This window comes from Elgaria multicarinata, chromosome 12 (genome assembly GCF_023053635.1).
Source record: "Elgaria multicarinata webbii isolate HBS135686 ecotype San Diego chromosome 12, rElgMul1.1.pri, whole genome shotgun sequence".
In the NCBI taxonomy this organism is placed as follows: Eukaryota; Metazoa; Chordata; class Lepidosauria; order Squamata; family Anguidae; genus Elgaria; species Elgaria multicarinata.
This window is the reverse complement of record NC_086182.1, coordinates 36,671,207-36,786,513: the sequence shown is the minus strand read 5'-3', so window position 1 is coordinate 36,786,513 and position 115,307 is coordinate 36,671,207. Positions and strand designations below refer to the sequence as shown.

Sequence of the window (115,307 nt, the reverse complement as noted above, 5' to 3'; positions counted from 1 at the left end):
TCCGGGAATCTGTCCAACCCTCTTTCAAAGCCATCCAAATTGGTGGTCATCACCACATCTTGTGGTAGTGAGTTCCATAGTTTAACTATGTGCAGTGTACAGAAATCCTTTTATCTGCCCTGCTGTTTTTGAGCAATTTAAGTTCTCAGGCCAAGGCAGAAGAACACCTTACTCCTAGCAAAATTGTCCCGGGGGATGGTGCCAGGAGGTCACTGCATAACAATAATCATGTTAATGAAGATTCCAAAGAGAAAAATGATGCATATCAGGGCATCCCATAGTTGTTAGCTGCAAGATTTTTCTGCAGTTCAAAGCATACCACTTTTTTAAGCTATAAGAAAGTCCTCCTCTGCACTAATTCACTTCATCCAATGTGGCATTCATTTTAAGAGGTTTACACTGTTAAGTTGACAGCTTGTATGTTATCTCTTAAAGAGGGACTGAACTCCTCTCTATCCCCGTTGAAGCTCTAAGGATTCCTTCTTGCTTTAACACTGTCTTTGCATCCTTCTGACTTGGAGACTCAAGGACATTTCTCCCTTTGTCAGAGGAGGCTCCCTTCACAAGCAACGGAGTGCAACATGCGTCCCTGAAAAGGATCTGTTGTTGCTTGCAGCTTTGCCTTCCCCCAGAGTTACCTGCAGTGTGTATTTAGGATTACAGGGCAAACGTGGAGGAAGAGGATGGTTCAGTGGATAAAGAAGTAGCACGTGGGGAAGAGTGGAGCAGATTGGCTGCAGTGGCGGCCCAGGAAAGGCTTTCTGAAGCTATCATTATATGTGGATCAGTGCAGCAGTCCCAGTGCAGCCGGACTTGCGAAGCACACGGTGCAACATGCACCAGCCTTCTCCTCCCTTCACCTCCACACAAGACCAGCTGGTTGAAGGTCTGTGTCACTTTAATTCCCTTTTCAGGAGGTAACCGAAACACACCTGCCTCTTGTTTTCAGGGGAGATGAAGCTCTAGTGTTGTCACTGGCAACAGTTGGACCACTTGAGGCTAACTCAGCCGTATCCCTGGGCAACCTTGACAACAAAGTTTGGTGAAACAGCGTTAATGAATGAAAGATGCAAGTAAATGGCATCTAATTGATGCAAAATCCATTAATGAAGGGTGAGGTCAGGCTCCTTAGCTCAGGCTGCCTTACCCTGGAGTGGGGGGGGGGGCGCTTTCATCTCTTTGCAGGGAGAGGGTGTTTCACTGCTGATTTCGCTGTTGCGGATGTCTGCATTGTTCACAGCTGTCACCCTAGTTTCCTTCCTTCAGCTCCCACCCACTCTCCTGTAGAAGGGCTGCTTGCCACCAGCATTGAATATGCAATTTGTTCCTTCTGTAACCATGAACTTCCCCTTCCCTTGAAATGACAGAATTGAATAAAAAGTGATCAACATTTGTGTATGAACAAAACAGTCACTGCACTATATCGGCCCCATATTCAACCAGTGACCTGGACACTCACTCAGAGGCTGAGAAACCAGTGGTGCCAACAGAGGAGGGATGGGGTCCAAGTACCACTAAGAAAGCACACACACACACACACACCCAAGCCTGAGATGCTGGAGCCTGGACTAACAGCACTGGCCCCTGGGTCTAGCTCAACATACTCATCTCCAAGAGCTCCACATTTAACGGAACCAGTATGCCAGCAGTGCACGTGGCATGAGCTTTTGGAGAGAGAGAGAGGCTGAGTTTGGACGACATGCTGATCAATGGTTGTTTCCCACTCTGTTCCTATTGCACCCACCCACACAGTTGATTAGCGTGTTGTCCAAACTCAGCCAGAGAGAGAAAGAAAGAGGAGTGTTCGGCTCCAGGTCAGATGTCTGCCCCTTTAAGCTTTCCTATTTTGTAAGACGGGATGGCTTCTGGACTGGCGCCTGAAAGGCTTCAGTCTGATTCAGACCTTATTGGAGTAAATTGCGCTCTTTGCTATTCATGGGCTCCTGCTTCAGAGAAAAACATGATAACCCAAGTCAATTATTTATTGGCAGCTGTATGTAATAAACTGCTGACATGGATAGGAACAGAATGACAACATTGCAGAGCCATCCCAGGGAATGTAAAACAGAGCCAATCCTGACCCTGTTTGCATCTTGGAGACTTGGTAAGGAAGAAGGCAGAAATCTCTGTAAAGCAGGGTTGGGAAATCTCTGGCCTGTGGGCTGGATGCCCTCTTGGCCTACAAACTTCTTTTGCTGATAGGGGAGTAGAGGATACTTAAAGGCAATTAACCTTTAAACACCCTACACAAATTGAGCTTTGCAAAGACATTTGAGCTGCATATTTTGCGGGTGGGAGAGCTGCTTCCTTGTGAGTCACATCCAGATGCTTGGGTTTGGGGTGCTATTTGACAATGTGCTGAGAGATTAGGAGGATAAGGAGACTGCTGAGAAGCCAAATGAATTATCTTCATCTGTGTTCACTGTGGAAGATGTAGGACAGATGCTTGGTGATGTTTTCAGGAAGGGAGGCAAAAAGTGGTGAGAAGAGATGAAGTTCTGAACCGTATTGACAAATTGAAAGTTAATAAATCATTGGGCCTAGATGGCAGCCATCCTAGAGTTCTTAAAGAACTCAAATATGAAATTGCTGATCTTCTAAAAAGAATATGTCCCCAAGATCACCCTTTATTACAGAGTACTGGAGAACGGTCAATGTTATGCCAATTAAAAAACAACAAACCAAGGGGGTGGTTCTGGGAAATTACAGACTAGTTAGCTTAAATTGGTTGAAAGCATTATAAAATATAAAATTAGTAAGCATAGAAGGACAAGCCCTGCTGAAAAAGAATCAACATGGTTTCCTCAAAAGGTAAGCCATGTCTCACTAACCGTTTAGAGTTCTTTGAGCATGTCGATAAATGGGGGAGGGGGAGCCAGTCAACATTGTTTACTAGAACTTCCAAAAGCCTTTTGACAAAGTCCCTCACCCAAGAGTCCCGAGCAAACTTAGCAGTCAGGGAATAAAACGAGAGGTCCTCGTGGATCAGTAGCTGGTTAAAGGACAGAAAGCAGGGGAGTGGGAATAAATTGCAAATTCTCCAAATGGAGGGATGTAAACAGTGGGGTACCGACAGTAAGAATTGATCATAGCCCAACATTGGTGTTTTGGACCAGTGAAATCCTTCATCAGAGGCATCCATATCTAGTCTGCCATTTAAAATTAGTCATTAACTCTGCTAACTCTTTCTTCTCTCTGACTCACAAGGGACCTGTTTAACTGGAATAATGCTAGAGTTTAATCCAAATAATTGCTGGTTGTTATATTTTTCAAAGGGAGAGTGGTTGTGGCTGCTTCATCCCAGCATGCCTTGTTGCAATCTGAGATCTCTTTGCAGAAGGCAAAAACTAACCCACTGGAGTATGCAGGACTCCTTTCCCATTCTGTCTTGCAACCATTTTATACACTGCAGATCAGAGCTTTTAACCATGCACAGTATTATCTTTCTCTTCCCCTGCTGTTGTTTTGGTCGCCCCCCTCCCTCACACTTTACACCCAGATCGTTCCAATCAGTTCAAAAGGTTGTCACTTTAAGGCCTTTTTGGTTCTTAATAAAGGTATTGTGCTGCTATTGCTGTCTGGACCTTTCTAATGGGCCCAAAACAGCTGCCTGTAGTTCAATTTCTTTAGCAGAATCCCAAGATTCCCGGATTCTATTCCCCCCCCCCCACACTTTTCCGTGGATACTGTGGAGATCAGCTCTTGCCCACCCAGCTCTTCTCCCTGGGTTATCTTGCTTGTTCTTACTGCTTCTACTCCCATCTTTGCTGATTTGTCCCAAGCCTGCTTCTCTAATTCTACCTCTGATCTTCTCCCTGATCCAGCCTAATCTGGAAGCACTGTGTCCAACAAATCTGAACTGATACGGCTGAATCTGGTTATGACCGAGTTCATACATAATGACAACTCATTTGTTTAAAAATGGGTTGTTGGTCATTGCGCCTGCCTCTTCCTCTTTACCTAGGTGGTGCTGAGTGATGTGTGAATTCAGACCGCTGGATTGTTTAGTGGCTAAACAATTGTTGGGTTACCCGTGGGGTTGTTTAGCATCCGCTCATGCATAACAATGAGTGCTGCATATTAACTGTGTGTGACCAGCTGGGGTCACTGTTATGTTTGGATGAGGGACTCTGATGGCTTAAAACGTATAAAGACAAAAATGAATTGCAAAAGTGCATCTGCTTGGCTTGGTGGGTGCCAGGCTAAACACAGCAATCTCTAAACATAAAATCTGATCAAGAATGCTCTGCCCTCTACAAAATCCACTCTGCACTGTCACAAGCAGCTGATGTTTCTCTAAAAAAAATAACAACCAGACATTCATTTAACATTTGTTCTATAAGTTTACAAATGCAAGATGTAAATGCAATTGGCCTATAGGAAGAAAGAGTGGATAATTTTTTCCAGGCTTTTCTATGGGGACTTCGGCAAATACCTGACCTCCATATATAAGTTTATAGAGATCAACTAACAAACATAAGCACTCTCTAGGCAAGCGCTTTATCACTCTGTAACTCACTCCATCCTCACCTGGAGAAGTATCCTTACAACCCAAAGCTTTCTCCATCTCCCACATAGTAAAATATTCATTTAGTGCACCTTTGTCTCCCAAACTCAATTGTTCCAATAATGCACCATGGAAGGGAAAGAAACTAGCCTAAATTATCTAAAATCTTCCCTTCAACCCTCTGAAATATGTCTGCCAATACCTCAGCTTTATCCATACTAGTAAAGAAGGTCTTATCACTGTCAGACACCAAAACTGCTATACCCATCTTATGGGACACCACTAACCTTCCTAAACTGTCTATGCACTGAAGAAGGTGACTACAGTATGATTTGGACAGCAGCCCTACATTGCCTTACTTTTGGGAAGTCCAAGTAAAGAATGTCTACTGGACCACCCCTGTCTACATGTTTATTGACACGTAGGCAGGGGGTGATCAGGTAAACATTTTTACTTGAACTTCCAAAAGACCAAGTGAACTCTAAACACAGAGCTATGTTTACCTCCACAGTTTCAACCAACTGGAGACAAGAGGTCCATCATGTTGTCCGCCACACTTTCCACAGTGCTCTCGGCTTCAATACACTGCTGCCATGTGGCCAGAATGTTGGCAATGAAAACAACCAAGAGGAGTCTGGACTTGAAATAACAGAAGAAAATTAATCACACGTTCAGGAAGCTTCCGTCTCCTAAAGCGAAAAACAAACCGCAACCCTGCAAGAGAGGGGGGGCAATTCACGGCCAAAGTCAGCGGCTTCACCTTCAACACCTGATTCCTCCCCCCACCCGCAAAGCTTTCTTAAAGCCATTCTCAGAAAGTCCCAAAGGGACCCCCAAATCCCTCCCCTTCTTTTCCATCACAGGCATTTTATATTGTATTTTGTGCTTTTACATTGTTGGTTGTTTTATTATGCTCTTGATGGTTTCCATTTTTGTGAACCGCCCAGAGAGCTTCGGCTATTGGGCGGTATAGAAATGAAACGAAATGAATAAATACATTTTAACCTGTCCTAGTGAGTTAAGCCGAAGTAACTTCTCCACCCGCTCTGTCTTTCTTCCTCCGCGGTCCTCCGGCCGCTCCCATCTCCGGCCGCCTGTCTAACCCGTCCAGCCAGCTTCAGAGGCCTTCAGCATCTCCAGCATTGGCCTCTTCCGCCCCGGCTGTCATCCTCCGGACAGCCTCCCCCAGGCTGCGCAGCTCCAGATGCTTTGGACCACGACACCCAGCGCTCTGCTCTGGGGCGGATGGGAGGGCGCCAGGTTGGGGCAGGCTGCTTTGGAGGGGGGGCAACCCCCGCTCCCTTGAGAACTCCTTCCGAACCCCCCGCCTGCCTTCCCAAGGCCCGCCCCGCATCGCCTTCTGCCCAACGCCTCCTCCGCCCCCTCCCTTGTTCTTCCCCCAAAACCACCAACGCCGCAATCCTGAGCCTGTTTCGGCAGGAAACAAGGCCTACAACTCCCAGCATCCCCCAGCCAGCCATGCTCGCTGCGGAATGCTGGGAATTGTAGGACTTCTGTCTCTGCAATCGCGCATAGGATTGCGACCCATGCATTTTCCTCGTCCACCTTGGCGGCGGCAGGAAACAAAGGCCCTTGCTCGATTACCCAGCCAGCCTCCGCCAACCTTTTCCGGGCGGTTTGTCCCTTCGCGCGCGCCGTAGCCGTCCCGCGCTGGCCAATGACGGCGCTCCCCGAGCGCGCTGACGTCCTCCCGCGTCACGAGCCGCCGCTGTCTGGCGCGCGCGCTCCTCCTCCTCCTCCGCCGGTTGCCATGGCGGCGGCGGTGGCCCCGCCCCTGTGCGGATGAGCTCACGCGGTGCCGCAGCCCCGGGAGGAGGAGGAGGCGGAGGAGGAGGAGGAGGAGGAGGGGCGGCGGCTCCCTCACAACAAGATGGCGGCAGCGGCTGCAGCGTCCGGCGGCGCGGGGGGGACCCCGCTGCCGGCCCCCGGCGGCCCCCGCCTGGCCCCGCCGCCCCCCTCCGCGGCCCGCCCTCCGGGCCCGGCGCGCATCGGCTACTACGAGATCGAGCGCACCATCGGCAAGGGCAACTTCGCCGTCGTCAAGCTGGCCACGCACCTCGTCACGCGCGTCAAGGTGAGGCGGGCCCCGCCGTGCCCCCCCTCACGGCCCCGGGGAGCCTGGGCCGCCGCCGCCGTGGGCCGCCGCCGCCGCCGCCGTGGGCCGCCGCCCCTGCCTGGGCCCCTGCCCCGCTTCCCCGGGCGACGGAGCGGCGGGGACGGCGGGTGAGAGTGGCGGGGGCGCGTGCGTGCGTGCTGGGGGCTGGTGAGGCGCCGCCGCCGGGTCCGGGCTGCTGCCCTGGCTGCGTCCCGCCCGGCCGCTGTCCCGAGCGCGGGCCCCCCGAGAGGGGATGGGGATCGGGCCCGGGGGCCTCCTGCCCTGGCTGGCCTGCCTGGCTCACCTGGCGGCGCGGTCGCCGGGCCCCACGGCCTCCGCCTGCCCGGGGACCGAGGAGAGCCGTGCTTCCCCGTGCTCGCCTCCCCACTTCACGCCTGCGAGGCCCAGGCTCCCCTCGCGCCGACCTAGCGACCTCTCAGAATCACCGTGGCTCAGGAGGGCAAGATGCCTTTGGCCCTTTGCTGAGGTCCCAGCAGCGTGTGACCAGGGCTGGAGAGGGTTTCAGGGGCTTCGTTGCAAGATGTCAGCTGCAACTTCGGGAGCGTCTTGCTAGTCCCTGCTCTCTGTCACAGTGGCATGTTGCCTGGGGAAAGGGGCTCTTGCGGACCGCCCTGGGTTCTCTGAAGTACTTGGTCTCTGTTACTGAGTAATAAAGCAAAGCTGTGCATGCTGAGGCCCAGCATTGGGCAAAAGGCGGGATACAAATAAATATAATAATAATAATAATGTCTGCAGGGAGGAGGGTGAGCGAGTGAGCGAGCGCAAATTTCATGACATCTAGAAGTCTATACACAGTAGCAGAAGTCCTGGGAATTTGACAACATTAACGCAGAAGAGTGTTACATTAAAAAAGCGTCATGAACGCCAACGAAACAGAGTGAGGGATTTAAAAAACATATACCTAGGAACTAGCAAAAACCCCTACACAGATACATAAATATGATGCAGTTATCCTAAGAATGTCATGTTGGATATTTCATTGCTGTTACTATAATGTCGACAACTTCACATGACTGGTCCTAGAATAATTACCTTCATCTTGAAAACATTGGTGAATGTTCTCTAGAGAATAGCAGTGAAGTCTGGGGTGAGTGTCTTTGGCAGTGTGAGAAGAAATGGATATGGTTAATCAGAATTTAGGGTTTCTAGAGGAGCCTGGACAACTCACTTAACCATGTTTTATATGAGCAATGCTGTATTCGTAGAACTGTGGATGAAGCCTTATTCAGTGTCTGCAGGCTAGTCCAGCAGTATCTGGTCAACTCCTTATTTGGGCTGACATTCTGCTTCTGTGTAGTGGGGAGATCAGACAGGGCAACCGTCCTGTAATGAGGTGAGTGTCTGTTGTGCTTAGGAAGCCGTTTGAGAGGCCTTCTGGCAGAGTGTATTACACCTAGGACATGTCACAGCCGCTGGTGCAGCGGTCCAACCATTTGCAGAGCTTGAGTGGTACTTGTTGGTTTCTTCTGATGAAAGCTAGTCCTCCCCATGCAGGATGTTTGGTGGTCTAACTATCGTCTCCATCATTGGCAAATCCATATTTTCAGTAATCATCTTTGAAGCTGACTCTGAAATATCTTGGCAAGTTAAGTGACTGAAGGCTGTGTGGATGGACAACAGTTTGGGGTGGGAATTATAGCTTTTCTGGAGGAGTTTGAAGAACCTGCGTCCATACAAGCTTTCCCTGCAACTGCTCTGGCATCCTTTGTGGTTTGGAATGGATTCCAGATCATGGAAGCTTGTTGACTGAGCACCAACCACAATATCTTACACTAGAAGCCTACATTTAAATATAACTGTTTTTCTCCCTCACCATGTTGTGTTTAGGATGAGACTTAGTTGCAGAAAGACTTTAGTGCAACCTTTCTCAACCAGATGCCCTCCAGATAAGTTGGACTATAATTCCCATTATCTTCTCGGAACAAGAATACTAGTCTGAAATACTTCTTGAACCTCTTTGATTAACTTCTGCCAGCCGGTGGAGATGAACAGTTGCTCCTTCAAACTAGAGTCTCTGATCAGTTTGAGAAACTTGCATTCCGAGAATACTTAGATTGACCTGAGTTTGTAATTTAAGCAAGAGTTCAAGGTGAATTCTTGAAGGCCAAAAAACTGACCTGTCTTTTCGAAGCATGTGGGTGTGGGCAGGGGCAAGGGCAGGTGAAAGGAGAAGTGCAGGCTTGAAGAGGTGGCAGTAGGGGAGACGGGTGTCTTTCAAAACTTTTTCCTCTGAAATTCTTGGTACTTCCAAGTTCATTTTTTTAATATCCAACCAGCAGAGTACATGATCAGCAGATGTCTATTTATGCAGGGTCTCTCCAGTCCTTGTGTTTTTCTGTGGTCTTTACTGGAGGCAGTCACTGCAGTGATTCAGAGATGGCTAGCTAGCTGCAAACAAGCCTAGAAACAAATGCATGATTGTTTACAAGGTCCACCAGAAAGCCTGAAGGGTTGAGCCAGGAATCAGAACTGAAGTAGCAAGATCTGTGTTGTGGGGAAATCCCCCCACCTCCTATAAAAGGCTAGTCAGTGTTAGCTGACAGAAATCCTGTCTGGTGCTGGGCCTTACTTTGCTATGTAGGAACAGATGGATCCTTGGCGAACTTGGGCCTTGGGGCATGGGGCAATCTCCAAAGGTTGTGCTTCGTTTTTGTAATACTTGGGAAGCAGAGTGATTTGACTGCAGTAGAAGTTTCTGTCTTTATTTGAAGCATTTAGTGTTACTCTTCAGCTGTAAAAGGTTTCCAGAGACTGGGTTCATACAACACAACCCACACTCATGGACTCAGTATGGGTTAAGTGTGGATTGCTGTTGAACCGTGGGGGGTTGTTGAAATGTGGGTTATCATGTTGACTGAAACAAGCCATGCTAACTATAGTTTGTTAACCATGAACAACCCATGAAGAGAACACATCATTTGTTGTTGGCTTGTGAACTGTAGGTTGTTCATGGTTAACAAGCCATTGTTTGTTATTGGTTCAATGGCTTGTTAACCATGAACAACCTACAGTTCACAAGCCAACAACAAATGATGTGTTCTCTTCATGGGTTGTTCATGGTTAACAAACTATAGTTAGCATGGCTTGTTTCAGTCAACATGATAACCCACATTTCAACAACCCCCCACGGTTCAACAGCAATCCACACTTAACCCATACTGAGTCCATGAGTGTGGGTTGTGTTGTATGAACCCAGTCTCTGGAAACCTTTTACAGCTGAAGAGTAACACTAAATGCTTCAAATAAAGACAGAAACTTCTACTGCAGTCAAATCACTCTGCTTCCCAAGTAGCACTATAACCCATGTTTCAGCAACAACAACTCATGGTTTGACAACTACCCATACTCAACCCTTGAGTGTGGGTTATTGTGTTGTGTGAACCCAGTCACAGCATCTTACAAAGATCCATAATAACTCCGTGCCCTCAGGCTTACAGGATCTAGAAGACACAGAAGGAAAGAGGATTGCAAGGGAGGAGGATCGAAACAAACTCAGGAACTAGCTCACAGTTTTAAAATTCTTATAATGACCTGCTGGAATAGAAACAGTTCCAGGGAGAAAAGGAGCCAAAAGTTGCTTGTCTCTCAGCTGAGCTGAAGGAATGGATGTGCTTCCCACCTCTCCCTCTGCTGCAGCCAGGTAGATCAACAACTTTTAAGTTTCATAGAATTCTTCATCTTTTCCAGATTTTCTGGGAAACTTTGTGACTTGCATTATAACAGGGATGGGCAACTTGTGCTTCTCCAGATATTTCAGCCTGCCACTCCTGTCAACCCCAGCCATCATAGCCAGTGGTAAGAGTTGACATGAGTTAAAGAGACAGCTTTATGGCTAACTTAAGCTCCCATGCTTCTCAATGGAGGTGTCTCCCTCTCTCCCAGTGTCCCTCCTCCACGGCGGGAGCAGAAGGCTGGATTAGAGAGGCCTTCCGTCTGATTCAGCATGAGTCCTCTTAGGTTGCTGTTGGTACTGCCAGTGATGCTTTGGCAGGCAGGCAGGCATGCTCAGGCTGTCTCTGCTATTAATTCCTTGTTTCCTTTCCTTCCCTTCCCTTCTGGAAGCATGGCTTGTGAGGACTAGTTGCCAGGGCACTTGCTGAGGCCAATGCTGACCAAACCAAGGCGACAAAGCTGCCACCTTGGTGTGCTTCATAAACCTTGGCTCTCCCCCACCCCTCTAGAAACCACAGTAGCAACTGAGAGACTCATTTGCCAGGAGGTGCCATCCAGTCTCGCCCCTGCCCCGGTATTTTCATTCCCTTCTCCAGGCTACTATCTCTGGCTTCACAGTCTGCCAATATTTTAACTATAAAAGTGAAAGCGCTTTTCTGCCGACTCTCTGTATTTGGTGGATGCCAGCAGAACAGCAGCCACCTGTCTGTTGATGGAGTTGACTGCAGCCCTTCTGAGGAAATACATCCTTATTGAGCCATAGAGTCTACCTGACAAATCAGAGATTAGCCTGTTCTCTGGGGATTCTGCAGGACTTAAGTGCTTTTTGGAGAAAGGGTAGTTTTTGGGAACAATTGCCATGCAAGGCTTGGCACATAGAATCATAGAATAGTAGAGTTGGAAGGGGCCTACAAGGCCATCGAGTCTAACCCCCTGCTCAATGCAGGAATCCACCCTAAAGCATCCCTGACAGATGGTTGTCCAGCTGCCTCTTGAAGGCCTCTAGTGCCTCTAGTGTGGGAGAGCCCACAACCTCCCTACGTAACTGATTCCATTGCCGTACTGCTCTAACAGTGATGTCCAGCTGGAATCTGGCTTCCTTTAACTTGAGCCCGTTATTCCGTGACCTGCACTCTGGGATGATCAAGAAGAGATCCTGACGCTCCTCTGTGTGACAACCTTTTAAGTATTTGAAGAGTGCTATCATGTCTCCCCTCAATCTTCTCTTTTCCAGGCTAAACATGCCCAGTTCTTTCAGTCTCTCTTCATAGCACTTTGTTTCCAGACTCCTGATCATCCTGATTGCCCTCCTCTGAACCCACTCCAGCTTGTCTGTGTCCTTCTTGAATTGTTCTTCTCCTGTTCTGTAACTTGTTGGATGACAAAAACAAGTAGGTGGACTTCAGGCTACGTTCTCCTTCTCCAGCTATTCTGCTGTTGGTCTTCCATGGCAGAGCGTAGTCTGTGCTAGGCAGGGCTACCAGATGAGGACTTCTGCTCATGGCATGAGCAGTCTGGGAATTGCTGTCTGGGAGTTCACTAGCTGTGTAAAGGTACTGGGCCAAAAAAAAGATGAGCTTTGCTCGTTCTCTTCCCCCAACCATCAGCTTTCAATATTGGATCTCGTGAAATATGGCTTTACATGTATTGGAAAGACACCTTCTTAACAGCACTCCTGGGGCTTGTGGTTTCTCAAAGAATCCTGATATGTTTGCAGTTGAGTATCTGCTTAGAGGAAGGCTTAAAATGGATGTGGAAAGGAGGCAGAGGGCTGTTGCCAGCATGTTCACTCTGCGATTCCCTGGACACTCCTTAGAGGCAGAAGGATACATTAAATACGTTTTGGCTATTAACTATTCTATCTGGGCTCTGAATAACTCTTAACTTCTAAATAAATAAATTGTGCAGTTGGAAAAAGGACTTCTATGAAAAGTTCAGCATATCCAGCTCAGTTCTGTTGGTGTGTGCATGTGTGTGTCTTACACTTCCATGGTTTTGAGCTGGAAAAATTGAAGTGTGTGTGTGGGGTGGTGGTGGTAGGGTCTTGCCTAACCCTCCTTGAAAAAATGGATCAAATCGGAGAGAACAAGAGCTGGGCTTGGGGTTCTTTTCAGTTCTTATCCAATAGTACCGGAGAGCTCTCTGCAAGATTGTGACTGTAAAACGAATTAAATTTTGTAGCTAAATTGCTCTGCATTACGTTTTTTACACTATAAAGCGTCAGAAACACAGTGAACGCTTTGCTTACCTTGTCAGGTAATTCTTGTTTCGTTTCTTGGACAAGTAACACTTGCTGATCCCTGGCTTGATGGTTGTGCTGCATCTCATCTCCCAATCACTGTGCCGGAAGGGACAGAATGAGGATGGAGGTTGGCTGGCTTTGTGGGTGGCATGTCCTACGCTGGTATGTCACACCTCTTTTGGAAGGGGAAATGGTAACTGGACAAGGCATGTATGCCCATGTGTGCAGGTGCCTCCTTGGTCACACCGATTTCCTACGTGTGGCGGCAGGCACAGGTGCTTCCTGAAGCCTAGGCACAGCGGGGTAAACCATTACCCAGAGGCCAAATCTCCAGACAGCAGACCTGTGGTGCTTCCATGTAACATCTGGCCTTTCCATAAAACTCTGTGAATGAGGCAAGGTGATTGCGCAATAAGAGCCTCCTCTGGAAGTACCCCGAGTAAGAAGGATTTTGAGTCACTAGTGGAAACAACTGCATACCTGGTCACTGTCCCCATAAGGAAACGGCTAAAACTACGGTAATTGAGACCAGTGACGTGCGCTTGTATTCATGTTAGATTGGGGCAAATGAAGTGGGTGGGTGCCCCAAATGTCTTCCTATATCTTCACCCCACTGTACCAGCCAGTGGCTAACGCTTGTTTTCAAGATCTGTGTTACTATGGTGAAATGTTCCTCAGATCCCTATTATGTGGGGGCCACTTGGGTTTTTAAGGATCACAGCCTGAAGGTGGCTGTACATGCACTCAGCGAGAGAATTTGTGTTCCCTTTGTAAGTTTGACTTCAAGATTCTGTAGGAAGCTGCTGATGTCAGTGTTGCCCTTTTTGCTGTATGGATTGGGGATGAGTCCTTGTTCTAAAGATTGCTAACCATTGAGAATTATTCTAAAATAGCTCTTTGGGTATGTGCCTTGCATAATAGAAGGTTTTTTTTTTATTGTTGTTGGCTCTGGCGCCAGTCTTAACAGGTCGGAGCTCTTCCTTTAGTTTGTTAATGCACCTGATGTAACAAGGGTATTATTTGGTTTTGGAGATCAGAGAGGATTAAAATATTGGTTCCACCAGTGCCCATTGGCACCCTGCACAGTTTTTTACTAAAAACTGGCCATCTGTGGCCGGATGGCAGAGGAGGAGAGATGGACACGGAGCCCTTGTTTTCATATGGTTCTAGGTTTATGTCAGTGTTGCAATTGGGGAATGAAGGTCTTCGCCCCAATCTGGGCTGTTCTGTCACATGTTGCTCGGCCATGGGCCGGGGGTGGGGGGGTTACTACAGTTGACGGTATACTTTTTAAAAAACTTGTAAAAGCCTCCTTGGCATTTGCTGTCTTAAGTATTTATTAAAACGTTTGCGTGCTGCCTTTTCAACTGTGAATGGCGTTCAAGATAGCCACTGACAAGTTATTGAAACAAAACTAAAACAGCTGCAAAGAGAAAACATCAGTGCAGAGCGAAATTTCAGATAAATGTTATTTTGAATTACTTTAAATATGTCTAAACCTCACCTTCATCCAGACATGGCTGCTAGGGAGTAAACATAAATATTCCAAAAATCAATATGTCTCAAGTTCCCACAAATTAAAACGGTTCCTAAGCGTTCCTTGCCTTTGTGTGTCCTCTTTCCAGTGGTGGTGTGTCAGTTGGTGCTGCCTAGGAGGGGCACCCACCCGGTATTTGCCCCTGAAGAGCGGTGGAGAGGCTGTCGTCTTGGTTGCTTCCTAATCAATCCCATTCTTTATCAGGTTTGTCACAATCGTCAATCTTCTCCTTGCCGCTCTGGAAAACATTTCAAAGCTGTAAACATTAAGCCTTGGAGTCTGGTTGGGTGCCCCCAAACCAGGCAAATGTCAGCCATGGAAATGGATTAACTTTCCCCTCAAAAGAGGAATAGTATAAGACCTCCATTTCCCCCCTTTACTGGGACCAAAAATATATATCATAAGACACTTCTAGCTGCATTTTCAGTTCCGTAGAATTCTTCATTGGTTTCAGTGTCAAACAAAAGGAGGCAGGAAGAAGTGGGGGGGGAAAAGATGTGGTGATGGCCACCCATTTGGATGGCTTTAAAAGGGGGTTGGATAAATTCCTGGAGGTGAAGGCTATCAATGGCTACTAGCCCTGATGGTTGTGTGCTATCTCCAGTATTCAAGGCAGTAAGCCTGTGTGCACCAGTTCCTGGGGAACATGGGTGGGAGGGTGCTGTTGCACCATGTCCTGCTTGTTCATCCCTGGCCGATGGCTGGTTGGCCACTGTGTGAACACAGTGCTGGACTAGATGGACCCTTGGTCTGATCCAGCATCAGGGCTCTTCTTATGTTCTTATGATGTTAGACTGCATGGTGAAGCCCAGTGGCATGCTAGTCTTAAGGATTCAGGATAGTATTTGTAGACTGACTAGGTTAGCTTATGCCAGTGCAAAAGGTTGAAGATTATACTGAAGCACAGAGGAAGAGCATGATCACTGTGACCCACCATGTGTCAGCCGTGGCTTGTTTTGTTGTCTGAATCTGGCTAGGGTGGGTTGTTGGTATTGTTAATAAACTACCAAGAATCCATGGGCTGTTTTAAGACTTGGGGTGGTTTGTTAACCACTCCATCAATACACCCTCACTGGGTTCGGATGACACAACAAACAGCAGTGGTGACTTGAATTTTCAAAATGGCTGCCCCCACATGCCATGGCCTTCCCTGTTGCCTGAACAAGCCACGGTGGGGCTGCTTGGTTGTGCAAACTGGTCTGCAGAATCGTCAGTGTACAAAGTGGTTTGGTTCACTGTCAGTGCAGACCGTAACCAAAACGACTGGTTATCGTATGCCTCCAAATGACTGGGAGTAGAGGAAAGTCTTGACAAAAGATGATAAGGCTGGTGCCAGGTGGTTAGAGTGTTCCACTTGGTATATTCCAGTATACCTTATTCCAGTATAAGGTATACTGGAATAAGGAACAGTGTGTGTGCACCCCGCAATAAGCTTTGGACTACTTCAAATTATACCGCTATATGTACGCGAGATAATCCTCGGTGAGATGCCGTAGAATTGCACCCGGCCTAGCACTTCGTTTGGACACAAGATGTTGTTGAGTATAGCAGCACCAAGCCAATAAGTGCATTTGTGTTTGGCTTGGAGAAGGGACCCTTGGCTGTGTTCTGTGACAGAATTAAGAATGGGATCAAATGCAATTCTTTGCCAACTTATAAAGGACGTTCTCCTGTAGGCATGTGGGTTTGTGATTTGGAGTGGCCCAAAGCCTATTGTGGAGTGCACACCCATTTCCTTGTCCTTTGCTACATATATACTTCAGCTATTATTGGAATCGGTATGTGGTGCTGACAGTGTGTATTGCGCCCAAACAAAGCATTGGACTGGAAGTGATTCAGTGCCATCTTATCAAGGAGATTGTCCTGGATGTGTGGATATACGATTTGGGTGGCCTACAGTTCGTTATGGGGTACACACTCCAAGTCCTTATTTATTTCTGCATTATTGGCATGGTGGCATCCCGATTCGTGTTGTTCTAGTCAACTTCCATCACATTTTGCTTGGTTCCAAGAGATCTTCCACTAGAAAAACTGGCCACTTCATTCAAGTTCCCATATGCCTGTTCACCAAAGCTTTAGTAATCTTTGCGCATTTGTAATCTTTGAATCTTTTTAATCTGCTTTAGCTGAAGACAGGTAACAGATTATATATTTGATGGAGCCCTAAGCAAGTGTATTCTGGGTGAGTTTAGGGTATGGAAAGATGGCAGGTCTGAGACTCTTGCAACACTGAACAATTGCCAGCAAGGCAGGAAATCTGCGGAGAAAGCAAAGTAAACGTGTTACGGCCTTCACCATGGTGACAGGTGCACCTTGTTGCTCTGCGAGGAGAGGAAAACGAAGCAGGGCAGGAGCATGGAGGTCACGCCAGGATGATGATGATGATAATAATAAATTTCTTACCTGCCTCTCCACTTGGATCGAGGCAAGGAACAACAGTGAATATAAAACACATTAAAAACCGATTAAAAACCATAGCATGCATGATTAAAACATCTTAAAAACTCTAAATTTCCAAAGTTCCAATACCTTTGGAACTGCCCTGGAAGCCAGGGTGCTTGGACCTTTCTCCAAGTGTGGAGCTGCCTCTGCTAAGAAGAGTCAGAATGTCATTAGTCTTGCATAGAGTTGGGCTTCCCAACCCCTTTCAACCTGAGGGCCGAACTCCAGTGTGGAGAAGCTCTCAGGGGCTGCATTCTAGTTTTGGCTGAGATAAAAGGGGCAGGATTGGAAAATGCCATTCCAGTTTAGCTTGAAGCCCTTCCTGCCAGTAGCTAAATGTTAGGAGAGGCGTTTCAACCTTTTAGAAGTGGGGGAGACCACAGAACAGTGACTGGTTGGGTGAAAGGGTGTGGGGCCTGGGAAGGGGGCCTGGTCAAGTGGGGAACCCCTGGGCGGGCTGCACGCCCCCTGGGCCTTAGCTTCTGCACGCCCCCTGGGCCTTAGCTTCTGCACGCCCCCTGGGCCTTAGCTTCTGCACGCCCCCTGAGCCTTAGCTTCTGCACGCCCCCTGGGCCTTAGCTTCTGCACGCCCCCTGGGCCTTAGCTTCTGCACGCCCCCTGGGCCTTAGCTTCTGCACGCCCCCTGGGCCTTAGCTTCTGCACGCCCCCTGGGCCTTAGCTTCTGCACGCCCCCTGGGCCTTAGCTTCTGCACGCCCCCTGGACCTTAGCTTCTGCAGCCCTGGTGAGGGTGAAGAGGCTGACTTGTCATATGAAATAGCATTTTACATTGTTGTACAGGTCACAGCACTAAAGAGAGATTTATTTTATTTATTTATTTATTACATTTATATACCGCCCCACAGCCGAAGCTCTCTGGGCAGTTCACAATAAGTTAAAACAGTAAACATTTTTTTAAAAAAAGTATACAGTGGTGGTTAAAGCATTGCTCGTTAAAGCATTTGAAAGCTCCTCTTAGGTTTTGGAGTGTTCAAGTATGTATCTGCAAGGAAGGGCAGAGACCATGGAGCTACAACGTCCACCCGCATTGGTGGGCAATTCAGCCGTTGCGGAGTGCTGTGTTGTGCTGATACCTAGATGCTTCTCTGTATTTTACTAGCCTGGAGTTGGCCTAATTTTGCCTCCATACACATAGCCCTTTCCTGAAAAGATTCTCTCATATGCTCGCTTTTGATGCTGACAACCCACAGCAGAGGCTGATACTGGAAGCTCAGGATGTGTATCTATACAGACATCCTTTGCATGCTAATTCTCTTGAGCTCCAAGCAAGCTATCCAGTGGGTCGCAGTTTGGAGAGGGAGCAGCTCTGTGAAGGTTTAGGCCAAAGGTGGAACCTGATACATCAGGGGCTGTACTGCTTGTGGGTTGTGACTTGTTTCCAAGCTTCGTGGAACAAAAGTGGAGTTTGCTGGAATGGTTCTGCAGAGAGGCTTCCAGGGAGCTTAGGTAGGCTTATGGTCTGAAATGGATACTATTGTAGTTCAGGAATAACAACCACTGCCCGGATTAAGCAGTACAGGAGAGCCGCTCAGAGCTGAGGAACAAAGCAAAGTGACTGTATATGTTTTTTAAAAGACTCCCTTCAGCTGGCTTTGAAGAGAGACAGAGCTGCTGCCCCTTAATATATTGTAGCTGCCTTCAGGTTCACCTTGAAATCAAGGCTACAGAGTTTACTAGCTCACCTGCCCTCACGTTTTGTGGTCTTCCAGAACCCAGGACCAATTTTTGTAACGCTTCTGCACCTGGTGGCTTGAAGGCCGTTCTCCTCATAGGCAAATGGCTACAAGCTTGGCTTGCATACATACCCCTCCTCCAGCATCCCTGGCAGGTGGATTCAGATGTAATCCCAAGGATGCTCATCACTGGAGGAAGGTTTTGAGTGGGTTGTTCTGCTCTGGACCAGTACTCAGGTCCAGCATTGGATCTCCTTGCGCATTGAGCAAGGAGTGGGACTAGATGGCCTTCAGGACTCTGTCCAGCTCTGTGTGACTCTGTGCCAAATATCCATCCACCTGCTTTCTTACAAACCTGAAAAGAAGCTGATTTGGCAGCTTCACTTAGAACCTGTGGTCTTGCCGGTGCTTTGCCTGACAGTGTGTGTGAATGGGGCGTGTATGAGGGGGGTGCAGTGTGAAAACAGCTCTGCCTCTACGTGGGAAGGGTGTGTCATCAGGTGTCCTGTGTTGGCCTTGCTCATGACTGTGGTCGGCTTCGCTGACACAGTGGCCTTGGCAGCAGCTCTCCAGAGGTGCATCCCTCTTGGTCCATCACCACCACCACCCTCCACCTATTCTCAGGGATGCTTGAGCCTTCCCTTCCCTGTGTAATGAAATCCTCCTTTCTTGGCAACAGTTACCACTGTTCTGTTTAGGGGAATTGGAAGTCCTGGCCATAAAAAAGCAACAACCCAGTACCATACCTTCAATTGCCCAGAATGCCTTTGGGCTTCCCTGCAGTGGGTTGTCCCCACAGTATTTGATCTCCTCTGACGCGCTTCCTACTCTCGCTTGTCTTCGGAAAGTCCTCGTTTTTTCCTGAGCTGAGAATGGCTGCCATTCTGGTGATCCACAGGAAGGAAGAAAAACATGGAGGATTCCTCCAGCAAGGTACCCTTGCTGCCTATCCTGGTAGCTGAGGGGAAAGAGGGAAGCTACTCCTGTCCAGCTCCGTTTGGGCTGACCTTCTTGTTTATGGTTGCTTCACGGGTAACTGTGCATGTTCAGCAGAAAAAGGGTCTTGGTCAGCTTACAAGGAGAGAGAATCTTGTGTCCCTTCTTTATCCGATTGTTGCCTTTTAACAGCTTGAACTGAATGCAAACATGTTTCCACAGCAACACACCCAAAAGACTTTCCCCAGACTTTGTGGGTGTGGTTCTCTTCCCACGCTGCCCCTGGGGATGTGTGGGCAAAGGCTTTGGAATGCTCTGCTCTCCTGCAGCCTTCTTCAACCACCAAAATGTGCACTTCTGTGGCAGTGAGGCCTGTAATTGCTGCAGACTTGTGCACCAGCGATACACAGGGCATTGATCTGTTTATGAGAGAAATTCCATTTGTCCCAAGTGGGGATCCACTTTGAACTTCCTATCAAAAATGAATTAACATTACTGAAATACTATTTATTTGAGAAAAGCCTTCCTAAGTATTCCACTTCCTAAAAACAGGAAGGGATGAGCTCTTGTGGGAACCCCGCAACTGAACTATTGCTAGTGAAAATGCCCTGAATCCTCATTGATTTCATCTCCTGGGCTGATGAAGACCCTCACCATTTGATTTCCAAAATTCTTCTTACTCAGGGTAAGCTTTCTGTACTATGGGTAGTAGTCATAGAGTGGGCTGGGCTGGGCTGGAATAAAGTTGAACTTGCCCATCTGCAATCGTTATGATGGCTGAGTTGGAAATCTATTACGAGGTTTTCTCTAGTCCACAACCGTGTTGGGACCTGAGACCCACTTGTAACACCTGTCCTGCAAAAGGAGTCTCACTTTGCATATCTAGCATCTTAGTTTTCCCATGATTTTCACTTGCCTTAAACGGAAGCCTTAACAAGAAACCTCTAAGGTACAATGGCAGTAGGTAGGTATCCTTGATGTGACCCAGTTGTGGGTCCAGCTGCATGTTTGTTTGGAATATAGAAAATCATGCGTAAAGTTCCGTCACTTCATGAATCATACAAATGCGTATCCTGGTGGCACCCACACAACTTCCTTAGAGGGTTGTAAGCCTCAGTGGGGTTGATCGCACCAATTAAAGTGTTAATGCCTGATTTAAGCAATGTGCTAATTAATTGGAGGAATCCACTGGCCTTGTGGAACAGGTTTTTCTTGGGTTCGAAAATACCCTCTCTTGAGCAAAGAAATAGAGGCCCTTTCTACATCTAAGGATTATCCCAGGAAAATGGAGGGATCGTCCCTGCCTGCTCCCGGAATCCCCTGTGTGTCATTTGCACTCACAGGGATGATCCCGGGATGATCCCAGGAAAAAAAGGCAGGTGTAGACACGGCCAGAGCTGAAAAGAAAAAACCCTGTGCATCTACTCCCACCCCTCACCCCCAGTTGCATGGGTGGGGGAAACATAGCTCTGTGGTTGAGCTTTGCATGCACAAGAGTCCAGGTTCAAGTCCTGGCCCCTTCAGTTGAAAACACTCCCAAATAACGGGGGTGGGGGGGTCTGCAAAAATTGAAGCCTTGGAGAGTTGCTGCAAGTCAGAGCAAACACAGCTGGGATGGATAGGACTCAGCTCTATAGACGTCGGCTTCATGTGTTCATCTGTATGTAAAAGAGTGCTCCTCGGCAGTGCTGATACTACGAACACAACCCTTTGATATCTTGCCTCTGCTAGTGTTACCAAGATGTGGTGAAAACACCAGCTGCTGAGAGAATGGAACCTGTAAACTAATATATCAGAGCAGCCCAGCAATGGAACTGCCCCATTTGTATCATGATGGATGATGTTCACTGGAAGGAGGACAGGGAGAGCAGGATCCTGTAATTCTCCTGGATCACTCAGTGCCCTTCTTCTAGATAGACTCTCTGAGTTGGGAGTCGGGACCATGGTGTTTTGGTAGTTGTACTCCAAGCTGGAGGAAGGATCACAGAAACGGGTCCTGCTGGGTTCCATCTTGTTCCCTGCACTTTCCAGTGTCTATCTGAAACTGTGGAATGAACCATCCAGAGTTTTGGGGTTGGGTGTCATTAATAGGCAATTGACACTCAATTCTCTCCCTGCTTTACATCAGATTCATGAGTGATCGACTAGACGAGGGCCAAGAAGCAGTCGCCAGGAGGCAGAGGTCCTGTTGGTGGGCTATTCTTCTGTGGCGTTGAACTTCTTCTGGAAGGGTTGCACTCCTTGGGTTTGCCATCTGGGGCACTCATTGATCCAGCTCTGTCGCTTGAGGCCCAAGTAGCTTCCGTGGCATGGAACGCCTTTCAGCAGCTATGGCTGGTGCACCAGCTGCACCCTCTCCTGGGTAGAGAGAGACTGGCTGCAATTATCTGTGTGTGGGGAGAGGACCTTTGGGGCTGCTGGTGGAATTTTCTCCCCAGGAAGGCTTGCTTGGCACTTACACAAATGTCCCTTTGGGTGCTAGACAAAGGCCATTTTATCTCTGCTCCCACCGTCTCACTGTGATTGCTTTTAACCTTGCCTTTTAGTGTGTTTTTATTTGTGACTGTAAACTACTCTGCATGTTTTACATGGAAAGGGCAGTACAGCACTCTGCTAAATAAATAAAGCAAGCAAATACATTCTCTTGGTGTTCAAGAGGGAAACTCTCTCTTCCTAGCATCCCAAACTCTGAACTCGGCAGCTGAGGCATTTGAGGAGACACAGCCTCAGGCTTGCTGGAATGAGTCATGCTTCATACAGGCACTGGAGTCAGACGGTCTAGTTGAGACAAGCCACAATACTGGGGGAAGACACCCAACTCTGGATTGTCCTTCTGTTGGAGCCAGCCTTGATGCTTTGGATGTGCAACTAATCATGGATGCAGTGTGCCTTCTGGAAGAAATGTTCCCCTGCCAATTCCCTGCATGAAATCACTGAGCTTATCAGTGTGGCGTTTTGGGAAGCTTTCAAAGCATTTCTGGTATGTTGGGTTCACACCTAGTCCCAAAATCATCTTCAGGTTCCCGAAGTGTTTCTTCCTTCTGCTTTTTAGATCCCTTCTGCTTTCATTCGAGTAACCGGGGTGTACAACAGGCAGCATAGCAATTTGTGCTCTCCTAAAACTCGTGCCTATATGCTAGTTTAACTTACGAATCTCTTCAGAGCTCTTCCTGTTCAGGTGAGCCACCTGCTATTATTTGCAAAACTCCTGACATCTGTATCTAGTTGAGCAGATTAAGTCTTTGGAACATGAAATGCAGGTTAGGTTAACCAGAGAAAGCTGCATGATGTTGTAGTGCACAGCTCATGCTGCCATCCTATGACACACCGCAAGCATAAGCAACCACTAGAGGCATACCAGTAGCATAAGCTGGTGCAACACGCTTCTCTAGAGGTCACTTAACGCCAGTGCTGTGTCCATAGTGTGAGTGGACTGGCAGTGTTGGATATTGTCCAATAGGTCAATAGCAGCACCTTGAACCTGGCCCAGTAATATATTGGCAGTCGGTGCTGTTCTCTGAGCAAAAGTGTAGCATGCTCAACTAAAGGCTCATTGCCTGAAACTGATGGAGAGCAAAAGCCATCTGGTGATGTTGATTAGTCATAAGATGACATAGAGCCACCAGTGTGGTATAACTCCAAGAAAGTAAACAACATTACTGGGTGTCTAAGGATATTCCTAATGGAGAATTATAATTTTGCACAAGGAGTTAGTAGGTTTTATCCAAAGGTGTCCTTTTGCCAGCAGAACTGGACATTTGTAGCAAATAGAATTACCCCTCCCTGTGCAGCTGCCCTCCAAATTTGCTCTGCAGGATGCAGGGATCCTCTGGAGCAGATCTGAGAGGGAGCCTACACTGGGCAGAAGGGGAAAGGAAGCTCCTGTTTCACCATCTGCTCACATAACTTTGGTTTCAGTACAGTGACTCTTCCTTTGAAGTGTTCCGTTTGGGGCATCTGTATTCAGGAATTGGATATTTCAGACTGCAATATATGCATCTGCCTAGTGTGTAAAGGTTTAGTTGTGTGAATGCCCTGTCAGAGGCATTTACAATTTTTGTTGTTCTGAAATGAGTAAGTGTCTTCCAGGTGGCTTAGGGATAAGGTACGTTGATGATGATGATGATGATGATGATGATGATGATTTTTACTGCAGATAGCTTTAAAAGAAGATTAGACAAAATCATGGTGGATAAGGCTGTCAGTGGATACTAGTTGTGATGGTGACATGCTCCCTACAGGATCAGGGGGCTCATTTTATTTATTTATTTATTTATTTATTTATTTGTTACATTTTTATACCGCCCAATAGCCGAAGCTCTCACATGCCTCTGAATCCACAGCTGCTAGAGGTTTACACATGGAGAGGCCATTGCGCGCCTGTCCTGCTTGAGTGCTTCGCATTGGGTCATCTAGTTGGCCACTGATGCTGGCCAAGGTAGGCCTTTGGTCTACTCCACCAGGGCGGTTCTTCATTCTGTTAATGAGTCTTGGATAATTTGTATTTTACATAAGAATCTATGGAAGTTCCATCTCACGAGGAAAAAGGATTGGGCAGCTGTTTTCTTTCTGGAAGAATAGAAAGCATTGAAATAACAGCAGAAGAACCAGTGCACAGTGGCCTGGTTTGCAGGGAGCCCTAAGCCAGGATTTAGTTCTTTCCATCTTGCCCTGTTAATTAAGAATTTCCATTATGTGATTATTAATTTCCCATCACTAAGGTGTTAATTTCCACCATGTGATTAGAATCCTGTAAGGGAGGGTGAGGATGAGCACGCTGGTTCTGTCCCCGTCCATTGCCAGCAACTGTCTGCCGTGGAGAACCTACGTGAGTGGACTGGCCTCCTCACGACAGACCAACACTGTCCTACTCGTGGAGGGCAACAAGAACTGCCATTGGGTGGTGGAGCGTACACATGACTCCCCATTCCCTCTCATCATGTGGGGAATTTATCTCTATTTCTGTCACCTAGACAGCCAGTGTGGAGTAGTGGTTAGAGCCTTGGACAGGGACATGGGAGATGTGGGTTGAAGTCCCCCTGGGCCATGAAGGTTGTTGGTGACTGAAATAAGTGGATGTGCCTCTACAAGCCCAAACAAGGGTCTTGGGCTTGCATGCTCCCCCTAAAATCACATGAGGTGTTCGTTGGTTTGTTTTTGTAGCCACATCACATGACAGACTCATGGATTAAAACAAACTTTAGTCAATTGCTTAACAAGCCAACTACTGGCTTGTTTAGCTGGCTTGTATAACAAGGTAGATTTTTTAAAAAACCATGATTCCTAGTTTGTATGGAATGACGAAGTAGGAATCGTGTGTGAAACTAAACTTGGCAAACGACCTCTTGGTCACGCAGGAGGGGAAGAGGGCTTGCAGAGGTTCGTGTTACGAGTGAAAGTGGCCCATGGGCTGTTGTAGGTTGTGTCCAAATGGGTTTTGGGCGAAAGACTTAGCTGTGTGATAGGTAAATATGATCTCACTATAACTCTCATTTGTTCATCTCAGGTTTGTCTGTCTCATATCTCAGTGGCCTTCCAGAGCTAACGTCTTAAGCCTGTAAGTATTTCTAGGATGGACCTGTGTGGATAAGATTAGGTGAGAGTGAGAAGTATAACATAAAAATAAAAACGCTGTTGTACAAAATTGAAAATAGCAACTCAATACAATTTCTGTTTTTACCAGTACTTGGACTAAAATAGGCTGAATACCAAAAGTAGGTATTTCAAGATTTGAAATGTACGTTTGTGTATATTTTGACATGTGCTGACAACCGGTGAACATCTTGCAAGAAAGCTTTTGTATTTTTCTATTCATCTTCCTCGATTGCCCACTTCTGTGAAAAGTAAATCAATAAAAATTTGTCAAAACACTTACATTCTGCATCTTGTTTGTATATTATAGTGCAGATCAAATGGCTTGCTGCGTATTTTTAGTTCTTGTTCCCAAGCGTAGCCCAAGTGTTTAAGTCTGTCTAACCGCATTTGCCGCCCTCCTTCCCTCCCGCCTGTTGTGTCTGCCGCCTTCTTCTCTGCCTCACTTGTTTTCCCCTGTTGCCTGTCTCAGGGCGATAGTGGGAGACGGGGGAAGCGCTGCCCCACTGTTCTGAAAGGGTAACCGCTGTGGTGGTTTGGATTGAGACGGCCGTGCTGGGGAAGGGCGATGAGCCCGAAGGAAGGAAGCAGATGCATGGACTGGTCTTCCCCCAACACACGTGGGTAGATAATCTCTTTCTTTTTTTGGTGGTGGTGGTGGGTCTTATTCCAAACCCATAAGAATTGCTTTTAAAAAAATCCTTCATAGCTGCAGATAACACAAGCAGTTATGAAGGAATTTGTAGCAGTTCTTACTCAATTTTAGAAACAAATCTTCCCCCAAGGAAAATCTTAACAGAAGTTGGGAATAAAGACCAAGCTATACAGTTATTCTTTATTCGTGTTAACTCCCACCCGGAGTCACATTCCTAATCCACACCACCACCTCAGGTATTTAAACTGTATAAACCAGCCTTAAACCAGCTTTAAAATCACTCCACTGGCTGCCAATTAGTTTCCGCGTGAAGTATAAAGCGTTGGTTATTACCTTTAAAGCCCTGCATGGTTTGGGTCCAGGTTACCTGCGGGATCGCCTTCTCCCATACAATCCGCCCCGCACACTCAGGTCCTCTGGGAAGGGTTTACTCCAGTCAGCTGTTACCCAGAAGACCTTTCCTTCTGCCACCCCCAGACTGTGGAATGGCCTACTGGAGGAGATTCGTCAGCTTAATGCTCTTTCTGAGTTTAAGACAGCCATAAAGACTAGTCTCTTCCAGCAGGCCTACCAAGATGAATTTTAACTCTAAGAATTTTAAGATGCTGTGATTGTTATTTTAATATTGTATTGGTTTTATATGCTCTTTTAACTAACTTTATGTGCTAATTTTTCTGAACCGCCCAGAGAGCTTCAGCTATTGGGCGGTATAAAAATGTAATAAATAAATAATTATTATTATTATTATTATTATTATTATTTATTTATTTATATAGCACCATCAATGTACATGGTGCTGTACAGATTGCACAGTAAATAGCAAGACCCTGCCGCATAGGCTTACAATCTAATAAAGTTGTAGTAAACAATAAGGAGGGAAAGAGAATGCAAACAGGCACAGGGAAGTGTAAACAGGCACCGGGTAGGGTGAGGCTAACAGTATAGAGTCAGAACAAACTCAACATTTAAAAGCTATAGGGAAAAGAAAAGTTTTTAGCTGAGTTTTAAAAGCTGTGATTGAGTTGGTAGTTCTCAAGTGTACTGGAAGAGCGTTCCAGGCGTAAGGGGCAGCAGAAGAAAAAGGACGAAGCTGAGTAAGGGAAGTGGAGGTCCTTGGGCAGGCGAGAAGCATGGCATCAGAGTGTTCCCCACCTTGATCCAGAGGGGGGGGGCAGGTAATAAATAAACATATTATTATTATTCCATCCTGGTGCCCTCCAGATGTTTGGATTACCACTCCCGTTCAGCCCCAGCCAGCATGGTTAACAGTCTGGGATGATGAGAGTTGTAGTCCAAACATCTGGATGGTTCCAACGTTGGGAAGGCTGGCCTCAACAGCAGGAGGTAACCGATCTCCCAACATTAATTGAGTGTGTCAGCAAAGGCAGGTCTGTTTTCTGGGTGTAACTTGGTATGTGCCATATACCCCAATGGCTCTTCATACATAATAGATCTTTGTGGTTGGGTGGGGATGGTATGCATACCTTGATACGAGTTGCACAACTGTGGGCAAGCAGTAATAGCCTAAATGTTTCCAGTTGAGCTCAAGCAGTTGGTCCTGTAAGGGTTGCCACTGAAGAGGCCAGCCCTCTGTGTTTTGTCACCTGAAAGCACCACTCTTTGGCCTGTGCCTGGTTGGAGAATGATATGTTCGTTTTCAGTGGTAGTTCTGTGATCTGGAACATCTACTGCAACCTTGGCCGGCTCTCCTAATCCCGATAGCATGGAGTCCCCCTCCATTCACTCGAAAGAATGCAATGAAGTTGTGAGCGTTGTGAGAGTGCTCTTAGCAGTTTTGATCATGAGTTTGACAGGAAGCCTTGTATATTGGGGCTATTATTCTTCATGATTCTTTGTGATGTAGATTGCCCACTTCGACTGAGGTGGGCCATTTAGTTTGGACAGTAATCCTTCTTATCTTAACCGTGTTAAATAGATCAGGATGAAGGACATCTTTCCAGAGAAATGCAGCACAGAGATAGATGCTAGCAAATTGAGGATTGCCTTAGGACCTACTTCCTTCTGACTTTGAGAGTTTTATCATGGGAAGTATATATGGCTGTCTATTCTTCTCCCAATAAGTGTTTTTTTGAAAGTGGAACCCTGGAGTCTTTGCTTCATTTTTTAATAGTGGTCACTGAAATATATCGCTGCCTGCCCTGGTAGCAAGAGCACCAAGTGAAAATGGCGTCCAGGCTGTGTGGTCATTCTCAGCCCTGTGACTGAGCACACCCAGCATCTGTGCCTTTCAGTTTTATTATTGGGTGGCAATAGGCAGTAAAAATGCACGTGTTGTGTGTGTTACATACTCTGATGGTCAGTTTTGCTGTGTGTGGGTCTGTTGTTATAGCTGCCACTCATGCATGTCCTTGCTTTATATTCTGTCTGCAGTTGGCAGTTGCCAGATCAGGGCATGCTTTCGTGGATGAATGTGAGCAAGCTGTGCATATATGTTGACCTCTTGCACATCATCAAACAGGAAAATGCACTCTTGATGTTTTCAAGAATCAATTGGATCATTGCCTAGAGTTGCAGCAAGGGTAACAAGTTAACACCTGGTGCTTAATTTCACTTCAGAGGCCGTGTGGAAGGTATGGTGTTCAAAAACACACCTTAATGCTGTTGTTTAACATTTGTCTTCCTCTCTTAGCTGTTTCGGTAGTAGGGAGACTCCATGCAGAGTGTTATGCCATGAGATTTAAGAAGCTTCCGTTTGCTTCTTCCTGAAGTGATCAACCATTGATGCCTCGTTCACAGAGGACAACCTGTGTGATTTACACACGAGGGTTTGTTTGTCAAATGTGTGAATCTTTGAATTGAAGTTCTTCTTATCTCAGAGTCATTTTTAAGAGCTGCAGAGAAATAGCTTTCTAGACAACCAACTGCAAAGGGCCTGAATGATAACGTTTGCAAGATCTACAATAGAACTTTTGTTTATTGGGCTGTTTAAATAAATAAACAATAGCTCACAGTGTTATAACAGGGCCACAATGATGCAGTGACGTGCCTCTGGTCTGGTCTGTCTGGTCTTCTCTCGTTCTTGATGTTCTTGTAACTGTAATCAGTGAGTTCTGCTAATACTACTCAGCCTAATTTTTACACCTTTCTCTTCAGTGGTGTGAAGACTGAAGCAATGTTGAGTAATAGGGGTTTTGGTGTGGTTTTGTTTTTTGTTTTTTTGGTGAATGTTTAAGAAATGCTTCTCTAGCCTTTTAAGCTTGGATGGATAGATTGAGCATTTTAATCTCTATATTTTCCCATTGCTTTGGCGTGATGGAGCATTCCAGTTAAGTGAATCACTGCTAACACAGAGAGCTTTTCTTGTAAGCTCACGTCTTTTTCTGTCAAGGCCCCACAGGATCGTGGCTTTCCCTGTGAAGCGTGGTGGCCGTTCAGGGTTCTGGAGCTGCCTTTTTGGCATTGCCAGTGGGCTGAGGACAGACTGAGTGTGTGGCGTGTGCGCGTTTGCTGTGTCTAGCCTTTTGTTGCTTCAGTGCACGTCCTCTCCCCAAAGATGCTGGTGCTGAGCTGTGCACCTCCCCACCCCTTTCCTGCAGGCCTGGATAATTCTGCTTGCCCTTGGTCACACGGAGCCTCACTTAGACAGTCAAAGCCAAGCATTCTCAATGGAGAGGAGGAGGTGGAGGAAGGGGAGGGGCACGCAACCCTGGCTGATGGAGGGTTGCTATAGAAACCAGCCACTCTTCACTGTGCCCTGCTGCAGGTGTGTAGTTTGCTCCATTGGCTCTAGTGTCTACCGCAGTGGTACTTTGGTATACGGACACTACTTCAGAGGGAGGGGGAAAGGCCGTGGTGCAGTCTCTTTGCTTAACCTTGAGCCTCAGCTCGGTTCTGCAGGTGCCTCTGTGTTTGACAGCTTGGTGCCCAGTGGCACTGCCAACTGTTCCCCGTATTCTCTGCCAAGCCCAGCACAGGAAGCGCCACTGCGGCTGTGTATAGTCCTGCAATAAACACTCAGCAAACACATGGCTGAAAGGGAGGCTGGTGGCTGCGTCTTCATTCCGCCACGGCCAAAGTGGAGCTCAGCATGCTGGTGACATGATGAATAGCATCCAGTTTTGTTCCTTGACTCCTAGAGCGGTTGCAGATGGAAGGACTCCTAGCCCAGCACTGCCAACCAAAAGACTTTTTGCAGATTTTTCTCTTTCCCTCCATAACACATTTTCTGAGCTAAGAAATAAAGACGGAAGAAGCAGTGGGAAAACGTGTGTGTGTGTTTTACAATATCTGGACAACCCTTTCTCCTCATACCAAGGTAAACTTACATGAATGGGGAGGAGTAATTGATGAGAACTTCATCCGAAAGCACCTAGTTTCTGCCAGGGCTGGAAGAATTCTGGAGACCAAAGATACTAGAATCTGGTGCTTGGGAACTCAGCCTCTTCCATTCCTGGCCATGGGCACTTGCTTGCTAATAACACAGTTCAATGCATGCCCAGATAGCCTTCCCCGCTCCACCTCTCTTAGAGCAATCAGAGCAGCCTCTTGTCCCAAATGCATGACCCCTTTGTGGTTGGGGCATGTTGGATATGCTTAGATTCCCCTTTGCAGGAAATACTTTGTAGTGTGGTGCTGGCAGAATACGCTGCTGAAGAGCAAATAAAAAACCATGGCTTAAAAAGAATAAACCTTTCCCTTTCTGCTTATTCACAACTGGTATGAAACCCAGCATCTGTGGGCTGGCGACATATAACGGCAGGTGACGACTGATAGTCTGTCATGAACAGCTTGGCGGGCAGAAATAACTCTCCTCTTCCTCCTCCTCAGGCGTTTATTGGCTTATTACGTGCTTATTATGTCACAGAGGAATGGGGCAGGACAGGGTAGTCAAGGTTACGCAGAAGAATGGAAAGATGAATGAAGGGAGACATGATAGAAATGTACAAAACTATGCATGATGTGGAGATGGGGGAATAGAGAGGCATTTTTCTCCCTCTTTCATAATGCTAGAACCCAATGGGGTCATCTCGTGACGCTGATTGGTAAGAGATTCTGGTCAGATAAAAGGAAGTCCTTCAGGCAGCACATAGTTAAACTGTGGAATTCACAATCACAAGATGTAGTTATGGCCACCAGTTTGAACGGCTTTAAAAGATTCTTGGAGGATAAGGCTATCCATGGAAACACAGTAGAAGATAATATGAATCTGTAAGGTTAAAATAGGATAAAGGCAAGGTAATATCCAAGATAAAAGCCCATAGCCGTGCAATGATCTAAAAACACAGTAACACAGTTTTTTAAATTGAAATTCTAAAAAGCCTTGGAAAATAAAAAAAAGTTCTTCACCTGTTGCCAAAAAGACCACCATATAGTCACCAGGTGAGCCTTTCTGTATGCCTCTGTATACCAGTTGCTGGTGATCACAAGTGGGATGGTACAATTGGGCTCCTGTCGTACTTGTGAGTTCCCTACAGGTAGCTGGTTTGGCACTGTGTAAAACAGAATGCTGGACTAGATGGACCCTTGGCCTGATCCATCTTGACTCTTCTTATGTTCTTCTCAAATGATAGAAGGTGACACCTTTGTGAGGCTGGGCTTTTGGTGGAACGTATTGGCCCACAGATGGATGCCGCTGCTTACAGGATGAGATTATTTGTGTTCTCAAGATTGTATGTCTAGCCAAATAGCCAGATTATCTCCAGGAAGCATTCTCCACCAGCCGTCCAGATTGTTGGCCATTGGCAATTGCTCACCCAGAGGCCATGCCTGCTCCTTTCTTTGTCCATGCTTCAGTTATTGTGAAAACATATAAGGACTCTGCACTAAACACAGTCTTGGCTTCAGGAAAGCGTCTTGGTGCTTCCAAGTTCAGCCACAGACCATATGCTCACTTCCCTTGCCTTTTGGAGCTGCTTCTCAAATTGCTTCTTCCTTCCACGAATTATGAAGGGACAGGTGGGGAAGTGTCTGGGCCCGTGTTTCTTGACCTGTCACAAAGTCAGCGGTGTATGTTGGGTACAGGCCTTGCCAACCAGATTCCAGAAAGTTTGCTGAACATGTCTTAGCCTCGTTTCTGACCTGTTGCCATGTGACTCTCATTGCGTCACCTTTTTTCTGGTTAAGGATACGTTGGTAGGATACGGAAAGGTTGTAGTAAAAAGACCTTTGCGCTAAGCTCCCCTGATGTGTGAGGAAACCGGGGCCTTCTCTCTCAGAGCGGGGAGGGAACAGGAGGAAGGACAGCTTGCGTAGGGTAAAACCCTGTTGAGAAGGAACCATACTTCCAAAGATGGAGCACCCCCTTAGAACAAAGGAGGCCTTTCATTTTGAGGGTTCCTTCTAGGGTGCTTGCTTGCTCTAGTCAGCGCACTGGCCACTGTTTTAAAGCTGCCCTCATGGGTAAGCAAAGGCCATCACTCTCTCTCAGCTCCCCCTCCTGCTGGAAACTCACGGACTTGCTGCTGAACAAAGCCCACAACTGGTGAGAAGGACTCAGTCTCCAGTGTTCAGCAGACAAGTGTGATGTTGTTTTCTCTCGAGAAAAAAGTACAGCTGAGTTGTTTGTGCTTAATACTACTTATCTGTAGTAGAATGGTGGTAGAATGGAAGGGAGATCACTGCGGAAGGTCATTCAGGCACCTGTGCTCTTAATGTGTGCTTGTGAATTGGAGAGTGCTCCGGGCTGGACTGCGGGAAGGTGACTTTCCTGCAGTGACGGCAGCACGGGAGTTCCTGCTGATGGGTTGCTGGGCAGCATTTAGCTCCTAGTGATCTGCTTTGCGCACTATGAAATGAGAGCTCCCATAAGCAAGCAACTAGGAAGCGCCGACTCGGTACTCCTTGTGGGTGGGAGGGCTTGGCTGAGGGGGAGATCCACCCCGACCCTGGGGCCTTCCGCCCTGGTAGTGAGGAAAGTGGTTTCCATTGTACTTCCACAGGAGCAGGAAGAAACTCTTTAAAGCAACCTTATTAAGCATAGTGAGAGCAATTGGAAGCTCTAAAAATTCCAAAGCCAGCTGGTAAAAGGGCTGAGCCACAGTTCAGATATTTTAAAATACCTAAATAGCTGAAATACCCCAGTGATGATGCCTGGCCTTATTCAGGTGGGGGGTGGGGTGGCTAAATGGGAATTTCAAAAGTGATCAAAAATTGGTTGTTCAGTGACCACTTTATTTGACCCATTGGCTAGCTGTGTAGTAACCCCTGTTACTTGGAAGGGCAGATTTCAGCTCCTCCTTACAAGAGAGCTCTGATGATGTGGCTATTCAGTGTGCAGCTTCAGCTCCTAGACATACTGCCTGTCGTCTCCTCCTCCTCCTCCTGGTAATTGGTCCCTGTGGAGAAGAAGGTCACAGGAAAGGATCCCAGTGCATGAGTGGGGAAGAACGGAAATGTGGTCTGAAATTCCTACAGGCTGGCTCATCCTGCATCCTTGGCGTGCTGGGGAGGGACATCTGCGTCACCGCCTTGCCTAAGGATGTAGAGCCGCAGCTCCGGCAGTTGTGATCGTCTTGGACGGCTCCTACTAATTGGCTCAGTGTGTACCCACTGGAGAGGCACAGCGCTGAAGGGTAGCTTGGCTGTGTTATAAGAAGCTCTTGTTTCCTGGAGCCTGTTAACCTCTGAAAGGCAATGCTCCACTAAGAGCATCTTCCTTGTCTGTCAGCTTTGGCAACTGATGCAGAATGCATTTCCATCTCTTCTTAATGCTGCAAAACTTTTGCTGCCCCAGCAGGATGTGACTAAAATGCTTCTGTCAAAGGAGAACGAGTGTATTGGTCAGCTGTTGAAATCCTCAGGCAATGACCAATGTTTTCCTTGTCTAAGAGCAAAACACTGGCTTTCTATTCACTCCCTTCCTTTGCAGTAGGGTGCCATTTCTTTCTGAATAATTTAGGCTCCAAGAGTATTGGCCATTCTGCTATTCTGCCAATCTGGTTGTGTTCGTTAAGTACAACCAAAACCATTATAGGCTCACCGGTTTTCCCACTGACCCCATCCCAAAGGTGTAACACCTACCACTATTTTACCTTCCTGGAGTTAAAATCGTGGTATAGACACCTGATTAATAAGGATTAGTGTGGTGCCTGAGCATGCTTTTCTAGCTTAGAGCACAGGATCCTTTTCTGGCTTGACAGTCTCCCCTTGCCCTCCCCCCTCTCTCCCCCTGCCCCACAACCCCAAAAAAGACTTTTATTTTTTTTTAAAAAAAACCAATCCAGTTGCAATCCAAATCCAGCTGTTTCTAGAATAATTGCAGCCCACAGCGTTTATGCTTAGAAAGTTGCCCAGGGGGGCAGTGATTCTAATCAAGAAAGAAAAATGTTAAGGTTTTAGGCAGTAAAAGACACACTTAAAAATTCTGACTTGGTACTTCACCACTCCGTGCCCTTAACAGAACAGCCTAGCTTGATCAGGAGTCCATTAAGAACTGGTCTGCTCTGAGGCCCCGAGACAGTCATGGCTCAGGTGATCTTGTGCGGAGAGCTGGGAATAGGGAAGGACCACAAGCCTGTTTTCACATGAGACCTAGGACAGGACAGCCTGGTGGTTTGGATGAACCATATCTCTATGGAGGGCACGTGCCCCCAGGGTCACAGGATCAACCCCAGCATAACATGCTGGTGTCAAGTAAGCAATCACAGCTTTTAAATAAAAGTGTCCATGAACTTTTGCACATACGGTCTTGGAAGACAGAAATTTATGTGGACAGCGACAGAATTTACAAAGCCCTTGAGGAAGAGGCATGTCTAACCAGCGGTAAAATGGGTCAATGTTAAACCTATTATTATTGCTCCCAGGAAGGACTGACCCAGGTGAGACAGAGCTGATGGTGGTGGTTCTGGGTTTCCACTGCTCTTTCAGTGCTGTTTACAGGAAGATGGATATAGAGAACAGGAGGTGTGATTTAAAATTTAAAAATCCAGCTGAGATTATTTTTCTATAGCTAGCAGAGCCATGCAAGGGGGACCTACATTGCCTGTTCTGTATTCAGGGTTGCAGCCATTCGGCTCCATTTGTTTTCCTTCCACCCCACCCACAGTCAGCATTCTGTGCTGTTGAGCATTTAGCTAGTCTTGGGTTTTCCCCCTTCTTTATTTCCCCCTACCCCCAATTTTGTGTGTTTCTGCAAACCTCAGGGTTTACTTGAGCGTACCAATACCTCCTTCATGAGTGGGTATGGTGCCATTTGGTTACACAAGGACTGGCATTTGGAGAATTGAGATCATTATTAGTATATATGTTTCCGTGTATCCCTAGTGTACTTATGCTACATAAACTTAAATGGCTGATGGGTTCAAAAAGCAAATGTTGGGATCAAAGACCTATATCCTGGCAGCAGAATTCTGCCTGCAATTAAGTGCTGGATATGGCCTGGGAGGAGGTCTGAGGGGGGCAGTTTAAGTAGATTGACCTTTGCTGAAGCCTGAGAGACATGCGGGATTTTTGACTAGGAAACCAAGGCAGCTCCAGTTCCACCTCTGACATGCAGTATGAACAGTGGGCTATGTTTCAGAGCTGCCATAAGCGACACTCTCAGTGCAGCCCTTGAAGCTGCAGCAGGGATCTAATACCTCTGGACAAGACTGCAGTCTGAATGGCAAAATTCAGTGTAAGCTATATTGAAGGGCTGTCACAGGCCACTTTCCAAACCACAGCCTCTTCCAAGCTGCAATATGGCCACAAGGAACTGCATTTGTTTCTGAATTTGCATTTAGCAGGACTATTTTTTAAATGGTTCATACCAGATCTTTTTCTCTTTTGTTGTCCGGGGAGTGAAGTAGGTGCAGCGATTCCCATTCCTATCTACATTAAAATCTCGTATTTCTCTGTAAATTTCTATGGGCAGTTCTCACTTCCTTTCCTGACACTTAAAAATGGCTTCTCAGTATGAACCAAGAAATTACCTATCCAGGCAATGAGTGGTTCTCTCTGAACCTTTTATATCTAGGATTCTCTTGGAGAGAAATGGGGCAAAGGCCAGCAGAAGAAGAGACCCAGATAGAACGACCCACCCTCCACTCTCCTCCTTACCCCTTGCAGTTGGGCTCTCCAGAGAGCTGATCAGTGGTTGTTTTGAAGCCTCCTCGGCTGCCTTCTTGGTCTCTTTTTCACTGGCAGGCTCCACCCACCTGCACCCCCATTTTCTTTTCCAGCTGACTCAGTGTTCCGCCGTTACTGAGCCTGCTGCATCTGCACTGGTGCTGTTCTAGAGGGGGTTTGCCGCCTTAGGTTTTTTCCCCTCCTCAATCATTTTTATTTGTGGTAATTTTGCAGCCTTGGGATTCCCCCAAGCCTGTTGACGCCTCCCTCCTGTGCATGACTGTTGCTGATTTGGCTCCATAAACATCAGCTCTGGAGGAACAAGATTGCTATTTCTATGGATGCATGTATATGATTATTGTAAACAGCAGAAGAAACGCCGTTGCGCGCTCTTTGAAAAATACACTGGTCAGCTTATGTATTAAGGAACAAATCTACACATAAAAGCTTGAAACTCAAAAGGAGAATCTTACTGCTTGGCTCTAATTATTGCTTAATAAGATAGATTAAATCCCCAGAAAGCATGTAAAATCTCGTTGTAAACAAAGTGCCATCTTGCTTGCAATTTCTGCAGCAGAGGCCCCACTAAGATGCCATCTGGAGCATGGCGTTCACTAGGTGGCCAGTTGGGTTATTGGAAGTTCCAGGCAGAGTGCAGCAAAGGCGGGAGACTTAGAACCAGGATGCCACGCTCGATCCAACCACGGGCTCAGATTTGCCTTGTTATTTGTAGCACACAGGAGAGACTTTGACAGCTTCATTCCAGCTGTTCATGATGCTGCCTGGGCTGGGCAGCATGCTGATAGATGCTCTGAAGCGACTGTGGGCAGTTGGCAGTGTTTAAGCTGCAGGCAGGAGATGCGCCGTCTGCTGCCCAAGTCAGCAGCAGTCTTTCGAAAGCTCTTGCTTTTGGCCGCCAAGCAATCGGCCTTGACTACAGCTCCTTCACCTATATAGTGTTGGTTGTGAAATATAGCCGCCTGTTCTCTTTGTACCAGTGTTTGCTTCTCTGCTCGGTGTGAAAATGAAGGCGGAGTAAAATCCAAAAGCTGAAGGATGCTGGGTGGAAAAGTGATGGGTGGCCTTGACATATTCTATTAGAAACTGCGTTCTGTTCCTCAACAACAAATGTCACATGATGCAGAGTCAGAAGTGAGGCTGCTGGTAGGGGGAAGACAACATTCGCAGCACCTGCGGCTTCACCTGCCTTTGAAGAGGAGCTCTTGGTCAACAAGGGGCAGCTTGGAGGCTTCAGTGGTGTTCGAAGTCAGAAATGGCTGAGAGTGCTCCAGGCTCATTAAACCATGTAGCGTCTCCCTTTCTCTTCTCTTCTCTTCTCCTCTCCCCCCCACCCCACCCCAAAAAAACTGGTTCTCCTGCTGTCCCACTTGTTCCTGGTCTGGCCTAACCTGTACTTTCATCCTAGGGCAAATCTGGCTCTCTAATATGGATGAAAACTATGAGAAGTGTTATGTCGTATCTCTTCCTTAAGTTGTTCAGGAGCGGTATTTGAATATCATGTACCTCCTACTCCAGAGTTTGGCTGTGCTGGTGACATGCCATGAAGAGTCAGTGTGGTGCAGTGGAGGCACTAGTTTGCTTGAACTGGGCAGACGTGGATTCCAATCTCTGCCCAGCTCATGGGCAAATCCTAATTCCTTAGGCCTAATTTACTGTGTTTACTGCTGTTGTGAGGGATTCTACCCCACATAGCCTGCTGTGGGGTCCTTGGAGAAAGAGCAGGAAGCAAGTGAAATCAAGTAATCTAACTCAGGGAAATGTTTTTGGGTGCTTCCAGATGGGGGGCTCCTAGTGTTGCCTATCAAGAGATGTTGTGCATTTCTTGCATCCTTTTCTCCTTAACAGTTGTGTGTGTGTGTGTGTGTGTGTGTGTGAAAAGAAAAAAAGATGGAAGAAGCTTTGATATCAAAGGATATTCAGAAGACGTTTTCAACAAATGTGCCGTCCCCATCATTTCTGCCTCTCCCTTTTGGAGCCAGCGTTGCTGTTCCGGCTTTGGCTCGCCCACCCCAGTCTGAGCTGGTTCACGCTTCACTTACTAAGGTTGCAATGTGGCTTGGGAAACCCCTTCCCCACTTTAGCTGCACGTGACTCCTTCGCTTTGGAAGTGGCTCAGGGTCATTCTGGACTTAAATAAAGACAATTTCTCATGTGGTCTCAGATGAACTGGGAAGCACAATTCTTTCATGCAAAAACCCATGAAAATCTCTTGTTCCTTCTTTCCCCAGACTCTCATGATCATTTGAATGCTGCATTCTCTAAAACCAGAAGGCGTTTGCGTCCTCTCGTCAATGCCGCCCATCCTTATCACTACATTTGATTATCTGTTTTGTGTTGATAATCATAACCCAAACCAGATCTGAGCTATAGAAAATACATGCTGAAAACGATTTATTTCTCTTTCTCCCTCAATAATGATTGAGGGAGGAACTTGTAGGCCTGGTTTGGGAACAGACTCAGCCTTGGTTCTCATGATGGATGATCTTTTTTTGGTAGAGAAATGGGAGGATTGCAACCTGGTTGTTTTATCTGATCGCCCAACCGCTTTTGATACCATTGACCGGGATATTTCCCTGGATGCCCTCTCCACACTGGGGATGGGAGGCACTGTATTGCAGTGGTTCCACTTCTCCCCGCAGGGCTGGCATCTCAATTGCATTGGGTGACTATGTCGGCCCCTGGCATTTCTACTGTGGGTTGCCACAGGTTACCATCTTGGTCCCAAGTTGTTCAACATCTATACGTAGTCATTGGGAGCGGACTTTAGGAGATTTGGAGTACAATGTCATCGGTATGCTGAAGACGCCCAGCCCTATTTCTCTGTGATGTCTTGATTCAGGGGTGGCTGTGCAAAAACTAGATCAGTGCCTGGAAACAGTGCTGGGCTGAATGAGAGCCAGTAAGTTGTAGCTAAATCCTGACAAGATGGAGACTTCGTGGGTAGGTGGTTTCCTATTAGGCAGGTTTCATCTTCTAGGATTGCACTGCCTGTGAAGATTCAGGTTTATAGTTTGGAGGTACTCCTCGAAACATCTTTGTCTTTGGAGGCAGAGATGGACTCTTTGTCTAGGAGTGCCTTTTTAGCCGTTTCTGTCAGTACAGCAACTGTGGCCATTCCTGGCTAGGGATAGCCTGGCCACAGCAGTCCATGCATTGGTAATCTCAAGGTTGGACTGTGCACTCTATGTGGGACTTCCCTTGAGACTGGTCCGGAAATTGGGGCTAGTGTAGAATTTGGTGGTTGGGTTGCTGAGTGGGTCAGTTTACCATGAGCATGTTATGCTTTTGCTCAGAGAACTGCGTTGACTGCCAGTATGTTAATGGGCCAGGCTCAAGGTGGTGATTTTGATGTATAAAGTCCTAAACAACTTGGGAGCGCGTTACCTTTGGGGACTCCTCCTCCTCCTATATCAACCTTTTCATATACCGAGATCCATAGATCAGGGAGTCCCGATTGTTCCTTTGCCTACACAGCTACATCTGATGGCAGCCAAGAAGAAGCTTTTCCCCTTGTAGTGACCAGCTTTGGCATTCTCTCTGCCTTGCAGTGTGACAGGCACCAACTGGGATGGTGTTTCGGTGCCTGTTAAAAACCTACCTGTTTAAGCGTACATTTCATGGTTTTGAATACTTAATTCAAAAAAAAATTCTGTTTTTATTGTGACTTGTGTTTAATCGTTGGTTTAATAAATTCTGCAATAAAGAGAGGCATATACATATTTCAAATAAATCCACTAGTAGGAAGACTTCTTTCTTCGCTAACTCTCTTACCTTGGAATTCTGTGTACCAAGCCTTGCCTTCACTTTTGTCAGCATTAGGCTGTGTAGTGTGCTAGCTAGCATGGGGATTGTGTGTGACTCCCAGATTCAGGTTAAGAATCAGTCTCTGCATTGACTGTTTAGCTGTGTACTTAATGGCTCACACGCGAGGTCACGAGTAGTGAGACGTATAATTGAGGAGGAGGGAATTTTGGTGAGTGGCTGTTCACACAAGTAGACTGCTATTGTGGCCTGCTTAAAATGTGCTTTTAAGTGGCTGCCTGTAACATGAATTGGCCTTATTTTTCATGGAGTAGATCGTTTTGCCTGCCCTCTTCTCATGCGTTGCTCCAGAACTTTCAGCACTATATGAGCATCGATAAAGATGTGTAGACTAAAAAGTGAACCTCTTTGTTGATTTGACTTCTCAAAAATTGTAGCATAGATGAATGATCCAAAGGGTTGTAAAGTCTTGATTATATTTTCTCATGCTTATTCTCAGTTAGTGCAAATAGCTATGATTAAACCCCTGGCTAGAATGTTGCCTTCAGTTTTCCTGCTTGAGCAACGCCTCAGTCCTTAAACACATTAGTTGTCACAACTGATGTGGAATAAGTGAACTTGCTGTGCTTGTCAGCCCCACCACTTTGTGAGTCTGCCCATCATGGTCTCCCAAAACACTTGTTCACCACCCGTTCGTCTTGCTTTTATTTACCCAGCAGCTTCCTCCGTGTTTCTCGGCTACTGTAAATGCTGCCCCTTGCAAATCCAGGAAAAACAGTCCCTTTGGAAAGTGTGACCTAAGAGTGGTTGGTGTCTCTAACAGAACAGGTGTCAGCTTTCTGAGTGGCATCATTTAGAAAACTAAGTGGCTATAATGCAAGCCTAGCCGTCCTTGTGATTAAGTAGCAAATGTCACACTACTACAGATAGGATGACATTCCATGGGTGCTCAGCCCTATCCTAGGAATGGGCCAGTGGGGTAGCATTTCAACAATTTTCTGGTCATACTGGAAGAATCAAAGGGCCGTCCCTCAGAGCTATATGACATAGAAGTGCCGTTTAAATGTGGACGGCTGCCAACATGATCTGCCTGATTGCCTTGGAAATTGCCTCAGTGCCCCACTGCTTGGCCTGAAGTGGTCTGCAGTTCAGCTCCGTGGATTGTGAAATGGGGATTTAGCACAGCACAAACAATGACCCAGAATGGCAAAACCGAACTTGGCCTCTGACACGACCCATTCCTGAAACCTTGGTAGCTTTTTAGGCCTTTGAAATGTATGGGCAGAAGAGTGCCAGGTGTCTCTGGGTAAGGGTTTGGGAAGAGATGAGCAGTGGAGGGCTGGCTTGCTTGACTATAGATTAGGCCTCAGATATCCCCCGGAGCAAGAAATGTGATGGGGTGAAGGGGTCTGCCCCCCTTTCAGGCACTTTTCTGACAATCTGTGAGGGTTCTGTGTGTTATACTGGAAATCTGTGTCTGATGCTCAGCTATGGAACCTGATTTGCAGTCTTGGAACCGGAATTCTTTCGGACATTACGGAAGCCGCACACGAAGTGTGCTTTCAGTTCAAGCCACCAAAATTTGCAAGGGTCCTGATGGTTCTGTAGTTAGCTCTTCTTTGTGGTTCCCATAGAAACTGGTGGGTGATGGCCGCAAGCAGCATAGATGATGCTTGTCAGAAATTAACCTGAAATCTTCCAGATTTCCCCACAGTGGCTCTCATCCTCCAATCCTTTGCTCCCTTTCTCTCTGCTAGTTTATTCTACAAGTATTTTATAGATAAAAAACATTGCTCTATTTCATGCACTCCTTCCAGTGTTGTGTCTGACAGTGTTAACGCGTGTTTATGACCTGGAAATTCCACAGTAGATTATGCCCATGCTACCCGGGGTCTCTTACATTTGGAGAAAAACAGGATAGAAACTGTACAAGAGCTGAACAAGCTCTCCTGAGCTGAAGACAGCATCTTGGGACAATCACGTCCATGGTCTGGGCTGTCTGCCGGTTCTAGAGTGCAGTCAAGTTATCAACACTGGTCACCTCGGCAAGGAAGGAGAGGGGCTGCAGCTCAGTGGTAGAGCACCTGCTTTGTATACAGAATTCCCCAGGTTCAGTCCCTGGCTTCTCCAGGTAGGGTTGAGAAAGGATGCTGTCTGATGCCCCGGAGAGCCCCTGCCAGTCAGTGTTGTACATAATACTCATCTAAATGGATCAAAGGTTTGACTTGGCATAAGACAGTTTTCTAAGTTTCCCCAGAGTTCTCAGAAAACTTGTTTAGATCTAGCAGCTTCCAAAGACAAGTCATCCTAAGAGATCTCCCCTGCCCCCCAAACTCCTATCATACCCTTTGGTTGTGATAATTGCCTTGGGCCTGCGGACCCTGAGGGATGAATTCATAACCTACACTTTTCAGCCCTGGTAGGGAGTTCCTTTTGGCAGTCCATCTCCTTTCTGGGATGGAGCCTTGTTCTGATGCTTTGGCTGCTGGTACCCTGTTCCTGGCTGCCGCAGTTTAAAGATGTTGCTCTTTTATACACACGTATAAAGGAACTTGTCTAGGCCCGTGTGTGTGCATTTCCAGTGCTGTTTCAAAAACTGCCTTCCCACAATCTACATGGAGGCAGTAATTTGACAGAGAGGCCTCCTGTCCTGTATGTCACTTTGGTTCTTTTGTCTAGTGTTGCTTAAGCTCACCTGGGGTCAATGTGGCTGCTCTGGTCCATTACAGCATGTAAAACGTTGCGTATGCTGGTGCACTCTGGCCTCCCCTTTGAACGTGGGGAGGTTCAGCAGAACAATGCAGCAAGAAGCTCACCTGGCTGTTACAATGTCTCTGCCCGTTGCCCTTTGGCCTCTTTGACAGGCTGTCAAGGTCTACTATGTGCTCATGGCCTAGTTCTACCTTGCCCTCATTTAGGTGACCAAACCCTCATCCCCTGGGGGCGATTCCTCCTGAACAGGAAAAGTTACAATGTTTGGAGCTTTTCAGCCTAGACTAAGGCAGAACATGATAAAAGTATGTAAAAGTATGCATGGCATAGAGAAAGTGGGCAGGGAAACATTTTCTCCTTCTCCTGATACAAGAACCCAGCGTCATCCCATGAAGCTGATCGGAGGGAGGTTGAGGACTGATGAAAGGAAGGGCTTCTTCACGCAGCACAGAGTTAAGCTACAGAATTCGCTATGGATGTCTTTAAAAGGGGATTAGACACATTCATGGAGACCGAGGCTACTAGTCATGATGGCGATACGTTACTTCAAGTATGGGCAGCCGTGGGACACTCTCACTGCCAGTTGCTGGGGAACATGAGAAGGAGGGTGCTCTTACCCTCAAGTCCTGCTTGTGCCTTTCCCCTAAGCACCTGATTTGGTCATTGCGGGAACAGAATGCTGGACAAGAGAGAGAGAGTGAACTGGTTTGTTCACCCATACTTTACTTTAAATCAGCCACTCTACATGCCAGTACTACAACTCCCAGCATGCCTTTGGCAGCCCTCAGGTGCCGTGTGCCCTGAGCCATCCTCTTCTTGCTGATGCTACTCCTCGATAGAGCATCAAGGAGCAGCATCGCCGAGGAGTGGAGGCAAGTGGCTGTCGGTGGACGCGCCCAGCTCTGGCCAATCCTGCTGGGACTGCCTTGGCCTGTGCTTCTCACCCACCAAGTGCTCCATCAGGAGCCTGTACTGAAGGGCTGGACCAGGCACTCCCCCCCCCCCCATCGGGTCTGTTTCTGGACATGTGCAGAGTACCTCCCCTTCCTCCCTCCCTCTGAAGGGTGAAGGCTGTGCACTTGCTTCCCCCATATTCTGAGAAAACAGCGATATCAGGACGGGGAGTGCCTTTGAGCATGCTCTGCCCCCGCTGTTGTATCTAGTTGCAATTTTAAAGCCATGCAGAGGGTGGGAGGAGGCACCTCAAATGGACGCAGCCCGCTTAGGTGGGTTGTTTGCTTTGATATGGAATTGGGTTAACTGCTCGAGGCCAACCTTAGGATTTGGGGTTGTGAAAGACATGCAGTGGCAACCCTCCCATGCACTCACAATGCCCACCAAAGGCCAGTAAGTTTGGTCTCCTGCCCAAGGCATGCTGGGAGTTCTGCCCAAGGCATGCTGGGAGTTGTAGGCATAAGCCTTGGTTTTTATTAAATTCTTTTAAAAATACTTAAAACCCCAAATTCTGTGTTTTTAGATTTTTCTGCTACATTGCACAGCCTGACCTATCAGCATGTCAAAATTCAAGTTTCTAACTCATCTGGAAGCGAGTAAACATTTCCGGACATACATCGCATACACATACTTTCCGCTTTATAGGTAGAGATGAAACTTCTGTTTACGTTAGCCTCTTCTGCTGTTTTGGTGCAGAATCTAGATTTAAAACAACAGCACAAGACTTCCTTTTAATCACCGAGTCATCTTCAGTCAACTCAGGTTGCGTATTCCTTGCGCTAAGCGTAGTTAACACCGACTTGTTCCGTCACTCCTGGTCTCTCTGTTCAGCTGCCTTGAGCAAATGTGGGCCTCCAGGTTCAGCATTATTGGAACGGTTTCCTGGGGGCTGTTGGCAATTCCTGGCATGCAGTGTTCTTAAGGCCAGAGCGGCTGCTGCTGCTGCGGCTGCTTTGACAACACGTGACTCTTCTAAGCTGCTAAGCAACTCTGCCTGGTGCTCCGGCTCCTCTCTCATGCCGTGCCAGAGCGTAGCAGCCGTGCTGGGCTCCAGTGCTACTGGCAGCAGCGCAAAGCTTGGTAATCTAAGAAACGTGTTCATGAAGAGACAAGTTATCTCGTGAGCGGGTCCCGTGGCTGGCAGGCAGAATGTCTTGGCTGCAGTAGCTGCCATGTTTGGCACAAATGCTGCTCCCGCCGGCCTCTGGTTCTCGGGGAGGTAGCAGGAGCCGCTTTGTGACTGCACGGCTTCCATTTTATGAGAGCACGTTGCTTTTACTGTGGTATTTTATCACTAAAGGTCTGGCAGCCTTACGCAGTTGGACACAGCCAGATTTTGGTTTTACTCTGGACTCGTGGGCAGTTGTGCAATGAAAATCCTTGGTTTTTGTTAAGTGCTTTCGCTGCAAGTGGTTAAAAGTGTTTATGTGGACAAACAGCCGCTCTCTTTCTTTCATAGCAATCATCTACAGGCGCTGCTGTTTCCTGTTGGTCACCTCACAAGCCTTTTGTGTTTCAAAGGGGTCCTGCAGCCTGCTCCCTGGGCTCTCCGGGTTCTCTCCCGTCCCCATCTTTAACACGCCCCACGTCAAGAAACAAGCTTTCTGGTGGAGCCACGGCTGAAGTTTGATTAAGCAAAAACCTAGTAAGGCTTTAGCAACCAGATTTTTTTATACTGAAGTCAAATTAATTTAAACTATTCAGTCTTGTTCAGGTCTAGCTCCTGAAATTTGATGCCAGCTTCTAGCAACTGGGCATACGCTTCCAGTCCTCAGTTTGGGCATCCCTTTACTCCACACACGAAAGATGCCCTGGGCAGGAAGCCTGTCCGCCAGAATTTCCTCCATTGATGAGAAGCAGCACAGCGCAGCTCCTCAGTCCTGTTTTGCAAGCCTGGTAAAGTTGCTTCAGTGGATGTTCCGCCCAACACATGCGCGTCCCACCCGATCCTGCACCCCTGCAAGGCAGCTTGTATTTACTTCAGTATTGTCTTCAAGTCCAACTGGGCTTCCCTAGTCGGCATCCCTGTTAGCTCTTTGATCTAAACTCTGGTTCTAAAAAGCAGTTCTGCTCCTAAAGACATAGCTTCCCCCTCCTTCCTTTTTGGTTTCCAGGCAACCTGGCCTTCTGCAGGATCACAGCACCCCAATGACGTCTGTGCTGCTCCCCCCTTTCTCTCTCCTCCTCAGAGGTTCAGGGCTGAACACGTGAGCTGTTTTTCAACTTCCCTCCCACGTGCCATGATGTGTGCTTTGGTACATGTGTGGGAAAAGGCAGCTTGGAGGATGGAACAGCTCCGGTTGGATCATCTGCTTTCTGCCAGGCTTTTCTGTGTTTGCATTTCCTTGATTAAAATGCTTGTTTCATCCATTTGCGTCATGTTGTGTTTTGTGCTGTCCTTACTGGAGTGCCAAAGATATTCTGACAGCCTTTCCCCAGAGCAGTTGCACCCAGCGCAGTCATGGTTGTGAACACGAGTGCTTCTGGCGTAGATGGTAGCGGACTCTGCAGAGAGGTGGCTAGGAAGTCCCTCCAGGGATTTAGTGGGTGTGGGATCTGAACTGGACCTCAGGCCTGCAAGGCTCTGGTCTGGGCAGGGGCCTTGTGGGGATCCCTGCGCAAAGGCCAGATCACAAGGGAGCTAGGTGAAAAGTAACTGGGCTGCCTGATCCAGAGAGAAACCGAGCAGAGCTGTTTGTGGCGGGGTGGGGTGGGGTACGGCAGAGCTCTGGGGATGCAAGAACTGGCTCATGCAAGCCGCTCGCTAGGTTATTATTATTATTATTATTATTTATTTATATAGCACCATCATGTACATGGTGCTGTACAGATAACACAGTAAATAGCAAGACCCTGCCGCATAGGCTTACAATCTAATAAGTTGTAGTAAACAATAAAGAGGGAAGGAGAATGCAAACAGGCACAGGGAAGTGTAAACAGGCACAGGGTAGGGCAAAACCAACAGTGTAAAGTCAGAACAAACTCAATATTTGAAGGCTATAGGGAAAAGAAAAGTTTTGAGCTGAGTCTTAAAAGGTCCCGGAAGCTCCCAAAATGTGTGCGGGCTTAGCAAATAGCACAGGCGGTGTGGTTATACACAGTCGCAGGCATGCTTTAGGGCAGCCCCGGTGGAATCCCATGTTGAAAAGTTGTGCCTCCCTGGCAGGCCAAGGTTAAACGCTTGACCCTCCCAGCCTCAGACAGAATAGGAGGGAGGGAGATCCAGGGTATTCCTACTTTCTCCCACCCCTGACACAAACTAAGGTTTTGCCCTTTGGCACGCAAAACGATTTCCTGGCATTCAAGGCTAAGGCAAATGACTCTGGAATCAAGTTCTCTGTAACTACCCTTAAGGGATTGGAGTGAAAGTGCAGAGGCCTGGATGAGAGCCAGGTTTGGAGTTCTCAAATGTATCACCGTGTGTCTTCTGGTCTGGTACTTCCTTCCTTGGAGGCGGAAGGGCAAGTCTTGGACCGGGAGACCACGAGAGACTCTACTTCAAGCTGTTCCACATATGTGGTGTGATGGGTCTTATTCCTGATAAGGTTCTCACAATGACTGAAAGAGGGCACAGTGTAACAGTTGTAATAGTAAGATTATGGAACATATAGTTTGGGGGCCGTGGAGGTGAGTCAAATCAAGGAATTTTAGGGGGAGCCATGTCACTGCTACGTTGCTGTGAGTTGCCACATTCTACACCTGCTGGGATTCCTTGTGCTCCTCTGCCCCCATTCCTCAGCGTGCCATTGATTTCCTGGGAAAATTGGAAGGATTGATCTGTTGGCTAATTGGCAAATACCGTCAAATGACTGCCTCATATTGTTAAATATTTCATGAAGCGAGGATTGCCACTGGTAGATGACGTTTAAGTAAGAGTCCTGGGAGCGTCATCTGTTTGCAAAGGCAAGAGCGGGGGACGCTTGCTCCTGAACGCTGCAGCAAGGCTGCTACTGGCCATCTGCTAGGCAGGATCACCTGCAAACCCCACAGCAAAAGGGGTTACTTTTTAGGCTGCATTTTTACCCTATTTCTTCAATTCAAAGACGCACTTTTCCCCCCTTATAAACATACCTAAAAATGGGGTGCGTCTTAGAATCGCAGGTGTGTCTTAGGTTTTTTTTTTTTCCTGTTGGTGGTACTGAAATTAGTGCGTGTCTTACAATCGAAGAAATACGGTATTTTAAAAAATATAATGGAAAGGCGACATGGCTATTCTAAGATAAAAGCCAAAGAGAAGAATGGTTCAGTGAATCATTCACGTGTGGTGTAGTGGCTAAAGTGTTGGACAGGGAGTCGGGAGATCCGGGTTCTAGTCCCTGCTCGGCCACAGAAACCCACTGGGTGACTTTGGGCCAGTCACAGACTCTCAGCCCAGCCCACCTCACAGGGTTGTTGTTGTTGTGAGGATAAAATGGAGAGGAGGAGGATTATGCACGCCGCCTTGGGTTCCTTGGAGGAAAAAAGGCGGGATATAAATGCAATAAATAAATAAATATTATTTATTTATTGCATTTTTATACCTCCCAATAGCCGAAGCTCTTTGGGCGGTTCACAAAAATTAAAACCATAATAAAACAACCAACATGTTAAAAGCACAATTACAAAATACAGTATAAAAAGCACAACCAGGATAAAACCATGCAGCAAAATTGATATAAGATTAAAATACAGAGTTAGAACAGTAAAATTTAAATTTAAGTTAAAATTAAGTGTTAAAATACTGAGAGAATAAAAAGGTCTTCAGCTGGTGACAAAAAGAGTACAGTGTAGGCACCAGGCGGACCTCTCTGGGGAGCTCATTCCACAACCGGGGTGCCACAGCGGAGAAAGCCCTCCTAGGGCTTTTTAAATTTATGTTTAACTACATTGTTAAAAATTATAATATTCATTACGTTCTTTTAAAGTGATTTCCATTGTTTCACAACAAAAGTTAACTAATCTGTTTTTCCATTATAACAATGTCCATAGAGCCTTGTTTTAACCTGTTCTTGTAATTAGCAGGAGTATCAAACCTGTTGATGAATTAAAGCATCGTTCTTGTTCTACAAAAGTTGATGCTTTGAAAATACTTGACGAAGGCTCAGTTGACCAAACCCCCAGCCCTGAGGCCCGTATCTCACGGACCAGGGAGGCGTGTGTGTGAGGGGGGCTTCCGAGGGCAGTTACTTGATGTTCCATCTGGATCCCAGTGGCATTTCAGTGGGCCTGTCGGCACTCTTTTCCCGAGGGAACACGGATGGTTCGTTACCTCAGGGTGCTTTCTCTTTTCCGCGCCCCACCAGGCCATGTGTGTTGCTGTTACCTTTCAACTATATTAGATCCCAGAGGAGGAGTTGTATGCCGAAATGAGGCTTAATGTGAGGACGGATTGTAGAGTACTTTCCATGGGAATTCGCCTCCAGACCGGGATGGCTTGAATGGCATGAGAAGGTAGAGAAGCTCATCTCCAAGAAGCCCTCGTTTTAAAGATGTGCAAATTTGGTGTCCCAGTTTCCTCCCACATGATGCAGAAGAACCCTAGATTGCGGTCCCAGGATCCCCTTCATTCCTAGTGGGATTCTTAGGGAAAGAGCAGGTGGGAGGGAGCGAAACGGATTCTCAGCCTCCCCGCTCAAACTGCTTCCCAGAGACTCTTGGACTGGAGCGTTTGACTGGAGCGTTTACGGGGATGTCTAAACCAGCTGAATGTAGACAGCAGCTTGGCCATGTGTCCCGCACCCGGGGAGGGCAGTGGGCTTGCCTGGCTGATCACTGCCAGATCTGGGCTCTGCAGTCTTGTCTCTGCATGAAATGACGACAAGACTTGAAAAAGCAATAACATTTCTGGGAAGGGGTGAGTGCTGGTGCCGCCTGGAAGGACCCCCTGCTGTCCATTTGCCAAACGATAGTAGTTGACAAACCTCTTAGTACTTCCTCTGCTTTGCCCCTGGACTGAATTGTGACCTCTGTGATCAACTGGTAGTGTTGCCATCACAGTCTGAGCCACCTGCATGGGAGGAGGGTTGTGTAAGTGACAGGAAGGGAGCCAGTGTGGGGGAGAGAGGCTTTTCTTGGCTCAGGCTTGGCCATGTCCTCTCCTGGCAGCTTGCGCCTTTTGCTAAAGGAAGACGAGAGAATTGGTCCATGGGGGGCGGGTGCAAGAAGACAAGTACGCCCAGTTAAAAGGGTTAAATGGTACAGTGAGCTCCATGCTGGAAGGCTTGGGCCGTGCAAGGGTCGGTCACATGTGAGCCATGGGCTTCACTTGGACTGCCTCGACACTGCGGATAACTTTTCCCCTGTGGCTGCAAATTGCAGGCTTGCAGGAAGTGTGACGGTGTAGGCTGGGGCAGGCACAGGAAATAACAGCTTTGCATTTGGTACCTTTTATCCAGAACGACTACGAGACTGCAGCTCCCACCCCTGTTTGTCACTAAATGCACCCAGCCCTTCAGAGGAGAACACAGCAGTTTGTTTAGGAGCAGTCAGGAGGTCTAAATTTGCTGCTGTGAAAACGGAACCCTTTTCTTTCAAGATCATTGCAGCCTTTCCAGCCCTTGTTAGGCAGGTGGGGTGGAATGCAGCCCAAAAGTTTACCTTATAAACAGTCCTACTCAGGTTGGGGCTGGTGCAAGTCAAACAGAGCTTTTCAACGTAGAGGCAAAATGCACGGCCTCCGCTTCAGCCTGCAAGCAGGTCAGAGAAGCAGAGGGCAAGGCCCCACGCCTCGACCGGGAAGCACGGTGGCTGGGAATTGTGAGTGTACGCTAATGACTTGGCCACGCGGTCCAAAGCCAAAGGTGGTGAGATGGTTTCTGGAAACCATCTGTACCTGTGTGATTCTGAGACCTGAGGTGGCAAATGCTGCCCAAGGCAGGTCCAGTGCTTGTTATATAAGGTCACCAACAAAAGCGTCTAAGTTCAGAGTCTTGTCTCCAGCTGAGATTTATGTGCATGTGCCAATAAAAATGGGCTCCAGATGTGAATAAATGACACAGGCCTCTTTGAATGGCTTCATTTTGCTTGCTTGATCTGGATTTAATTTGAGGCTGTGAAGCAGAGCACAAAAAGTGAAACTTCCAGGAGTCCATTTCTATGGGCACAATGGCAAAGCTGCAGCAAGGCTAGGGAGTCCTTGGAGATAAATAAACCCAGCGGCAAGGATCTCCTCTTCTTCCTCATTAAGGTTGCCAGAGTTTTTGTCCGCTCGGCTTGCCCTAAAGTTCTCCACTTTTCTCCATTTGTGATGTGGGCCCTTGCCCTCCATCCCAGAATTGTGGTGGGTCCATAATACGATTTCCCATCTTCGTGTCCTGGCTCATCTGACCTACAATAAGCTTGATACTGACTTAGACTATTGATTGTTCTTAGGAATGAAGATCCAGACATGGGCGGGGAGGGGGAGGCTGTCCATGGTCCATTCTGTCAGACATTTTGGGACTGGAGGTAGAAGTTAAGCACAAGGGGCCAGCGGATTGTCTTCCTGGGGCTGTTGTTCACACACACACACACACACACACACAAACAATGGGTGACTCTTGCAATGTGGATGCCAGCTGCTCACACAAACAAGGTGAGTGGATGGGATGGGAGCATCTGTGCACCTGGAACGCTGGCCACCCTAACCGCCAGCACCTTTTAGTGCCGATGGTCTCCCATCTCTTCCCATTTCTAGAAGTACGCTAAGCTGTTCTTGCTTCGTTGGAACAAGTATCAGAGGAGCAACTTTAATGTAAATCATGTTATGTTCAACGCTCAAGATATTGGGGCTGTTCACATGTAACAGTAGCAAATTGTGGGTTAATTAACTCACGATTTGCTGCAGCACATGTCAGGTGCATTCCACAGCCTTTTTGAATAGTCAACCTGCAATGGGGCTGAATGGGGTATGCTATATGATGTCCAAACCCAGACACTATAGGTTAATTGTGGGTTAAACAACCCACAGTTAACCTGTCTACTCATTGTAGGTTAACTGTGGATTGTTTAACCCATGAGTAACGTACAGTGTTTGGGTTTGGACATCACATAGCAACTCCCAATTGACCTTATTAGGGTTTGAATATTCAAAATGGCTCTGGAACATGCCATGCACTTGAATGAACCCATGATATGGTGCTGTTGTGTGCAAACTGAGTCAGTAACTTTTTATTTACTTAAGACATGTCTATACCACTGTCCAATTCAAAATTTCTAGGACAGTTTATAATAACTAATAAAAACAGGCAAATGCAATAAAAACAATTAAAGAGAATGCTAAAACAATCACAGGCAAAAGATTTTTTTAAAAAGTAAACAAACATATCTTGCACGCACACACATAAACACAGAGGATAAGAGCTTGGGAAAACAGGCAGGACTTCGTTGAGGGTCCAAGAGACGTCCGTGGAGGCGTCCAGCAAGCCTCCCTGGCTAATCGGAGAGAGGAATGTGATGGAGCTGTGACAGCGTGAGGGTCTGCTTCTGTCTCTGCCCTTGCTGCTGCTGCTGCTCTCACCCCCTCCCCAGCAAACAAACTCCCTAAGTGTCAAACACCCCATTCCAGCAAACTGTCAAGGAATTAGAGCCCCCCCCCCCCCACACACACTTTTGGGGTGCATGGGCAGGGATAAGGGAACAGGTTTGAAAACTGCCTGGAAAGCGGGTGGTGGCGGAGGGAGGGCCATGGCTTATCAGGGTGTTTTATTTTGGCTAAATAACTCTCGGTGGTTGGTGAAAACCGCTCACAGATGACATGCTGTACCATGGCTGATTCAGAAAAATAAATCATTGTGGCTTATCATGAGATGAGAACCCAGTCAGAGAATTGAGTGTTTACTGTTTAGTTATGACAGCCAACCCCAAAACACTGGACGACCTCATTCACTAGGTTCATGTGAATATTGAAAAGCCCAGGGAGAAGACAGAAGCCTGCTGGTCTCACTCCGAAGCGGCCACGGGGTTGAGCAGAGGCTCCCCTGCCCCAGCTTCTAGAATTATTATTATTATTATTATTATTATTATTATTATTATTATTATTTATATAGCACCATCAATGTACATGGTGCTGTACAGATTACACAGTAAATAGCAAGACCCTGCCGCATAGGCTTACAATCTAATAAAGTTGCAGTAAACAATAAGGAGGGAAAGAGAATGCAAACAGGCACAGGGAAGTGTAAACAGGCACCGGGTAGGGTGAAGCTGACAGTATAGGGTCAGAACAAACTTAATATTTAAAAGCTATAGGGAAAAGAAAAGTTTTTAGCTGAGTTTTAAAAGCTGTGATTGAGTTTGTAGTTCTCAAGTGTTCTGGAAGGAGATCCCCCCCCCCCAATGCCCAGCCTCTGGCTCTCAGGTTGAAGGTCCGCGGTTGAGCCCCTCTTGCAGAATTACAGTGGCAGCCTTAGCAGGATGCCATGGATGGGCCTGTGTTGGACAGGTCTCGATTGAGCAGACGCTGGGCGCGCAAGAGCGTCGGCCTGGATGTTTTGGTCCTCTGTCTGTTGCTGGAGGGAAATGTACCGGGCAGGGAGGGAGGCGGGGGGGGGGGGGGGGCTTCCACGGAAAAAACAAAACAAGGAGCAAACGGGCCAGGCTGATGCTGTGCTGCTCCTGCAGAAGACGCCCAGGAGCCATTTCCTCCGGAGCTCCCAGCGTCGTTCACGAAGCCTATTTCTGCGTGGGCCCCTGCGGGCGCTGTGCGTGGCCCCGCTAGGCTGTGGAGCCACCTCCCTTCCCTGCCCTACATGGCCTTCTCATTGGTCAGCCAGGGAAAGGTCACTTTTCACCAGAACTGTGTAGCTGCCTGCAAGCGTCAGGGGGTTGTGTGCTGCCCCGCGTTACCTTTTGGAAGTGTTGACGGCTTCAGCATCCCTGTTAGGAGACTGGAGGGCATGGAGGCCTTCTGCTTTCTCAGCCAGAAATGACCTCGGGGGAGGAGGGGGGAGGGGACCAGGGGAAAGAATCCACATCCTGCTCTTTTGCCTTCATTATTGGCATGAATTTAGGGTCTTTTGTGGCCAGGAGGTATTAGTTTTGAGGAAGCCTGTCTGAATATTACTCCCACTGCAAGCTGATAAACAGGAAATTTGCGTTGATTTCTGATTGTGCCAAGAAGCTGTTGCCTTCCTTGTGAGGGGCCCTGATGCCGCCTCTGGCCTGCTCTTCTCTGCAGAGCAATCGCTCCACTTAGCTCACCTCTGTTCTCCAACCCAGCGCATGGTGGAGTTGATCTCTAGTCTTGGCCTGGGCTGCTGCCACTTCAGCTTGTTAAATAGCAGGAAATCCAGAAGCAACGTTGGCCAGGTTTTTCCTGGAGCTGTTAATCTAACAAAGACGTTTCTGGGTCTGGGCGCTTCCTGGTGTTCGTTAGGGAACGCAGAGCGGTACCAGGGTCCAGGTTGCCTTACAAGATCAGAACGCAAACCCGCAACTGGGTTTGACTGGGAAGATGCTTGCAACTGTACATGGTTGCTCATTATGGGATATAATAGAACTAGACTAATACACAGAGGGCTTCGTGGGTGGGGCGGAGGACAGGAACTGACAACATTGAACAACAATGTGTTGTCCGATCCTCAGTTATATTAATATGTCCTTGTCCCGTTTGTTATCAGAATCAATCAGTCCAAACGCTCCTCTCCAAGAGCATCTCAGAGCCGTTATAGCGCAGTCCTCTGCTTGCGTGACTTGGGAGTGCTCTTTCACCTCACCCTGGCAGCTAAAAACTTTTCCCAGCACAGTGTGGGAAGTCTTAATGTGCACTCTACCTCCTGGTGCAGAATGCTGCAGCTAGGTTGGTAGTGGGAGCAGCTTACCGCTGGCGTGCGACACCTCTGGTAAGGGAACTGCTGCCTCTTGGCTACCGGGCCTGGTTTAAGGTTTTGGTACTTGTTTACAAAGTCCTAAACAACTCAGGACCCAGGGCGCTTAAGAGGTCGCCTGATCCCTACCTGTCTGTTCAGTTGCTGTGCTCCTCAAGGGATGCGCTCCTGGGGGTGCTCACAGTTCCAGAGGCTCAGAACAGGGCCTTTCTCATCATAGAGCCCACTCTCTGGAATTTCCTGGAAGCACAAATTAAATAGGCACCAACCCGTCTGGGTTTTCGTACTTACTGAACATGTACTTGTTCCAACAAGTATTTCCAGAAGGTAAACTTGTCTATAGTAAATAATAATAATAATAATAATAATAATAATAATAATAATAATAATAATATACAGTATTTTACCACTTAATTGTTTTTCATGTAAGTGATTCATAAATGCCTTTAAACAAACAAACGAAGAAGACTGGGCCTGGCCAAGCCTTTCTAATTACGAGGTTCGCGATGCCCGGGGAAGTTTCCAGTGGCTTTTCACGTGAGGTCTGCAGAGCACTACCCAGAGGCACGGGCACCCAGTGTCACCAGCAGCCAGTGCCGGGGTGAGCCTCTCGCCAGCAGTTTTCTGTGATGAAGCCGCCTAGCCTAGGGTGTCTCCGGCTTGTTTGTTTTGTAAGTGCTTCAAAGCCTGTGTTCTAACCCTGTGGGTGAAATGGCAGTGTGGAAAGGTGCGGCGTCTCCCTCCAGGGTGTCTGCACTCTGGTGCTTTTGAAGGAGGACAAGCCCAATAATGGCACAGCATCTTGACCTACTTTGGGAAACCATCGGTCAGAAAATGAGCCGTTCTAGCTTCACTGGCTTTTTGTTCCATAATGACAGCTCTCAGAACCTGGAAGCAGTGCAAGGCCTGCCAGAGCCAGGAGCCTGAAATGTTGGAGTGCTGCCTCTGGCACAGCTTGAATCCGTTTGCTCACAGTCTCGAAGAGGGCCATGCTCTTGGGCGCCGTGAACTGCTCTAGCACCAGTGTCTTAACAATTCGGGCCCAGGGGACGAAGCGGGCGCTGGGCTGGGGCAAGTGTGACAGGGGCTGCCACCCTCGTTCCCTCTCCCAGCTTGCCAGCTGTCGTGGATGCCATCTTTGATGCGTGAGAGGAGGAGCTCTTGCCTCCCTCTGAAGCCAACCTGAGGATTCGAAAGAGGGGCCTGGGAGACGGCCCGCCGGCTGCTGGGAGTGGGGGCTGTGCACTCTGCCAGGTCGGACCCCTTCGGCCCTCTGCGACGGGCTGCTGCTGCTGCATCCCTGTCTCTGCCTAGGGAAACGCCCCGGCAGTTTCTGGCTGTGCCGTGGGAAGGGGCCGCCCGTGCTGGCAAAGTCTCATTGCTGAGTAACACTGAAAGGTGCAGGGCAGCCTTCGGCTGAAAAGCGCTGGGACCTGAAAACGTGCATTTCTCAGACCTCCTCAGGATCCTACCCACGACTTCTCCCCTCCGCAGGAGAGTGTTTGGTAACTCTGCTGTCCCTGATCATCAGGCAATTTGTTTCTCAAATTGCCAGGTTGAACTTCAGGCAGATGCAGGGGAAAAGGCCGCCTGGATTTCGAAGCCCTTCCACTAATTGGTGGCAGTGCACTTGCTGGGACTCGCTGGCTGCAGGCGCTGCGCTTTGTTAGTGTCCCGTAATGGGTGGTTAATTTCCCCCGGCTTTTATTTTGGAGTTCACCGAAGGAATTTTGTTATGGATTAGTTTGACTCTTAATTGTGGCCTGGTTTGTGCTCCAGTTTGTTGAGCAATATCTGGGTCGACCAGTGTGTGAACCTTGGCGTATGTGGGGGGTGACTGCCTTCTACCTGCTGAGCTGTAGTCAGTGGGAACAACCTTCCCCACCGCTGCTTTGGTTGCCCCTGGCCTGCCCCATGAACCGAGGCTGTTGAGAGGAACACGTTCCTGTCCTCTGTGGCTACCATTAAAAACAACGGGCAATGCCGGCTGAAATCTCAGGGGCCTTAGAGGGGCTTGGCTGAGGTTGCAAATGGAAGAATAAGCTAGTCAGTGCATAATTACAGAGGGAGGCTTGATTGTTTTATTAGCAGACTTACGCTAGGTTTGCATGATATGGCACGGCTCACATAGCCCTCGAAGAGGCCACGGGCTAATCCTCGCATAAACCCTGCCGGCTGGGTTCGCACGACATGACAATCCACAGCCAGGGCTTGAATATTCAGGATGGCATGAGCTGCAGCATGTCGTGTGAATGGCCCTTTCAGCGCTGGGTTACCTGGATGTAATTTTAATCTCCCCCCACCCGGTAGCAGAAGCAGGGGAAGTGTGCTCTTTGGGTCTGTGCTCACTGCAGAAGGTGTAGGGCCTATGCCCAGGCCGGAATTGACATTTTCAGGAAGGCAGTCTAAACCACCTGGAGCAATAGTGGCAATGAGATGAAGTTCTAGGCCTTGCGGACAAATTGCTGGGTCCAGGTGGTATCCATATACGAGTTCTTCAAATTGAAAGTTGCTCATCTTCACCACGTCGGAAGGCATTTATAACAGGAGCAGCCTGTTGTGTTGGAGGGGGTCTGAATTCTGTGGTGGTGTCGTCACCTGAAGATGGCTTTGGTTGGTTGCTCTCTGGGCTGGATGAACTGATGCTAAGCTGGAAGGGGGCCGGGCCCTCCAGCGGCTCTTGCTTCTTTGAACCTTTATGGTGGGGTGGGGTGGGGTGGGGTGGTGGAGAGAAGGGAGCTGTTTGAGTCTCCCTGTTGCCTCTCGCCTTCCTACCATGCCACAGGATTGAGAACACCCACAGCGCGTGGGCGTGGGACAGGGCTTCCCAGGTGCTAGAAGGGACTCGCTCGCAAAGGAAAGGCAATTCATGAAAGAGGTGGGAGGTGGTGAATGGAGTTCGAGAAGAGGTGCAGCATCGAGCTGTGATTCTGCATCTCAGGCAGGGGTGGGGGGGGGTGGGGCTGAAGATTTGACTGGTAAAATGTTTTGCTGGCTGAGCAGCACAAAAGAAAGAGAACTGCTGTGCTGAACCTTCTTCCCATGGGCATGAACAAAAGGCTTTGCTCCGACATTTGTGCCATGCAAGTAGCACTGACTTGGGTTTCACGTGGAATTGAACGTCTCCATGGGGATGGGTAAACAGGCGTTTAAACAGGTGGCTTCAAATACTGGAAAACATGCCTCGTCCCGGACACTTGTCAGTGTGGAATGGGACACACGCCATCCCGGGGAAAGGGCTTGAGAAAGCAGCAATGAATGGACGCGGCGTAGAACGGCAGATTCCTCTGGGCAGGTGCCATCCATCACTGGCTATTATTTATATTGTGTGTGGCTGAGTCCATTCCCACAGCTTGCCTGTCAGTGTTGCTTCCGTAGTCTGATGTGCAGTTTTACCTTTGGGAGGCAGAGGGGGGATTATGCTCAAGATAGTCCTTGCTTGCAATAAATTAAGTGCAAGCAATATGGCTTAGATCTAGGGAATATTGCATTTGTGTAGGACTGGGTAAGATTCCTCCTGATTATAAATGTTGCACTAGCAGAGCGGCGTCCACCTGGACTCTGGCGATGCCACACCATGGTGATCAGCAACGTTCTTACCTTGAAATGGCAGACAGAACTGGTTAAAATGGGACTTCAACAGCACATGCTTTGGAGAAGGGGCGATACTTGAGGTGTGCTTGTCGGGAACAAAGCGTAGGGCTACAGCCAGGGGACTAGGACGTGGCTTTGCTAGGCAGATGTTAGAATTATCCATCTTTCTTTGGACTGCAGTCCAACAACCTTATAGGCTAAGATGGTGAAACATGGGATACTTGATGTTTAGTGGTTTTGGACAGCGGCTCCACAAGATGGAACTAGCGGCTGGGCCGATGTTTCGGATTTCGAATGATCTGCTCCTCTGGGTGGAGAGAAGCTTTAGTGGGATTACCTGTGTTGCATTTGTTCAGTTGTAAAAGGAATGTCTTCAAAGTCTTTGGAACCGTCTGTGGAGCCCATTTCGTTTTCACCCATCCAACATCCACAGACACATTGACCCTTTTTAGTCGATATGCTAAGCCACAGTGGTTAAAAGTTTTGAGGCAAACGTTATGGCTTAGCATTTCGTGTGAACCATGACTTAGTGTGTCGTGTGAACCATCCCTAACCATGGTGGCTAGATAACCAGCTCACTAACCGTTTGCTGCAAAAGGGTTAGCGGCTTAACCATGGCTTAGTGTGTTGCCTGAACTGGCCCACTATGGAACACCTTCTTTGACTCAGCAAACAGGTGTGTGTGTGGGGGGGGGCATAGCTCTGTGAAGACCATGCAGAAAGCCAGTCCTTGGCATCTCCACTGTGGGTACAGGGCTGGGGAAGACCTTTTCTGACCCAGATCCTGGGCAACTGCTGCCAGTTGGAAATAGAGGTTACTGGGCTAGAGGGAGTGAGGGCCTGACGTGGCCTAAGGCAGCTTGGCATGTCCAGTCATTGCAGTGCCTCGCCCATACTTCCGCCGTCCTTGCGAATGGTTAGAGAATGGCCACCTTTGCTTTAAGGAGCAGTGATGCTTCTTGATTCCACCTGCCTGTTCTCAAGTTGTGTTTCCTAACAGCCTGTCTTGCTGGCCCCTTTCAGGTTGCCATAAAGATCATTGATAAGAGTCAGCTGGATGAAGAGAACCTCAAGAAGATATTCAGAGAAGTTCAGATTATGAAGATGCTCTGCCACCCACACATCATCAGATTGTATCAGGTATGAATGCTGAGTAACTGGGGTGGGGGTGTCCTCCCCCAAAGCTGAGGTTTGGTAGTGAAGACCCCATTATGCATTGATGGGGCTAAGGAAGCCTCCAAAGTCGTGTTAGCTCCTGGCAAATCCTCCTCTGTTCTGAAGGTGTAGGTCCAAGAGCTAACGGAGTAGTGTGGCAAATGCAGTGTGTGCTGTCGAAGGCCTCCTTGGCACCTCTTGGGAGGAGAAGCTTTTTGTCCATTGAATGCGCACAGTCATGCCAAAAATGAACCATTCCAGAGTCCGCAGCCGTGCCCCTCCTCCCCTCCTCTGCCAAGGCCTGTCAACAGGCTTTTCAAATCCATTGGGTGCTTTTCAAGGAGCAGCGTGTTTGCCTTGTGAGGTTCTGTATGGTTGCTAACAGAAAACAGACTGAAACCAAAGACACTCTCGGATGGGCTTCGATTTTGACACAGGAATTCTGGTTTCTGGAATGTCAAGAGCAGGATTTGGGTATTGGCCTCCCCACATCTTGAGAAAGTGTGAAGGAGCACTCTACGCATAAGGCAGCTGGACAAGCATCTGTCAGGGATGCTTTAGGGTGGATCCCTGCATTGAGCAGGGGGTTGGACTCGATGGCCTTGTAGGCCCCTTCCAACTCTGCTGTTCTATGATTCTATGTCCCCTAAGTGTGCAGAAGTAGTAGCATCCAGCTGAGCTGAGGTGGACCACATCCTGATTTGGATCCCGAGGGACTCAGCAGCTCCTCCAGCTCCCTCAAAAGCCCTTAGTTGGAAGTCAGAGGCCAAACGGTGTCCTCTGGTGAATGTCTACACCACCCTCTAACATCAGTTTCCAAGGCAGTTTGCAGACAAAAGGCTAAAACGTAGTGTTAGATCTAACAGTAGCCCATGCCTGGCCAAAGGCTTTCTCTGCTAAATGATAAGTACGTTCAGGGAGAGGGATCTCCAGGCTGGCTCGTGTTTAGATTCCATAATTGATCATGTTTCCATTTTGTCAGCGTACCCACCCACCCCCCACCCCACCCTGCTCCTCAAGAGGAGAGCATGCGCACTGGCACGGCCCACAGCTATGGTGCCCTGTAAATGCAACGGGATGACTGCTGGAAGCACGCGGTCCTGCTGGATTCGTCCCATGGTGCTCCTGCTGTGTTTAACGGGGTGCCAGTTCTACAGGAAAGGCTTGTTGGGTTTCAGTCCTTAAAACCTGTGGCAGCCTTTCAAGTGGTTACACGGCTATCGTGGGATGACCCCATGGCAGAGTGCCTCCCGCAGGGCTAGTGCGACCCTCGGAGGGCACTGCAGCAAGACAGTTGCCGGCCCCCTGACTGAGTCCTCTTCCCCATGTCATGTAGTGAGAGGGTGAGCTGTTCTCTTTGGAAGCCAGCCTGTCTGTGCTGCCACGACCGCTTGCAGCAGCAGCATTAGCTCCTCATTAGCTCCATCTCTCCTTCCTCCCAGCGACCCTTTCTGTTTGCGGTGTGGGGGGCTGGCTGGCTCCAAGAACTACGAAAGCAGAGGGGCCTTGTTGTTGTCTTGGCTTCAAGCCTTCCCTGGGCGCTCCAGCCCAGGCCTCCGTTGCCGCTCAGGGAGGGGCTTGCACCCTTGTCAGCCTCTCCTCATTGGGCCTTGGTTCTATCCAGTCCTTTGTCCAGGTTTTTTCCTGCGATGGTCTCCAGAGACGGAATAAACCTGGGCTGGACGGTGGTGGCTCTGTAGCCCAGATCCGCAAGCAGGCTTTAGTTGGACCCAAGAACATCAGAAGTGCCCTGATGCTGGATCAGACCAAGGGACCATCTAGTCCAGCATTCTGTTCACACAGGGGCCAACCAGCCATCGACCTAAGGACATTGATAGACATTTAAACAATTTGGGACCCAAGTCCATAGGACATAAATCTGCATATGCTAATCTATGTCGCTGTATCTGCAAATAATTTTCACAAGTCTTTTCGCCCTGTCTCTCTCTCACCCACCCTAAAAATAGCAATTTTGCACCAAAATACAATTTTGAAAAGTTGACAGAGCACTAATTCAAAAGTAAGCCAAGGGTGAATCAGGGGATCACCCCAAATAAATTTCCTCTTTCTCACCCAACTCCAGCTGCAATGAGTTTTCTTTCAGTCATTTACATTGATGCACAACTCCACCGTGTGTGTGTGTGTGTGTGTGTGTGTGTGTGTGTAGGGAACAGCAGGGGTTGTTTGTAGATGCTGGCTGGGTGATAGGAGGAGGGAGGGCTGGAGAAGGGGGCAGAGGAGCTAGAAGGAAGGGAGCAAGGGAAGCGGTGGTGGGGGCAGAGAAAAGGGGGAGGCGAAAAGAACAAGTCAGTTTGGAGTGAGGATCAAGGCAAGGATGAAGCAGGGACTGGGCAGAGAATAGGGGGGCAGTGAGGCCCTGGGAGGATGGCTCTTCTCCACAGTGCCTGGAATGCCTCTCTGTGGCTGCAGTGGGCAACTTCAGAGGGCCCGGGGTGGGGTGGGGCAATTTTGAACGGCCAGCACCTACTGGGGGCCTCACACACATCCCTCCTGCTCTGAGAATAAAGGAGCATTTTGTCTTTACGCTAAGGAGCGCTGAGAGCCCATGCAAAGACTCACCCAGTGTAGCAATTAAGGCTAGAGAAATGCCTTCTGTTGGCAGTGTAGCTTAATTAGCACGGGGGATGGGGGGGGCGTTGCACCACGTGGGGAGGGGATGGCTACACCTTCCCTCCCCAGCTGCAGTCCCCCATGGAACGAAGCGTGTCAATTAGGCTTAGAGAAATTTCTTCCCTTAGCACCAATGGGCATTTGGGGCTCTTAGAAAGAGATCCTGGGCCCAGGCCTCCTAAAGCCCCCGTGGGCCCCGTGAAAGGCCTTGCCTCCGTGGGATGGGAGGAGCCACGAGAGCCAACAAGCCCCTCGCTTCGGCTGCTGGAATGTTTGACTCGCTTGAGGGATGTTTCTTGCCTCCGCAAAGGAGCCCGCTTCTCCCGCCGGGGAGCCTGCAGTTAATTGAATCATTTGCACGATGGGAGGTCAGTGATGGAACTGAGCAGCAACTTTGGAAATGGCTTCCTTAGGGAATCTGATCTTTCAAAGAAGAGGATGTTGGGGCCAGTCTTCCTATCAGCTGAAACATCCAGATGATTCAGATTCAGTGTCCCAATTCTAGGGGCCATAATGTGTATAGAAATGGCTGGTCCATCCTTCACAGGTTTCATAGACCACATTCACAAGTGTGTGTGTTTTTAAAGATGCATTAGTGACCGAAAGGCATTCATCGTATCGTTTGTGAAAGCACCTTTACTTCCATGAGACATGTAGAGCGAGTGAGGAGAGCTCTTTCCCCCTGGGAAAGGGTCTCTTCCAAAGCCCGCTTCCAGCATTCCAAACTCAGGTTCCACCTGTCTCACTTGTTCCATGCTTCAGGGCCCCAGCTGGCCTTGCGCACTCGAGCACAACCGCTGGACGCCTCTGATCTGTTGAAAGCGCTTCGGTGGACCAGAGATGAAAGCCACAAGAAGGTGGCCAATTAGCGCAGCTCCCTTTTATCCTGGGAAGTCTCCTTATCTATCACTTTTTTGGTCCTTGCCCAGGTTATGGAGACAGAACGGATGATTTATCTGGTGACGGAATATGCAAGCGGAGGGGAAATTTTTGGTAAGTACGTTTATGGCATTCTTTAATCAGGTAATGTACTTTGACAGCTGTAGTCAACTTGCAATAGCTGGCCCTCCGATCCACTTTCGGGCCTTGGAACTTTCCAGTGATCAAAGTATTGGGTGGGGAGGGCTTGCGAGCTGCAATGCACTAGTGCCTTGTGGACTAAAACAGAAGTTGAGGGTGTCTGCCATAACTGAAGGCTTGAATTGTGCAGGCTTGGGAACGATTATGGCAGCTTGAAAATCCTATTCAAAGTAGCTGTGCCTCTCGTCTTTGGGTGTATTTGGGCAAAGCTGGTCTGAGTTGGCTGCCCCCATGAGAAACATGGAGCTGATGCCAAAAAGTGAAAAGCCAAAAGGTATCTTCTGGTGGACAGAACCCAGTAATCTCTAGGCCCTGTGCAACTGTAGCTCACAGTTCAAATCTCAAATGCACCTCTTATGACTTTTCACTGTACATTTTGGCTTATAACTTGATTCTCTCTCTCTCTCTCTGTCACACACACACACACACCTCCTCTCTCATACACACACACTCTCTTTCACCAGGACTCATCAAAATGCTCTAAATAGTTCATCACTAGACAAGCATTTTTGTGCATGGAAGTGTCAGTTTGGAAGAGACAGAGAGGCCACCAATCCCAGTGTGTCACTGCAAAACAGGGCATTCTCTCTCTCTCTCTCTCTCTCTCTCACACACACACACACACACACACACACACGTCTGACAGAGGTTAGTTCCTGTGTCACAGAGAACATTTGCACATTTAGAGATGGCTCAAACAAGTGAGCCAATCCATAAGCCTAGAGTGGAAGGCAAACTTTTAAAGGTAGCCATAGGCACCAGTTGAAGAGAGACAGAGAGAGAGATTTGTTTGCATTGCAGTGTAAGCCATTGCAATAAATACATAATACATAAAACACAGCAGAATAAATAAATTTGTCAAACTAAAAAAATATTTAAAAAATATAAAAAATATTTCTACCAACCACAAAATGCATGAAATATAAAACACTACAGAGTGAAAAGAATTGCCAAACTAAAATGTATTAAAAACAAAACAAAAAAATAAGCTGGAGCGTGTTCAGAGGAGGGCAACCAGGATGATCAGGGGTCTGGAAACAAAGCCCTATGAAGAGAGACTGAAAGAACTGGGCATGTTTAGCCTGGAGAAGAGAAGATTGAGGGGAGACATGATAGCACTCTTCAAATACTTAAAAGGTTGTCACACAGAGGAGGGCCAGGATCTCTTCTCGATCCTCCCAGAGTGCAGGACACGGAATAACGGGCGCAAGTTACAGGAAGCCAGATTCCAGCTGGACATCAGGAAAAACGCCCTGACTGTTAGAGCAGTACAACAACGGAATCAGTTACCTAGGGAGGTTGTGGGCTCTCCCACACTAGAGGCATTCAAGAGGCAGCTGGACAAGCATCTGTCGGGGATGCTTTGGGGTGGATTCCTGCATTGAGCAGGGGGTTGGACTCGATGGCCTTGTAGGCCCCTTCCAACTCTGCTATTCTATGATTCGATGATTCTAAGGCTCAAGGCACCATTATAGACCTTATTTTAATGGCGGCCACCAACATTTTTGTGGACTTTGCTGTCACCAATTTATCTCAATCCACAACAAGGAAGGATACATTCAGGTCAGATTCGTGGCCTGGGCAGATACCAATAGTGGGGTAATTAACTATTTGCACAAATCTCTATAAAAGGAGCAGAATAGCAATACGTGAGCAAGTTTTTCAGTTGGCGAGACAGCTGCGCCCATGGGGCCCGTGGGCTCCCACGATATTCAGGGCTGGAGCATTTCAAAGAGGTACACGGGAAGCTGTCTTGTAGCAAGTCAGGCCACGGTGCGTCTTGTTCAGTATTGTCTACACAGACTGCCAGGTGCCCTCCTGGATTTCAGATTTCAGTTCTGTGGTTGGGTGAGCGTTGTTTCTGTGAATTAATTAAGAGCGTTTTAACGAGAAGCGGCCTTTTTGATTCCAGCTCTCTCCAAGGAGTGCTGTGCAGCCTTGTAGTTAGTTAGTTCCTTTCTGATGGCGAGGTGAGTTGCGTTCTCTGCAGGTTGCCCCTGGGGAGCCTCTTCTGTGCAGAACCAAAATCTTCTCTGTTTCTTCTTCCAACCAAGCGTGCCTTGGTCAGACTTTGGTTGGTTACCAAAATAGCCTTGCTACGTGCAGAGCGGATGGAAGCCTTCTCCTTGCTTTTGGAAGAGCTTCACGCTGCCGTAAATTCCGCTTGTTTGGAGCAGCTGATTAACAGCGAGCCGTCCAGCCCCCGCGGCCTCGCTGATGCTCTGGAAGCCGGCAAGCTTCCTTGTTCCCATTGCTGGTCATACGGCCGCCGCGCCTGCCTGCCTGCCTGCCTGCCTCAGCTGACGCTCCATTTCAGCCCCAAACCCCTCGCCTATTAGGAGAGACGAGCCAGGAGCCCTGCAGCATTTTCCGTTGAGAAGTCGCTTGACCGCTCCAGTGGTGAGGAGGAGGAGACAGAAGTCCGTTTGGAAGAGAGCGTTTCTCTGTCTGCCCTGACAGCTTCAGCACTGAGCGGAGTCTCCTGCGGCTGCTGGAACGAGGGGCTCCCTGGGGTGGCCCTTCCCCTGTGTGGGCGGCTTGTTTCAGTGGAGCCTCTGGCGGGCTGCAGCGGGAGCGTCTCCCGAGGAGGCTTCTCTCCTCGCAGCAGCCGTGCTAATAACGCCCTGTCATTTGTTGACACTGCAGCTACTGTGAAAAGGAACCTGACATCTGGGGGGAGTGAGGAGGATAGAGATTTAATCTATTCCAGGTTTAAAGTGACTTTTTAATTTCTGTTGGTAATCTGGCTAAAGCTTGTGGGTCTTGGAAGGAGCCGGAGCAATACTGGCCCAGATTCGGGAGTGCTGAGCTGCCCTTTCTGCTGCCAGTCCAAGCAGATCATCGTCAGCTTCAGAGCGCCCAGAGCTGCGCGTCGCCCGGAGTAGCGGCAGCGGCCTGAGCATTGCTGATGGAGCTGCTTCCGAGCGGTTGATGGCTTCTGGGCCTTTATGGTGTGACTGCAAGAGAGTTTAGATCATACCCATTTTTCCTTCCTTGGTTGGACCACACGCGTGCACAGCCTTATAGTGGAGCTTGCAAAAAGTCACTTACATGAAGCGTAGACTTGTTCCAAAATGGCTGGTTAGGTGGTGATGGATGGGGTTGCGGTGCAGCTTGCTGTGACGATTCTAAAGCCACTTCGGAGGCCTTGAATGGGCCTTCTGAAGGTGTGGGTGTGGGTGTGGGGTGGGAGGGTGGGTGGGTGTGCGTGTGTGGAGATTGAGCATAGCTCGGAGCTGTAAATCCCACATGAACTCTGTGTGTGGGCGGGAGTTCTTTACATTAAATGGGAACAGCAGCTGCAGTAAACGGGGGCTGGCAATCAGGTTTCTTAAAGGTTCAACTCTGGAGCGCAGGGCTTCTGATGGTGCTCCCCTGTGTGCTGCTCTTGATTTCAGCAATATCAGCGAATCCCCAGCCTGGCTTGTGGAAACTTTGGCCAGTGCCCCCTCACGGGAAAATCCAGTGGAGCAGAGAGATACTGTGTGACCATGAGGAAAAGTAGAACTGATAGCTCTGGGCGTCTTTTCCCTGCCTGATGCAGGCAGCTTCCACTCACCACCCACCTGAGAAATATTGCCTGAATAACATGATACCAAGCAGTTTAGAGCTCACTGGCTGGCAAGAGCGTTTAGAAATAATCCAATAACCTAAGAAGAGCCCTGAGGCTGGATCAGACCCAGGGTCCGTCTGTTCTGTTCACACAGCGGCCGACCAGATGTCATTATCCGTCATTGAAAAGATGCACTTAAGAGCAAACCACCCGGAATACCCAGAATTCAGGCACAAGAAAGGAAGTCTCAAACACCTCTGCTGCAAGATTAAACCCTGGCCATTCTTTTTGCAGGGAGCCTCAAGCTGTTAGTGACGTCTTGAGTCATCATCAAAACCACTTCTGTTTTACTTGTAGAAATGGAGCACACAGCACTCAGACATTTTGGTTGGATCCACAATCTGGGAAGCAGGCTGCTTGGACTGGAGGGAGATCTGTTTTCCTTACTTTCTCATACAGGGATCCTGGCCTCCTTGGTGGGCAGCCAATAGGCAGGGCCGGGGACTGGCGCTAGAAAGGGACCGTTGTCTTGTCTTGTTGCGGAACTAGAGAGAGGAAGCAAAGTTGGAGCGTGGGGGGTGGATAGGAGCCGTGCAGGGGTGGGATCCAAACTGCCCCTGGCTGCATCAAGCAAAGCCGCCTCTTTTCCCCCAGCTGCTGGGTAGCACAGGAAGGGGGAGGCTCAAGCCGAACGTGACCTTCAGGAAGGGAAGACATCTCCATGGAAATGTGGGAAGCCCTTACTCTCCTGAAGAACCCCCCAGTGCTAGTCATAGTGCGGAGCCCCTGTGAGGTGCCCGAGAGGATGGCCGGGCAGGGTGTGGCTGTCCAAGGGCGACGGCCTCGCTCAGCCTCGAGCTTTCGGAGTCGTTCCGTTGTGAAGCACGTGCAAATGTGCGGTGTGGAGATGGAACCGGGCCACTGCCCAGCAGTCTGCTGGTTTGGCCTGAAAGGGAGTGGAGCGGAAGGTCGGGCCCTTTCAACCTGTTTCCCTTCAGAAACTATATTAATTATGGAGTGAACGATGCGAGTCTGCACCGAGGATCAAAATAAAGCTGAAGTTTTCCCATCAGGTGGTTATTTTGCCCAAGTGCCCACTAATTAAAATACCCAGACACAATCGATGCACAGAAAATACTAATTACACCAACACATCAAAAGCCTCCTGCCTCTCCAGATAAAGGGCAATTTATTTCTTTTGATGTTGCATTTCTAATATATTTTGATAGGGATTCGAGCAATCCGGCTTCTTTCCCCTCCTAATTACATTTCATTTATTTGAAAAGCTGTTCAGTGCAGGCAACTGAAATATGTGGTGAAGTTGGAGAAGGTGCCTGAAGCTGCAGTCCTAGGCACACTGACTTGGAAGTAAAATCCAGCTGTACCCCGTACTTCCCATGCCAATGCATAGGATTGTATTGCCTCACTTCATGGGCCAGAAGAGGGGGGCAGGCAGCTTGAATGCTCATGATCACATCCGGGGCCTGGGAACGTGAGCTGTAGAAGAGCCGCCCTGTGACCTTGATCGCACGGCTGCTTGAATGGTTTAGTACCTGGCGCAGCGTGAGCACTTTCTGTGGCTGGGGGACAGAAGCCACAGCCAGCCACGGTTCCTTATCTGTAAAATGGACGCACTACTCTACCCTTCTAGAGTAGCATCAGAACTCTGGTGCAGCGGGTGTGAGAAACGCCGTTTTATCGGAGAGCTTGGGTGGGCCTGCCTTTTGCTGAGCTCTGCTTCTACCTTTTCTGTGGCGGAACTGTCTCCTTGGACATCTCCATATCTAGTATCTTTCTCAGTCAAAGACTGAGACTGAGCATCTTTCAGAAGTGTCCTAAGGCCTTTAGCTTGGGCTGATGCTTGCTGGCAGGGGTTAAGTTGGTCTGGGTGCTATAATTACCTACCTCCGGCCTTGGGGATGGGGCAAGCTATGAATCGGAATGAAATAAACCAGCAGTGCGTGTCCAAATAGGAAATGGGCCTTCCTAGAATCATAGAATAGTAGAGTTGGAAGGGGCCTATAAGGCCATCGAGTCCACCCCCCTGCTCAATGCAGGATCTAGCTCCTGCTGAATGAGCTAGTTCGCCCCACTGTTCTGGGCCCCTTAGATTTCAGCTGTGATTGACTTGGGTCTAAGCTCCCTTAGTGCACATTTTGGCACTGCTGATCTGGCACTAGTCTTGGCTGCCGCTTGGGCCACCACCTCCTCGGGCTGTTTTCCTAACAAAAGCTGGGCTGGGCCAGTTACGGGCGACGCGGTTCTTGCAAGTCTCGCAGCTGACCCAAATACATCCATGGGGCTCTAACCGCCGGCTGTGTGTCTCCCCCCTCCCCCTCCCCTTCAGATCACCTGGTGGCCCACGGACGGATGGCTGAAAAAGAAGCCCGGAAGAAGTTCAAGCAGATCGTGGCGGCTGTGCACTTCTGCCACTGCTGTAACATCGTCCACAGAGACCTGAAGGCAGAGAACCTGCTTCTGGATGCAAATCTGAATATCAAAATAGCAGGTCAGCCTTTCTACTTGTTTTTTCCCCCTTTTCCCTTTCAGTATGACTCCAGCAACGGTAAGTCCTGTCTCATTAATATTCTAGAATTCTTTGAGGATGTCACACGCTGATATGGGCAATCTGGTGGGCCAGGGGTGGGCAGCCTTGTGGGCATGTTTGGAAATCTGAGGAGCCGTCCTGGCCCCCACCACAGCACGGTTGCTCTGGGAGGTGGCTAGGCATTGCGAATCCCGGAGGCATTCCTAGGAAAAGAAGGCGGCAGCTGCTGGCGGGCCCCACTTTGCCTTGGAGGGACCCTAGCCGCTGGTAAGAAAAGGTGTCATTTGTTTCTTTTCAGTGGGAGGGGCAGGGGCGCCAAGAAAAGGTATTCGGGGGCGGCCACGCGAGTGCCACGTTGCCCACCCCTGCAGTAGGCATTTGTTTCCTTGGAGTTTCAAAAGGTTTTGGCAAAAGTCCCTCACCAAAGTCTCTTGAGCAAATGTAGCAGCCGTGGGATGAGAGGGGAGCTCCTCTTGTGGATCAGGAACTGGTTAAAGAACAGGAAGCAGCCATTGGTAATCAATAGTCAGTTCTTGCAATGGAGAAATGTAAAACTCCCCCTGCCCCCCAGATCTATATTGGGACTGGTGCTCTTTAACTTGTTCATAAATGGTGTGGAGTTGTGGGGTGGCCCATGTTTGCTGGTGATACCAAATGATTACCCACCTTGAGCACTGTTTTTAGTGGAATGGTGGGATATACATGAAAATGAATGAATTGGCAATGGCCCAACAAAAAGGGACAGATGGAGCTCCAAAAGGCTCGCTCTAAGCTGGAGAAATGGCCGTAGGCGTGGCCAGTGCCACTGAACGTGGGGCAGGAAATACGCCACCCCATCTACGTGGACGGGGACAGAAACTGCCGGTGACTGGCCAGGGAAGGGGTCTTGGGGTTGTGGTGAATAGCTCAATAAAACCGTCGCCCCGGTGCATGTGAAAAAAGACAAATTCCATGCTAGGGAACGTTAGGAAAGGGATCAGGGGGGAAACGGCCAGCATCACAATGCCTTTGTATAAATCCGTGGTGCGATGATCACGCTTGGAATACTACGTGCCGTTCTAGTCACCTCCCCTCAAACAGGCTTCTGAAAAAGAGTGGATTGTGCCCCTTCCGCTCGTGGGCAGGCCGGGCCGGGCGTGGCGTTCTCCTGCCCTGCCCGTGGCCAGAGTTCAGAGCACGGCCTTCCATGCTCCTGCCTGTCCACCTGGTGTCAGGCTTCCCAAGGGGAATTGCAATGCAGTAGGCCAAGACATTGCCAGGAGCCTTTGTTGGAAGCCAGCGGTGCTGGGCAGCCACGGAATCTGTCCCTGCCTTCTTCTGTTACAGATTTTGGATTCAGCAATATCTTCACCCCTGGTCAGCTGCTGAAGACCTGGTGCGGAAGCCCCCCCTATGCTGCCCCTGAACTTTTTGAAGGGAAGGAGTATGATGGACCCAAGGTGGACATTTGGGTAGGCGCAGCGCAACTGCGCGGGATGGCCGGGTTCCCCTTCTCCGCTGGGAGCGACGTTGCTTTGAGCAGTGTGGAAAGGGCCGTTTTGAGCCAGGACTTACTTATTTAATAAAGCCAAAGTTTGTCAGTCCCTTTTCGATATAAGCAAAGTCTTTACTTTGGCCTGTTTAGAAAGGGTCTCCTCTGGCTACGCTGAGCGAGGGAGCCGATGTTTCCGAGGGCCCGTGTTGGGTGTGTGTGTGTGCGTGTGTGACGTGCGTGTGGCCTCCCCTCTTGCAGAGCCTGGGCGTGGTGCTGTACGTGCTGGTCTGCGGGGCCCTGCCTTTCGACGGGAGCACGCTGCAGAACCTGCGGGCCAGGGTGCTGAGCGGGAAGTTTCGCATTCCATTTTTCATGTCCACAGGTAAGGCGTCCCACGTGGCAGCAGGCTCTGGGGGGCTGGCGGAGGACCTCAGCGGCTCCTTTTCCCGGGCAATGACCCCTGGCCGCTTTGGACCCCTGGCAGCATTTGACCCACAGGTGGGCTGGAGTCTCCTCTTGTGAGGGCCCAAGCGATGGAGGGGCCGGCTGGGTTGTCCTGGGGAAGGCTGCGTAGGGGATTGGGTGGCTGGCCGCACGTCTCACATACGCATGCGTGTTCTGCCTTCCGCAGTCCTACTGCAGACTGCTGCGGTGGGGGTGGGGCTCAGACCTTGCCCCCCTTGTGGCAAATTGCCAGGGAAAGCGGGCACGTTCTTTCCTTGCGTCAGTGGGCTCTCACCAAACAGTGGGGGGTGGGACCTGCAGGGCACGCAGAGACAGCCCCAGCGGTCCGTGTGTTGCCCCCACCCCTCACTGACACCCCTTCTCCCCAGCCTCCACAGTCCCTAGCAGCTCAGGATTTGGGGCACACAGCTGCCCCTGTTTGCAAGGAGGGCAGCTGCCTTTCCTTCATCCGGGATGAGTACGTAGCTGGAGGAGTCGTCCGGCCACTGAGGTGCTTGCTGTGCAGAAAGTCTTGTGACTCTAGGAGTTTAAGGAGAGCCCGTCTGGAGCGCTGGCGTTTCTGAAATACGCCGCCACAACGAAAACCCCTTTAGCCTGAGTCATTGTGCTGCGCTGCACAGCTGTTGAGGCCTTGGGTGGCTTTGGTAAGAGGAACTCCTCTGACTGCGAAGCTGGGAGCCGCAGGAACTTCCGGCTGTTTTGATGCCAGGTGGACGAGGCCAATACGTGAGACTGGGTCCGGCGCTGGCGTTCTTTGGCACGCCCCCTCTTTTATTAGTCTTCCTTTTTCCTCCTGCTCTTCTTCTCTCCGTTTCCCCCCTTTCCTATGCCTGTTGTGCTATTACGGGACGAACAAGGGGCAGCCCGTAGAAAGCGCCAGCCATGGCCGCCGCCACCAGCACCACCAAAGGCTGCTGAGTCCATGTTAAAAATTTTATTTATTTATTTATTTATTTATTTATTACATTTTTTATACCGCCCAATAGCCGAAGCTCTCTGGGCGGTTCACAAAATTGGATTTCAGCTACACGCGTTTTCCTTTTCCTGTGGCTTCAGCTGGAAAGCGCAGCGGCTGCCAGTCCCCGCCCCCCAGTCACCTACCGTGATGCCCCTTTCCGTGCTTGTGCTGGCAGAGATGAGTCACCCGAGACAGGCCTGTTTACAGAAGATGATCCCCTGCTCCATACTCTGCCCCTGTTCTCCTTGGTTGCTGGTAAAGAGGGCAGATGATGGAGGAGGAGGAGGAGGAGGAGGAGGAGGGCAGATGATGGAGGAGGAGGAGGAGGGCAGATGATGGAGGAGGAGGAGGAGGAGGGCAGATGATGGAGGAGGAGGAGGAGGAGGGCAGATGATGGAGGAGGAGGAGGAGGAGGGCAGATGATGGAGGAGGAGGAGGAGGGCAGATGATGGAGGAGGAGGAGGAGGAGGGCAGATGATGGAGGAGGAGGAGGAGGAGGGCAGATGATGGAGGAGGAGGAGGAGGAGGGCAGATGATGGAGGAGGAGGAGGAGGAGGGCAGATGATGGAGGAGGAGGAGGAGGGCAGATGATGGAGGAGGAGGAGGAGGGCAGATGATGGAGGAGGAGGAGGAGGAGGGCAGATGATGGAGGAGGAGGAGGAGGAGGGCAGATGATGGAGGAGGAGGAGGAGGAGGGCAGATGATGGAGGAGGAGGAGGAGGAGGGCAGATGATGGAGGAGGAGGAGGAGGAGGGCAGATGATGGAGGAGGAGGAGGAGGAGGGCAGATGATGGAGGAGGAGGAGGAGGAGGGCAGATGATGGAGGAGGAGGAGGAGGGCAGATGATGGAGGCGGCGGCAGCGGCTTCTTTCTTTAATGCTGTCTGGTTGAGGCATGAATATCCTGAGCAGTTTGAGGCCTCAAAGGAAGAGAAGGATGGGACTGCCTAGAGAAGAGACCCCAGGCAGCTTGTAGACCGAGAGAGAGAGAGAGAGAGTGTGTGTGTGTGCGTGTGCGTGTGCGTGTGCGCGCGCGCTTTGAACCAGGCTTGTGGGGCCTTCCTGCTCACGGGTTGTGAAACACAAATGGAGGCTCACCCAGCAGTCCCAGGTCTTCCATCTCCCTGTGAGCAAAGGGCCATCTTCTACTTGTCAGCATTTAACCGGAAGAAGATGAAGTTTCAGCTCTCTGCAGAACTGTGTAGAAATAACTGCCAATTCCTTGTGGGCATTATTAATTAGAACTCATTGCGACTTACTGACTAGTAGCGCTGTGTGAGGTTTTTATCAGGTGGGTGGCAAGTGACCGCTTCAGAAACCTGTTTAGCAGTGGAGGTGAGGAAGAAACTTCATTTCCTCAAGCAACCGAGCGTAGCAGGGCGGGAGGCCGGCAGGCAGGCCGGCCGGCTGGCTGTGTGCGCCCAGGGTGGGGCCCGGCAAAGGCCGCCCACTGAACGTGCACTGAGAGCCTCACCTGCCTCGGCAGTTTCCCGAAGCCTCGGCTTTCACACATGAGTCACCACTGCATTTATGATGGAAGCATCCATAGGCCAAGCTGAAACAGGCATCGGGTTTTAGATGAAGCTCTGCGTGTGGAGGGTCTGTACCCCGCAGGCTTCGGTGTTGGCCGTACTGGGCTTGATCAACCAAGTGCCTGACAGCAGCCGCTGGGTCTGGGGTTTCCCAGCTGTTGCAGTGAGGAAGCAAGGTTTGGACCACACGTCCTTGATGCCGGAGGGAGGGGTAATGGGAAGGGGCTTGCGCTGCGCGCCCTTCAGGGATGCCAGGCCGTAGCGTGGGGCCCAGAACTGAAGGGCTCCTCAGCCAGAAGCATGTGTGTGCGGGCGATGGCCACCTGCCCTCCCCACCTCCTGGCTCCTCAGCTCCTTGCTGCCGCCGCTGTCTTGCAGAGTGTGAGCACTTGATCCGTCACATGCTGGTGCTGGAACCGAGCAGGAGGCTGTCCATGGAGCAGATCTGCAAACACAAGTGGATGAAGCTCGGGGAGGTGGACGCCGAATTCGACACGGTGAGCAAGCTGGCAGGTTGGGGTGGGGGTGGGGGTGGGGCTCTGTGCAAGGTGGTGCACATCCACCCACCCCGCAAAAAGAGCCCAATTGCTGTGCAAAGGGCATTCAGATTCTGCACACAGAACACTTACTTATTCCATTAATTGATGTGCATTTATGCCCTGCCTGCCTTCCATGGTGGAACTCAAGGCAGCAGAGGCCGGGCTGTCAGGGCTCCACCCATCTGGGACATGCCCTGCTGAAGCTAAGCCATGCGCCACCAGACCAGGCCAGATGCACCTCTTCTAAATGGGCACTTCTGCACGCTGGATTAGAAATTAGTATGTGGGGTTGAGCAGCGTTTGTTTAGTTTATGGGAGGTGTTTGGGATAGGAGAAGATGCACAGGCCAGTGGGTGTATTACTACGGTGAGGGATAAGGCTGGAGGCTGCATCAGAAGGGCAAAGCCATGCAGCGCACAGAAACACTGCCGTGTTCATTTGGTCCTGTTCAGCTTCAGAACCTGTACTAATTGGGGGTGACCCAGCTAAGTCCAAACAGGCTCAGTGGGGGTCACCCCAGGGGTGACCAAGCTAAGTCCAGACTTCACCGCAGACTCAAAGGTAAATTGAAATCTATGCAATCCTTCATTGAAGAGAATTACAAAAATTAAGGAAAATAGCATTTTGGTTAGGTGAGTGTTAGAAGCTTTTCTTCTGATTATATTTTCGGCAGCAAAAGAGAATGTAACATAAATGTAAGATTATCTCAAAAGAACTGCAGTTGACAGAACTGGCCCTGCAAATGTAGCGAGCGAGATAACGAACTGAGCTCCTAACGGTATTGTTTTAGGGAAGCCTCATTCTGGCCCTCCGTCCAGATCAAATTAGCCATCTTCAGTCTTCTGTTAGCAAATGTGTTTAACCCTTTTAGTGCCCGATAAAGATGCCTCTCCTTTAGCGACTGTGTCTGCATGTTCAAAATACTTTGCTGGCCACAAGGACTGGAAACGTGAGCGTGTGTGTGTCGTTGTAAAATTCACCTATTCCACAAACACAGAATTGTTGCAGGTGAATGGCCTGGCTTAGAAGTGTGTGTGTCTGTGTGTGTGTTGGGAGGAGGAGAAGCCTCGGAGACACCTGCTAAGGTGAGGGCTTGGTCACCGGCCTACCATTGGCGGCGCAGCCAGGTGGCCTCCTCCTCCTCCTCCTCCTCCTCCTCCTCCCCCCTCCTTCCCTCCCTGCCTGCCTCTTTTGCCTCCACTCCTCGCCTGAGGGTTGAGCATCGCCCAGCTTCTTGCCACGGCTCTTCATGGACTCCGGAGTTGACACGACGTCCACTGCTTGCAAAGCCCCAGCCCCCTACAGCTGCTGCGCGTGCTGCTTGTTCCGGAAGCGTGGAGCGTGGCTTAAGGGCTCTGTGCTTTCTAGCTCATCGCAGAGTGCCAGCACTTGAAGGCCGAGAGGCAGATGGAGCCGCTGAACGAAGACGTGCTGCTTGCCATGGCTGAGATGGGGCTGGACAAGGAGCGCACCCTCCAGGTAGAGGAGCCCCGGGGCGTTCTGGGGAGGCGGGGCGGGGGTGCCCCCCCCCCGGCGCGAGGGAAAGGTGACCACTTTGCTTCCCTGCCTTCCCAGTCCTTAAGCACAGACGCCTACGATCACTACAGCGCCATCTACAGCCTGCTCTGCGACCGCCTGAAGAGGCACAAAAACCTGCGCGTCCCCGCCCTGCCAAGCCTTCCACGGACCGTGGCCTTCCCAGCGCCAGCCAGCATCCAGGTCCGTCCGGCGTGCGCGGCAGCCCCGCTGCGCTGGGATTCTCGTGCATAACGCCCCAGGGAGGGGCCCCGACTGCTGGGTCCCAGCAGCACCCCTCCGCCTCAGGCTTGTGCTGCTTAAGCCTGGCCTTCAGGCGGGGAAGGAGCTGCTCTTCCCTTGAAGTGGGAAGTGACTGCCATGCCGTGTGCCTCTGTGGGGGCGAGCGGCCCCTGGGATGTCGCGGCCAAGGCTTCCTTCAGCATCCCCAACAGATGCCCACCCAGCCTGTGCGTGTGGAAAGTCCCGCTGCCTTCCGGGGTCTGCAGTTCCATTTGCTGCCGCCGCCGCTTTTCACTCAGCAGCTCAGTCGAGCGGCTCTGGCCCCTTTCTGCAGTTGGGCAATGGCATCATCAGGACCAACTGAAACATTGCCTGGTAGCGAGCAGGCTTTTGAGTTCACAGCACTCTTCATTTGGCTGGATGGTAAACGAAACAGCGGAGTGTCCCCTGTGGGCCATTGCTGGAGTTGCTGCTGCTAGTATCTCCTCAGGCCCCCAATTTGGAAACTTGAAATGACCGCTAGAGCGTACCTTTTTGGCCCGGAGCGGTGGCAGAGAGCCCCGGGGGCTGCTGCGGCTGAAGTGTTTGGCCACGGCCTGCTGCCGTGGGCTGAGCAGGAGGCCCGAGGCCTGCCTGAGGCTCTCTGCACGTAGCGTTGAGTGTTTGGTTTGTGTCTGCTTCGCAGGCAGAGCAGGCGGGCAACACGGTGAGCCTCAGCGTCCCACAAGTGCAGCTCATCAACCCAGAGAACCAAATCGTGGAGGTAAGTGCTCCTTCTCCTCCCCTGGGCTCCTTCTATACCACTGCAAATGCGCCTGCGTTTGTTCCCACACGCCTCCTTGTATGCCCTAGACGGACGGAACGATGAACCTGGATAGCGACGAAGGCGAAGAGCCGTCCCCCGAAGCTCTGGTCCGCTACCTCTCCATGAGGAGGCACACGGTTGGCGTGGCTGATCCACGGTGAGTGTGGCGGCCGGCCACCCCTGACAGGCCACCCTGTAGCCGTCCAGGGGCAGGCGAGCTTCCCTCCAGCGCTGCAGACCTCAGCGGCAGCTGTCACGTTTGGGGTGTCTGGTCCCACTGCAGTGGGGCACACTGTGTTGCGTGTTCCATAAGCCAATTGGCCCGGAAAGTGTCTGCCCATGAAACCCCAGAGAAGAAGTGGGGTGTGTGTGTGTCGATCACTGGTGGAAGAGCCCCCACTTTGCATGCAGGAAGTCCCAGGGTCCAGTCCATGTAGGGCCAGGAAGACTCCCGCCTGAAACCCCGGAGGGCCACTGCTGCCAGTCCGTGTTGGCAATACTGGGCTCGCTGGACCAGGGCCCTGACTCAGTCTGAGGCAGCTTCGTCTCTGCCAGTGTGTCCGAGGTGGCCCACGCCCTCCTGCCTCTCCCCAGTGTTGGGAGCTGTGCCTGTGAGCGGGGCTGCTGTGGCGTTACACCCCACAAGTCAGTTCCCAAATGTACGTCTGCAGTTTGTAAGTCTGTGGGTTTTAGAATGTTGGCCTGAGTGGGCGGAGTTAGAATGTCTTGGGAGGGGGAGGAGTGATATACAAGGGAAGGACTGAGGGGATTGTGGGAGACTTGTTAGGTACTCTTAGAGTCTTTAGTGCTCTCTGTGTTTAGAGTACTTAAGCACTGAGAAATTTGAGGTTCAGGGTAGAGAGTGGTGTCTTTGGAGTGTGGTGTGCACGTAGTTGACGTATATTAATCCATACAGATAATAAAGAAAGCTCAAGAGGGATTGTGTGAGAGAAAGGAAAGCGTGTATGTGAATGAGTGGAAGGACTGGATGAAAGGTTTCAAAAAGGTTTTTAAATGTTTTATTTGAAACAAAACTTGTGAACTTTTGAAAATAAATTTTGATTGTTTTGTTTTTAACTACCACAAAAATCCCACGTGTCTGTTCGACATTTACCATCTGAGGTTTACACATTTAGTACCCACTCTGACAATCATTCACCTCAGCACATATAACTCACAGTGTTTTATTTTATATATTGGAATCCTTCTCCATTTAACCCCTTTCTCCACATAGTTTGGAGGAAGGTGGTTTTTATCCCTCGCCTCAGGCGCATCAAGCGGTGGGGCTTGGCTTGAGCAGGGAGTGTCCGTGGCCGGGCTTGGGGTTCAGCGCCTGTGTTGTGGCAGCTGCCTCTGAGTGGCCGGACCTGTCTGTGTTTGCAGCACCGAGGTGATGGAGGATCTCCAGAAGCTGCTCCCAGGCTTCCCCCGCATCGCCCCACAGGCCCCGTTCCTGCCGGTGGCCCCAAACGTCAACATGCCAGCCAACATGCTTCCCATGCAGCACCTGCAGCCAACGGGCCAGTTGGAGTACAAGGTACGGCCGAGGGAGAGGGAGGGGAAGGGCCTTCGGCTCCGGAAGCCTGTTCCTCGGAGTGTTCCGGCCGGGACGGTTCCTTGGGCCTGCTCAGTGGGCTCCCTAAACAAATGAAGAGCAGTGGGGGGGGGGATCCGGAGCGCTCAGTGGCTTGGCTGCCCGGCCGTAGATTGGGCTGCCCCTTTCTCGTTTCAGAGGATTGCAGCGCCTCCGCCCTTCTCAGCCCCTAAGAACCTAAGAAGGGCCCTGAGGCGGGATCAGACCCAGGGCCCATCTAGTCCAGCGCTCTGTTCACACAGGGGCCAGGCGGCCATCAGCCAGGGACCCACAAGGCAGGACATGGTGCCACAGCACCCTCCCACCCATGTTCCCCAGCAGCTGGTGCACCCTGTCCTTGTTCTGGGCATGGTGGTGCGTGGCTGTAGGAGCAGCGGGTAGAGACGGGGCCCCTTTCCTTGCAGGAGCAGTCCTTGCTGCAGCCTCCCACTCTGCAGTTGCTGAACGGAATGGGACCCCTCGGGCGTCGGGCGTCGGACGGAGGAGCCAATATCCAGCTACATGCGCAACAGCTCCTGAAGCGTCCTCGGGGCCCTTCTCCGCTCGTCACCATGACACCAGTAAGTCCCAACCTGTTCAGTGGCGCTCTGTCGCCTGGGCCTGCGGGTCTTCCTTCAAACCCCTTCCCCTCTTGCGTTGTGGATTGTAATTGTAGGCCTGAGGGCAGGGGCTGGTCTTCTCGGTGGTCTTTGTCAGCCGTTCCGGGTGTGTGGCTTCTTAGTGCAGGGGCCAGGGCCGTGGGAGGGGGGATGCTTCACATCCATGATGGTAATCCTGGGTCCACGGTTTACCGTTTCACGCCTCCACGGATGTGGGCTGGAGTGGCGGCATTCGGCATCCGTGCTTGCTGGTGGCGTGTGGCCGAGACGGCCCGACCCCGTGCAGAACGCATGCCTGAGTGGGCCCTTTGCTCTTGCTGGCTTGAGGCGCGCCTTGTGGGCCCGGGTTCTTCTTTCCAGCTCTGCTCCTGGCCGTTCCCTCAGCTGAGACGGCTTGGCTGGCTCTGTGGCCTGGGGGGAGAGTTCAGGTGGGGGTGGGGTGGGGGGAGAGGAAGCGTTCCCCAGGCCCCTCTGAAGCCCGGGCCCGGTTCCCCTCCCCTCTCCCTTCTGCCTTGCCTGCTCCTCCCAAAGGGCCCCTGTCCGCCTGCGCAGGAGGAGGGGGAGGGGGAGCTTTCCGCAGGAGCTTGGCCACGCCAGACCATGGTCACCCTCTCGCTGGGCTGCTCGTGAGCACAGCCCAGGCGATCCCGCCGAGCCCATCCCTCCTTGCGCGTCCGTTGGGCTGAAGTGGCACCGAGACGGTCCTCCCGAGGGAGAGAGCTGGCTCCGTCCAGAGTGCTTCATGGGGGTTTTCCAAGCCGCTGCAGAAGTGAGGCGCTTTGCCTGTCCGTCTGGGCCTGGAGTGGGAATCTCTGGGGAGGGATCCAAAGCTCGGGGCAGCACCAGGGGGGTGGCAAAGCCTTTCCGCAGCGCCCAGCCCCTGCCTTTCTCCTCCCTCCAGGCAGTGCCCGCCGTGACCCCTGTGGATGAGGAGAGCTCAGACGGGGAGCCAGATCAGGAAGCCGTGCAGAGGTAACGCTCCCGGGGGGGCAGGGGGGCGGGGCGGGGGGCGGCCGTTAGCCCTCCTGGCCTCCGAGGGAGACCCCCCCTGGGGCCCGGCAGCTGCTTTGACCCTCGCTGGGCAGCAGGTTTGCTTGCGGTTTCTGCTTCGCCGCTGCTTCTCTGGGAGCTGGTTTTCCGTGGGGACTCTGCTGCCGCTGTGACCGGCCCCTGCTCCGTTCCCTGGTCTTGCTACTAACCTCTCTGGGCTGACTGGATGGGTAGGTAGGTCTTCTTCTAGCCTCGGGGGCTCAGCTGTCAGTCTTGCCCTTCGAGGGTCGGCCTCCTGGCGCTCCGGCTGCAGCCGTTCCAGGGCGGCTGGGAGAGAGTTTGCGTCAGCGTCCTTTCTGACATCCTCTCCTTGCCGCTCCGGGGAAAGACTTGGGGACTCTCTTGGCAGCCGCTATGCCAAGCAGCCTCAGGGCCTTTCTGGCCTCCCTACGCCCAGGCAAGGGGCTGTGCTTGCAAAGATCTCTGGGACTGCCGAGGACGGAAGCCTCCTTCAGGGTGGGGGCAGTCTCTTCCCTTCAGAGCAGGAGGCGGGCAAAGAAACAGGGTGGGAAGGGCTGGTCTGTCGCTTGGCGAGGCAGCTGGGGCTCCCTTGGAAATGAAACACCCACGGAGGCTCGCTGGTGTCTCTTCGGCCACCCCTGTGGGGGGCCTTTGCAGCCTTGGAACAGTCCCTTTCCCCCTCTTCAAGGCCTCCATGGCCCAATGATCCGTCACATCACTGTTTGGGTCAACTGGTGGAGTTGCACCAAAGAGCAAAGCTGCAAAGTGTGAATCTGATGCACCCTTCAGACGAGGCCAGCCTTCGTGGCATTAAATCCCAACGGCTATGGAGCAGCCTTGGGCTGAGCTGAACCATTCGCCTCCCTGGGCGAGACCCCTGGTCCTCCTGGCCCAGGGCCGCCTCCTCTGCCCGGTGGTGGCTCTTCAGGAAGGGGGCACTCTCCTCCCCCGCCTGCTGTCCTGGAGAACTTTGCTTCCGGGGAGCGCCTGAAGCCAGGCCGATGGATGCCCTGCCACTGGGCCCTCTTCCTTGGGGAGGCTGAACGTCTGTCCTGATGGGCAGAGGGGGCTCCCTCACTGCGGGGCATCAGATGGTGTGCAGCTGGATCTCACCCCCCACCCCCAGTGTGATCTCACCTGCCTTCCTGCATGCCGTCTGCTTGGCCTGGGACGTCTCTGCCAAAACGGAAGGGCCGGCGTCGTGGCTCTCGGGGGCGGCACAGATCCTGGCCTCCCAGGAACGCCGCGCGATGGGCTCTGCTTCTTGGAATCCTGGAGGGGTCAGAGGGTGCCCCCTCCCCCGCCCCGGCCAGGGCTCGTACGACGGGCCTGACCTCGCAGTCCAGCTCCTGGTCCTCTCTCCGCCTGGACCGGCAGCGCTGCGGAGGATGGAGGACACAGTTGCTCCCTAGAGATCTTGAAAGGAAACACGCTTAGCAGGCTGTGGATCCAGAGCTCTTCAGGAAATTGCCCAGGCTCTGCCTGAGTGCACGGCGCAGACGCCGTCACGCGCCCCTGCCACTGACTCCTTTCCACCCTGTTAACTCCTCTGCTTTCCTCTTGGTGGGAGGGCAGGTGGCAGGCAGAATCACTGCCATCGCTGCTGTTCCCTGCAGCCGCCTCACACACGGCCTAAAAACACGGTAGCCCTGACTGAGCCACACCTGCCCTTTAGCCAGCCTGAACCCAGGAATCTGTCTTGTGCTTGGCTGTCTGGAAGCCCCCTCAGAGCTGGTCTCCAGCACCCCAGATTGGGGGTGGGGAGCCCCCCCCCCCGAGGCTTCCTAGAGCTCACGCTGGCTGGCTGGCTGGCTTCCAAAAGGATCCTGGTGCCTTTTGGAAGCCGCTGGGCACACGGCCTCCTTCTGCCTAACCCTTCCGTGCCCGAGAGCTGCGTCCAGGTGGTGCTCCTGCCGTAGCTCACCTCCGACCAGGTGTGATGCTGGGGAGGGGCGCGTAGCCCGAGGGCCCCTGCTCTTGTCCTGCGTGTGCATAGAAATGCCCCGTTGACAGCAAACCCTTCCAGCCCTGCATGGGGAGAAGCTGCTGCGAAAGAGGGCCACCTTCTCCCCTCTGGAGACAGGCCGGCTTGTTGCCCTCCGTCTGCGAGACCTGCGTCAGCTGGGCCACCCGACAGGGCAAGGCTTCCTGCTGCAGCCGGCTCTCCTCCCTTGAGGCGTCTCGGTAGCTTGAGGGGCCCGGGGCCAGACTCACGGGAGCCCCCTGCCCTCCTCCTGGCAGCTGCTGCTGCTGCTGCAGCCCTTTGGGTGGGCCTGCTCTAACCGCGCCCCCCCCGCCCCGTGCTTTGCTTGGGTTCTCTCTAGGCGGGTGTTCCTGCTTCTTCCGGCGTTGCGCTGGGCCCACAAGGGCCAGTCTTCCCCCCCCCCCCCCATTAAGACGCTCTTCCCAGGGAGCGGAGCGGCGGGGCTCTCTGGAGCGCTCCTGGCACTGCCTCCCTCCCGCCTCTCCCTCTCACCAAATGTGCTCCTGCTTGTTGCAGATACTTGGCCAATAGGTCCAAAAGGCACACACTGGCAATGACCAACCCCACCGCCGAAATCCCGCCCGACTTGCAGAGGCAGCTAGGACAGCAGCCCTTCCGCTCCCGGGCAGCACACCTGGCACCCGACCAGCACCGGTGAGTACCGGCACCGGGCGCTCGGGCAGCACCAGTGGGCAGAATGCCCACCCACCCACCCACCCACCCCGGTGGAGAGAGGCGTTTGGCCTGGACCCCCACAGCACTCGCAGAACCCGTCCTGCCTGCCTGCCCCCTTGGCAGGAGAGGACTGGGGCGGATTCAGCGGGGGTGGGGCGCTTTGCCAGTCGGTTGGGAAGCAGCAGCAGGACCCCTGAGTCAGGGAGGACGGCTGGCTGTAGCTGGACCCGGGTGTCCGCTTGGCACGCAGCAATACCCTGGGGTAACGGAACGAAGCACAAACCCCCAAACCCTTTTGCCCCGATTTGTCCAGAGGGTGAATCGGAGGCGGAAGTGAATGGAGAGCGTCTGCGGCAGAGATCAGGGGTGGGTGGCTGGGAGGGTTTTTGCCCCCCCCCCGGCGTTCTTTTACTTGACTCGTTTCTCTTCCGTGTGATAGGAATAGCGGTCAGGCACTTGGTGGCAGGATTGTTCCCTGTGGCGTTGGCATCCTTTCAGTGGCCCAAGGGAGCCAGCGGCAGGCTTTGTGGAACGCTCTGACGTTCCGTGATGATGGAGCGACAGGACGTTGCTGCGTGATCACGGCCCTTAGAGGAGGAGGACCTCTGGACCTCCGTTGTGTCAGCAGCTCTGTCACGGGAGCCGCACCAGGAATGTGTGTGTTTGCCTGCAAAGTTCCCTTGCTAGCATTCCTGGGGGGGGGGGGAGGGAGCGGGCGCTCTGGCGACCTTTGCCTCTTGCAGAAATCGCCGGAGACCCAGAGCGGCCTGAGAGCTGCTGCTGCTGCCGCCACCACGTTTCGCCAGAGACGCTTGAAGCCCCTCTGCTGCCAGCCCCAGTGGGGCGTCGCTTCTCCCCCTTCCCCGCCCCAGTCTTCAGTGGGGGCACCTGCTGGGCCCCCTTCACTGACTCGCCTTGCCGGGGAGGCAGCGCCTGCGTTGTAACTGGCGCCAGGTAGCTGCTGAGCCGTGCGGTGACGTCACCCGCTGGAGCAGCTGAACTCTGAGCCGGCTGAAGCCGTGCGGTTGCCACGCTGGAAGCTGAGCAGCAAGCCGGAGATAAGGGTGCGCTGTCCCTGGGTAACTCCTCGTGAAGACCGGCTGCAGGGCTCGAGCGGGGCCGCGTGGGGCTCGGGAAGAGGGAGGCTTGGGCAGAGGCCGCTCTGAGCCCTGCGCCTCCTCCGCTTCCTGGCTCTTTGTCCAGGCGGACGGGGAGAGGCTTCCAGGGGGCAGGCGTGCTCCTGCCTGCCTGCCTGCCTGCCTGCCTGCCTGCCTGCCTCGGGGTATGGGGGGCTCCTGCGGGCCGCACCGCTGTTGCTGCTGCTGCCTCTGCTGCAGGGCTGTTGCCAGGAGCAGTCCGGAACGGATGCAAGCACTTTCTCTCTGCTCCGTGCAGCCCTCTCTCGGAGCTGGCCCGGGTCTCACCTCCAGCTCACTCTGGGGCCGGAGCGGTTGATACGTGTTTGCGTTGGCACACAGACCAGCGTCTGGAACCACCGCCTCGGCCCCCATCCTGGGCGTCACAATATTCCAGGAACAGGGTTGCTTCACTGGAAGCCGAAAGACAACCAAAGGGAGGCAAGATTACACAGGTGCCTGTTTGTTGCCCCAGAGTTTAGGAGAATCCCACCTCCCTCAGGGGCTCCCTAAAGTATGTGACATGTTACAGCTTTATACAAGAGACACAGCCCCCCAAATGCCATACGGACGGATCAGCTGCGTATCTCAGGCGTGGCTCCTGCCCCACACCACCCGGGCCCCTGCCTTGCGGCCAGTGCTGAGCGGCAGGGCAGCTGCTGCTCTTGGAAACAGCTTCTGTGCCGGCAGGCGGCCCCACGTTGCGTTCTGTGGCCTCAGTCGGCAGCTGGGATGGGAGGCAGCCGGGCGTGCTTGGAGAGGGGGCCAAAGTGGTTCAGAGCAGGAGAAGAACTCAACTGAGTCGGTCCAGCGTGGGCCGGCCACTTGCCCAGCCGGAGACCCGCAAGCAGGGCCCGTGGAGGCTGGGGCTGGCCCGGGGCCGCTCCTTCCCTAAGACAAGAAGCCCTTGGCATGCCTGCTGTCACTCAGGGGCACTCTGCTTTACGCGGTATACTCTGCACACGCTCAGGGGCATCCGGTCAGTTTACCCTCCGGTGAGCCCTTGCTGAGATTGAGGCCGGAGACCGCCTAGCAGGCCTTGACAGCGCAGGGGTGGCCTCTGGCACAAACCCGCCGTCCTCTTCCAAGTTCCTCCCGCGCATGGTGGCCATGGAGACAGCAGCTAGACCCTGGCCCAGAGGTGCCGAGCAGGGAGGGGAGGCCCCTGGCCAGGCCAGCCTCTCCGCTCCCTCCACCGAGGGCTGGGGCGGGGGCGGGCTCTGTTCTGGGGCCTGCGCCTTGCACCGCCCTCCCACGCCCGGGGGTTCCCTGCTGCCCCTCCGCACGGGAAAGAGCGCTGAGGGGGGGGAGCTGCTCAGCAAGCTGGTAGAAAGGGGGTGGGGGCGGGGGTTCCGGAGGTGGCTCTGAGGGAGCTCTGGCCCCTCCCCTCCCCACCCCACCTCGGGTCGTCCCAGGCTTCCCTCTCGCCTGGAGCCTGTGATCCTCTGAACCGGCGCGGCTTCCGGCGCCAGCAGCCGTGCCGCCCTCCTTGGCCTGGACGGGGCTCCCCAGCTCTTGCCACTCAGCCGTGCTCCGATTCAGCCGCTTGCAGATGGACTCCAGAGGTGATCCGGGAGTTAGCTGCACCCCCACAGCCATTGTCCTTGTGGGGCTTAATCCGTGGCCAGAGACAGGAGGGCTCGTAGCCCCACCCTTGCAGCCTGGCCTGAACGGCGGAGGCTTCTGAGGACGGCAGGGCGGGAGGCGACCCGGGGGCCAGGAACTTGGGATCCTCTTCAGCTCTTTGCCTACCTGGACTCGAAGTCTTTTTCCTGCCTCAGCGCCGTGAATTCCAGGGTTGGAGAATGCCAGGCCCCCAGAGGTCGTTGGGCTGCAGCCCCCATCATCCCCGACCATTGCCTGTGCTGGCTGGGGCTGATGGGAATGGCGGTCCAATGCTTCTGGCAGGCCACACCTTCCCGACCCCCACGGGGCTCTCCGGAGAGGGGGCAGCCGTGGCGAGCCAGCTGCCCTGTCTCTTCCGGACCGGCTTCGTGCGTTTGCCCGAGTTGTGGCCGGGGCCCTGGAGGTCCGTGCCCGGGACCAGGGACTGGAGAGGCGGAGAAGCTGCTGGTCTTCTGGGTGACTCGAGGACAGCTGGGTGCTGAAGCACGGCTGCTCGTTTTGCTTCCGGGGGGGAGAGGGGGCAGGAATAATGTCTATTTTGCACATAAAGGAAGTTAGCAAGTTCATCTGCCCAAGCTGGGCCTCTGGGAAGGGATTTTACTCGGGGGAGGTGGGCGGGGGGCCGGATCCGTCTGGTGGGGGCCTGCCTTTGGTTGGTTGTGTTGGTGCTTCTGACCGACTCCTGTGTGTGCGTGTGTGCAGCTACGTCTACAAGGACTCCAACACTCTGCACCTGCCCACGGAGCGCTTCTCACCCGTGCGCCGCTTCTCGGACGGGGCTGCCAGCATCCAGGCGTTCAAGGCCCAGCTGGAGCGGATGGGCAACCACAGCAGCATCAAGCAGCTGCAGCAGGTACCAAGCAGCGAGGGGGGGGGGAGGGGGGAGCGGGAGCCGAGGGGGGCCCTGCGCACCAGTCGCTGGGGGGCGTGGGCAGGAGGAGGGGGCCCTGCTGGGGGGCCCTGGCTCGTTCATAGCGTTTCACGAGGGGGCCAGGCGCTGCGGTGCCGCGTTTGCAGCTCCCTTGCCGCTCCTTTGGTTTTTCTCCCTGCCCAAACATCCCTTGAGGAGGGAGAGGCAGGATGCTGCCCGAGGCCTTTGGACGGGCAGCCTCAAGAGCCCTCCGTGGGCAGCGGCTCCTGGGGCACGGGCTTCCTGCAGGAAGGCTTTGCCCGTCTTTCCACAGCGCCTGAAGCAGCAAGTTGAACATCCCGGGGCACTGTACCATGGGGGGGGGGGCGTTCGCCTCCAGACTGCAGGCAGCCACGCAGGACGGCTTGTCCCAGAGCCTGCCTGCCTGCCTGCCAGCCAGCCAGCCAGCCTCCCCCTCTGGCAGCAGCAGAAGCTTACTGGGTGGGTTGTTTCAGGAGTGCGAGCAGCTCCAGAAGATGTACGGGGGGCACATGGACGAGAGGACCCTGGAGAAGACCCAGCAGCAGCACTTCTTGTACCAGCAGGAGCAGCACCACCAGATCCTTCAGCAGCAGATTCAGGTAGCGGCACGTCCAAGGGGCTCCAGGCAGGCCCGGGCCGCCCGGGGTTCTCTGGCCAGCACCTTCCTGGCAGGCCGTCAGCACCTGCGCTGCTTCCAGAAGGCCCCGGGGGCAGCCCAGGCGCGTCCAGGGGGGCCGGGAAGCACCCCTGCCGGAGACCCCGGAGAGCCTTTGCTGCCCAGTGGGACGAGGCCGAAGAGGCACGGAGTGAGATGCGCCCGTGCGCTGGCTGGGTGCAAGGGCACGCCCCGTTTGGCCCCCACTGCCGCTGCCCATCCCGCCAGCCATCCCCCCTCTCCCAAATGCAGCTGCTCCAGGTGGCGTTCTTGTAGGAACGCCAGGGAAGACGGTGTCTCAGGCCCGGGGCGCTGCTCAGCAGGGCCCCTGTGGGACGGATGCTCCCCGTTCCGCACAGTGCTCTGGCGGCGGCTGTGCACCAACGCTCCCTTTTGCTTCCTCCCTCCCTGCCGTGCCTCGCGCAGGATCGTGTGCGCCCTCCTCAGCCCTCCTCGCCCCTGCAAGCTCCGGGTGAAAACCAGCCCGCTCTGCTCACACACCAGCTCCAGCGGTAAGTGTGCGCCCGGCCCCGGCCCCGTTTCCTGGCAGGAGCAGAGGAGGCCTGGCCTGTCAGGGCAAAGGGCTCGCTCAGTCGTTGCCACTGTGCACATGCCCAGATACCCAGGGGTGGGGAGGAGAGGCCGGGCGACGGCTCCTGTGCGGCCGGAGCGCTGGGCTCGCTCCTCCCTGTCCCAGAAAGGCTGTGCAGGCGTCTGCCCGGGGTGCCTTTCCCAGAGGCCAGGGCCTTGAGCTAGAAGGGCGCCGGCTGAGCCTAGCGGCCAAACGGCAGCGCCCTGCTCTGCCCACAGCACAGGAATGCCTGGAAGAGGCCTGGCAGAAAGCCCTGAGGTCTACGCTGACGTAAACGTTGCCACTACGAGAAGGGAGATGAAAAGAAGGGGGAAAGGGTCCCATTTATTGAGCACACGAGTGAGCTTTGATATTGATTATAAATAACTATATATCGCTTTCACCGTCGATGTAGTTATGAGGGGGATATAAGGAGTTTCAGAGCACAGGCAATGAGAATTTTTACTCCTTCGTGGCTTAATCTAGAATGCATGCAAAACGTACACGTGTTTTTTCAGGTTTGGGATTCTGCTGAGCACGTCCCGCTCCCAGCTCTTACAGGCCGTGATGGGGAACCGTTGATAGGACCGGACCGGGAGGGGGGGGCGGGGGGCGCTGCTCTTGATGCCAGCCAGCCAGCCCCTGCTGCTGCTGCTGCTGCTCCCATGGGGAGGCTCCTCTGCTCCTCCTTCAGCTGTGTCTGTTGGGGGGGGGCGAGGGGAGGCAGCAGCAGCAGCTGGGCCAAGCCGGTGGCCTCCGTTTCTCGGTGCACGTTTAGCCTGGACTGGTCCCTCCCCCTCCTGGTTGCTTGCAGCACCGGCTGACATATTGCTCTAGAACCAAGGTGCCGCTGTGGGGTCAACCCTTGCCAGCCTGCCCGCCCCCCCAAGGAACGCCCCAGCAAAGCCAGCCGTTCTCTATTCCCCATTAAAGCCGTGCTGGGGACTCGCTCCCAAGACGACGTTTTCAAAAGCCTGCCTGCTGTGTGTGTGTGTGTGTGTGTGTGTGTGTGTGTAATCCGCCCAGAGAGCTTCGACTATGAGGTGGTATATAAATGCCATAAATAACAATAACAATGAATAAATCATAGGTTGCGGATCCAGCCCTCCAGCCCACCCCCAACCCATCCCAGCAACCATCTCTTCAGGCCGACGGACAGCAGCCCCCCTCCTGTCAGCAGCAGCGTGATGCTCCAGAGCCACGGTAAGTGCCAGCCGCGAGGCCGGGGGCTCCCTGGAAACTCTGCCCCCTTCCCTCTTGGAACACAGCTGCCCAGGCGCCACCGTGGTTTCCCACGAGGGCCGTCCCCTTGAAGCGAACGCCTCTCGTGCTCCCCCAGAGGAACGTGCGTGGGTGGGGGCCGCCCAGCAGCTGTGAAAGCCCCCAGCGCCCACGCAGGCCAGGCTGCGCAGTGCAAAGGTTTCCTCGTTGCAGGTGGCCCTTCGCAGCCGCAGTTCCAAGGGATGCCGCTGCCGCCACCGCCGCCGCCACCGCCGCCTCCTCACGGCGCCATCTTCCCCCAGCCCGGCCACTGCTCACCTCCCCCCAGCCTGGCCCTCTCCTGCCTGGGCATGCAGCAGCCCGTGCCGGGGCAGCCGGTCAGCGTCCCGATGCAGGAGCCCGGAGATGGGATGGGCGGCAGCCTCCTGCAGGCCGGGCGGGGCATGCCCATCGCCCCCGGAGCCAACCAGCTGCAGATGCACCACCGCGCCAGTCTGATGGCCTCCCTGACCTACGGGCACAGGCCCCTCTCCAAGCAGCTCAGCGCCGACAGTGCAGAGGCACACAGGTACGGCTGCGTGGGGTGGGGGTGGGGGTGGGGGCGGGGGCGGGGCCTCCCGGTTGGCCTGGCCTGGCCTGCCCTGCCGGTCACACTCTGAAACCCGCCACGCCTTGTGCGCGATGCCCAACAGGTGACCCCGGGGCCCTCTGCGCTTCTCTCCCAAACAAAGCCTGGAGCCAGGACGGCCTCCTGGTCGTTCGCCCGGCGCCTTGTCTGCTTGCAGCTGTCGTCTGCCCTTGCAGTGGGGAGAGGAGAGCCTTCGGCATGGCTCTTCCTGGGGCCGCCGCTGGGGAGGAGCCCACGTGACGCAGCGGGGCAGCCGGGCCCCTGCCTTGCTTGGCCCATCTTGCTCCATGCCTCTAAACCGCCCCCCCTCCCTCCCTCCCTCCCCCCAGGTATCCGTCCGCTGGCTACGACCAGGTGCACTTGCACCCCCACCTGTTCCCTGAGCAGGCCCGGGTCCCTCCCAGCAGCTACAGCCCAGCCGTGGCGGTGGGCTTCCCTCCGGCGCAGGCCCTGAAAGTCCCGCCGCTGGAGCCGTTCCCCGCCTTCCCCCAGAGCCCTCCGCCGCCGCCGCACCAGCAGCAGCACCAGCAGCAGCAGCAGCAGCAGCAGCACTACGCCACGTCGGCCCTCCAGCAGGCGCTGCTGTCCCCCACCCCGCCAGACTACAGCCGGCCCCAGCCAGTGCCGCACGTCCTGCAGGGCCTGCTGTCGCCCCGGCACTCGCTCACGGGCCACGCGGAGCTGCGGCTGCCGCAGGCGGAGGTCCTGCAGCTGATCAAGCGGCGGCAGCAGCAGCAGCAGCAACAGCAGCAGCAGCAGCAGCAGGAGCTTCAGGAGCTGATCCGGCACATGAGCCAAGGGGAGACGGGACACGTGGCCACCAGCGTGGCCCAGAAACTGTCGGAGCGCCAGGCGCTGTCTTTGCCTTACCAAAACACGGACACGTCGTACCACCCCCACCCCCACGCCCACGCCCACCCCCCTCCGCCGCCTCCCTGCCATCTCTCCCACTCCAGCCCCCAGCACCTCTTGAAAGTGAGGGCGCACGAATGTATCCAGCAGGCCCCGGCCCCCGCGCCGGCCCACGGGTACGCCCACCCGCCCACCTTGGTCCATTCGGAGAGCATGGAGGAGGAAGCGGACTGTGTGTGTGAGGCCGGCAGGGGCTGCAGCTTTCCAGGCAGCAAGGCCCAAGGCGGCCACGAGGCACGGCTGCTCTTGAGCCCCGGTGGGCCGGCGGAGCCCGACCCGGCGTTTGGGACTGCCAAGCGCGAGCAGCTGCTGGGGGCGCACCAGTACAGGCCCCAGCCGGCCGCCACCTTCGGTCGCAGTGACCTGCCCTGCAGAGGTAAGGCAGGCCCCACCTGGAGGCGCAAAGCTGGACGCCCAGGGCTGAGCCGGGTCCGGGGGGGGGGGGGGGCTGAGGAAGCTGCCTACCTGTGTGGTTCTGCTGGGGAGGGGGAGGGGACGTTCCTGATGCTCCAGTGGAGGGCAGGGCTGGTGGGGGCAGGCGGCTTCACTGGCGTAGGCAGGCGGCTGCTGCAGACGTGGTGGTGCCTTGAAGCTGGGGTGGGACACATTCAAGAAGGAGGAGAGGCCTGGCGGAAGCTGTCTGGGGCAGCATGGATCCTTCACGTTCAGGGGCAGCAAGAGCAAGAAGAAAGCCCCCCCTTCCCCCCCACCCCCTTCTTGCCCTGCTTGTGGGCCCCTCGGAGGCGTCTGTCTGGCTGAGCTCGAAGGGCCTTTGTCTCCTCCATCGGGTTCTTCTGGTCCTCCAGCGCGCTCCCAGGGCCAGAGGAAGGGCAGCTCCGAGGGCTGGCCCTAGGAGGCCCGGGCGGAGGGCCTCCAGGCCCAACTGAGCTCAGGAGCTGCCCAGGCTTTTGGAGGCTGCCACAATTCTCCCCCGGTCCTCGTTTCTCCCCTCTGTAAAACGGGGAAGACAAGAGTGGCCCATCTCAGGGAGAAGTCGTGAGGACGGCCGAGGTCGAGGCTGCGGAGCGAGTTGCTCCACGAGCCTTGACCAGGCAGCCAAAGGCGGTGGGCCTGCCGAGCCCGAGCCCACGCCTGTGGGTGTGGCACCGACGCGGGAGCCGGGCTGGAGGCGGGCCGCACCGGCTGCGCTCGCTGGAGCCAGGAACTCCTGGCCCCGACCCCGGCGACGCCCTCTGCTCCGCTCGCCCTCCTGCCTGGCCCTGCTCGGTCCGAACTCCCTGGGCTGCTTCCCCTGCGGCGCTCTCGTTCTGCCCCGAAGGCTCGAGCTCTGCATGAGGAGAGCCTCCCGAGAAGGACCCTGCCCGGAACAAGCCAGAGGCTTCCCTGGTTCAGCCTGCCCTGCTCTCCGGCGCCCCCTTGGTGCGGGTGGAGGGAGGTGGCAGGACGCCCAAGGATGCAGCCGGCCTTGGGGAAGGTGGCGGCGGTGGATCCCATCCACTCGGAGGGGGAGGAGCCCCGGGTCGGCGTGATGAAGCCCCCCCGGCTGTGCACGCAGAAGGTCGACCCTCGGCAGGGCTGGGGAAATCCACGCCTGAAACCATGGAGAGCCCCGGCTGCTGCCAGCCAGTGTCGACAAGACTGGGCTGGATGGACCAAGGCAGCTCTCGCGGGGCAGCTGTCTCTGTGCCGGTGGAGCCTCTCTGGCTATCTTGGCCCTGCCCCTGCCTGCCCAAAGAAGCCTGTTAAACTCGTAACTGACTGACCTTGTAACTAGAGGGAGGGAGGCTGGCTGGCTGGCTGGCTGGCTGGCTGTTCATCCCCTGTAGGGTTGTGCAAACTTTCAGCCCAGTAAGACAGGTGTCTGAGAATGCGGTTGGGGCGCTAAAGCCCAATAACAACAATAATAATAATTTTTAAAAATTGATTGAGGCAGGGAACAACAGTAAGTGTAAAATCCATAAAATACTGATTAAAAACAGAGTATACCTTGTTCAAACATCCTAAAAAGCATCCTGACTGGGTCGTTCTCCCCCCAGCCCCCTCGAAGGACCAGACTGCAGGAGGGGCTGCAGGTTCTCTGCACAGGAGCCCTGTCCCCCCTCCCCCTCCCTCTTGCAGAGGTGCTTCTCAAGCGTCTGCCTATGGATGTGGTCGGAACTGGCATCGCAAAGAGCATTTCCCCTCCCGTTCGTGTTTCCCAAAGGGAATCCCAGCATTTGCCCAAAAGCCCCTCTTGCCTAGGCCGAAGCCAGGGCTGTTCACACCTCAGCCCGTGGAGTCCAAACAGAGCCGAGGAGGAGCCCCGGGGTGGGTGGGGTGGGGTGGGGAGCAAGCCAAGTTGCAGAGGGGGGGGAAAGACGTCCTCCCATGGCCTGCTGCGTGGCCCCTGGCGTGCCTGGGAACAGCCACGCTGCTGCCTTTATGGCTGTTCCCTCCGAGGCCATAAAGGCTGCGTGGTCCTGATAGACAGGCAGCCTTTACTCCCAGACGCAGCACTTTCGGCGGTGGCTGACCTTTGGCTGGCCGCTCTGCAACGCCCCTTCGTTCCACGGCTGGAAAGGGACTGCAGGCCTCTGGGAGGAGGAGGAGGAGGAGGAGGAGGAGACCCTGGCAGGATGCTGGAGCCGCTGAGGTCTCCTGCCCGGGGGCCATGGCAGGCAACAGCGGCTTGTGGTCTTTGTGCACGAGAGCACAGATGACACCCTGGTTGGCACAAAGTGCCCGGGGGCGGGGGGGAGGGAGGGAGGGGGGTTGCCCCCCGGGTTTTCCTGGCCTGCTAGGAGCTGTGAGACCCCTGCGTCCCAGCCCTGGGCCTTGCCCTCCCCTCCCCGGCCTCTGATCCTTTTTCTGCGGTGTGTCTCAAGACTGCCTCATGTATTCCTCGAAAGGCGGGGGCGCCACAGGTGATCCGTAACAAGTGAGTGGGGACGCAGCCCCCGAAAGCTCCAGGCGCTTGGCCCTCCATTCCCCCCCCCCCCGTGCACTAGCTAGGGGCACCCAAAGGGCATCTTTTCCCCATCACATGCTCCACAGGGGTGTCTGACTGTTCTGGGCCGCGGGTGAGAGACCCGAGTGCCTGGCCTTCCCCGCCTCCTCTCTCGCGCCAGGAGGGGAGGGCACCCGGGGCGCCTGTGCGGAGGGGCTGACGTTCTCTGTCCCTTCTTCCTCCCCTCCCCCAAGATCCCATGGTCACAGGCTGCCTGGAAAGAAACTCCCCAGGACACGTGGAGATGGCAGAGGCGGACAGGCTGGAGGGCTACTCTGCAAGACCGGTTTCTGGCGTGCATCAGAGATCGCGGCCCCTGCAGAGACACCACACCATTCAGAACAGCGACGACGCTTACGTACGTTGGGGCCGGGGGGCCGCACCCAGGTCGCACGTCCCTCCTGGGGTTTGGGAGGCCTCTGGCTGAGCGAGTCGCCCTGCCCGGTTACCTCTGTGGAGGTGGGCTGCCGGGTTTCCCTAGCGGCCTTTCGAGCTCTGCCTTTCTCTCCTCCCCCCCCCCGCGACCCACAGGTGCAGCTTGACACCCTGCCGGGCATGAGCCTCATGGCAGGGAAGGCGCTCAGCTCCGCCCGCATGTCCGACGTGGTGCTCAGCCAGTCGTCCCTCATGGGCAGCCAGCCGCTCCACGCCGGGGAAAGCGAAGGTGACCACCAGGCTCTGGTGCCAACGGGACCGATGGGCCTGGAAGGAGGGGTGGGGCGGCCTCAGGCCCAGGCCCCCCTGTGGGGCTCGGGCGGGGGCCGTGGAAGCCGCTGTGTTGAGCCCTATTCAATGTATGCGGCCGAGTCTTGAAACACCCCCCCCCTTTTGCATGATGGTGGGCTTGGGGCTTTGAGCCGGCAGGTGAGCTGCAAGCCCCAGCAGCTCAGGCTGTGTTGCCCCGGGTGGGGCCTGGCCGGAGCAGGAGGTGGAGCCTGCTTTTGGCCCCCTCCCCAATCCCCGTGTCTTTGGTGTTGCAGACTGTGGGGAGGACTTGGAATGTCAAGAGCACCCAAACCTGGGAGACGGCAGCCAGCTCCTGAACGCCTCTTGCTACCCGTCCACGTGTATTACGGACGTCCTGCTGAGTTACAAGCACCCGGAGGTCCCCTTTGGGATGGAGCAGGCCGGGGTCTAGAGAGCGGGGCGCTACAGTGAGTGCGGGCGGCGTCCAGGCCCAAGGGGCGGCGTTCTGTGGCCGGCCCAGGAGCCCGTGGGCTGGCCGCACTGTGGCGCCCCCTTGCTTTTGGCCTGAGGGTGGGCTGGCTTCGGGGCTGGGATGGCGGGGGGGGGGGCTGCAGCTGGGGCTGTGAGGAGGGGGCAGCGTCTGTGCTGCCATCCATCGCCCTCTCTTCTGCTTCGTCCTGACAGGGGTCTGTACAGCTTTGAAACAAAAAGGTCCATTTCAAACCAACAGTATCTCGCAGCACCGGGCCAAACGGCCGTAGCGTTTCTCCTTGACGGAAACCTGGCAGCGGCGGCGGCGGCAGCGGCGGCAGCTCCTCCTCCTCCTCCTCCTTCTCCTCCTCCTCCTCGGTTCAGCCGTGTGCGTGTTCCTTTCGGATGTTCATTATTGCCATATTTGCCTGTGATGCCAGCAGCCATTCTGGAAGAACCAGAGCGCCCCTCGTACAGGTGCTGCAGGGCTGGACCGAGCACCGTGGCGACCTTGGAGGGCCCCTCCAGCCGGGCGTGGGGGCTCAGGGGCCCAGCCTTGCCTGGGAAGCTGAGGGCACAAGGGGGCCGCGGGAGGCAGAGGCTGCTCACCAGCGAGCAATAAGCGAAGACGTTTGGACCGTGCCTCTTCCGGATGTGCCCGGCGCAGCGGCCACCGGGCCAGGGGACCGGACGGGGGAAGGGGGGCGAGGCAGCCCTTGCGGAGGGGCCGGGCGCAGAGCCGCCCGTGCATCGCTTGCGTGGGGGGGCCCTCGTGGCAGTGGGGGGGGCTCCCTCCCCTCCCCTCCCCCTCCCCCTCCCCTCCTGGCAGTGGTGCAATATTGCTTTTGTGCGTCTCTCTCATTTCTTGGCTTTTCTGTTTTTTAAATGTTGTCATTGTGCTTAAGAATTCTTTCCTTTCTCTTTTTGTACATCTTTTCCATTCAAATCTACATTCTAGGCTTTTTTCTTTCTTTTTAGTTTAACCTTGAGAAAACCTGGTTCTCATTTTTAACTTGCTTCCCTCCAGATCATGTAGGAATTTGTTTTGGTAAATGTTTTATAATTATAATAATTATTATTAATATTATTGTTATTAATAAATTAATTGTTAAGAAAAGACAACATGCCTTTCTCCCCCTGCCCCTGCTTTGCTGCTGCTGCCCCCCCCCCCAGTCTCGGCTCTCCTCTGGTGCGTGAACAGCACAGAGGCGTTTCCTCGCCAACCCCAGGGAAGCTTGTTTTCTGTGACTGATCCAGGGATCGGGGCCCCTCCAGGGTCTGGGCCTTCGGGGAGCACCTCGTGTCATCTTTTCTGCCTTTTGGGACTTTTAAAAAAAGCGATCATGGAGAATTCCTCTTACTGACTCTTTTTGGAAGAATTTTTTAAAGGAAATATATATAAATATAAATATATATATATATATATCAATGCAGCCCTCCTGAATTTGCACAGAAGAAGTGTGAGACCAGCATGGCCAAGGTTCCTTTGCTCCTGCCCGCTCCTCCTCCTCCCGCCCCACCACCATGGCTTCCTTGCCCCTGGCGGCTGGATCCCAAGATGTGCAAGCGGTGGTGGTGGCAGTGGTGGCGGTGGTGAGGACGCCTCCTCCTCCTCCTCCTCCTCCTCCTCCTCCAGGCTGAATGTCGGCATGCAACTCCCTGGCCAGGGAGGGGGTGCTGGGTGTGGAGGGGGAGGAGGGGCCTCCCTCTGGGGGAGGGGGGCCAGGAGACCCCTTCAGCCGGGCTTTGGACTGTGGTTTTGGGCTTTGTTTTTTCCTTCTGTTTACATGATCATCCTGGGAGATCACAGCAACCCCCCCCTCCTGACCCTCCCCCCCAGCGCCATCCAACCAAGCCACGTGGGGACTTGCCTCGCTGCGCTGTTTTGCAGTATCACACTTTTTATTTTTGTGGGGGATTTTTTTTTTAATCATTGCTTTGTATTGTAGTAATCAATACGCGCAGTATATGTTGAATGTATAATATACTTTGCTATTGTTTCTGTTTTTGGGAAATGTCCAAAGTATTTTTTCTCATTTATGTTGGACTAAAACAAGAACCGACACACAAAAACTCCCCAGATATTCAGTAAATTCTTAGTTCAGGGTTTTATTTTTATTTGGGGGGGGGGGTGTCATTTGCAACTAGAAACTTAGTTGGATGTGGGATCATGACAACAAATAAACCCATGATGATGATTGGCTCTCAGCTCTGGTCTGGCTTCTCTCTTGCTGTTTCACCCGGGGGCGGAAGAGCCCCCCCCCCGGCTTCCCTGCTGAGCCGCTGCAGCGGTGCCTTGCTTCTCCCCCCCTCGGTGCCCTTAGCAAGGCGCTGCAGGGATCAACGGGGCTGGTGGAAGGGGGCAGGCCTTGGAGGGGGATTGTCCCTGGACCCCTGGCAAGAGATGGTGGTGGAGCTGTCGGCCGGGACCAGCCGCCGCCTGGTTCTCAGATGGTCTGCTCATTACGCAGCCTTGGCCGGCCCGTGGCTTCTGACGTGTGGGGTCTGGACGGCCAGCGGCCAGCCCACTGGCTTGAGCCCCCACTTCACATCAGGGCTTGGCCTCACGGTCAACCCCTGGCAGCCTCTCCAGGTACAGCTGGGAAAGGCGCCTGCCTGAGACGCTGCAGAGCCAAGGGAACGGCTGGGGCCTCGGCCGCCGCCTCCGTCTGCCCTGGTCACTGCTGGCGATTCAGCGAGGGGGTGGGATTCCAGCAGCGTAGCTCTGCAATGCCTGGGCCGGAGGCCTTTGTGTGTAGCTGGTCCTGAGGCCCTCACCCCAGAAATGAGTGCAATGAGGAAGGGGCCGGAGCTCAGGGACAACAGAGCCCATCCTGGGCATCCAGAAGATCTCTGCCTCAACCCATTCCAGGCCCTGGCGAGCTGCAGCGGGGATGGGCCACTGGTGGCCAGGGCTCAAGCGTGCCACACGGCAGCTTCCAAAGATCTCTTGGGCAGACGATGGAGCTGCAGGCACTGAGCGCCCTCCGTCGGGTTCTCGTCTCCACGCCTCTGGCTGCTGTGACGCCTGCAGGCTCCGCTCAAAAGCAGGCTGGGCTCCCTGGAAGCCCCCCCCGCCCCGTTCCGCCCCCCGTATCTTGAGCTGGCTTGAAAGATCAGGCTCTTCCATGCTGGACGAGGACAACGAAAGGGGGAGGGGAATCCCAATGGTGACGTGCTTTGACTGCTTCACCCACCCAAAAGGCAGAGCCGTTCTCTGGCCAAGACCGGCTTCCTCAGCCGTGCCTGTGACAGGCGGTGGTGCTCGTGCCCAGGGCTGCCGGTACGCCCCGCATCGGATCGCGCCACACAGGGGCCACGCTGAGGGGTTGGTGCAAAATGCAGTTGTCTTGGGGGGGGGCAGCGGCAGAACGTAACACAGATTTCTGAGCCTTCCAGCAGCAAAGATGATCATGTTCAAGTGCGATGGCATCCCAGAAGCCGGAGGACCGGCCTCGCTGGCTCTGGCCTCGCCTGCAGGCAGCACCTGGCTCAGTCCTGGCAGCTCCGTTTGAAAGGGGCTCCATTGCAGGGGATAGGGGTGCCGCTGGGGAAGCCATTCGGCGTGGGCTGGAAGAAGCGGGAGTCCGACGTGGCCTAAGGCAGCTTCCTGTGTAGTCCGGAACGCGGCATCGCTGCCCCACCTGGCCCCGCCGTGGCAAGCAATCCCAGAAGGAGCCAAGGCGGATGCTCAAGTCTGCACGATGCGTTCAGCCAGCAGTTCATGGTCTAGGCTGGTGGTGCGTGTCTGCATTACTTACTGCCCCAGACCTGCCCGCAAGCAGTGGCCGCTGTGGCTGGAGCGTCTCTTCCTGCAGCGCCGTCGCCCTGGGCTTATTAGCCCTGCGATGTCGTGACCAGCCAGGGCTTCTGTTGGGGACTGCCTTGGAAGCCCTTTCTAGGACTGATTGGAGGGGTGCCTCTCAGTTCCCAATCTCGGGCTTCGTTCGCACAAGACGGAAGAGGATGCGGTTGCCCTGTGTTGAGGCTGTACCACCTCAGGCCGGGGGTCTGACCTGATGGAATGCTTCTCCAAACGGAAAGGTTCCCTCCCCGCAGAAGACTGGCATATTGGGAAGTTGACAAGGCAAGAATCCTCCTTCTTGCTATGCATGTTTTGTAGGCTCAACGCAGTCTTGGGAGCCCTCACCTCCACTGGGAAGTGGTACAGTCCTGGCCCAGCTTGGCTGCTCCCCTGCCATTTGTGAGAACAGCTCACCTTCGGGTTCTTCCAGAAGAGTCTTTTTATTGTGCAATTGCCCTGCCTCATTCCTGCAATTTGACCAGGGGGTTGGGGGGGGCAGGGTTCCAGACCCCATCATCTTCCGCTTGTAACCCCCCCCCCGTGTTTTCTTACCACCTGCTCTGCCTTTTTTTTTCCTTACCAGAAGAAACCCCATTAAAGAGGAAAAGATGGGAACACTTCCCAGTGCTTTTGGAGTGGGTAGTGCTAGGGCCCCCTCCCTCCTCCCCCGGGTCTGGAAGCACCCAGAGCTGCTTGCGGAAGGAGGCTGGCCTTGGCACGGGGGCTCAGACGGAGCCTGCTTTGAAGCGCTCGGAAGGCGGGCTGGGGCTGGTGGGGCCAGAGACGGGCCGAGGTCTGCCGGCGTCCCACCACCCCAGCCCCAAGCCAAGCCTGCCCCAGGGGCTTCATGCTGGGAGGCTTTGGGTGGAGGAGAGAGAGTTGTTCTCCGGAAGGTAATGCCGGACTCGCCATCCCTGGAGAGCATCGGGAGCTTTGCCAGCCTCCTGCCCAGCCAGGTGGAGCCCCCCCCCCTGCGCTGCCCCCCCCCCCCGTGCTCATGTGGGGCAGTGGGCTGGCCCGTGCCCGGCCGCCTTGTTTGTTCCGGCCACCCCCACCCCCACCCGTTGCTCCTTGGTCATACTCTCCCCCCCCCCCCCCGCACTCCAGTGATGTGTTTTTGATCCTTGAACTCTAAGCGCCACATAGTCACGGCCCGGGAGTGAATTCCCCGTTTACGGCTTCGGCTTCTCTCCGGCGATAAACAACCCGCTCCTGTATAAATAGCCCCAACTGGGAACGGTGCCTCACACAGAGCAGCAGACGCCCAAGGAGCTGGTAAGAGGCTCGCTTCGAGTGGGCGCCCTCCGGCCCTCGCTCGCGCTCTTCTTTGCACTTCTGCATCCCGAAAGGGCTCCGCTTCGCTGGCTGAGAATCCCTGTGCCCGCCCCGCTGGCACCCCTGACTTCAGCCATGGCCTTGATTAGCTTCCTGCACAGCCGTCGGCTGCTGGATGGACCTGGGAGGCGAAGGCTGCAGCTCTCGTCCACGGCCGTTCTTGCTCACGGACAGGATTGGCGCCCGCCCTGGGATCAGGCCGGGAGCCCGTCTTGCCCTGGCCCTTGCTGACTGGGTGCTTCCCTGGAGCCCACGAGCAGGGCCCTCCGCCCTCCCCTGCCCACCTGCCCGTGCGCTTCCTCACAACTGGGGCTAAGCTCGGAGCTTCCAACTAGCTCTGCCGGCATCTGGCCTCTTCGGCGGCCACATTCACTCTGCCTGCCTTTCTCGTGGTGGTTATTGGCCTGGGTGGCCCTGGGGGAGAAGAGCGCTGTGAATCCCCAGGCCTGGTTTTTCTATTGCTGGGTGTGTTCCCTGGCCTCACGCCTCCCACTTCTCTGATCTCCAGGTTGGAACGAGCTGCAAGATGAGAGCCCTCGCCGTGATCTTCGCCTTGGTGCTCCTCACCGGTGAGTAGTGGTGCTGCCGTGGGGAAGCCAGCAGCAGCAGCTCCCGCCTGGCCCCACCTCATCTCCAAGCGCCTCGGAATGTGGGCCCCCCAGGAGGAGCCTGGGGAAGGGGACGGGCTGGAGACGAGGGCAGCCCAGTCCGTGGGCCAAGGGCCCAGCCGGCAAGACGGCCTGCCCTGCCTGCAGGGGCGCCCTCCGGCCTGCTCTGACCCGGCTTGCCTTGCTCGCTTCTGCAGGAACCCAGGCTCGGCACTTCTGGCAACGCGATGAGCCCCAGAAGACCCACATCGAGCACGTCCGGGACCTACTCGAGACCTACAAACACGCCCTGGCAGTTGGAATCAGTGAAATTGCGACTCAAATCGATGCCTCCAGCATAGGCCGGCAGCTCGAGTGAGTGGCCCATTTGGGAAACCTGTGTGTCTGTGTGTGTGTGTGAGAGAGAGAGAGTGTGTGTGTTGTCAGCCTCTGGTTTGGGGCGGCCAGTGCCCCGAGCCCGTTGCTCTCCTCTGGAGAGGATGCTTCTGCCTCAGCGGAGCTTCCGTGTGCTGGGGGGCTGGCCCAGGTGTGGAAGTGGCAATGTGGACTGAGTGTCACGGGAACTGGGGGGGGGGGGTATGTTAAAGCTGCTAAAGACAAACCAGGAGGGGTGGGAGAGAGACCGGGTGGGTGGGTCGGCTTCCAGCCGTTCTAATATCCGGGCCTTTCTCTGGAGGCCAGAGCTCAGGAGGTCTCGGCTAAGCCCCTCTGGCTGTGTTTGGCCCGGCTGGCGCACTGCTCAGTGTGTTGGCGAATGCCAGCACTGGAAGAGCAGCGCAGTTGTTGGTGTTGGGATCAGGCTGTGGGCTTCTCCCCCAAGAATCCTGCCCAAGTGAAAAAGCGAACAGTCCAGCCCCAATCGCAAGCCGGAATGGTGGCCCCATGTGTGAAAGGTGCTCTTGAAGCCACAGGCCAGCTGGAGCTGGAGCTGGAGCACGTCTCTGTGGCTCCCGCCCTGCGGCTGCCGTCTGGGAAGGGGGTGGGGGGGTCTGGAGCCTCCGCCGTAGAACGCGGGATCGCAACTGGCTGGTGCTGTGGGCGGGCTCTGGAAGCGGGGCTCCCTGCCCCGGGCTAGAGCAAAGGAGCGAGGGGGCCAGGCAGCAACGCCGGCCCCCGCCGGCCCTGCCACCCACCCACCTGTCCGGCCCCTGACTCTCTTCTCTCTTGCCCTTCCGTCTGCAGGCTGAAGGTTGCCGAGCGACTGGAGAGCCTGAAGAGCGCTGCAGCCGAGTTCCGGACGGAGCTGGGCCCCGAGTTGGAAGCCTTATGGACGGAGTTGAGGACCGACTGGGAGGAGCTGAAGAAGGAGCTGTCCAAGGACGTGGAGGAGGTGACGGCCAAGGTCCAGCCCATCTTTGACGACTTTGGCAAGAAGATGCAGCAGGAGGTGGAGGAGTACCGCAAACAGGTGGCGCCCTTGAGCGGGGAGCTGCGAGAGCAGATGCAGCAGGTCCTGAACACCATCCAGCAGAAGCTGAGCCCCGTGGCCGAGGGAGCCCGCGACAGGATCCGCGGCCACGTGGATGAGTTGCGCCAGAAGCTGGCCCCCCACAACGAAGAGCTGTACCGGCTGTCGCTCCAGAAGCTGCAGGAGCTGCGGGAGCAGAGCGCCACGGAACTGGCTGAGTACCAGGTGCAGGCCCAGAAGCACGTCGACACCTTGCGGGAGAAGCTCCCCACCCTGATAGAGAAGTTCCGGGAGGAAGTGGCGCCAGCCGTGGACACGATCAAGGACGCCTTCAAGGCCGTGGTGAGCAGCCTTCAAGCCGCCCTGGAAGACGAGCTGCAGAAGGAGCAGCCGCCGCAGCCGCAGGAAGCCGCCTAGGGGCCTGCCCCCCCCCTCTTGCAGGGCCCCAGGGACCGGCCGCCTGGGCCTGCCCCCCCCCTCGCTCAGGGTGCCCCTGGATCAAGCACTGCTGGCCCATGCGGATATTTATCACTGCCCTTATTTAGGCACCAAACCCTTGGTGGGTTGTAGACGGGGACGGAGAGGACGGGTTCGCAACCCCCCCCTTGAATAGAGTTAGAGGCTGGAAGTCCCCAGAGCGGAGATTCTACGCCCCCCCCCCCGACACACACTCTCACACACACCACCAGTGCCTCTCTCTAATGCTCCTTTTTTTCTGTTCTGTTCTTGTCAAATAAAGAGCAACCCTAAGGCCTGGACTTTCTGTGATGAACTTCCGCTTCCTTGAAGGAGTCTGGGAGCTGGGGGTCGTGGCTTGGGGTGGGGAGGGGGAGTTGGGACAGGGGAGGAGGGGAGAGTCCGGGGGAGAGGGGGGTGCCTTCCATTCAAGCGCCCTGCTCAGCGGGGGGGCGGGGGCGGGGGGCTTCCCAACTTTTCCAATGCTTGCTGGATGCCTGTGGCCTGGACCGGAGCAGGATACGTGCCCCAGGAGCGGGACGAAGGGAGAGGAAGCTACTTCAGAGCCCAGATGTGTCGCTTTTGCCTCTCCCCCCCCCCCCCCCGCCCCAGTTAGAAGTTAATGATTGCCTCAAATAGGCCAGGCCATGCAACCCACACACATACACACAGTCCGGGGCAAACGTGGCCTGGCAAGGCGCCCATATAGTACCCCTTCTGTTTGGGGGCTGGACGCACCACCCTGTGTCTTGCACTGTGTCCCCCTGCCACCCCTCCCCATGTTCACAGAGGGCCTGGGGATGGAAGAGCTGAGAGGCCTGCCGGGGTCTTCAGGGCTGCTGCTCCAAGGAATCCCCCGCTCCTGAACAGACCTTAAGAACATCAGAAGAGCCCTGAGGCTGGATCAGACCAAGGGTCCATCTCGTCCAGCACTCTGTTCGCATAGTGGCCAACCAGCCGTCGGCCAGGGATGAACAAGCAGGACATGGTGTGAGAGCACCCTCCCGCCCATGCTCCCCAGCCACTGGTGCACACAGGCTGACTGCCTTGAATACTGGAGATAGCACCTTCTGGGACCTGGGCAGAGCCTGAGGGCAGAACCTAGCATAGGTCTTGGGGGGACGGGGACGGGCGACAGAGCTTTGGCTCCCCAGAGTGCGCATGTCAGGAGCCCAGCAGCTCAGAGGTTGCAGACAGTGGGGAGGCTGCCTTGTTCTTCTGAAAAGCAGGAGGCAGGAGTGGCCGGCCATGCTGCCGTTGGGCACGCAGCATCCCCGTGCCTGGGCCCTGGAGTGGTGCAGGGCACGGGCCTTCCTGGCTCCCTTTCGGCTGTGCCCCCGGGCTGCCTGGTGGTGCCTCTGGCGCTGGCGGGGGTGGGGGGCAGGGGTCCCTGCCGCGCGCCTGGTAGGAAGGGCCACTGCTGCCTCTGGAGCTGCACTGGCCCGCCCCCTCCCCCGGGACCAGCCCCCAAGCCCAGCCCAGGGGGCAGCAGGCCTTTCGGGGGGGCTGGGAGGCAGCGGCCTGAGCCTGAGCCTGAGCCTCGCCTCGACGGGGCCAGGCCCCCCTTCCCCTTGGGGCTCGGCCCCTGCGTGAAAGGGCCGCGGTTGGAGGGAGGCGCCCCCCACCCCCGGGCTGGGTCTTGGGGCTTGCGGCCCCGGCCTCTGCACCTCCGGCTCTGCCGCCGGGGCTTCCTGCGGCCCGCTCGGGTTTGCGTCGTCGGTTCACACAGCAAGACAGTCAAACGGGCGAAAGGTTTGCAAGCTTTAATGGGGGCCGCGCGGCGCTGCCCGACGCTTCGGCGGCGCTGCTGCCGCTGCTGCTGCTGCTGCTGCGAGGGGCGCGCCGGGCGCGGAGCTCCCGGCCAGTGGAGACCGGGGGGCGGCCGGGCCCCGCCGCGTCCGCGCTCAGGAGCCGGGGGCCGCCTCCGTCCGCAGCGGGGGGATCTTGTCCTTGACGCTGCGGAGGAATTGCTGCACTTTCTCCAAGCCGGACTCGAGCCACTCCCTGAAGGGACGGGGGGGGGAGGGAGGATCGGAGGAAGAGCGGGGTTTAGGCGGAGGGGGGGGGGCGTCCCTCTCCCCACATCTATGGGCGCCTCCCGGCCAACAAATGGCCCCTGTACCAGGAAGGACGCGAGTTCCCCAGAGGTGCCTCCTCCCGGAGCCCCGGCCGCCCCCCCCCCGTCCCAAAGAGGCTCCTGGGCTGGAAGCAGACCGCTTGACGCCAGAGCCTTCCCGGCCCCGAGGAGGCTGCGCGCCCCCACCCCCGAAGGCCCTGCTGAACGCGCCCCCCGGGGGTCCGCGAGAAGCCTCCCCCCCCCGCACCCCAGGGGCTGCCGGCTCCCTTGCACGCGCGCCGCAGGCTCTTTCGGAGGTGGTCGCCACCAGGGAGGCCCTGCAGGACCGCCCCCCCCCACCTACCCCCTCCCGACCCCGCTCCCCCGTGGGCCCCCGGCCCGCCTCCACCCACCTGGCCTTCTGGCCCGCCTCGGACTGCCGGAGGGCGGCCAGGCGCTCTTGGACGCTCCGCACCGCCTGCTGGGTGAAGCTCCGCACCCGGGCCGCCGGGCTCTCCTCCCGGGGTGCTTCGGCCCCTGCAAAAGAGGAGACGCGGGGCAACCAGGCCCCCCACACGCTCGCTCTGGGGCTGGGCGGAGAATCCCCACTGCCTGGGAAGCTGAGCCCCCTCTCCCCGCTGAAGAAGGCAGGGGAGGCACGGGGGGGGGGGGTCCGCTCTGCGCCTCCAAAGCCCCCCCCCCGGGAAGGAGGCTTTTCTCGCGCCTCCGCCCCCTCCTCATTCCAGGCGTTTCCCTGGGGCTGGGCAGCAGACCCGGTCGCCTGCCCCCGGGACCCTCCCCGTGTGTCCCCAGCCCTTCCTCTGCTGTCGAGGAGGAATAACGCGCCTAGGAGCAGCAGGAACAGAGGGGCGGGATCTGGGACCCCCGCCTGGCCCTCCGGCCTCCCCAGGTGGCCCTGCCCCCCATTTGGGGATGTCTTGGCTTTGGTGAGGCTTTGCCCCCATTCTAAAAGGCTGGGAAGACTCTCCTGACTTGAGTGTTCCTTTTGCAATTTTTTTCTAGTTTTGCTAGGTTTCAACCCTTCCATTTTTTTCTACTTTTGTCCCACCTCCTCTGCCTCTGGCCACGCCCACCAGTGGGATGCGGCGGGGGGGATCCCCGCCCAGAAGCAGCCCCAGAAGGGAGCCCCAGACCTGCTTGGGGGGCTGCTTCTCACCCCACCAGCCGTGCCCAAGGGGCAGCCCTCCGGCACGCCCTTGAGCAGAGCCGGCCGCAAGCACTCCGCCCAGCCCTCCGCCCTGCCCCCTGGGGTCTGGCCACCTGCCCCTCTGCGCCCATTCCAGCCCCGAGGGTTCTCACGTGCAAAGTTGGAGAGCAGAGCCAGGAGGGCCAGAGGCAGCAGGAGGGGGGCTCTCATGGTGTCTCTTGGCTGGACCGGTGCTGGGAAGGAAAGGCAGGTCGTTGGCCGCTGAAGAGGCCACCCGGAGGAAGCCCAGCCCTGTCCAGGGGGCTTGTGGGGGTGCAAGCAGAGCGGGGCGTCCTCGTGCCAGGGCCTGCGCGTGCAGGTGCCGGGAACCAGCTGCGTTGCCCAGGAGGAGATGGCCGTCTGGCACTCCAGCGTCAAAACTGCTCTGACAATGCCCCCCCCCCAAGTCTCAGTTCCCTACAAGGACATGAGCTCCCCCCTGCCCCATCCCCCCCCCGCTCTTTCTCCGCTCCAGCTGGGAGTCTCAGCAAGCAGGGGGAAGTTGCCACGTCCTGCATTTGCGTGGTTCAGGCAAGCCAGGCAAGTGGTGGGTGGGTTGGGGGCGTGGATGGGCAGAGAGCTCATGGCCCCAGGCTGACTTGCCGGTGCACTGCTGTGCCATTCGCTTGTGGCTTGGGAGGCCCAGAGGTCCTTGGGACAAGGGCCTCGCTCCAAGGCAAGCGCTGTTCCCCCTTGGAGAGGGTCCATCCCACATCTGGAGCTGCTGCCCATGGAGCCCTTGGCTGGCCGGCGGCTGGAGCACAGTCCCTGGTCCAGGCCCCGGCTTCCCAAGGTGGTCAGGCTCAGAGAGGGGCCTCTGCCTGCCCGCCTGAGACCCAGGAAACTTCTGCCTGTCAGACTGGGCAGGCGGGCCGTGGCTGAGGATGGACAGCAGCATCTGGGGGCCGCATCGTTGTTCCTGCATGTGACTCAGTTCAAAACCAGGCCTGCCCCTTGCTCGGAAACCCATGCCCACTCCCCAGCTGCAAAGGTGCCAGGTCTGAAGCTTGGGTGGGAATCGGGTGCTCTGCCTCTCTCTTCCCAGGTGAGATGTGGCTGGTTGTGAGGAGGGGGAAAGCCCCCGGCAGTTCTGATGGAGCCCTGGCTGCACTTTGGGCAAAACCAGGGTCCTTAACTGAAGGGCAGATGGCTTTATCCGGCCCACGGCATCCCCCCACCCTCCACCCTGCCACCAGCATTGGGACGTCATGCCCAAAGCAGCCAGGAAGAGGAGAGGAGCTCCAAGCAGCTTTGGGGGGGGGGGGAGCGGGCTGGCTGTGCCCCATGGGGGCAAACATGGGCAGGCCCCTCCCCAAGGCTTTGGCTCCTGCCCCCTCCCCTTTGCTTTAGCAACTGCCCCCCCCTCTCACCTGCTCTCTCTGCTGCCCAGGAGTTGCTGTTGTCTGGAACCCTCCTGGGCAGCTTCTCATTTATATCCCCCTCCCTCCCCCTCCCCCTGACTGTTGGGGCTATTTGTCCAAAGTTCGACCAGAGAACCTGGTGGGAGCAGTTGGCGGGGTGCAGGGTGGGGGAGCATCCGTTGCTCCCAGCTCCCATCCTGCCGCTGTATTTGCTCAATGGAGGCTTGTGCTGGAGGTTGAGAAATGCCCACCCCCCCACCCAACCCCAGGCAGGGCCAAGATGACTGCTTTGCTGGTGCAGGCAGCCCACCGCTCTCCATCCAGCCCCGGCAGCCTTTTCCTTGCCTGGCAACTCCTCTTCCTAGGGAGCCCTGGGCTAAAGCACATGCACAGCGCCCCGTCCCCTCGCTCAAGACGGCCCAGCCCGGGAGGAGGCCGACTGCTTCGCTAGCCAAAGGAGGCCACGCAGTGACCGCGAGATACAGGCTGCTCTGCTTGAGCCGGGAAGAGATGTTCTGCCCAGGCTGGATTCTGCACTGGGCCCTTGCACTTTGAATGCTTCCTGATTATCCCGCTTGAGGAAGATTTCTGTGCCACTCAGAAGCTTGCATGCTGCACTGTCACCATTAGCTGGCCCTAATCCCTGCCCCCAGTAACACACTTCCCCCCCCCCTCACCACATATCCCATTCAACACAGCTGACGGAGACACAATCCCCTGGCTTGGCACACGCCTCCAACTGGCCTAAGAGTCCTTGGTCCTTTGCTCCCCTTCTACTGAGAAGAGAAATAATAATAGAGATCAGGCATGTGTGTGTGTGTGTCCATGTCCCAGAAAGCCCAATGGCTGATAATCTCTTGGTTTCCTGGCTTGGAGGCAGTTTCTCCCCTACTCTCAATGAACTCCGCTAAGACTTAATCACTGGCACTAAGAGCATTAAGCCAAACTCTGCTTACTGGTATTGTGGCGGGGCCCTGGGATGCAACCTCTGAAATGGAATTTAGCCCTCCGGCCAAAAGAAATTCTGCCCCCTGCCCTGACACAGCTCGTGTGAGCACGGCATGTTTCCAAGCAGAAAGACTACCTGAAAAATGACCACAATGGTCCACTTGTGGCCAGCAGGGACAGGCTGGGGAAGCCTACCTGGGCCATCTCGCTGCAGAAACACTGGGTGTGACTTGGCGGACTGATGGTGGCTGAAAGAGCCCCCTGAAAGGGCCAGTTGGCACGAGAAACAGGATCTGGGGCAAAGCTGGCACAGTAACAAATCCCTTGTGTCAATCTGTCAGCATGCAAGCTGCCCTGGTGGCTCACCCAATCATATGGGGGAGACATGATAGCACTCTTCAAGGACTTGAAAGGTTGCCACACAGAGGAGGGCCAGGATCTCTTCTCGATCCTCCCAGAGTGCAGGACACGGAATAATGGGCTCAAGTGACAGGAAGCCAGATTCCGGCTGGACATCAGGAAAAATTCCTGACTGCTAGAGCAGTACGACAATGGAACCCGTTACCTAGGGAGGTTGTGGGCTCTCCCACACTAGAGGCCTTCAAGAGGCAGCCGGACAACCGTCTGTCAGGGATGCTTTGAGGTGGATTCCTGCATTGAGCAGTGTGTGTGTGTGTGTGTGTGTGTGGACTCGATGGACTTATAGGCCCCTTCCAACTCGACTCTTCTATGATTCTATGACCTTCAACCATCTCGTGTCTTGCATTACTGAAGCATTACGGAGCAAAGGTGCTCATCTTTGAACCCTCCAGGCTGTTGCCATCCCTGGCTGAGCTCTGCCCCTCCATCCTGCACATGAAATCTGCATCGCCTTGGACTGTGAACCCAAGATAATGCATCTGAGACAGGTCAGGGAGCACCAAATACGCTAGTTTATTTGTAAGCCAAGGAAGATGCTTGGAGGCCCGGCCTCTTAATCCGGGCTGTGTGTGCTTTGGCTGTTTTCACTCAGTGGGGAGGGGAAAGCACACTGCACATGCTCTGAGCACCGTCCAAGGTATTATTACTTTGTGTCTCAGAGCCGAGCACGTCCATGCGTAGGGAGCGGCCAGGGCCCACCCTCTGCCCTGGCAGAGCCTGCCTTACCCCCCCCCCCGGCACTTCAAGCAATGCCAGGGCACCTCTTCAGTTCCCCACAATGTCCCTGACCAAGCATTGTCTTGGGTCAGGGTAGGATATTTCAAGGGTGGCGAGAGACAGCTTGGACATCGGACGCCCCCACAGCTCAGTCAGCCCCCAGATGACGCTCCCTCGAACCCACAACTCTCATGCAGCCTGGCTTCCAACCCTCCGTGGCATCTCAAGACTCTTGCAAATGCACACTTTGGGGCTCCCATCATGCTTGGTTTTTTTTATAACCCCCCCCCCCCCGGTTTTGTTTAACATGCAGCCTGAGGAGCTTTGCTGAACTCGAAAGTTTGCTCATGACATGGTGACATTTCATTAGCTCCTAATGAAGATGTTATTTGTCTGCTGTGGCACTAGGATTTGCTTGGTTTTCTAATGCACCAACACAGCAAGCTGCAAATGTTGTGAGTTTGGAGAATATCAGCGAACTCTGGTGTTCAGGCAGGCAGGCTTGATGGGAACCTAGCTTGACTGGGCTTCTTCTTTTCTTAAAGTATTCTGGTACTCTACAGTGCAAAACACCTGGACTGACTAATTATGAAAACGTGCGAGGTGGGTATGAGTAATCTGGCTGTGAGAATTTCAGAGAGCCCTTGGCTTGTAATTGCAGACTCTTCACTCCAGCTTTCTTACTAGACTGTTGTATCTCGTTCACTTAACATCAAGCAAAGGAATCGCTTTTCCATTATTAAATGGCAGGAGCCAGCCGCTCTATGGGGGAGGAAGGCTGGGTCCTGCTGAAACACCCCTCCCTGGCCTGTGCATGGGACTAAGGAGCCCGTCCCCTCCACCTGCCTGTGCTTCTGTGGATGGTTGGGCACTTGTCGTATTGCTTTGGTGGTAGATTGGAATAACATTATTTATTCATTGTTTATTATTACATTTCTATCCTGCCTCCTCTCTATTCTGTCCTCACAGCAACCCAATGAGGGAGGTGAGGCTGAGAGTCAGTGACCGTCCCAAAGGCACCCAGGGCCCACAACCCAGGTACCCCAAATCCCAGCGCAACACTCAGACCACTGCAACACACAGGTGCAGCGTGTGGTGTACAGATGTATCCCGAGACTAGAAATCCCCAAATCCTATTATATGATGGCTAGATTAGTTTGGCAAAAGTACAAAGGTGTGTTTCCTACTTTGCTGGGGATGCACGTGACATTAGGTTATTTACAAAGTACCTAGAAATGTACTAAGTGCACTATGAAAAGGAGGCAGCTCCCAGATGAAGCTTTACCTTGCCTCGTTCATGGAACATTATTGGGGGTGTGTGTGTCTTTTTCCACCCCACCCCCCTTCTGCCATCTTTCAGTCCCTTCCAATTGCTCACACTTGGAGCGCCACATCTGAAAGCACCGAAACTAGCAGGAGGTCAAGGAAGCCTTTGTGAATTCAGTGCTTGCTCTTTGATTAAGTTGTGTGTGTGTGTGTGTGGGTCTCTTCCATTTTCAAAAGTGTAGGCAATTTCCCCTGGGAAAAGGTGAGTTACCCTGGAAGCTGAGCTGAGCTTAGCAAGTGGGGATTCCTATCAGGGCACCTCCGAGGTTCAGGGCAGCGCATCGAACCCTGGGGAAACCCTTGCTGGGTGGGGCAAATCTACACCCATTCCCCCTCCCCCCCCGCTAACAGCCTTGCTACAAGTTACCCTTGACTGTACCCTTGTATGTCTGGTGCTCAAGGGAGAAGCCAAGGCAAAGCCCCTGTATTTTGGATACCCGCAGTTGCGCAACTATGCAATTGCAAATCACTGAATTTTGAAATGAATGGATAAATAAACAATTTGCACACATAAAATTGGGCTGAGAAAATGTGTGTGTGTGTGTGTGTGTGTGTGTGTGTGTATGTGTGTGCGGAAATCCCGGCCCTGTTTTTGAGCATAATAATAAAAAAAATCCCGCCTGTTATTGGGATCGTGATCTGAGCAGGGATGGGGATCTTGGCCGGAGCCAGGGCTGCTGCTGGCAAGGGGAAAGGAGCTCTGGAAATAGCCATGAGTGCAGCCAGCGGCTCACTGCCCAAAGCCCTTGACTTGTGATGGGTTGGCATGCCCAGGTTTGGATGACACAGAAAAAACAACCTCTAGAACAGGCCATGGGCTTTCAGGGTGGGTTGTCTCTGGAAAGCAACCCACCTGACAAAACTGGTCTGGATTCACATGACAAACTAACCCAATGAGGGTTGTTCAAGCAAACAACCCATCATGGGTTAGCATGTTGTGGTAACACAGTCTGTTTCTGACCTCTTTAATGCACACAGTTGCAAGTCCCCATGGATTCCTCTGCATCTTCTCTGTAAGTGTTGCTTTGCCTTCCTGGGTGAGGTTGGGGGGCTCCCCACATGCTAAGTGGAGGGGCCATTGCCCAGCAGTAGCCCCCCTCACTCCCTGCTTTAGAAGGTCTCAGCTGCAATCCCGCTTTTCTAGGTAGGCTGGGAAAGACCCCCACCGGAGAGCTGTTGCTGCCAGCCAGGGTGGACAAGACTGGGCTGGCCGGACCGGGGCCGGACTCATGCCAGGCAGCTGCTTCTGTTCCTAGCGCTGCTGTTCAGAGCTCCCTTCACCCCGCAGATAAGACGGCAGCCCCGTTGCCACACAGGTCTCCACGTTGTGCTCCTGCTAAAGTCCAAGCCCTTGAGGACGTGTCATCAGCCTGCGTGGAAGCAGGAAGAAATGGCCCTGAGGAGGAGCATATATATATGGGCCGGCTGGGCAGGCAGAGCACCAGAAGCCCCAGAGCAGGTGAGCAGGCTGCAAGGAGAGGGCGGTGGCGCGGAGGGGAGGCCTTGCACCCAGGGAGATTGGCAGCTGCTGCGTTGCTGGCGGAGGGCGTGCAGAGTGGGAGGCACAGCCGCCCCCCCCTTACCAACCTGAATTAGCAACACCTAGCCAAATTTCATCGGAGTTTTCCTTTGGGGGGGATTTTTTAGAGGTGGGGGGAGGAGGAGGCTGCTTGGCCCCTCCCTTGCCTCTCTGTCAATAGTTCAGAGTTTGGGCTAAGGAGCGAACACTTAAAATGCCCCCCCCCGATTTCAAGGGTGCAAAGGAGCACTGAGGAGCACTGTGGGGGGAGGACCCCCCATCCCCCAGGGAGTGTGTGTGTGCTAGAGCAGGGATGGAGGTCAGAGCAGAGAGCAGAGGTCTTCTTGGGGCCCGTCTCACCCTCTTCCTCCCGCTCCTCTCTTTCGCAGAGCCATTCCTTCAAGGACTCCTGCAGGCATCCAGCGGCAGACGATGACGGCCCTGAAGACAGCAGCCCTGATCCTCGGTCTCTTGGCCGCCATGGCAGGTAATGACCCTCTGAGCCAGGAGGAGGAACACAAGCCCAGGCGGACGTCCTAATATTTGTATTCATTCAGGGCATGTTCCCCCCCCCCCCGGCGTACAACCCTGCGTTTATTATGAGTTGAACAGTTAACCTAAACATGATTCTCTCCTTGTGGATTCTAATTGAGCCATTTCCTGCTTAGTTTGCTGGAGGAAGAACTTGTTAGAAGTTAATTAAGAATGGCCATAGAGTTCCTGCGTAGCTCAGCCCTGAAGATTTACAAGAGTTAGCTTGAACTGAGCTAACTCACAGCTCAGGTTTAGCAAACTCACTTTACAAATAGATGAAAAGGTGCAGCTGTTTACAAATGTGCTTTGCTTGGATCTAGGCAGCTCAGTTGTGTAAATTGGCACTAGCATGATCGAAGGGGGCTTCCAGAGGAGGCTTCTGTCATGCAATCACCCTCCTTGTTCTTGGAACTTTATTGGGGGCCCAGGGAGGCATCGTCTTTCATGTGTAAACCTCGTCTGCTTTCCCACCGTTTCCTCCAACTTTTCTGCTATCACAACATATCTGCTAAGGAGGGAAAGATGGACGTGTGTGTGTGTGTGTGTGTGTGTGTGTGTGTGTGTGTGTTTGTTATTGCCTTTTGACGGCAGCGCTAGGAGCCCCCCCCCGCACGGAAGCAGCCTAAGAAAGAACGGCCTCAGTGAACTGGCCAGGAGAAACGCAGAATTAGGAGTCGGGGGTGAGACCACGCTGGCGCTCTCCTGCTCAGACCTGGGAGGAGCCCTGGCAGATCTCTGAGCACGGCTGGGCTTGGCACATCCGTCAGCGCCGCTTGCCTCTTGAGCCGGCACAGTCCCCGGGGCCTGGCCGCATCCCGTCTAGCCTGGCAGCCTGGGGGAGGAGGGGGGGCAGCTGTTGTGCAGGAGTTTGGGGCAGCAAGAGGGCAGGCCCAGCCTCGGCGGGCTCATTGCGGAGGGCAGGGCTGCGTGGCTGTGTGACCCAGTAGGTCTGGACATCACGGGAGGAGGGGAATTGGGATGTGGATCTCCAGAAACACAGGACCTAAGAAGAGCCCTGAGGCTGGGTCAGACCGAGGGTCCCTCTAGCCCAGCATTCTGATTACATGGGGGCCAACCAGCTTTCGACTGGAAACCCACAAGGAGGACATCGGTGCAAGGACACCCTCCCACCCATGTTCCCCATCAGCTGCTGTGCACAGGCCCATTGCCTCTGACCCTAGAGATAGCCTAGAGCCACCAGGACTCGTAGCCAACAAGAGCCTGATCCTGCATGAGGCCGGGGCGCTGGTGGCGGGGCTGAGCTGCACCCAGCATGGCCAAGCTCTTTCATTGTAACCCTCGCAGGGGCCCAGGAACAGGTCAGCACAGAGCAGGTGGCCAACGCGTTCTGGACCTACGTCACCCAGCTGGGCAGCAGCGCCAAGGAGTCCATGGATCAGCTCCAGCAGTCGGAGGTCAGCCAGCAGCTCAGGTGAGTGGCTGCTTCCAGGGCCTGCGGAGTCGCGAGCCGGACGCTGTCCCACCTGGCCGCATCCCCAAACCCCGCTGCCCTTGGGCCTTTCTGTGCTTCTCCGTGGGCCTTTTCCTTTGTGAAAAGGATCTTTTGGGCAGTGCTGGTGGCCTATAGGTGGGATGGCCTGGCCACCCCCCCACCCCCACCCCCACCCCCACCCCCACCCCCACCCCGTGGCTTGCCAGGAAACCCGGCTTTTCAGCTCCAGCAGGAGCCTCTCAAGGCCTTTTGACAAATCCATGCCGGCATGGAGGCCTGATTGACCAGAAGGTCTGTTGTGCTGCTGAATGGTTTTATTCTGCCGTTTTAACAAGCGTGAGCTTCGTCTGCTTCTTCGTTTTAGACCTTCAGCTGCTGCGTTTATGATTTTTTAAACAAATTTGGGGGGAGTTGTTTTTATTGCTCTATGGAAATTTGTTTTTAAATGGAAAAGCAGGCTACAAAAACATAAATAAATAAGCAGACACAGAATTGTGCAACCTGTAAAAATAGGACACTGCGGGTTTGTTCCCCAGTGGGCTAGAAAGGAGCACCTCCCCCCGCCCCGTCGAGAACAAAGCAGACCTGTGTGTGTGTTACGGGGGGGGGGGGAGAAGGGCAGGGACGTGATGCGGGCAAAGCTTTGGTGGGATGGCGAGTGGGTCCAGAGAGGAATCCCCAAGAGCAGAACTGCTTCCTCTTGGCCAGCCATCTAGTTTCTGGGCCCTCCCAGGCGGAGGGGTCCTGGGCTTGGCACCCAGACGGCCTTGTGCAGCTGTCCTGCCTGTTTCTCCTTTATGCATTTTCTGCATTAAGGCAGGAAAAGCAGTAAGAAAACGCGGGACGGCCCCCAGTAGAAGTCGATGCCGCCTTGCCCCCTGTCAATCCCCGTGAATGAGTCGGGTCAATGGTGGCGCCATGAGAGCCTGGCTTTGCTGAGAGACTTCCGGCAGGCCCTAGCAGTGTTTGGGGAGAGGAGGGAAAGGCCTCATCTACACCAAGCAGGATATTGCACTAGGAAAGCGGTATATAAAAGGCAGGAGCCACACCAAGTAGGATACAGCGGTATGAAAGCGGTCTATGGCATGTGTCAATAATCATGCTATATAGCAGCCGTGTGGCTCCTGCCTTTTATGTACCGCTTTCCTAGTGCAATGTCCTGCTCGGTGGAGCTGAGGCCGAAGAGTCGTTCACACGCCCCCCTCTCGTTCCCACAGCACCCTCTTCCAGGGTCACTTCCAGGCCGCCAGCTCCTATGCTGACGAGGTGCAGACGAAGCTGCTTCCCTTTGCCACCAATATCGCTGCCCAGCTGGGGGCGTATTCTGAGCAGCTGAAGGAGCAAGTCCAGCGGGACTTTGAGGAGGTCCGAGCTAAGCTGTCCCCTCATGCCACCGAGGTCCAGCAGCAGATCAGCGCGGTCATCCAGAGCATGCAGGAGGCACACGCCCAGGTGAACGAGAACGTGGCAGAGCTGAGCAAGCAGGCGGAGGCCAAGTTCCAGGAGCTGCAGGCCCAGCTGCAGGAGAAGACGGGCAGCCTTTCCCCCTATGCTGAGCAGCTGCAGCAGCTGTTCAACCAGAAGGTGGAGGAGATCCAGGGGAAACTGGACCCTTTGACCCAGGAGCTCAAGGCCATGGTGGACCAGAAGGTGCAGGAGCTGCACACCAGCCTGTCTCCCTACACCCAGGACGTGCAAGACCAGTTGAACCGCCGGCTGGAGGGGCTCTCCTTCCAGATGAAGAAGGTCATCCAGGAGCGGCAAGCCAAGTTCTTGGAGGCAGCCGAGGAGCTGAAGGTGAACCTGAGCCCTCTGCTGCAGGAGCTGCAGGAGAGGGTTCGGCAGAACACGGCTGGCCTGGCCGACTCCATGGATCCCCACATCACCAGCCTGAAGGAGAAGATCAGCCAGCAGGTCCAAGAGTTCCAACAGTACACTGGGTCCTACGAGGAGACCGTCAAGCAGCTCCTGGCGCAGACGGTGGAGCAGTTCAAGCAGAACCTGGGGCCCCATGCTGAGAACGTAGAGGGCCACCTGAGCCTCCTGGAGAAGGACGTGACGGACAGGTTCACCAACTTCTTGGACTCCCTCAAGAAGATTGGGAACGAAGGAGGCCCCTTACCCTCCGCATAACATCCATAATAGTCGAGCACCACCACGTCAGTGTTCCTTGCTCTTGGAATCTCCGTGTCCTCTGCCATCCCCAGGACATGAATGAGAAACAACCCAGGGCCCTACAGCACAACCCGGGGCCCCACAGCCTAGCCTCAAGGGGGGGGGGAGTCCCAAGTGCCTGCCTGTTGTTTGGGGCGAGGCTGGGTGCCTTTCTGGGACTCCACCTGTCTGCCCATTGCTGCCAGCGATCTCTGTGCACTGTGCACAAGACACATGCCCAGGCACACTCTCTCTGCTGAAATAAAAGAGCAACCCAGCAATGCATGCAAGCGACTCTGTTTCTCTCGGGAGGAGGGGGGGGGCTGGCTCGTTCCTGGGCCACCTTGGAAGGGCTTCAGGGTGCGGCGGGGAAAGTCTCATCCCAACTGGAGCATGTTCTAATGTGCGAATGAAGAGGGAAATGGGCCGGGGGTGGGTGGGGGGAGGTTGAATGATGGGTGTGGGGCGTGGCCCACTAGATAGATGGTTTTTGATCAAAAGTTAATACCACACAAGAATATTTTTACTGCTGGGCGTTTTAAAAGAAACTTTTACACCATTGACTGAACTGTTGTGATGGCAAGGAATGTTCACAAGCATTCTAGCTGTTTGGGGGAAAGCTGCCACCAGCAGCCAACACCGACAAAGTG

General features: G+C 53.4%; 4 protein-coding genes across 5 annotated transcripts; 3 read left to right on the top strand and 1 right to left on the bottom strand.

Moving 5' to 3' along the window:
• Positions 1-6,479: 6,479 nt before the first annotated feature.
• SIK3 (SIK family kinase 3) lies at positions 6,480-94,048 on the top strand. 2 transcript variants are annotated; one of them, XM_063138847.1, is made up of 25 exons: positions 6,480-6,602; positions 58,268-58,384; positions 61,960-62,023; positions 68,011-68,172; positions 69,538-69,662; positions 69,944-70,067; positions 73,018-73,136; positions 74,547-74,657; positions 74,754-74,897; positions 75,622-75,699; positions 75,789-75,898; positions 77,125-77,278; positions 77,740-77,895; positions 78,836-78,906; positions 81,446-81,583; positions 85,069-85,219; positions 85,732-85,857; positions 86,340-86,425; positions 87,575-87,687; positions 87,919-88,273; positions 88,663-89,621; positions 92,387-92,550; positions 92,724-92,856; positions 93,173-93,346; positions 93,564-94,048. In XM_063138847.1, the coding sequence occupies exons 2-24, from the start codon at positions 58,343-58,345 to the stop codon at positions 93,328-93,330; spliced, it is 3,843 nt and encodes a 1,280-aa protein (XP_062994917.1). In that variant the 5' UTR covers positions 6,480-6,602; positions 58,268-58,342; the 3' UTR covers positions 93,331-93,346; positions 93,564-94,048. The 2 variants fall into 2 exon arrangements, with proteins under 2 accessions (XP_062994917.1, XP_062994918.1); XM_063138848.1 differs by lacking the exon at positions 81,446-81,583.
• A 4,279-nt stretch (positions 94,049-98,327) lies between these two features.
• Positions 98,328-101,264, top strand: APOA1 (apolipoprotein A1). Its single transcript, XM_063138970.1, has 4 exons — positions 98,328-98,430; positions 98,999-99,059; positions 99,296-99,452; positions 100,281-101,264. The coding sequence occupies exons 2-4, from the start codon at positions 99,017-99,019 to the stop codon at positions 100,921-100,923; spliced, it is 843 nt and encodes a 280-aa protein (XP_062995040.1). The 5' UTR covers positions 98,328-98,430; positions 98,999-99,016; the 3' UTR covers positions 100,924-101,264.
• A 1,602-nt stretch (positions 101,265-102,866) lies between these two features.
• On the bottom strand, positions 102,867-104,396 carry LOC134407564 (apolipoprotein C-III-like). Its single transcript, XM_063139437.1, has 3 exons — positions 104,339-104,396; positions 103,432-103,555; positions 102,867-102,966 (listed from the first exon to the last, which is right to left on the bottom strand). The coding sequence occupies exons 1-3, from the start codon at positions 104,394-104,396 to the stop codon at positions 102,867-102,869; spliced, it is 282 nt and encodes a 93-aa protein (XP_062995507.1).
• Positions 104,397-110,908: 6,512 nt separating this feature from the next.
• Positions 110,909-114,853, top strand: APOA4 (apolipoprotein A4). The gene is made up of 3 exons (XM_063139167.1): positions 110,909-111,003; positions 112,356-112,482; positions 113,721-114,853. Exons 1-3 carry the CDS (start codon positions 110,949-110,951, stop codon positions 114,634-114,636), a joined length of 1,098 nt encoding a protein of 365 aa, XP_062995237.1. The 5' UTR covers positions 110,909-110,948; the 3' UTR covers positions 114,637-114,853.
• Positions 114,854-115,307: the final 454 nt, after the last annotated feature.

What these genes read in the sequence shown, in the direction of transcription:
- SIK3 (XM_063138847.1), top strand. Translation starts at nt 58,343, where the DNA reads ATGAAGATGCTCTGCCACCCACACATCATCAGATTGTATCAG. An exon ending in CAGAGAACCAAATCGTGGAG is followed by an intron (nt 75,700 to 75,788) that starts GTAAGTGCTCCT and finishes TGTATGCCCTAG; the next exon opens with ACGGACGGAACGATGAACCT. An exon ending in CTCACACACCAGCTCCAGCG is followed by an intron (nt 86,426 to 87,574) that starts GTAAGTGTGCGC and finishes AATAAATCATAG; the next exon opens with GTTGCGGATCCAGCCCTCCA.
- APOA1 (XM_063138970.1), top strand. Translation starts at nt 99,017, where the DNA reads ATGAGAGCCCTCGCCGTGATCTTCGCCTTGGTGCTCCTCACCG. An exon ending in CGCCTTGGTGCTCCTCACCG is followed by an intron (nt 99,060 to 99,295) that starts GTGAGTAGTGGT and finishes TCGCTTCTGCAG; the next exon opens with GAACCCAGGCTCGGCACTTC. An exon ending in AGCATAGGCCGGCAGCTCGA is followed by an intron (nt 99,453 to 100,280) that starts GTGAGTGGCCCA and finishes TTCCGTCTGCAG; the next exon opens with GCTGAAGGTTGCCGAGCGAC.
- LOC134407564 (XM_063139437.1), bottom strand. Translation starts at nt 104,396, where the DNA reads ATGAGAGCCCCCCTCCTGCTGCCTCTGGCCCTCCTGGCTCTGCTCTCC. An exon ending in TCTGCTCTCCAACTTTGCAC is followed by an intron (nt 103,556 to 104,338) that starts GTGAGAACCCTC and finishes CCTCTTTTGCAG; the next exon opens with GGGCCGAAGCACCCCGGGAG. An exon ending in GAGGCGGGCCAGAAGGCCAG is followed by an intron (nt 102,967 to 103,431) that starts GTGGGTGGAGGC and finishes CCGTCCCTTCAG; the next exon opens with GGAGTGGCTCGAGTCCGGCT.
- APOA4 (XM_063139167.1), top strand. Translation starts at nt 110,949, where the DNA reads ATGACGGCCCTGAAGACAGCAGCCCTGATCCTCGGTCTCTTGGCCGCC. An exon ending in TCTCTTGGCCGCCATGGCAG is followed by an intron (nt 111,004 to 112,355) that starts GTAATGACCCTC and finishes TAACCCTCGCAG; the next exon opens with GGGCCCAGGAACAGGTCAGC. An exon ending in GAGGTCAGCCAGCAGCTCAG is followed by an intron (nt 112,483 to 113,720) that starts GTGAGTGGCTGC and finishes TCGTTCCCACAG; the next exon opens with CACCCTCTTCCAGGGTCACT.